The sequence below is a fragment of the Nelumbo nucifera genome, chromosome 1 (genome assembly GCF_055504915.1).
Source record: "Nelumbo nucifera cultivar China Antique chromosome 1, China Antique-T2T, whole genome shotgun sequence".
Classification (NCBI taxonomy): Eukaryota; Viridiplantae; Streptophyta; class Magnoliopsida; order Proteales; family Nelumbonaceae; genus Nelumbo; species Nelumbo nucifera.
The window spans coordinates 181,300,953-181,408,899 of NC_142649.1; the positions used below are offsets into that span (position 1 = coordinate 181,300,953).

Below are 107,947 nucleotides of genomic sequence, written 5' to 3' on the forward strand. Positions count from 1 at the left end.
TTGTCGTTGAGCGACGCTCATGCTGGGCTCCGGTCAACATTAATCCTTTCATGTGCAAAATGTCTAGGCCAGGACCAGGGGCGGAGCTAGGATTTCTTTGATTGTTGTGAGGGGCCGGAGCTAGTAAACATGGACAAATGGAACCAAAACCTTGTAGATATGGGACCATGGCTCCTCTCCGCCCCGCCCCTGGCTAGGACTTTTGACAATCACATCATGGATTGGGACCAGTCTCATAGGATGGACCCGTTAAAAATAACCTACTTAATTAACATGCTTGTGTACCAATTTCAATTTTTGGTGGTGATAGGCTTACCCCATCCTAAGACAAAGACAAAGAGAAAAAAAAAGGAAATTCAACGCAGTTGAATCTGATTGACATCTGAATTAATAATGCTTAGTTATATTTGTATATATATATATATATATATATGTATATAGGTGGCGTTTGGTTATATACAAAAAGGCTTCCATTTTGCAAATTATAATACACGCTCTAGGTTCAGAGTTTTGGAGGTTTTTAGAACCTTTACTCTGTCTTCTAGTTGATGGGATAAAATCTCACCTGAAAAATCACTTGATGATCATGTGCTGCTTCTGAGTGTAATTAACAAACTCTTAATTAAAAACAGAGTGGCTTATATATTGACAAACTTTGGTGTCTCTATTTCACGTTGTATGGCGTGGGTCTCGTTCCCTGATTTTGTTATACCAGCTCTCTCATGGAAGACATAGAATTGATTTGATGAATGGCATTTGTTTTGAGCATTCAAAAAATAAATGAGTTGCTCTTTTTGTCCATTCAGAAAGGAAGTAGTGTGTGTTTAAAACAAATAAAAAGCATTTCTAACAAGGACATGGGTAATTGTAAGGCGTTTGCGTTGTAATCGATACGTCTGATATGCAACAACAGACATATCGGTTTTAGGCTTTCCTACCCCTGAAATGGCCCAAACTCCAAAACACCCCTTATTTGAGATTCGTACGATATGAAACATATCGTGTGGAAACTTTTAAGCTTGTGGTTGTGTACTCTTTGCTTTGCAACACCAATGGCAATGAGCCAGTGAGAGAAGAATCTACGAGCGGAGCCAAAGACGGTGAACAATAATGGAATCAACCCCTAGAGAGGTAATATTAAATACACATTTAAACTGTATGAAAGTTATTGGGGGGAAGAACATCAACTGCTACTTTTACTGACCAAGCAGAATCATACGCTATTATTATATTATTATGCAGGTGATGGTGGAACCATGGTTTTTAAAACCGACCCCGAGACCGAATCGGTTAGGGGTTTGGTTATCGTTCGAATTGAACAGTCAGCTCGTTCTTATAAAAAAAATAAAAAACAGTCAAAACCATTCAAATGATTAATCGTCTGGGTCAATAATTTGTTAATCAAAATCAACAGTTTTTTGAGAAATCTCGATTTTAAGGAAAAATGGAATCGATCAACTGATCATTTCTTGGTTTTTCCGGTCCGACCATCCAGTCCGATCTAGTTTTGAAAACCATGAATAGAATTACAACATTGGAGACAAAAAAGAAGTATATATTTGTTCGGATGCAAAGCAGATAGTCCAAGCCTTACAAAATATGTCTCCTCTTTCTTGGTTCTACCATGGCTTTTGATACGAACCAAGAACTTAATTTCTACTCTAGACCTTAATACTATGTACATCTTTCTATTTTCAAATATATAATTTGTTTATCTTCCAAAAAAAAACCCTAGAGAGGTAGGCTGCAAATGGATCAAATCAAATTAGGTGAGAGGTATATCTGATTCAATTCGATAATACATATTACTAATTCAAATTTCTTAAATTTTACAAAATCTTATTCGAATTCGATCCATTAACGAATATTCAATTTGATCCGATTGTTAACTGTTAGTTGCAACTGATGAGGGCGGATTTGGCCCTCCAATGACATTATGACAACTAGGTGCAACCTCATGACAACCAGGCAACTCGCCACAACTATCTCACCATCATCTAGCCTGGCAACTTAGATAACTCGCCACTAGGCAGCTCGCCACCAGGAAGCTCGCCACTTACGGGCAGCTCACCTCCTAGTCAAACCAACCACCGCATGACAACCCCGATGAGCTCACCACCGTACCCTGCATTTTACGGGATTGTGACTTGTAACAGCTATATTAACTCACCCACTCCCCGACTTAGGCGGAAATGGGCAACCTTACCGGTTGGTAGCTTTATGCCCACCTAACACGAAAGCAGGTCCCATCACAGCGGGAATCCAAGAACTGCTCCACCAAACCCACGAGGACTCCAATATATAAAGGCCTCACCCCTAGGGGGAGGAAAGAAGAAGAAAAGGAGATGGTAACCCCTACTCTCTAGCTCTCTAACTCTCTGATATCATCTTCAAGCTTTCTACCACTAAGTGCTAACTTAGCCATTGGAATGACCTCGTCGGGTAAACACCCCCGGGTTCTCTGACTCCATTCTTGCAGGAACCTCAGTTCTCGTCGTTGCTGGCAGCCAGATCGTCTCCAGCAGGGAGCAGCCGGATTACGCCACATCAATTGGCGTCATATGTGGGAAACGCTACAAAAAACTAAGTTCTCGTCCTACAAAACGCTAAGTCCTCTTCTCCCAAAAAGCTAAGCCCTCACTTTTTAGAAACTGAAGCTCTCGCTTTATAGTTTCCATTTTTTATGAACTCAAAGAAACTGAAGCTCTCGCATTACGAGGCGGATGCAGCGCAATCATAGCTCTAAGGTGCCCACCCGGCGGCCGGGCAACCTGGCACATGCTCCGACCTGGCGGCCTGGCCCAGGCGCGAACTGACGAACTGATAAAAGACTTCCTCATCACTTAAGACCTAGTCGCCTCTTCGACATGGGCGAGCTAGTCCCAATCGCCTCCTTGGCATGGGCACTTAAGATCCAGTCGCCTCTTCGGCATGGGCACCTAAAGTCCCAGTCGCCTCTTCGGCATGGGCACCTAAAGTCCCAGTTGCCTCTTCAGCATGGGTGAGCTAAGTCCCAGTCGCCTCTTCGGCATGGGCACCTAAAGTCCCAGTCGCCTCTTCGGCATGGGCACCTAAAGTCTTAGTCGCCTCTTCGGCATGGGCGAGCTAAGTCACAGTCGCCTCTTCAGCATGGGCACCTAAGTCCCAGTCGCCTCCTTGGCATGGGCACTTAAAACCCAGTTGCCTCTTCGGCATGGGCGAAAAAGTCCCAGTCGCCTCTTCGGCATGGGCGAGCTAGTCCCAGTCGCCTCCTTGGCATGAGCACTTAAGACACAATCGCCTCTTCGACATGGACAAAATCAACAAAAGTGGACTATAAGTTGCTCATAGAGCCTAAGGGCTACAGTACCAAATTGGCAGAGATCTCGGCACCTTACGGGCAGCTCGCTTCCAAGAAGCTCACAGAGCCTAAGAAACTGAATCAGCACTTACGAGCTCATCGAATTACGGGCCAAAAGGAGAAATCTACTCCCTTCGCCGAGTTACTTTCCGCTCGGGAGTGGGGGGAAGATGATGAGGGCGGATTTGGCCCTCCAATGACATTATGACAACTAGGTGCAACCTCATGACAACCAGGCAGCTCGCCACTTACAGGCAACTCGCCACATGCAGCTCACCACAGGCAGCTCGCCACTTACAAGCAGCTCGGCACAGGCAGCTCGGCATAGGCAGCTCACCATCATGTAGCCTGGCAACTTAGATAACTCGGCACTACACAGGAAGCTTGCCACTAGGCAGCTCACCACCAAGGAGCTCGCCACTAGGCAACTCGCCACCAGGCAGCTCACCACTTACGGGCAACCCACCTCCTAGTCAGACCGACCACCGCATGACAACCCCGATGAGCTCACCACCGTACCCTGCGTTTTACGGGATTGTGACTTGTAATGGCTATATTAACTCACCCACTCCCCGACTTAAGCGGAAAAGGGCAACCTTACCGGTTGGCGGCTTTATGCCCACCTAACACGAAACAGGTCCCATCACAGCAGGAATCCAGGAACTGCTCCACCAAACCCACGAGGATTCCAGTATATAAAGGCCTCACCCCCTAGGGGGAGGAAAGAAGAAGAAAAGGAGATGGTAACTCCTGCTCCCTAGATCTCTAACTCTCTGATATCATCTTCAAGCTCTCTACCACTAACTGCTAACTTAACCATCGGAATGACCTCGTTGGGTAAACACCCCCGGGTTCTCTGATTTAGTTCTTGCAGGTTCCTCAGTTCCCGCCGTCTATAAAGATGAGCAGATCATCTCTTGCGGGATGGGTTTCTCAGTTCCCGTCGTCTACAAAGAGGAGCAGATCATCTCCTGCAGGGAGCAGCCGGGTTACGCTACACTAGGGAGCTCCACTTCAGCCTATGAGTCATCGGCCACCTAGGAACAGACGAAATGACGAGGTATTTAGCCAAAAAAAAATGATGCATGACCAGAAATCGTTACATCAGCAACGAATATCCTCTCGGCTCCCATTTATGAGTTTGAACAATTGAGTGCAAGAGTAAGAGAGGGAGCAAAAGAGACAAATGTCAGATGGATTGGTTTCCATAGTAGTGACAACACTTGGGTGGTGTGTTTCAAGAGGGAGCCCCGTACGGATAAGGAGGACAACTCCCTCGGGGAAGAGGACTTATCCCGAAGACCTCAGTGGATAATTTCATCTCGATAACCCCGGAAGTCTCATCTGAATAGGACACAGATCTTCAACTATAAATAGGTAACCCCCGCTCAAGTTAAGGGACTTTTGACTCTTTAGACTCTATACTATTACTTTCCTTCTGCTCGGCCCGACCACCCATCTCTTTATTGGTTTTAAATCTTGATCTTGGTCAACGACTTCATTCTTCCACCTCAATTTCACTATTTTGCAAGACTATTTAACTTTAATTTTGATTCGAAACACCTCGGATCGAACAACATCACCACCGATAATGGAATAGCAGAGCCAATCAGTTGCATGCCCACAGAAGATAAGAGTTTCAACCGCTCGAAAATATAGAATAGCGACAAACCGGCAACCGGAAAGTCGGAAACTAAACGCACCGTCGCACCTAAGAGGAAGGATGTTACAGTGTTGTTGGTAACTGGTTAGCTATTTTCCGATCCAAATTAGAATTATGTACATAATACAACTATAAATTTTCAATTATATAAAACCTAGTTAAAATATAAATTAAAGGATATATTTGTCTATATATATATATAATCAAATTGGGTCACGCGGATCGGATCATTCAATATCCAAATTTGATGAAAAGGAATATCCGAATCTGCCTCTTGACGGGTTAGTATCCGATTCGGATCGAATCTGATCGACTGATCCTATTTATTTGCAACAATACAGAGGAACTTGTTGGCTCGTGCTCTCACAAGGGATATTTGGATGGCACATGCTATCTAGCCATTATTGTGTGATACTTTTTGAAAATTTGTATACAGACATGATCATACATGGTCCAATACCCAAAGCCTGGACCACCAGTTTTTGTTGGACAACGGAACCACATGAATCTTTTACGTTTAGGTCCTTAGGGTCTAAGGTTTAGTCATTCAACGTAAGTATGACAAGAATGCATCTTCATCCTTGAGACCTTGAGTCAGGGCTTGAATCAAGTATCCAAACATCCCTCAGTTAAAAAAAAAAAAATCAAGATTCAAAACTCAATACAATGCAGATGCTGGGAGTTGCACAAGATTTGGTTTTTGGTTTTTCAGGTTTGGTTTGATAGAAAATAATAAAAGTTTTGTTTGGTAAATGGAAAAACAGAAGAGCTATACAAGCCGGGAGGGGGTAGCTTTTCCCTACAAATCAGTTCCCTGGTTTTGAACGACATATACATGATGATATGACGGAGATAAACAAGAAGGAATTCGATGTGATTGGGGACGTTCAAGGTGGTACGATTGTCAATTGCAGAGGGTCTGCCCGCCATTTTCAGGCCACGTCGCCACGACAAGCTGATCTTAGCTATGTCCCTCCCTGTATCTCTGTCCGCTTGCGAAATTGTGGCTGACAAGAAAATAGTGTCTGCCCACGATTTGGACTCCTGACTTGATCACATCCGTCCATCGACCACTAGCATTTCAGCTATTGTCAGGTTCAAACTGTATCTCTTTTCTGGCAAGACCGTCCAGTTTTCAACTCGCCGACCGTACGAAACTTTGGTTCGTGAACCAAATCTTATTAAATTATTGTGCATGGTTTTGGTGGTTTGGGCTTGGGAATATAAAACCAGTAGAAATTCAGAACTGATGGGTTCGACGTGGGAGAGCAAATCTGCCCCCACAATATCTTTAGAATTGGTTCGGCTTGGCCACGATGGTTCATCCAATTCCTACTCACAAATCAATAATAGTGAGTCAGTGTGTAATGTCCTTTGTTAGAGTTTTAGGCCAATGTTTGGTTTGAAGGAAAAAGGTAGGGAAAGGAAAGGAGAGGTAGGAAAATCTATATAAGGTTTGTAAAGGTTTTCTTTCTTTTCCTTTATTTTCCCTACTTTTTCCTTCAAACCAAACATAGCCTTAAGGTAAAGCTACGATAGAGAAGTGGAGAAGGAAATCAACCGAGTAATGGATACAAATAGGGGTGGATTCAAATTGAGCCGAGCCAAGTATTTGGCTATTCAAGATTGACTCACTATAAAACCATAAGGCTCAAGTTTGAGTTTAGTTTGACTATGAGACAAACTTCCTATAAAATTAAAAAAATAATATGAAAATTTATTTTACATACAAAAAGTTATTATTATACATATAAAAACTAAAAATATTAGGCTTGTGAGCCTTACAAGCCGAGTTATATTAGGATTGAGCTTGACTTGATTAACAAACGAACCTATATATTGGGCTCAACTTCAGCTTGAAACTCAGTTTAAACCGAGCCAAATCGAGCTTTTCAAAAGCTGAGCTAAAATAACTCATGAAAGACTACATTCTTTTCCACCCTTAACAACAAGTTCCTTTTCTTCTAGGTTTATCTTGTTTAAATCTTTTATTTATTTATTTTGGACATTGTCGTGTAATTGTGTGTCTTTTGTTATTGCTCATGAGGAATGTGTTTTAAGTAACTTGCTTTGTGGTTTTTTTGGAAGGAAATTTGCTTTGTAGTTCGAGAAAATAATAAACACAAACACAAATATTTGTTAGCCTATTCAAGATAGTTCACATTTAAAATTTTCCCCTCTTTCATTAATTTTAATCATAATTAGACCTGTTCATGGGTCGGGTAGCCCAATGGCCCGGCCCGCACCCCAGTCAGGCTTGGTCATGTAATTAGGCCCGTAGGCCTAACCTCGGGCCTAACACAGTAAGCCCGACTGTGTTTCGGGCCAGGCTCGGGATGTCAAAAAAGATCGGCCCGAAACACAGTCGGGCTTACTGTGTTAGGCCCGAGGTTATTATGTTATGTTATAAATAATATAACATAATATCTCTCCCTCTCTATTCAGTCGCTTCAGCAGTAGTAACAGCATGGGCTAAATTTTGGGCTTTTTATGAGGGCCGGGCTCGGGCTCGGGCTCGTGCCTTAGAAAAATCTGTTAATACAGAGTGAAAGCCCGGCTCGGCCCATGAATAGGTCTAACCATAATAGATCTGATACATTTGATTTTAAACATTTGATAAATCTGATAAAAGATTTGAACAATTATAATGTAATACAACATAGACAATACATTAAGGCCCCATTTGGTTCGTGGGAATAGGGGCCTAGAATCAAAATTAGAATGCGCTATTCCAATTCCCACTGTTTGGTTGGGCGGAATTGGAATCCCATTCCCCCTTTTGAGGGAATGACCATTCCATGCTCCTCCCTTGGGAATGAAATCCCATTCCTGCTAATTCTAATTCCCATTCCCATTCTAGTTTGAACCAAACAAACAATAGGAATAGACCACTCCGATTCCAATTCCAAAAGATTTCAATTTTGATTCCAATTTGAACCGCAAACATCCTAAACGCTAAAACCAAAACTACTTGCAAAACTACTAGTTTTTGGAATATTTTGATGATTCCTAGTGGGTAATCTTTTCTTCTAGACTTGAATTTATTATCCATGCTATATACCTAGAGCCTCTTGATCTTCTTTATTTCTTTGGTGCTGGTGCTTGTGTGTGCATTTGGACCTAAAATTGAACATCAATTAAGGGGGTGTTCAACTTTTTGTTTTTTTTTTTTTTCGGGGGGGTGGGGGGTAGTGCGCACCAACCATTTTTATACGATCAAGTTTAAATGCTTATCCCTTTTACAAATCTTTATTAGTTGAAATCTCATTAATTCTCACTTACCTCCTCTCTCATTTATATCTACTAGTAAGTGTGCAAGTGCAAATGGCAATATGATGATGATGATATAAAATAATATTTTTCAAAAAATAGGGGTATTCTAATCAAGAATAATATTCAATGAACATTATTGGGAATTAATACCTTAAATAAAGAACTTAATGAGAGGGATTTTAATGAGGATAAAAGTGGTTGTTCAAATTACATTTTTCTCACCACAATTACTGAGGGAACAAATTCAAAAAAATTGGATACTTTAAATCATACAAAATTTCCAACTATTATCATTCACACTTTTAATAGTAGTATAAATTTAATTAACTAAGTTCCACTTATATGAATATGATGGCATATGTATTTATCTTTCTCTTGAATCTTAATTAGGGTATTGATGTAACCGTTCTTGGTCACGTATCAATTTTTTTGTGATGTATCAAATTTTTTGGCAAAGTACCTCGTCAGTGACATCTGTCTAGTGGCGAGCTACCTAGTGGCGAACTGCCTGGTGGTGAGCTACCTGGTGGCAAACTGCCTAGTGGCGAACAACCTTGATGAGCTGCTTGGTGGTGAACTACCTTGATGAGCTGCTTGGTGGTGAGCTACCTGGTGGTGAACTGCCTTGTGGAGAGCTACCTGGTGGCGAACTGACCAGGGGCCGGGCAGGTGCCAAACTGACCAGGTGTTGAGCTGCGCAGGTTAGGTGACGAGCTTCCTTGCTCCTTGGAGTCCTGCAAGGAACCAAATGTCAGAGGACCCGGGGTGGTTAACCCGGCGAGGTCGCTCCGTTGCTTAAGTCAGTACTCTCATAGTAGACTGCGAGCTAAAAATCATAAAGTATGAGAGCTAGAATATGCTTATTTGCTTACTTGCTCTCTCTCTTTGCCCTTGGGGTTGGTGCCTTTATATAGACATTGTTTGACGTGGGCTTCACGCACCATATCCGAGATTTCTGCGAGGTCGTCTAAGTGGTTCGAGATTCCTGGAGGTAACTGCCATGCACGTTGACCACCCTCTAGATCATACGGCACGTGGGCCAACTTCCAAGGATCGTGGGAGTGTTAGGATATGCATGCCGAATTTTTCGGTGAGCATGTCTTGTAAGTCGCCAGGTTGCCAACTCGTGCTTGTGCCACGTTGCGCGTCGCACCAGGGCCAGGCCGCTAGGTCGCACCAGGGCCAGGTTGTGCCTATGCCAGGTCGCGTCTGTGCCAGGTCGTGCCTGTGCCAGGTCGCGCCTGTGTCAGCTCGCGCCTGTGCCAGGTCGTGCCTGTGCTAGGTCGTGCTTGTGTCAGCTCGTGCCTGTGCCAGGTCGCGCCTGTGCTTGGTGGTGCCTGTGCCAGGTCGCGCCAGGGCCAGGCCGCGCCTATGCCAGGCCACCAGGTGGGACACCATCGGCTTGGCTAAGACAAGTTGTTGCCAAAATGGTTTCGGGTGTCACCTAATTGTTCTGAGGTGCCATGTGTCACAATATCATTGGAGGGCCAAATCCGCCCTCATCAAATATCATTTTGATTTTTGTTTAAATCATATGTTATTTTTTCCATCATTTCTTCCTTTTGGACTTATAAACTTTGATATTATTTATGATTTTTTTATTACCATTGGGACCTATTATTCTTTTATTTAAAAGCTTACGATTACATAACCTTTTTTTCCCCTTCTATTGACTTATTTCGGAGAAATGGAATGCCACACCAATACTATCAAATCCTCACTAATTTTGGATTCTAATAAATTGTCATATTAATTTTCAAATGATCAAATTGTCTATCCAATTGGATGTAAGATTTGAACAATTGTGTCGAATTCAAATCTACATCCGAATCTTGCTAACTCTTTCATAACCTCCCCTGGCTTGGATTTAGGAGGCAAAGAATAAGATACAAGATAAATAATCCTTCTTTTGGCTACGGAATAAAGATAGTAATAGAGGCTCAATTTGGGAAGATTGTGAATACAAATATGTACATTGCAAAGCATACTAAATAATATAGGGGCAAATTTCTTAAACTATTCTTATATTTTAGTTAATTGACTAATTCATCCTTAGTGTTTACATACTGTCTTAAAGTGCCCTTATTGTTCTTTATAATTGTCTAAAACCTCTATTGCTGTAAACTTTCTATCACACTCTATTTACATATGACATTATATGACTGATAATTTTTTTAAAATTCCTAAAATGCCATTCCAGTGCACTGTTCATTGTCCTCAACCTTGAGACAAAAAGCAGAGCGACGGTGACAATAACCTCTTCTCCTTCCACTTTGGGCAATGGATACTCGCCCTACCGAATTTGTTGCTTCAACTTTGAATCAGGATTCGGGAGGAAAGACAAAAAAAAAAAAATCAATAAATATTTTTTACAATTTTTTTCAAAGAAAAAGAGAATTAGATGTTGCAAGGGAAACGAGGGAGATGGGAATATGGGTAGTTCCTATTGACGCAAGCAAGTGAAGGGAGACGTAGAGAAATTGCCATCACAGTTGTCCAGTCCAACCAGCGTGAGTGTAAATTGTTACACTGTATCTCCGTTTCTATGTATCTTGGGTCGGAACTCCAAAGCTTTGCAAACGGATCAGATATAATTCAGATTAGGGTATATCTCATTCAACTTGATGAAAAATTATAGAGATTCAAATTCGAATGCGCTGGATATTTGAGATTTGGGTTGAATTCGATTGTATTCACAATTGATGAGGAGTAATTTGGTCCTCCAATGACATCATGACACGTGGTATCGAAAAATAACTGAGTGACACCTCCGCACCATGTAAGCATACCATTTCGAATACTTCACAACTGCATCAATGACCTCGACACCACCCTGATAGGCCGAACTGCGAACAACTAGGCAGGACCTCAAGTTGGTGTAAGAAGCGACCTACTTCCACTGAATTGCCCTGGCCCCAGTTAGCGATCTGTTTGACGTGCCGAGTAACCTCCCCCTTAAGTGGTCAATCGCCTTCAAATTCCTCAGGATTACAACACCATGTTGGAAGAACTAGTTATTACCCCACCCATTTTGGATGGGATTGGATAAACATTACCTGCTTGCATTGGAGTCCATCTCCAGGCGTGAAACCACCTCTGAACTAGATGGGTTGGAAATCCTAGATGCATTTCGTAAGGCTCATGGCAGCCTGCCTATATAAGGGCTTCGCTTCCAACCTCAAAAGGTACACGCGATTTAGCTCTCAAGCACTCTAATTCTCTTGCATTCTTGCAATCACATCCCCAGTTCACCGACTTAAGCATCAAAGTGCCCACCTCGGGTAAAGCAACCCAGACACTTTGATATCTCTCTCTTGTAGCTCGACCAGGCGACCTACTTAATCTGGCGTCCGAGCTTCCCACTAGCAGGGAGCGCCACGCCGTGCACCATCAACAACCAATAGTGATTGATGAAGTCTATAACACAGGAGTTGGGCTGAGTCTATTCATCGTCTTCTACTAGGAGGTGGAGCAGGCATTGTCGGTGGTCCAGTTAGGGAGGCGTTGTCGTTGGGTTGAGCCTATAACAGAATTTCTTGTGTGTGTGTGTGTGTGTGTGAGAGAGAGAGAGAGAGAGAGGACCCAATCCAGTTGTTCTAGATTTGCTCTCTCCCATATTGACATAACTTAGAATCACACAGATAGAGATATTTCCAAGAGGAGGAGAATGAATTTTCGAACTAGGACACCTCCCCAAGGAAAACGAAGAAGAATCCACATGAAATTGCGATTTTTTAGGAACGACTATAATTAAACACCCAGAATCTTCACTTTCCGCTTTTCAGTGGTTGGGGGAAGTTGCTTTTGGTGTACTTTATCGTCAAGATGTTTTTCCGTCTCCGAAAATCCTTGTAGGAGTTGCAATATGGTTCCTCATCTTCCTGAATTTTTTTCATTAGTTGGATTTTATTTTGAAAATTTAAGGAATAGTGGAGGAAGAATTCAACATTTTGTTTATTTCCATTAGCACTTAATGGTGATGTCAATTTTCAAAAACAGTAGGAACACTTTGGTTGTGTTTTGTTTGAAGGAAAAAGTAGGGAAAATAAGGGAAATATAGGGAAACCTTTACAAACTTTGTATAGGTTTCCCAATGTTTCCTTTCCTTTCCCTACCTTTTCCTTCAAACCAAACATAGCCTTTAAGACAATATATAAATAGCATGAATAAAGTTAGTCAATTAGCTATAAATCATAACAGTAATTTAAGAAATTTGCCCATAATACAAAATACAAGGTTTTGCACTCTACATATTTTTATTTTTGTTTGTAATCCTTCCAAACTTAGCTTGAAGAGAAAATGCCTTTTCTATTCCTTAATTATTATCAATGGTTTGTTATATGATTTTAGTACTGTATAACAAGGGATAGAGAGTTAGATAGCATTATGTAGCATGAGACGGTTGAAAATCATTGAGGTAATCATCATCCTCATCCTCATCATCATTAATGAGCGACAATCTTTCCCTCCAATTATATCCTGCCACATGGTGATGGAAACGTTTATGCACATGTGGCAGGGCCTCGCCAGATCAGTTTACAAAGACCAAGTGAACTTCAACCTCGCCAAATCGGCTTATAGGCTCGGAGCATACCTCATACCACACTTTCGACCTATTTATCCAACCTGGGCAGCCCATGACCTAAGGGTCTGTTTGTTTGCTGAGAAAATTGGACTGAGAAAGGATGGGATGAGAAATGTTGGGATGAGAAAAGGAAAATTTATTTTCTCAGTTAGTTTTAATGTGTATGTTTGATGAAAAAATCTACTTTCTAGTGTTTGTTTGCTGAGAAAATTTTTCTCAACTAAAAAAATGCATGTAATTTACTTTTATGATAACTTGCACCCCCAAATGTATGACACATATGATTGAACTTGCCACGTGGCATGATAGTGTTATTAAACTTGCTCATTCAAAAATTTTACTTAAAAAGAGTAAGAAATGCTTAATTATTTGGACATGTTCATTCATAAAAAACCTGTGCATGCATTCATAAAATAGTCTACTATAAACTAAAATTGCTCTATTATTTGGACCTGTTGGTACATCAAAGAAGTTGCATTCAATAACATATTTCATTCAAAAAGTCATACATACATCAATAAATCTTTTGAATTTGTCTTTAACCTGTAATTAGTTCATCAATGCCAATAGTTCAACCTATTCATTCCATATTGTCATAATCATCCATATACCAATAAATCCATATGTGGTAAAATATAACCATTCATTCCACCTAATACAAGTAGATTGACCATCTCCAAAAAAATGGACAACAATCAAATTGCCAATGCATCCCCAAAAAATATACAAAATGGACGCAAAGGCTCAACCATCAAAACAAGTTTTTGTCATATATAATTAGTACCTAGTTTGTTAATAAATGTGAATTATAATAGTTTAAGTCTTTTATCCATCCCTTCATTATGGAGGCCCTAACTTCATTTGAAGCCATGCCTTCCTCAAATTTGTTTCCACAACGTAAAATGTCATAACTCCACTTTCAGACTCAGCTAAGAAGTCATATGCTTTCATAAAAAATGCCACTGAACATCCTTCTAGGCTCATAACATCGGCATACACATTTTCCTTGCTAAATAAACCAAACCTTCTCTCAACTGCAAATGCAAGTTTCTCGAGATGTGTAGCAATGTCTTGCACTTGTTCAACAACAATTGCAGCATATGACTTCCGTTTTCCTAAAGCTCTTCATTCTGCAAAACTACTTCCCTCCACCGGCTTTGCTTGAAGGTTAGGATCTCCAGAATTCTCAGCCTCATCAATGTCATCAAACACATGCTCAACATTCGGTGTTGCACTAGTGGCAGTTGCAGAAATTGCATCTTGCTTATTTAGCTCCTTGGCTATAAAGGCAACATTTCCAGTCACTTGATCATTTCCACATACCAATGCCAATTGGTCATAGTTTGGAATGCTTTTTCGTCTAAATTGCTTTGCCTCTGGATGTGCCTGCTCATTTACCATGGGAGTTCCATAATAAGTCACCTTTCGTACTAATAAGTCATCTTTCATATAATTTGTAAACCAAGTGTTTAAAGTATAAGTGTTGTTAATCTATTTTACCTCAATATATGTAGCCCAAACATCAGGTGTTGCATCTATTGTCTTGGTTGAATCATTCCACGCAAAGCCACTTTGATTCAAAAGGTTTTTTAATATTACAAAATTCCGCTTGATTGTTTTCAGCCTATTTCGTATGTGTCCTTGAGTACATTCAACTGAAAACTTAGTGCTAATAGCACGTGCCGCTGCAGTGTAAGCCGGTGATATGAAACTTTTGTCAACCTTGTTTCCAAGGTTGACCTGCTCAGCAAGTGTGTCAATGAGTACATTGTCCATGTCCTGTGTCCAACTCATATTTGTTTTTCCAGTCTTGTTTTCAGGCTGAGAGCTAAAAGAGTCCATTTTTGTTTCATGCCAATCAAATGAACAATGCAAAACAACAATATATATCCATAACACCAATTAATACAAGGTATTTGTGTATAAATAGCAATAGGCAATTAATAAAATCAAACATCATAATCAGTTAAAGAAGTGAGTGCACACAGAAAAAAAGTTATACAACAAAAGTTATATTAGAAAGAAAGAGTTAAACAACATGAAGAAATTAATGTCGAGCCCTAGATCGATACAAGACATAATCAACCCACATTTGGGTAGCTATTTCTTCTTTGAGACGGGTTCCTTCCCTTGATTGTTCATTTCTACTAGGTCGTTGAGATAGTTGGGAGATTTGTGTTTTGTCTGCTCTATCATCATTTAAATCATCAATTCCTACATCATCCTCAGTATCAATTGCTTCTCTTACCTTCCACAAATATGGAACGAAAAACAACAAAAAAATGGTAGAACAGGACCGCTAGAGAGAGGGATTCATGGATCTACCTTCCACAGATATGGCCGGAGAAGCTACCGGAGATATGGCCGTTGGAACAACAGCTTCGAAGGGGAGACGAGCTTGTCAACTTCTTGCTCTGACAAACTCGATAGATTTTCTTAGCCTTTTCTTTTCTCACCGGGGTCGCACCAAAATGGTGCGATCCCGCTCACTAAATTTTGGGATCCCGCGTCGCTCTAGTTTCTCATCCCAAAACACTGTTTACTAGTAAACAAACACAAGAAAGAGAGAATCATTCGGGAATATTCCCTTTTCTCATCCCTTTCTCAGCAATCAAACAGACCCCAAGGGACTTCTCTAGCCTCGGAATGCCTCTAACCTATGTGGCAAGTTCTCTTCTTTTTTTTCGTCCATATAGAACAATTGACCTGAAATGTACACGAGCATGAAGCCCACTTGGCAATGATAAGCCCATTCATCATCGCTTTGCAAGGAAGTGGATAAAGACACCCACAATGTTGTATGGGTGTGTCCCAAGAACAGCGAACGTGTAGCCATCAATTGTCCGAACGTGTCAGATACGTTGCAGCAAAGCCTCAAGGTCTATATAAGGGTAAACCTTCACCGTGAGAAAGTACACTTACACACACATACTCTCTGATTCCTACTCACATATTTTTTCACCACCTTGGAGAGCTTGAAAATTACTGACTTAAGCATCGATTCCTTGCCCAAGATATCCACCTGGGCCCTCTAAACATTATTTTCTTGCAATCTGCCATCAAAGTTTGCATCCGAGCTCCAGATCATCACTACCAGCAAGGATCGTGTCTTTTAATCTCCATCAATCATCACCGTCATCATGAATTATACATGTTAGATATCAAATGTAATTTAGATATCTCTTATTTATATCAAATTTGATTGGGACACATCCCCATTTGAATTCTATCCTATTTATTTGCAACCCTATGAGATAAAATTGAGAATGAAGAGGGGAAAATTGAGGAAGTAGTGTGTGTGTGTGTTTGAAGGGATTGGGAATCATTGATTTCTCGAGGATATATTTGATAAAAATAATGATGATAATTTGCAATTTATCTAAAAAGAATGGTATTAGTAGAATAATGATTTTGAAGAGTTTGGGAAATCCTTAATTTGCACATTAATTGGCATTAGTACAAACTGGGGGTGATCATGGGTCGAGCCCCGGAAGGGCTTTGCACTTATGATAAGGGTTAAAGCTTAGGCCCGGGCCCGACCCGGCTCGGGGTTTTGGGCCTATAACATAAGCCCTAGCCCAGGTTTACACGGGCTCGGGCCGGGCTGGTTCTGATTCTAGGCCAATGCCTTTCATATATAAAACATATATAATATTTTATATTAAATGACATAACATGCATATAAATTTTTATTTTATATTATATAATATAAAATATTACATATAATATAAATTATACATTTCATGTTATAATATTTATATATAAAATATATAATATAATGTAAAATAACATGTATAAAGATACAAATATTAACCTAGTGCAAACCGTAAATGCATGTATTATAGATAAAAAGTATAAAGATACAAGTATTAACCTTGTACTTATATAACAATGTCTTGTGATATTTCACCTCGAAACCTTTTATGCATCAATTTATATGGATGAATGAATGGATGGTTCCGTTTACATACTACCTTTATTTAATTTTTATGATCTGCATAGAAACTGAGATTTCACCTCGAAACCTTTGATTTCTTGCGATCTTCATAAACAAGTATATGCATTATATATGCCAAATATGATATTAGTTTATATGGTATTAGTGTAAGGTAGTGGTGTGCACATGTATAACATAATAAAGCTAAAAAAGGTAAACAAGATGAAAATACAAAATTTAAATTTTTTATGTTGTTTTTTTATCAAATTTCTTAAAGGCTGTGTTTGGTACAGGTGTAAAATTGAACCGGGGTAAACTTTACACCCCAGTTCGATTTTGTAGGCATTTGGTAAACATGTAAAATTACATTTTGCAGTTTAATTACATCGATAGTCGATGTAATAAATACATTGAAATTATCGATGTAATAAATACATCTCTCTCTCTCTCTCTCTCTCTCGTTAACCTCTTGCTCGTTCTTCTCCATCTACTGTCTTTAGAATCCTCGTCCTCGTTGTCAAAGTTGTTGTCATTCTCTCTTCTCCGAGCGTCCTTATAATCCTCCTTGAGGATATTCGACCAGTCGGGTATGTTAACCGACAACGATGTTGAAGTTGCAATTGCTCCACCACCCCAATGAGCATTCTCGACCCTTTTCCCAAATTTCTTCGCTACACGCACATTGGTCATCGGTTTCTTCAACTCAGGCAAGGTAGCATGATTCAAATTCCACAAGTCGGATTTGTCAAATTCGAACATGGTATCAGAACTAATCATTTTATCTTTATCCCTACCGATAAATCAATAACTGGGTCTGGCAAGGTAGTTCTTCCTAGCTGCCATAGTGAAAATTGTTCAAGAGCTAAATATGATCGCTCTGTCTTTTGCCCCTTCTCTCTTATGAGCCTTTGAGAATTTCTCCCTTTTCTCTATGCTCTTGGTTTTGCTAATTTGCTCTACTTTTGTAAAAGGTGTAAACGGATAAGGTTGTCCCATTGACTCCCTTCCGCCCTTCTCTCTTTCTCTGATAATCTCCCATTGTAACAAACTAGAAAACAAGGTAACCTCCATTTAAATTGATGTAACCAAACAAAACGAGTGTAAATGGGCATAATGGCCGGTCCATATTTTACACTCTCACCGAACCATTGTGTCTCAACTCCATTGGTATAAAAGTGCATTTACACCGAAAACAAATGTAGCCAAATGTTATATGATGTGATGACACTTTTATAATACACAAAAATTGAATACAAACATTTTATATAGAAGATAGATATAAATAAACATGTTACTAGCATGTCAAATAATCAATTTGAAAATTATTCCATGATTCTAATTAATCCATCTTCAAAATCTTCCCAAATTATATGAATGACAAAAATCCTGATTAACTTCTGTTATTTTGTAAGGTGCCAAGTGGTTGGTTGGTAATGTCTCCTACTAGTAGTAACGAAGACTTGGAATCAAATCTCGCCTGCACTTAAGTTGGAGGTTTTATGAGTTTGGGGGATGGGCTACCCCTATTGTGTAGCCCTTGGAGGGAAAAAAAAAGTCTCAATTGATTTTTGATGAATTAATCTTTAATAAAGGAGACTTTTCGGTTTTAAAAAATCAAATTCGACAATTTAATCCCTCCAATAAATTCACATGGACTCCCCACAAAGCATGTCAGACATGCACATCCAACCGTACATTAGAAATACCTCCTGTACTTTGTCATGGGGTTGGGGATATATTCCCAATGCACGGTTGGATGTGCATATGGGGTGCCCTGTATCGGGAGTCCATATCAACTCACCTAACATCTCGAAAGAGAAGATTAGAAGTGTTTGAATTTCTTCTCTAAAATCCCCAGAAAAAAAAACAAGAAAAAAAAAGGAGCAAATTACAAAGACTCTTATACAAAGAGGTCAGTGATAAATACCCCTTAATTTTTATTTATAACAAACCCTCTTGAGCTTTTGCTTTGCAGTTTGCACTAAATACCCCCTAACCATTAAATCCGATGATACAGTGCGCCAAATTATCAGAAAATCCGGTAAACTTTTTATTATTTTTGAAAAAATTCTTCATCAGTACCATGTACTTTGATTCGAGTAATAATTTGGTCCTCAAACTTTAAAATGCAACAATCCAATATCCTAATCTTTAAAACGCAACAATCTAGTACCTGTCATTAATGAACCGTTAGTTATATATATCATGTGACCTCGTGTGTAATTTGAGACTTTTGAAAATATCAAAACTACCCTTAAAAATAAAACATACTGTTCATCATCTTCTTCCTCAAGAAGATGAAATAGAGCCTAAGCTCTGTCACAGACACCAAAACCCTTGCAAAAGAGCCCAAATTCTTGACATTTCAAAAGTTTGGATACTGAATTGTCTTATTTTAAAGTTAGGAGACCAAATTATCACTCAAGCCAAAATACATGATACCATCGAAAATTTTCCCTATTTTTTTTCTTGCACTTTTCTCCTAAACTTTAATTAACTCAAAACTACATCCATTTTCTCCAAACTAAACCAACTAAAATACATTCAATTCATTGACAAAAAAGAGGTGCCAACCGGCTGGTTGGTAAGGTCCGATCTCCCGCCTACACCTGGGTTGGGGGATGGATTATCCCCATAGCTAAGAAACAATAAAGTTTTCTTTTTAGTTATTATTTCATTTCACTAACTTTAATTTATATCTTCATATTAAATTAAAAAAAAATTATCCACTCTTCTCTCTAATAATTTATCCCTGTCATCTGATTTGAATATTAAGTCTAAACAAAAATCTACAACGATCTATTAAAGCAACCTAGAGGGCTTATTAAATTATAATCATTAAAAAATAAGAAAATGATAAATGGAGGATTTAAGAAATTGTAAACAGCTGAATGAAAATCTTTTCCAAAATTAGCTGATGGAAATCTAATGAAAAAGGATCTTTATTACAAAATTCAGAGGTATTTGTCACTGATACCATTCCTTCCGAAGAAAATTGTAAGAACTGGAACGTATTTTGTTCGCAGGAGATCCGGACTCCTTCCAATATAAGCACAGTTTAAAAAAGGTAGAAAATGAAAATGAGAGCGTCAATGAACGTCAAATTCCACCGTCAAAGTTGTGACACGTAGGAACCCGTTAAATGCCCACCGAACCATAGAAAACTCAAAAACCGAGGGGGGAGCCTGGAAAGGCGGGAACCGACTCAAGAAGGAGCCTCTCTCCGGCCATATAACGGCCCTCCTTTTACCGGAAATGTGTTCCCGGTGGCCGGAAAGTCAAAAGCAAATAAAAAAAGCTTTGGCAACTGCTCCTTTTCCGGCTTCTTTTTTGGGTTCGAGATCCTTTAGTTTCGGTGGTTATAAATAGGTGGGAGAGCGTTCTCTGAGGAAAACAAGACTAACCGAATATATTAACGACAGAGAAAGTAAAACGCAGAGAGAGAGAGAGACAGAGAGACAGGCGGTCGACGTATGTCACACCGATTGCAGGTTTAGGTATTGTTGTCGGAACTAAGAGAACTGATCGTTCTGGTTCGTTTTTCTCCCTGTCTGGAATAAAAGGAGTGAGACAATAACCTGACCGATCGTTTTTCCACTGTTAGAAAGTTTAGACGTTAAACGTTCTCATTCGTTTTTCTATGATTCGGAAATGTTTCGGATATTCTGATGAGTTCAAACTACATCATGTTTGTTCCTCTGTTCTAATCGCCTACTCAAGTCCCTGAATTTGGTTTATCATTTAAGTACTTGTAGAGAGATTGATTTTTCTATCCATTTTGGCCGATCATCTCTGTTTTTATTTTGTTTATCGGTTCTAAAAATTATGAACTTCTGTATGTTTACTTGCACTGTAAACAATTTTTTTTTTTTCATAAATTTCTTTATCCGTTAGATTTTTGAATCCGTTGTTTTTTCAGTCCAATCAGGTATTTTCCTGCTTCTTTTGTTATATAAACCTACAGGACCTTTGTTTCTTGGTTGGTGCAGAGTACTCAAAAGGAATTTAAACACAAACCCTGATTCATAGTCTCTGGTCGAGAAACGGTGGGGTTCCTTTCAGTTTCGAAATCGGTCGGGTTCTTTATGTTAAATATATGCCTGCTCGAGAAAAGGAGAGATTCATTTCGGTTTCGAAATTAGTCTGATTCTTTGTATTTCAAGGTAGGACAGGGGAAGTGCAGTTTGAACGAAGAGATATAGTGTTTCGGGAATTCAAACGCAATGGAGCAGAAGCACATTATCATGTCGGCCTTGAGCGTCGGTGTCGGTGTTGGTGTGGGGCTTGGTTTGGCCTCTAGACCGGCAGTAAGTAAATGGACGAATCCCAATTCACCCAATGCCATTACTGGAGAACAGATCGAGAATGAGCTCCAGAAACAGGTTATCGACGGCAAAGAAAGCAACATCACCTTTGATGAGTTTCCATATTACCTTAGGTAAGGGAAGCACAGTCTTTATCCTGCGCAATCCTGCTCTGGGTTTTCATTAATAAATTGTTTTCATGTATATAATCACGATGCCTCGGCAAAGCGAGTATGGTTTTCTATTTGATGATAGTTTATACTGTATGCTGCCCATTTGATTCTTTTCTACCATTATTTTAATTTTAATGTTATGTTTGGTTTGAAGGAAAAAGTAGGGAAAAGAAAGGAAAGGGAGGAAAACCTTTATAAAGCTTGTATAGATTTCTCTACCTTTTTCTCTTAAAACCAAGCATGGCAATGTAAGAGCATGATTCGTTCTTTTGAAGGCCTGAAGTTTTCCTGTGTGTCTATCTAATATTACGGTGAAGAGATACTAAATGGTTCTGCTCAGTCACGTATTCTCTCGTTGGCTTTCATGTGCCGGCTTGCTGGAGTGTTAGTCATTGCTGAACTTAATTATCTTCACATTTCTAATTTAGTACGTCTCATTTAATCTGATTAGATAATTGGAAATCAGATCCTTATGTGGAACTGAATCAACCGACGATCTATTGTGTTTCATGCCTTCTAGATTATTAAAAATTATCTTCTATAGGATTTGCCCATTCATGATTTTCCATATTTGATATTTTGATTGAAATCATGATGTTTAGGCCGTGGGCTAGAATGAGCAAACATGCATGTACCATTGGTTTCAAGGGTTACTACTTAGTACTTACAAAACCGTCTACGCTTCATTCTTATCATCTTCATTTAATTAGATGATAGTAGTAATAATATGTATATAAAAAGTGCATGCGTCAATTTTAGATGATGATAGTAATAATATATATTCAATTTTTTTTTATATTTTTATATTTCTATGTATATGTATATGTATATGTATATAAAATTAATATTTATTTATCACACTTATTTAATCTAATAGTAGTGTGTATATAATAAATATGTTCAATTTTCAGCAATTTTTGCATTGCTATGTGTATAAAATTAATTCCTATTTATCACTTTATTTTGATGAATATATAATATTATAGATTTCCTCATTTTTTTGCAAAATTTGTATATCTTTTCATTTTTTTTTGTGTTTTTATCTTTTTTTTTAATTTTTATTATGCAGCAAAGGTTGATAAATTTGACTTGATGATTGAACCATTGACCACCACCAAACAGGAAAACATTTCATTTTGGTTGGTTTTAAATTTTGTGTTTTATTTCCATCATCAAAAAATTCTTGTTTATTGCACTTGTTTTTCTTTAATATGATTAATATAAAATATCAGAGATGTTTCCAATTTTTTTCTATATATATAGATTATTTTTGTATCTTTTAGTATTTATTTATATTTAAAAAATTGGTATTTAAATATGACATCATGGAGTAATCCATTTGACCAATATGGTTGAATTACTTACCTATCACCTAGATGGAAGAATGTTTCATTTTCGGGTTTGGTTTAAAATACGGGATACAGATATAGATTAGATTTAGTCAATATCTGTAAAGGGGGCTGAATTCATAAATAGGGATATTTTAGTCAAGAAAAAAAATTTACACCTTCATTTGTACTTTTAATAGTAGTACAGATACAGATATAGATTAGATTTTCTAGCATGTAAAAGATTTTTAAAGAGAACCTAGATGTTAATATTGTACATGGTTAACTGTGGTGGATTTTAGCACATATGATCTAGAACAAGAAAAGAGGTATCCATTAAATGACTTATTCATTTAGTAGTCTTCTAGTTCGGCTTTTAGGTTGCAGGGCTCTTGGGCTTTCCATGTTGACCATTGTTTGCCAATATAATAAGTGCATTATACATTTCCATCTCCTATATTTATTCACTTCATGTATACATATTCATTTTGAGGAGTATTATCAGATTGAACCGGATTAGATGGTTGAACTGGTGAGCTTTCTAGGTCCCAGTTATTTGATGATTCTCACAGACTGAACAATCTAACCAAATTGTTAACTAGTAAACCTTGACTAAGCGAGCCTTCTCATTTTCTATCCACTTCAACAAACAAAAATACCATAAGTGGAAAAAAGTTCATCTAACAAATCCCATATCCAACTTAATTCTGAAGAATTTTAATACTAAAAATAATATTTTATATGTTTATGTAATCAGATTGGATTGGACCCTAGGAGATTGGATCAAGCAATATCTGAGTCTGATTAATAAACAGAACATATTTTTAGATCTAATTTGATCTGACTATGACTAAACAGATATCCAAATCCAATTTAAATGAATTATATTAGCATTTGAATCGGGTTAAATCTGATCCATTTGCAGTCCTATATGAGCTTGTAGGTACTAGAGCGGATATCTAAATCCAACTTAAATGGATTATATTAGAATTTGAATTGGGTTAAATCTGACCCATTTGCGGTCCTATTTGAGCTTATGGGTACTGGAGTATTAAATAATATGCAAACTCTCAGGGGGAAAACATTGGACAATATCAAGATGGTTCGGCCTGTGGGCCTCATGTGCACCCTGCTCTGTCTCCACCCCTGAATCCCCTGTTATGTGTAGTATGTAAATAATTAAGAAAAAATCTGCCAAACAAAATGATGTGAATGGCTTGGATTCCCACTCAATTTGGTTGAGTCAACAAGATCTTCAGACAAACCTGGGCAACCCAATTACCAGAACCTTAATTTAGATCCCAGGTGTGAGGTTAATAGAAGCATTAACTTGCTGAATAGGGGCCATTTAATGAAAGCTGCAAAAGGCTGAAGTGGATGATTTTAACACTTTTGTCTTTTAGCGCTGAACTAGATGATTTATCATTTTGTCTGTTAGCATACAAGTCTTTTAGGAGATTTTGAGCTCCTTGATCGCTGAAGCTTGAATTGGGTTGATAACTATACCCTTGAATAGTTTATTGTTTAAATATTTTTCCAATAAAAGAAAACAATGTCATTCACTTCAGCCACTAATATTTCCAATAAAAGAAAACAATAGTTTATTGTTTAAACATTCTGGTTTAAACATCTGAATTAAGTGAAATTTTTACTCTGTTCACTGCAGTAGATAAGAAGTACTGACCATAAATTCTTTCACTTTTATCAATGCATCCACAACGTGTTATACCTTGTGAAGTATTTTCTCTGTTCAGTTTATTTCTATTTTGACATCTTTGTCTTATTGGTCTGAATGGCAGTGAGCAGACACGGGTGTTATTGACAAGTGCTGCCTACGTTCATCTGAAACAAACCGATTTGTCTAAGTACACCAGAAATCTCTCTCCTGCAAGTCGGACCATTTTGCTCTCTGGACCTGCTGGTAGGTTTTCTTGCAAGTACCCATATTTAGGTTTACAGTACTTCACACGAATCTGTGCCAAAACTTAATTGTAAATTTCCATTTTTTTGAAGAGATGTACCACCAAATGCTTGCCAAGGCTTTAGCGCATTACTTCGAAGCCAAGTTGCTCTTGTTAGATGCTACTGACTTCTCACTAAAGGTGTGTAAGCATAATTGCAATTTTCTTTTCAATTTTCACTTTTCTTCTTCCTTTTCTCTATTCGTATTCCTCTTTCTTTTGGAGGGCCAGATTATTAACTTATTGGTGGCTATTTGGCTTAGTGAAGTAATTGTTTAGTTTATAAGGATTGGATTTGGGCTCAGTTATTAATTATCATTCTCATGTTGTTCTACCAATGAGACCTAATGCTTGCAATACTTGTCCTGCTACAGATACAGAACAAATATGGCAGTGGGAGCAAAGGATCTGTAAGACTTCTCTAATTCAACCTGAGCATGTTACCTCTTGGACAGTTGATGGATATTCATCCTGCAAATCCTCTCTAGCCATAATATATTGAAATCTCATAGTGGCATATACCAGAATCTATGCATGGATGTCAAATCCCTTTTACTCCTTTCCTGTATCACACGTGCAATTGGTCATGTGTTCTCATATAGGAGAGAGTAACTAACCAAAATTTCAACTGGAGCATTTCCTTATTTACTTGTAATGCCCTTTTCTTGTAGTCCTTGAAGAGGTCCATCTCAGATGCAACACTGGAGAGAATGTCCGGTTTACTTGGTTCATTTTCAATCCTTCCACCAAAGGAGACAAAAGGTGACGATGCTTTTTATTTTCTTAAATCTAAGCGAATTATTCATGGACATCAACTCGACAGCTCTCCTGTAGCCACCTGAGCTCTTTCTGGCTCTTTTCTTTTCATAAATAGAAAAATCTACATATTTATATATTCCAGAGATATTCACCATTCTGTAACAGCTAACAATATAGTTGGAAGAAGGCTTTTGTTTAGTAATAAATAAAAATGAAATTTACTCATAGAAAAGAGAAAGGAGTACAAATAGAGGTGATAAAATATCACCCAAAAGAAAAAAAAAAAAAAAAGAACAAGCCCACCACCCACCAAAACAACTTTCAAAGTACAAAATTGAGCCCTTGCCCAGAATTTTCGAAAAAAAAAGTCTCCCCACAAGCCTCCCGTGACTACTCCTCATTTATTCACACCCAACTCCCAGAAAACGAAGTTCCCCTATGCAGAAACAGATAAATATGAACTTCTTCGGTAATTAAGCAGTAAGCAAAGGATATTCCTTTTCCAGTTCCCTGAACAATTTCCTTGGAACTTCCTCCCCTCCCAGAAAACGCAGCCCTAACAATATACTTGAATATCTGTTTTAACAATTTTGTTCCAAATCATCATTCTTCTCTACCTCCTTCACTCCTATCAAAATTCACCCTGTCATCTTCTTCTTGGCTCTTATCATCCTTCTCCCCAACTTCGCTCTCTTTCTCCTCTTATTCCACATCCATACTCAAACCTTCATCTTGCGAAACAGAACTCGTTTCCACCTTACTCTTCTTAATCTTACTCTGAACTAAATCGACAAAAGTACTCTCCTCACTGCCTTTCTACATTTTTTTTTTCAGTTTCACCCGTTTCTTCTTATATACTATTTTGAATTAACTACAAGGGACCTGCCCCCAGGAAACCCTCCTTTGGACCCTGCAAGTAGTGAACTCTTGGCCCACTTGGTTGCTGCAGGTGGTCTAAAATCCTCTTTTTGTTTTAAAGATGCAGTGCCGCATTGGTTGGCACCCTTCTTAACTAGTGATATGTCTGTTTCTGCTATAGGTAGTTCTGGTTTATCTGAGTCGTCTGTTAGTTTGTAGGTGTTTTGGGTGTTTTCTCCTGGCTTGGGGGGAGCACATCCTTAAGTTGTGTCTTTTATTTTTGTTGCTTCTGGTTTATGTTCTCTTTGGTTTTTCTTTCAATGAATTTCTTCTTTTCTCACCTAAAAAGAAGAAAAAAAAAAAAGAATTCATGACCCATACATCTGTTTTTGCAACCCTTTTCTGCCCCAAGAGACGAACATCCTTTCTTGTATCAATCTAAATTCGCTTTAGGTCCATCTCAAGTTCTTTTTCATTTTTCAACACTGATTTGGTAGTGTTGATTTGAGATGTCTCAATTAAGTCGAGTTAGATGATGATGATGCGTTATACAACCGGTGTTCTAGAGGGCACCTGTAGTTGGGATAAGAATTTCTTGAGTTGACTTGAATTGCTTTGAAAGTAAATGGGGCCTTTTTTTTTTTAATTTTTATGCTAGCTCTGAAGTTAGGTTAAGGAAAACGCCTCAGATAGGCTAAATTTTTTAGCTCTAAGCATCAGAGGTATAACCTTCATAACGTAAACATTCAGCATCAGATCCAAGGCATAAGAAATTTATGAATTTTTGAGCAGAAGGCTAAATTTTTGAATTCAGCATCATAGGTATAACCTTTAATGTGAGGTGGACAGCAGGTAACTACACAAAAAGTTTATGAGTTACTTGTTACCATTTACCAATGAACTCAAAAAATATTGATGTCACTATCTATTTAAGAACCCAATAACCATATCCATTTCTGCTCCAATTCATCCATGTTTGTGAAGCCTAAAACTCCCTTCATGCAAGACCCTTGTCCACCTCATTGAATTGCTGTGCATGAGAAATTGAAAAAGATATGCACAGAGAAGGAACCTGGAAGGTACCACTAGCATGCTGACCCAAATATTGAAAACACCAATGTAAGGCTTCCCTCCCAAAGCTCCTCAGCACAAGGAGATAAGCTTGATTATATTCTCGGAACTCCAGAATCTGGACAATTGTTGTAGGGGACTTAAATCTGTCTCATTTAGACTCTCCAGACTGATGAGAAATTTCAGAGCAATATGAAATTCAGGAATACATGAAACCTATGATGAATTTATCAAATAGTAAAGGATGGATTGGAAATGGTGGGGAAATTACACAATTGAAGGCCAAGCTTTACTAGGTCAAAGCGGGAGTGACCAAAAGGGCAGCCCAGTGCACGAGGCTCCCCCCCAATGTGGGGTCTTCAGAGGGACAGATGTTTGCAGCCTTACTCTGACAGACACAGAGACTGTTTCCAAGATTTTTGAACCCTGGTCACCCAGGTTAAATATGACTTAAGCCTGTTTTTGTATAAATGAAAGTACATTTTTTGTTTTCAAGAGAAGTTTTCACTTTCACTTTGATCAATATTATCTTGCGATCTGGAATTGAGCAAGATTTTCTTGTGATCTGGAAGTATATTTTGAGTATAAGAAACTAAGATCTGGTTTCACTTGTTGAGAAGTGTGCCAAATATTCTGTGATCACAAGAAAATGGTACACCATTATTGCTATGATTACTGCAGCAATTACAATTTCATCTACAGTTTTGAATTGTATAGATACTTCTTTTCTGCAAGAGGCTTTGTTTCATTATTATATTTTTATGTTCCTTTGGCATTAACTTATGTAATTTTTGAAAGAGAGTCAACTTTGTTCCTAAGCAAGTCCTGTTCTTTACTCATCTCTAGATTATGGATCTGATACTTTTGTTGATCTGATTCAGCATTTTTTCTATTTTTACTTCGTATTTGGAATTTTATGATTTATTATCAGGAGATTGCTTTTCAGGGTGATATCTTCATTAAAAGTAATAAAAATTACATGCATAAAGTTTTGTTTTAGAGTTTTTCACAGTTTTCAGTAATTGTTTTTAGTTATCTACTCGTTTTTCATTTCTTTCTATGCATTTCTTTCTACTATTATAATATGTGTGTTGCCTACTTGCCTTAGGTACATTACGGAGACAAAATAGTGTTATGGAGATCAGATCGAGGTATATAACACACTAGAGATTGTTGATTGATCACAAAAGAGGGGTTTAATAGCAACTAGAGATTGATTGTCTATTTCTTCTTCTTTTTTCACTTGTCTTCTTCCTTCAGGGCAACAGAAGGTTCTAATAATGCTCCAAAGCATCGTAGAAATGCGTCTGCTGCAGCAGCTGACATCAATAGCTTTGCATTGCAATGCAGTCCTGTAAATCCAGGTTGGCACCCGAATTTTTATTTGCTAGAAGGACCTATTATTAATTAATTCTAGCATGCTGAGAATAGTAATTGTAATTATATTACATATACCAACATTTGTATGTGGTGACACTGGAATATTTTATTAACGGTCTTTGTAGGTTAACAATGAGGATAAGGAGTTTCTGGTTGTTCTTGTAGAAACACTGAAGGTTCCCCTTTTGGGCTTATTATAACAGTTTTCTGGGTTTAGGATCAGTACCCACTCTTGATCATTCTAAAGAATTTGCAATTCTATTCTGGATTCAGACTTGAAATGTACAGTGCACATTGGGCTCAGTTTGGAAAAAATACAAATACAAATATGTAAGGTGCAAATACAAGGTTTAGAAATACAGTATACAAGTTTTCCACTGTACATATTTGAATTTGTACTCTTCCCAAACTGAGCCTCGAGAAGTGATATTTAGGAATTAGGATGCCATTTGGGCTTTATTTTTCAGGAAGTTTCAATTGATTGCAATGAAATTATTGTTTGAGTTCCTAATGACACAACTAGATTGGTTGATATGATAGTTGTTTTCCTTGGGGATCCTATTTTTTGTTCTTATGGGTTCTGAAAAGTTAGTAATTAGTTGACATTTTCTTATTTTATGATACCAGTGGATTTTTTCAGTATTTTATTAGAGGTTTGGATCTTTCAGGGATTTCTCTTGTGTTTTGACCATCTCGGTCATCCCAAAGATATGAGTTCTCTTTCTGGCTGCAAGGTGTTGGTATATTGCCTGTTGAGTCCTAGTTGCAACCTGTCTGCATAAAAGGGTGATCAGCCAAACACTAACAAATCACTTTTCAAAAAGTGACTTTTTTCAGAAGCCTGTTTAGGCAGAAAAGCATTTCATAACATGGTCGTAGTCTGTCTTTTCGTTTCTCGTACAAGTCTTTAACATGCTTGTGGTCATATTGTTCCTCAATGGAATTAGCTTATAATCCAATTCTTTTTAAGTTTGCTATATAAATGTTTTCACAATGTTATTAAACTTGTTTCACGCCACAATGCCCACCTTTGAACAGTATTATTATAGACCTTAGAATTGTTTGCAAATTCTTACCAGATGAGTTTCATAGTGTTTCTTGATTGATATAATGATTTTCTTATTGTTGTCACTTCTAATGGTCCTTGTATTCTTTAGCCCCTCTGAAGCGCACCAGCAGTTGGGCATTTGATGAGAAACTTCTTGTACAGTCACTTTACAAGGTAATGTTACTCTGAAATGATTGGGATTATGATGAAGTTGGAATTCCTTTCATGTGATGATATCCTACCTGGTCTAAACAATTACTGTTGATACGGTCAAAGTTATTTTCTCAAAGATATTTAGTGGCATTAATTGAATTGTTTTTACTTCTCTTTACAGGTTTTGGTTTCAGTGTCGAAAACCAGTCCTATTGTTCTCTACCTCAGGGATGTGGAGAAACTTATTTTTCGATCACAAAGGATATACACTTTGTTCCAGACAATGTTGAAAAAATTGTCAGGATCAGTTCTGATCCTTGGTTCACGGATATCAGATCCAGGTAATGACTATAATGAAGTGGATGAGAGGCTCGCCCTTCTGTTCCCATACAATATTGAGACCAAGCCACCTGAAGATGAGAACCACCTTATTAGCTGGAGAGCCCAATTGGAAGAGGACATGAAAATGATCCAATATCAGGATAACAGGAACCATATTACTGAAGTTCTTGCAGCAAATGATCTTGACTGTGATGATCTGGGTTCGATCTGCCTTGCAGACACAATTGTCCTCAGTAATTACATAGAAGAGATCATTGTATCAGCAGTTTCCTATCATTTGATGAATAACAAAAATCCTGAATTTAGAAATGGAAGGCTCATTATTTCATCTAGGAGGTTAGGTTAACAGATTCTGTGGTTGTTTTCTAGTTAGCTTTCTTTAAGCTTTAGTTGTTCTGACCGTTTGGTCATGGAACAGTTTGTCCCATGGATTGAGCATATTCCAGGAAGGTAAGCGTGGTGGTAAAGATACTTTGAAGCTGGGAGCAAATTCTGAACCTGCTAAGGTATGTTTCACTTATCTCCATTTACTTCTTGAACGGTCTAAGTGTAATGACCTGATCAGATAATTATTCTTTTCTTTTATTGGTTGTAGGAATCTGAAGGGGATGGGATTATTGGTGTAAAGCCTGAATCAAAATCTGGGACTCCTGCACCTGAAAACAAAAGTGAACCTGAGAAACCAGTTCCTCTGGTGAAGAAGGAGGATGAGAATCCACCTGCTCCTGTAAAAGTACCGGTAAGTCTTTTTCCTCAAAGATGCACCTGAAAACAATCAAAGTTCATGCCCCTATGAAATTGTGCATGATTTTAGTGAATGTGTTCTATGACTTTTTGGTATTTTAAAATGGTTTTGAACTTTGGTTTGCTCAACAAAGTTGTGAAAACATATCTGAGAGAGGGGGTTGACAGCTTTTCCAAAAATTTTGAAATATATGTGAACATGATCACTCTCAATCAAATGCTGCTTTGTGCTAATGTAGTTTTTTCGTGATAGGAGATTCCTCCTGACAATGAATTTGAGAAGCGCATTAGGCCAGAGGTTATCCCAGCAAATGAGATTGGAGTTACATTTGCCGATATTGGAGCACTAGATGAGATTAAGGAATCTCTCCAGGAGCTTGTCATGCTTCCTCTTCGAAGACCAGACCTATTCAAGGGAGGCCTTTTGAAGCCTTGCAGAGGAATATTGTTATTTGGACCTCCAGGTACTGGGAAGACAATGTTGGCCAAAGCAATAGCCAATGAGGCTGGTGCTAGCTTTATCAATGTTTCCATGTCAACCATCACATCAAAATGGTTTGGGGAAGATGAGAAGAATGTAAGAGCTCTTTTCACCCTGGCAGCAAAGGTCTCCCCAACTATTATTTTTGTGGATGAGGTGGATAGTATGCTTGGGCAGCGCACCAGGGTTGGGGAGCATGAGGCCATGCGTAAGATTAAGAATGAGTTCATGACACATTGGGATGGACTAATGACAAAACCTGGTGAGCGGATCCTTGTTCTTGCTGCAACAAACAGGCCATTTGATCTTGATGAAGCAATTATTAGGCGATTTGAACGCAGGTATATTGCATATTATTTGACTCTAAAATATGACAGTTATCTAACTATCATCAGTTAACATTCGTTTATCTCAACAACTTGTACAGTGTGTCTAGGCTAAAAACTTCATATAATAAGGAGCAATTATTTATTGCTTTCCTACTACAATTAATGAACTGAAAATGTTGAGATTACAGAAGTGGTTGGGAATGTTAATATGAGCTGATCTTGTGATGTTCATAGATGAAGCTTCAACCATGAACTCTTTTAGAAATATCTAGATAGGAACCTTCGCCTCTAGTGTCTTGATAGTTATGATTTAAGCTATTTTATGAATATCTTGTTAAAGATTATCCTATGAAAGTCTATAAAAGTAATTACTCCTATGGACATTCAGTGATTTAGTGCTATGAAGCCACATGTGTGCTGATTAGTAATTATTACGATGATGAACAGAATTATGGTGGGCCTACCTTCTATAGAGAATCGGGAGAAGATTTTGAGAACGCTTTTGGCCAAAGAGAAGGTTGAGGAAGGACTAGATTTTAAGGAGCTTGCAACCATGACAGAGGGATATAGTGGAAGTGATTTGAAGGTCAGTATCTTCCTAAATATCATTCGTGAGTTGATTTATGGTAAGCTATACCTAACTGCGGACAAATAAACATTGAAAACAGAACTTGTGTACAATGGCAGCTTATCGGCCAGTTAGAGAGCTGATCCAGCGAGAGAGACTTAAGGATCTGGTAGGTACCCACTTTTTAAGACCCCATGTAATTGTTATTTATAATTGTAGTCTTGTATGATAAGTTACCTTCTTTGTACTAAACTTTGCAGGAAAGAAAACGTAGAGAGGACGAAGGGCTGAACTTGGAAGAGGCATCAAATGCAAAAGAAGATAACGAGGATAAAGTAATTACTCTCAGGCCGCTGAATATGCAAGACATGAAACTGGCAAAGAATCAGGTAAATCTATGTGAAGTCATCCTTCATTGTGAATGCTGCTTCGAACTTTCATGAATCTGGTTATCGAATGATGGAAATCGCATGCAACCATTATGTGATTGGCAAGACTGGTTTAGTGCCCTTCTAGATAAGTCAGGGGTTCATCAATAATGATAATATCATGCTTTGTGATTTCCAGTGTGTGTGCTCAAGGGAGAGCTCTAAAGGGAGAATGACGGTTCAGCCCAGGGTCACAATTTTTAGGTCCAAAGTACAATTGGGGTAGGTGCCAGCTTGGAATTGATGCTAATTCACCAGCGGCATTGGTGTATAGAGTGGGGGTATTTAACATTTTGAATGCTTATAGGTCTGCAGTGGAATTCAGAAATCTGCAATGGATCTATCCGTGCTTTACCGATTCTTATACCCCAGAAAAGAAAAGTGACCAGCAATCATAAACACCCATCAAAGGAACATGTGCATGCATAGACACGTGCAAGAATAAGCCTTAGCCATATTCTTGTTTTAATTTCTATGATATTTGCTTGTCCTAGGTTTTTTATATCAAAGTTTTGCGATATGCATTAGTACCTATAACCAGCATACTATCTCATTAGACATTATGATCCCGATCTTACTAGAGAGTTGGCTTTACAGGCATTTATCTATAAATCATTTGTTTTAAAAACATTTCTTATCATCACATCATCAAGTTTTTTATGCCATTATATGGGTTATTTGTTTTAATCCATATGGCAATTTTATTAATTTACACACATTCCTTTCTTGTCCTCACCAGTCAAGAATGTTGCCTTAATATCCATTTGGTGAATAATTAATTAATTGAGGTTATAGTCATTAAGACTAATATTAGTGATACTAGTTATTGCAGCATAGGTGCCAAAATAATATATTCCCTCACATCTGCCTAATATCCTTTAGCTACCAAAATCCTTCTGGGCTGAACTTCAGATACATTATTATGGGGGTTTTCACGTGGAAACGTATTTTAAATGTACCAGTTGAGAGTATGGCTTCCCTCCAACATGTTTAGGGTTAACCTTTAACCAACCAACATGGCATTAACTATTCACTTAAAAGGCGTTTATTTTTCTTTTCAGCAACCTTAACTCACCGCATCTCGATCTAAGTCCAGATCTCCTGCCTATAAAATACGTTCAACACCTTTCCAACATGATCTGACACCACACGTGTGTAGCCAAAGCCAAATATGCCAATAATTATAAATTATAGCCTCAGGAGTTGGATTTAAGGTGACCAAATATGCCAATTTCAACTCGGAGTAATTTTCTGTATTCACTTTGTGACTGATGGTTTGTGAGTCCATCAGTTAACCGGGCAATGAAACAAAGAAGCTGCCTTCTCTTGAAACTTCACCAAGATCTTTTCTGAATGCAAGTAATTCCTTAATTGCAGGTAGCAGCCAGTTATGCGGCTGAAGGAGCCAGTATGGGCGAGCTGAAGCAGTGGAACGAGTTATATGGGGAAGGAGGTTCAAGGAAAAAGCAGCAGTTATCATACTTCCTTTAGAGGCATGGTGTGAAATGAGGTAATTTTTTTTCCTCGAGTCACCAATACCATTCTGTTTGAAGAGGAGTGATAGTTGAAGGCCTTTCACGTGAAACCCATGGGTGCTGACGGTGTCTTGGTACTAAGAAAATTCTCACAGTTGTTGCAGTTTCATGGTAAACTGGAACTGTGTACCATGTTATATTTTTCATCTATTATATATTTGGTTTGGGTATATCATGCTTTCCTGTTCTGTTGGTTGGCTATTACTGGCAAATTAGCCTCCCAGTTGCCACTATGTGTTTGAATATGTAAGGCTGTTTCATCCACATTTATTATTGTAATCTTGTGGGCAACAAGCTGGTCTAAGTTTATACAGCTTTTTTGTTTTTTGTGTTTTTTTTTGGTTCCCTTCTACTGTTAAGGACTAAGATCCTTTGAGCTATGTTTGCTTTGAAGGAAAAGGAAGGGAAAGGTATGAAAACCTATACAAAATTTGTAAAGGTTTCCCTGCCTTTCCTTTCCCTACTTTTTCCTTCAAACCAAACATAACCTTATGTAATGTAAAATGGACCTTTAATCTCATTCGATGGCGCAATTATATGATTAACCTTATTTATTTGTGTAATAGTGAATTAGTGATGCAGTTGCCAGAGGAAATTTGCAGAACGCCATAATTAAAGCTGGGTTTTGTTTACTTGCGATGATTCATCTAATGCATGTGAAAAAACGAGAATAGCCTATAAAACGTCTGAATGTCTTATTATCACTGTTATAGGGAAAAGTCTGCCCTCCGATTTCGGAGGATATTAGTGAAGTATCAAGCAACTCGGTGGCGTCAATGTAATATGAATCTTTCATTAAACCTAGCATTTTTGTTTCTTCTACAAATTAAAAAAAAAAAGGCTAGGTAGCAGGTTAGAGATTCAACCATTAGTCAAATGGTTGACGTATCCTGATACGTCTCTTAAATTTGCCTTTTTGATACGCATAGCATTTCCGATACTTTAAACCTTGATCATTATTACTGTTGTTGATAGAAATGGAATACAAAACTTAAATCAACAAAAAATGAAATCATTTTCCCATCTGAGTTAAACGGGTCAACATATGACAAGTCAATGGTTCAAACATCTAGGTCAAATGGATCAACTTAGGATGTCATAATTAAATAATAAAAATAAAAACAGATAGAATAGAAAGAGAATGTAAAAAATTTTGGACACATATAATCCATCATCATCCAAAATTGCCCTATTCAATGCACATACAGATTTACTAGTAGGTCTACATGACCAAGACATCAGAACATCAACAACTGGAAGAAGCTCATGATATATATATATATATATATATATATATATATATATATATATATATATATAACATGTTGATTGGAAGACTTACAACTTATATGCATCTTTGGAAGACAAATAGAGAGCCCCGGGAACCAACTCCCAACCTTACATTCTCATCTATGTAGGTTATTTCTAGCTTGACCTCACTCTGACCACCATACTGGAATTCCAATGCCCCTACCTTCAGTTGAGGAGGTTCAAATACAACTTGAATCCACTTATCATCCAATGCTCTCAGTTTACCTAAATCACACAAGACAGAAAAATCATAAATGTGATAGCATGTAGAGGGAAAATCTTGGGACATTAGTATGGTCACTAACATGGAGATGTACTGTCCTTGGCACTGTGCAAATAGTACATACTGACTGTCAGGAGGTTCAGGTAAGGTTGGGCATTGAACCAATAGGAATGGCAACGGGGCAGGTTTGGGGCGGGGATCATATTTTCCCTCCCCAACTCCGATTCTGAAATTAACCCTATCCCCGTTCCCAATCCCCACCAGGGATAAAATGCCCTCCATCCCCAATCCCCGATGGAGATGGTTTCCCTGTGGGGACCCGAATCTCCGAAATATTTTTAGATAACAGTATTTTTTTTGAAAAATAAATTTACTTAAAATAAATACAAATTTTAAATTAAAATATGTTCTGATATATATAATATAATATAAATAATATATATATATATATATATATATATATATATATATATATATATTGTCAGGGTCGGGGTGGGGTGGGGACCTCAATCCCCATCCCCGACCCCATCAGGTCGGGGAAGTCGGGTCCCCATTGGGGATGGGGAAAATTGCCATCCCTATAAAGCAGGCCAGCCTGAGGTGTAAACTATAAACCAACCTCAGTTCTTGATAAGGTGCAGACTGCAGACCTAACATATGATGGAAAATAAATTTTCCTTCAATGGTTTTGTGATAGTTCTAAGTTTTGGTTTACGTCTGGGCCAGTTTGACCCTGGCCTGAGGCCCAAAATATGAGTTTGGGCTAGGTATCTTCAGTTAAGCTTGATCTCAAACCTCGCTTGAGACCAAAGTTTGAGTTCAGGCCTCAGGATGAGCCAAGTTTGACTTGAAAGGGTCCAGCCTAATGCCCAACCCTAGGTTCAGGAATCATTGGGAAAGTTCTGTCGAGAGAGTCAAGATTAGCTGAACGTGATGGTTGTGTCAAGGGTTGTGTAAGGTGTAACCAATAATAATGCCCAAATGTCAATTATAAAGCGTGTATGCCCCACAGTTAAATATTTTAGTTTTAGTCACAAAAGGAAAATTAATCGCTAGTTAATAGAGGAGTCTACCTTTCAAGGAAACTTCCCCATCAAGAAAGCCGAATGCAGAAAAGGACACCTTATTTCTCACAATGTCTGGAGCTTCGACAACCTGAATCATTTCATTAGTTTTGAACACAAGACGACCCAATGCACTCCGGTAGCCACCTCCAGGTGATGTTGGCACCGAACAGTAAAGCACATCCCATTCTGAATATCACCCAATTGGATGAATCATAAACCATAAAGCATTTCATGCAAGGTACATTCTCTTCTATTTTTAGGATAAACATAACATGAAAAAACATTCCATATATATCTACATGAATTTACAAAGATGGATGAACAAGAAGATTTGATATGGTGTATTGCATAAGGTTGCCTGTTTCTACAAACTATTGTCTAAATTATCTGTTAAACAAATGAAACTACAGGGCAACGGTTGAAAACATAGACCTTGATACCTCGACAAAACCAAGTAGACAAGAGTCACACGACTTCATTAAATAGATTGCCATCTTATGTTAAGGGCTACAATCAGAGAAAATATTCTTATCAGCTATTATTAAAGCTTGTATTTCTCCATATAACTTCACAAGCAATGGCCATCTCTATGAGTTATATTGTGCAGCTAGTCCTAACACAGAAGACTAGTCATGTTTTGATGGGTGATCATCCTTCCGGACTTTGCACAAGTAGCTAGAGCAAATTTTGGGGAAGGATTTTGGGAAGTGCTTGTGGTGCAAAATTGTATTTCTGATTGTATCTAATAAGTAATCATGCTATTTCTAAGAAGTTGTTGCCTTAACACCTTTATAGATTGTAATCATTTTCCTTTTTATTTTAACGAAATTCCTTTTTCTTTTACTACCAAAAAATAAGGGAAAAATACAAAAACCTCCCCTGTAGTTTTACTTTAACAAAAGCCTCCCCTAAACTTTTAAAAAATTCGATAGAAATCTCCCTTCCGTTACTGACCCATGTTTCATAATTTTTTTCCAAATACGTACTGAAATAACTAACAGAGGTTAACTTCCTGGACATTCCTTGGTCAAATTTTAACTCAGTGCTAAATACCTTTGAGGGTGGAAGATTCCAAATAACAGTTAAAAGGGAAGATTCACTGACGATAACTGCAGAACCCTAAAGTGATGATATCCATAGTGCTTGAAGCCATATGGATCCAATGGTTAAACTTATCACGATTCTCAGTAGGAACGGAGTCTTTGTATTTATCACTAATTCACTATTTCCAGAACTAGGTCACTGAGAAACTGAGATGACAACAATTCATCGAAGAGTTGTGCTCTAGTCCCATCAACCTTGAGAGACAATGGAGATTCTGCTCATATGAACATATAAATGCTTTAAAAGATAATGGAGATTTTGTGTGTAGTGGGTTTATCGTTCGAGGCCTGAAAATTGGTCATTTTGGTTCTGGAAATTGGATTGTGTGGTCAAATGCTTCTACAAGCTCTCACAATTCAGAAACTGCCATTAATCTCTCCCTCTGATCTTTTTAAGCTAAAGGTGATACCCTCTATTTCGTTATTTCATCATGGGGATTAGAATTTCAAGAACAGAGGAGAAATTCATCTCTGCGTGCTGTGGAAAAGGAATCCCAGCTCGAGTTAGACCAAGAGAAGGCCTGAAAGGCACTGAAAAAACTCGACGAGCACCAATTGGCATCATATTTGGCAGCAACAATTGGCATCGTCCGTGGGAACGTTTTCAAGACTTCCCTCTAAAAACAACATCATTTAATCCATCAAGTTTCCGATATGGCTGATAAGCAAGACAACACTCTTAACGCTCAGAACCTAGTCATGATGAACCAATTCAAGTTGGTCCTAAACAGGTTGGACAACCTAGCCTAACGGTTGGATGAGGTAGGGTGGCCACCCCGTCGGAAGCCAGGGGCAATACAGTGGACGATCCACCCATGCACCACTGGGCCAACACCTAATCGGCCAGGGGAAGGCCGACCCCTCAACATTCAACAATAGCAGCCAACAGGCTAGCAAGCCCCCGCCAAAGACCTCTTGGCTCCCCAGCTGGAGAGGCGAACCCATGGGGCCCTACAACAACCATAGGGACCAAGATTGCCGGCATCGCCATGCGGAGAGCAACCGAGATGACGACGGGTGCTCCGGCCACTACAGTCCTCCGAGGGCTAGAGGCCGACACTACACCTCTCCCCCACTAGTGTCTGACCTTCGCAATCTCCTCAATGATCGCCAAGCTCGCAAGGCTCAGGATGTCCCAGCATTTGAACACTCCAGGAACAAGGCCAACCCGTTCCACGTGAAAGAGAACCTAGATGAGGTCGAGGCCCCGGTTGACTGATGTCTCGGTGACCTTCAGGCATAGATAGGCGCTATCCAAGATCAGATCCGACAGGTGAAGGAGGGCCGAGGTGATGCCTCCACCAGTCAGAACCTCTCATCTAACCGGATGGAGGCCTTCACCGACTCCATCACCTGGAAGCCGCTCCCACCCTAGAGACCTATGATGGGAGCACAGATCTGGATGACCACTTGGAAAGCTTCAGAGCCCTCATTCTCCTCTACGGGTACTCAGATGCCCTGATGTGCCGAGACTTCCAAGCAACCTTCAAGGAAGCAGCATGCAGATGGTTCTCCATACTCCCCCCTCGGTCCGTCAACTCTTGGGACCAATTTGTGGATCTCTTCCTCTCCCACTTTGTCAGCAGCCAATGGTGCCAAAAGACCATCGTTTCCCTAATGTCCATCAAGAAGAAGCGCGGGGAAAGCCTTTGGACATACATGGACTGATTCAAATTGGGAAGAGTTTGAAGTAAGGGATCTTGACCCCTTAGTCTCTATGCATGTGGCCATCAGCGACCTCCGACCCGGACCCCTCAGCTGATCCATCTCCAAGACTCCGCCCAGGAACAAGGCCGAGTTCTTGAAGAAATTCCAAAAGTACATCACTGCCGAGGCCGAAACCAACAAGCGCCTCTAGGAACTAGAGGCTGAGGCCAGCTGATGAGAATAAAAATTATCATATTTTTATCCTATCCAGAGATAGGATAGGATTAGAACTAAACTAATCATTAGGAATTAGGACTTTCTATTTTTGAGAAATGTTAGAATGCTTGAGTCAGGGGTATTTTGGTCATTCCGGTGTATCTTATTGAAAGTGAAATGTCTATTGTATCTGAGTTTAAGTTAAGTGTCCCATCTTCTATGAGGGACAAAATTGTCTTTCTTGTAACTTAAGTTTTATGAATAAAAGTCAAGTGGGTCGGCTAGGAGAGGGACTTTTGAACATCCTCTCTTCTAGTCTGGCCGAACACTCTTCTCCTCTCCTTCTTCTTTCTCTTTTCTTTCTTCTTTCTTCTTCTCTACTTTAACCTAGAAACAACTAGGGTTTATTCACATGGTATCAGAGGGGCACACAGTTAATTTCTGCTATGATTTGCGTGGTCCACCCAACACTTGGGCTAACCATGTTACATCTAAGAGTAGTAGCACAATTACTGAAAGCCAGCAAACTGCCCCAACCCCCTCCACACCCACTTGTACTTCCGGGTAGGAAATGGTGAGTGTACCACGGGCAATATATGAGCAGTTTCTTCAAACATCTCAGTAGAACACAACTACACTTGCCCATTCAGGTATGACTTGTTTAGCTTTCAAAGCCTCACCTTGGATCATTGATTCTGGAGCCTCAGACCATATGTCTGGAACTCCTGATGTATTTTCTTCCCTTTCTCGCACCTCCACATCTCAGACAGTTACACTTGCTAATGGTTCTACATCTCCTATTTGTGGTGTTGGTGATGTTGATCTCTCCTCACTGTCTTTAGCATCTGTTTTATATGTTCCTAAGTTCCCTTTTAACCTTATGTCTATTAGCAGATTAACTAAGTCCCTTAATTGTTCTGTAACCTTCTATCCTTCTTTTTATGTGTTTCAGGATCTCAAGACGGGGACGAAGATTGGTGGAGGGCATGAAGCCGATGGTTTGTATTACCTTGATGGTGGTGGCCCTCCAGTGGCTTTTCAATCGTCTCTTACTCCTCTCCAATGGCACTGCAGACTTGGTCATCCCTCTCTCAAGGCTTTGAAGCTGCTAGTTCCTTCCTTGAGTCATCTTTCATCATTAGATTGTGAGTCATGTCAGTTGGGAAAACATCATCGAGTCTCATTTAGTCCAAGAATTGATAGTTGTGTCTCAAGTCCTTTTGTTTTAGTTCATTCTAATGTATGGGGTCCAGTTAAAGTGGTGTCATACAATGGGTTTAAGTATTTTGTAATCTTTGTTGATGACTTTTCAATGATGACATGGATCTATCTTATGAAAGACCGTAGTGAATTGTTCTCTATTTTTCAGAAATTTCATGCTGAAATACGCACTCAATTTGGTGTTCATATGAAAATACTTCACTTCGATAATGCCAAAAAATACATATCCTCATCATTTCAGCAATACCTAGAACATCATGGAATAATTCATCAAACTTCTTGTGCCTACACCCCGCAACAAAACGGTGTAGCTGAACGGAAAAATAGACATCTTCTTGAAACTGCTCGGTCCTTGATGATCAATATGCATGTCCCAAAGCACTTTTGGAGCGATGTTGTTCTTACATCATGTTTTTTGATAAATCGGATGCCCGTGTCAATCCTTGGAAGTCAATCCCCTTTCTCCGTGTTGTTCCCCACTTTGTCTCCCTTTCCTCTCACCCCAAGAGTCTTTGGCTGTGTTTGTTTTGTTCAACACTTGGGGCCTGGAGTAGACAAGCTAGATGCTCAAGCTACGAAGTGTATTTTTCTTGGCTACTCAAGGACTCAGAAATGGTACAAGTGTTATAACCCTAAGTTTCATAAATCGTTTGTGTACCCTGATGTCACCTTCTTTGAATCAGTTCCTTTTTTCTCCGATGTCAGGGTCTCTTCTTCTCCCTCTGTGGTTCCTCTTCCTGTTCCGGTTGTGGACCCCCTTCCCGTAGCTCCCACTCCTACTGCAGATGCACATCATATGCCTGTTACTACAGAGAGGCCGCCAATTACTCAAGTGTACACCCGCAGAAGTGCTTCGGCTCCTCCTCCACTTCAGCACCCGTCGATAGATCCTGCTACTGCTCCTTCTCCCTCAGATCTTCATCTCCCTATTGCTTTGCGGAAAGGTAAACGTGCTTGTACTTCTCATCCCATTTCAGACTATGTTTCCACTGCTCACCTTTCTGCTTCTCATTGCAAGTTTATATCATTACTCTCATCGGTTCCCATTCCCAAGAATGTACAGGAAGCCCTTACCTCTCCAGGGTGGTGGCAAGCCATGGAAGAAGAACTCTCTGCTCTACAACATAATCATACGTGGGAACTCACCACCCTTCCTCCTGGTAAGCACACTGTTGAGTGTAATGGTCTATACAGTGAAACATCTTCCTGATGGTAGTGTGGAACGATTGAAGGCACGGTTAGTGCCAAGGGCTATTCTCAGTTATATGGTGTGAACTATATGGAGACATTCTCTCTTGTGGCTAAAATTGGTTCAGTTCGGGTGTTGATCTCATTGGCTACTATATATGATTGGCCTCTCCTACAACTTGACATCAAAAATGCCTTCCTACATGGTGATCTTGTTGAGGAGGTGTATATGGAGCAACCACCAGGGTTTGTTGCTCAGGGAGAGGCTGGTAAGGTGTGCAGGCTCAAAAAGGCAATCTATGGACTGAAACAATCTCCTCGTGCATGGTTCGGCAGGTTCAGTGAAGTGGTGAAGGCCTTTGGGATGAAACAGTGTCAGGTTGATCATTCTGTGTTTAGCTATAACTCAAAAGATGGAAAAATCTTGCTAGTCGTGTATGTGGATGATATTGTCATAACTGGAAGTGACAGCAATGGAATTGACAAGCTGAAAAAATTCTTACAGGACCACTTCAATACGAAAGATCTGGGGAAGCTAAAGTATTTCTTAGGAATAGAAGTTGTGAGGTCAAAACAGGGGATCAACCTCTGTCAGAGGAAATATGTTCTTGATCTACTTGAAGAAACAGGGTTGTTAGGTGCTAAACCAACAGAGACTCCTATGGAACTCAATGCCAAGTTAAGTGTGGATGCAGGTGAAGAGTTTGATGATCCTGGAAGATACAGAAGGTTGGTGGGAAAGTTGAACTACCTGACCATTACCCGACCAGATATATCATTTGCTGTGAGTGTGGTGAGTCAGTTTATGCAACATCCCCGGGTTCCTCACTGGGAAGCTGTTTTGAGAATTGTTAGGTACCTAAAGGGTGCTCCAGATCGTGGTTTGTTATACCAAAAGGGAGGAACTCTTGAGATAGTAGGGTACACAGATGCTGATTGGGGTGGCTCTATATCAGACAGGATGTCAACCACAGGGTATTGTACCTTCCTGGGTGGAAGTAGTGCGGAAGCAGAGTACAGGACTATGGCCCATACCACATGTGAACTAGTATGGCTAAAGAACCTACTACAGGAGATGAGTTTCTCAATTGACAAACCCATGAAACTATACTGTGATAACCAAGTTGCTATTCACATCTCATCCAATCCTATCTTCCATGAAAGAACTAAACATATTGAGGTGGATTGTCACTTTGTGAGAGAGAAAGTGATAAGTGGGGTAATAACTACATCTCATGTGAGCTCAGGAAATCAGTGGGCAGATCTCTTCACAAAAGGATTGTCTCGGGGAAGAATAGATTACATTTGTAACAAGCTGGGACTATATGATATATACTCTCCAGCTTGAGGGGGAGTGTTAGAATGCTCGAGTCAGGGGTATTTTGGTCATTTTGGTGTATATTATTGAAAGTGAAATGTCTATTGTATCTAAGTTATGTGTCCCATCTTCTATGAGGGACAAAATTGTCTTTTTTGTAACTTAAGTTTTATGAATAAAAGTCAAGTGGGTCGGCTAGGAAAGGGACTTTTGAACATCTTCTCTTCTAGTCTGGCCGAACACTCTTCTCCTCTCCTTCTTCTTTCTCTTTTCTTTCTTCTTTCTTCTTCTCTACTTTGACATAGAAACAACTAGGGTTTATTCACAAGAAAGAACTCCAAAAAGGAGTTGGAAACAGCCCCTCCTCCTAAAGCTATATAGGGGGGGGGAGGGGGGGGGGGAGGGGGGGGGGGACTAGCACCAGGTATCAATCAATTAATCAATCAAAGGAGCAAGGAGAAATCCTCCAAGAGAGCTAAAAGCGACGAAGAGGAGAATTGAAGATTCAAGGGCGAGGAGTTCCCCTCAATCAACTTCTATTCAAGAGTTTTTTTCTTCAAACTTTACTCTCTGTTATTATTCAATTTCACTTATGCTTAATCTAAATTTTATCGTTGGAATGATTCTTTTCATTAATAATATGAGTAGCTAAATTTCTTGATCTAGGATTTGGATGTAGTCTTTTGATTTGCCTATGATAGATTTTGTTTAATTGATTGGGTCGTTGATTGTTGGAATTTATCTTTTATCTTAGGGATTAATGCTAGTAATTAATTGGCCATTAATTATTTGAATTAAGGTATTGTGTGAAGTAGCGAGAGTGGAAGCATAATACTAGTTCATTGAGATAATTGACCTAGGGTATGTGTTGCTTAGAGATAAGAACACTCCTTTGTGATTGTTAAACTTTCCATTGATCTTAATGGGTTGGTGTTCATTGTCCATGATCACGAGAGTAGACACGCAGTTAGCACAAACACATGTGTTGTATCTTGAGAGAGAACTTCATATAATTTGGGGAAATCTGATAATAAATTCCTACAACAATAAACCAATCTAAGAAAACATAAGTATGTCATAGGTAATCATTTGATGAAACCCGAATCTTAGGCTTTTTATAATATTTTGAATTAAACCTATTTACTTGCATTATCATTTCTTTAATTTGGCCTGAGAATTGAATTTCTAATTTCTAAATAATAGAGAAATCTTAAAATTTGGTACTTGACAACACCTTCCCTGTGGGATCGACACTCTATTCACACACTATTACTTGCCCACAATCTGTATACTTGCAGAAATCGTACAACACTAGCCGAGGGGCCACTGACAAGAAGAGGAAGGAAAGGGATGGCCATGGCCACGACCACGACCACACCAGAAAAGACGTCGGTCCCTTCCTTTAACAAGTATACGCCACCAAATTCCACCCGAACACATATACTAATACAAATAAGGAAGGAGGAAAACATGAAGTGGCCGACCAAGCTGAAGAGGAACCTTAAAAGAAGTAACCCCAAGAAGTACTGCAAGTATCACCGCGGCACTGACCACGATACGGAGGACTACTATGAACTCAAGAATGAGATCGTGTCCCTCATCCACCGCAGGCACTTGAAGGAGTGTCGGAGGCGACGCTAGCGCTTCAACCTTGCAGCAACAGCAACAGGTCGGGCCCAAGCCCATCACCCCCTAACTGGAGTTATTGAAGTCATCGTTGGGGGCTCGGCCTTGGGTGAAGCATCCGCCTTGGCCCGAAAGGCATACGCCAGACACTACAGCATCCAGAGCCCGACACCTAAAAGGCTGAGGCCAGAAGACACCATCTTCTTCTCTGACGACGACCTACAAGGGGTCTTGTTGCCCCATGACGATGCATTGGTGGTGTCTATGACTATCGCCAACTACATGGTGAAGAGAATCCTCATGGACAGCAGCTCCTCGGCCGACATCTTGTTCTACGACACATTCGAGAAGATGCAGTTGATGCTAGTTCGGTTGCAACTTGTGGACGTGCCACTAGTCGGGTTCTTCGGAGCAGTCGTCAAGCCCGAAGGAAAGTATCATCCTACCAGTCACATTAGGGGTCGAGCCTCGACAAGTCACTCGGATGACTGAATTCTTGGTCGTGAAGATAGGCTCCCATATAATGCCATCATAGGGAGACCAACCCTTCATGCACTCAAGGCAGTCATCTCGTTTTGTCAACCTCGCCATGAAGTTCCCCACTGAAAATGGCGTGGGAGTAGTTAGGGGGAACCAGCAAGTTGCCAAACAGTGCTATGTTACAACACTAAAAGGCAAGAACAAAGAAGCCTTACCACTGTAAGGGCTCGACCTTGGGGACAAATCAACGAGCCAAGGCTAGCCGGCCGAGGACCTCATCACGGTTCCCCTGGACGAGGCTGAGCCCGAGAAGATGGTACGAGTCGGGTCACCCCTCCCTTAGGACACTTTTCAAATTGGTAAGCTTCCTCAAAACTAATGCCTACGTCTTTGCTTGGTCTATCGCTGATATGCCAGGAATTGACCCCTCGATAATTATTCATAGGCTAAGTGTGGACCCGAGCTATAGGCCAGTTTGGCAAAAGAAAATGAACTTTGCACCGGAGTGTTGGAAAGCCATCGGAGAGGAGGTGGATAAGCTACTCAATGTCGGCTCCATCCGAGAGGTACACTACCCTAAATGGTTGTCTAACATGGTCATGGTTAAGCTAATGGAAAATGGCGCATTTGCATTGACTTCACAGATATCAACAAAGCCTGCTCAAAAGACAACTTTTTCCTTTGTCGAGGATTGATCATCTCGTCGACGCCACCACAGGGTACGAGTTGTTAAGCTTTATGGATGCTTTCTCTAGGTACAACCAGATCAAGATGCACCCCGTCGACGAAGAACGACGGGGCCACCTACTGCTACAAAGTAATGCCTTTTGGACTGAAGAACGATGGGGCCACCTACCAACAGCTAGTGAACAAGATATTCAAGGACCAGATGGGGAGGAACGTCGAGGCCTACGTCGATGACATGGTGGTGAAAAGCCTAAAGGCAAGCCAACACACCTTGGACCTCGGTGAGACCTTGGGGGTACTAAGGAAGTATAACATGAAGTTGAACCCCAGCAAATGTGCCTTCGACATCACCTCGAGCAAGTTTCTAGGCTTCGTGGTCACTCAACGAGGCATAGAGGCCAACACTGACAAAATACAAGCCATACTTGACATGGAGCCTCCTCAGTCCATCAAGGAAACTCAGAGACTCACTGGACGAATTGCAGCCCTCAGCTGATTCATGTCAAAGTCAGTCGACCGCTACATACCTTTCTTCCGAGCTATCAAGAAGCTGAAGGACTTCTAGTGGACTGAAAAGTGCTAGAAAGCCTTTGAAGAATTGAAGTCCTAACTCATGTCGCCTCCTCTTCTCACGCGACCCCTCCCGAGAGAGACCTTGTTCTTATACCTCTCGACCGGGGACGAGGCCGTTAGCTCAGTTTTGGTATGAGAAGACGAAGGAATTTAGAGGCCGCTCTATTATGTCAGCAAGGTCCTTTGTGAAGCGGAGACCAGGTACCCAGAAGTGGAAAAGATAGCCTTCGCGCTGGTAGGCTTGGCCAGGAAACTGAGGCCCTACTTCCAAGCACACAGCATCTCGATACTGATCAACTAGCCCCTCAAGTCAATACTCTCCAAACCAGAGACCTCGGGTCAGCTAACCAAGTGGGCCATCGAGCTATCAGAGTTTGACTTACATGACCAGTCGAGAACCGCAATAAAAACACAAGCACTGGCGGACTTCTTGGTTGAATGCACTTTCAGTCGCACCCTCGACCAGGCCCCCAAAGAGGATGAGAGGCCTAGGTCCACCTGGACTTTGTTCGTGGATGGATCCTCCAACGCCAAAGGAAGCGGAGCCGGCCTCATACTTCTCACCCCAAATGACAAGTTGGAGTATGTGTTGTGGTTTGGCTTCCCTGCCTCCAACAATGATGCCAAGTATGAGGCCCTCCTCGCCGGCCTACAACTTGCCAAAGACCTCGAAGCTAAGCACATTGAGGTCTTCAGTGACTCAAAGCTGGTTGTGAACCAAGTGAACGGGGGAATATGAAGCCAGGTAACCAAATATGGCTAAGTACTTGGCTAAAGTCCAAGAACTAATCAACCACTTCCAGCGCTTCGCCCTGCATTAGGTCCCACGGGCCGAGAACACAAGAGTCGGCACCTTGTCCAAACTTGCAAGATGTTCGGGATCGACCCTCGACCGCACAGTACATGTTGAGAACTTAGCATGGCCCATCATTGAAGAGAAGCAAGTGTATCCCATCTAAGCCAAGCCTTGTTGGATGGACCCCATCATCGCCTACCTACAACGCGAGCAGCTTTCGTCCGACAAGAATGAAACAAGGAAGGTCCAACGACAGTTAGCCCGCTACGCCCTGCTTGAAGACAAGCTATACAGAAGATCCTTCACTTTGCCTTACCTCAGATGCCTCTACTAAGAGGAGGGCAAGTATGTGCTCCGAGAAATCCACAAAGGCATCTGCGACAACCACCTGGAAGCAGAGCTCTAGTACAAAAGGCACTCGGGCAAGGATACTTTTGGCCAACCATTCAGAAGGAAGTTATTGAGTTGGTATAGAAGTGTGACTGATGCCAGAGGCACTCTAACATCCTCTATCGGCCTGCAACGACCCTCTCGGCTCTTAGTAGCCCCTGGTCCTTTGCAAAATGGGGAATGGACCTCCTCGGACCATTCCCCCCAACCACCGAGAATAGGAAACACCTCGTTGTTGCAGCAGATTACTTCACCAAGTGGGTCGAAGTCGAGCCCTTGGCAACCATCACGGCTAAGACAATCCAAAGTTTCTTCTGGAAGAATATCATTTGTCGTTTTGGCATCCCCCACATGCTCGTTACAAGCAACGGCCGACAGTTCAACGATGTGAGGTTCAGAGAATGGCATGGAAGTTTGGGGATAAGACGATAGTACACCTCAGTCGGCTACCACAAACCAACGGGCTAGCCAAGGTCACTAACAGAACCATCCTGGGCAGGCTAAAGGCGAGGCTAGACAGAGCCAAGGGACTTTGGGCAGATGAGCTATACAACATTATGTGGGCCTACCGGACGATACCTCAGACTGTCACGAGTGAAACTCCCTTCAACTTGACATATGGAACAGAGGTTGTCATCCCAGCAGAGATCAGCCAGTTGACGCTTCAAACCAAGGCATTCCAAGAAGCTGAGAATGATGAACAGTTAAGGAATAACCTTGATTCGTTGGAAGGTGTCCGAGAGCAAGCTCAAATCAGGGTCGCGGCCTATCAGCGAAGAGTTGCTAGATATTACAACTTCTAGGTTAGGGAGCATTACTTCAAGGAAGGTGACCTCATCCTCAGGAAGGTTATGGTTCTTGAGCCTGGCGCCAGAAAGCTTGGCCCTAACTGGGAAGGGCCCTATAGGATCAAGCAAGTGGTCGGCCTCGACACCTTTCGGTTGGAGTACATGGGTGGAGGACAAGTACCTCATACCTAGAACTCTAAGAACCTCCGAATGTATTATCAGTGATGTAAACATGGCTAGTGAAAATTTTGTGAAAAAAGTGTGCAAATTCCTCTCACCTCGGCTTGATTCGCCCTAGTGCAAACGTTCTCGTTTTATCCAATCGCCAAGACTCCTCGGCCAAACGATTGGCCGTAGCACACAACCTTCGTTAAGGTTATACGCTCCGACTAGACGTCGACCCAATGTACATGACTCTTTGAGAGTCATATACCTAGTCACCTTTTTAGCTAAGGCAAGAACTTCCAAGACCTCGGCCATTGTTAATAAGCGGCCTACGGCATTGGCCTCAGCCTTAAAGACCCTCAAAATAAGCGAGTCTTTGTGTAGGACAAAGAGACAACATCGGCCCATTACTTAACACAAACCACGATGAACAACACACAAAGCAAATAACGCTACTCCATCAAGGTAAAGGCACTCCGCGACCTCAGCCGCGTACCATTCGCTGGGCCTCAGCCACGCACGAGTCCGGTCTCTAAGTCCCTAAGGAAGAACATGCCAGGCAAGCTAAGGCAATCACCTCCCTTCCTTTTCGCTAAGGAAGAGGATCCCGAGACCTCGGCGAAAAGAGTTAGCCTCAGCCTAAAAGCCTTAAGGTGAAACACCTTTACGAGTAGCTAAGTCAGGAGTTACGAGTTTCTTTGAAAAATCCTCCCCTTCGGGGGAGGCATCGGCTCCTTGCGTAAGACAAAAGAAAGACGGAAGTAAAAAGAAATGACATATTTTACAAGAAACTTGATGTGGCAAAAAATTCGTATATTCATTCAATTTTCTTTACAAAAAGAGGCCTTTGATGGGGGAGGTCAAGCCCCTTACAAAAAATATATCAAAAATAAGAAAAAGAAACAAAAACTATGTCCAAAGGTCGTTGCAGAAGGGAGCCTCTACCCTACGCAAGCATCCTCACTCGGCCTCAATGTCAACATGCTCGTCGGTCGCCACCTCCTGCTGCGTGCATTGTTGAGTGCCGCCTGCCATCTTGGCTGCCTACTAGCTCGGAAGGCGAGGACCCAGCAAGTCGACATCAAAGTCGGGGAAGAACGCCAACACTTGAGCCCGGGTATCCTCGATCCCCTCCAAATATGAAGAGGCACCGAACTCGGCCAGCTCCTCCTTGTGAGCCTCCGAGGCCTTGTACTCCTCCACAGCTCAGGTGGACGCCTCCTGAAGCCTCTGCTCCACCTCAGCCAATGAGGCCCTGGCGGCCCTCAGCTGCACCCTCTTGGCCGCCAGATCAGCCTCAAGCTTCTTGCGACACTTGTGTTCCCCACGAGCCATCTTGACTGACCCGCTCCTCGGCCAGCTAGCACTTCAGCTATTTGATCTCCTGCGACATCCGCAGTTGATGTGTCATTACTTCCATCTTGTCACTGAGGCTGATAGCGCAAGAAGACGTCTGCAAAGATACAAAGAATTCATGTCAATTAGAAAAATATAAGTAATAAAGCAGTCATAAAGCAAGTAAAGGTCCAGCCTTACCTCGAGCAGCTTGTCAAGCAACGTCTCTCGGATAGCTTGGGGGGAGACCTGGATCCACGACTGATGATCTCCAGTAGGAAGCATGCTGGGGATAAAGGCGCGGTCGACACATGCGTTGCTCAAAGATTCGCCCTCCCTAACGCTCCAATTCGAGCGGAACACCCGGCACACCGCTAGTGGAATGTCGTCCCGTGGGTCCGAGGAGTGAGGCCCCAACTATCGAGACCCCCCAGCAGCACCCTCGGCTCGGTGGTCCCTCACCACAACCTTATTCGTCCTCAGATCTTGAGGGACCTCGCCTAGCCGCTTTGGTGTGGCCACCTTTCTCTTCTCGGCCTAGGCATTCCCCTTTGGTCGAGGCTATTCCCTCTCACTCGGCTTCCATGAAATCCCCTCGGTTGGGCACTTCTTGGACTTTGCCATCGCAGTTTGCAACAGTCTCTCCTTCAAGCCGTCGTCCATCTCTACAACCAAGAAAGACGACCAATGTTAGAAGAACGACAATTAACACTGAACAAGTAACACAACTAGCTGACAACAGGAGTGCCCAACACCTCTTCCGCCACTAAGGGTCTGGCATGAATCGTCCCAATCAGCCGAATCCGATTCATCACGGCTGACTCCTCACCGTTGTACGACCTGATCCTCTTGGCCAACGAGTTCGGCGTTCCCCAATCAAACCGGAAGGACCATCCTTGTGGATAGCTAATGAAGAAAAACTTCTTCCAGTTATGGACGGCCGACAGGTTGTCCACTACCCTACCCCATCGGCCTTGGAAGTACCACAGACTTTCCCCGTCAGGATGCTTCCTCAATGCGAATAGACCCCGGAAGATTTTCAGGGTCACGGACACATCTCTGAGGCAGGGCATCACCAACACGGCCACTATGGTCCTAATGGCGTTTGGAGCAAGCTGGCAAAGGGAAATATTATAGTAGTTAAGGATTTCTGGGACGAGGGGAGGCAAGGGAAAACGAAGGCCGAAGTGGAGGTAGTGCTCGTGCACAGACACCTCCCCTCGGGGGCTGCCACGACCGGTCACCAACATAGGGGACTCTAACCCTATAGCCCCCTGGGATATGGTGCGTCTCGGACAGAGCCCTCACTTGCTCTTTGTCGAGCTCACTATCAAAGTTGGAGCGGGGGTGACACACCAATGTCACGCTTCAGCGATCGGCCTCGGCCTGCTCCTCGGGTGTAGGTTCGAGCAAATGGTGAAGACTCGCTCAACCAACGTCCCTGTTTAAAGGAAAACATATGGCTCAGATCTCTTTGATCCAACGACCACAGACTAGCCGATCTGATAGCCCAAATCGATGGGCTACACGTGGCATCAACCTCGGGAAGACGAAACGACACCGAAGGGATGATCCAATTCGCCTATTAGCTCCGGGTCAAGAACAACCCAAACTGTACGCCCCTCCGCACCGTTTCGTGCATGGCCTCAACCGATCAACACCAACACCCATCTCGTGTACAGACCTACACCAGATGACGTCAACACCCGTATGGGGCACGATCGACGAACGCAAACGTCCCACACTTGTGCCAACCACGGTCACGCGTTCTCAGCCCATAACGATCCTCCACTGAGATGGAGAGTGAATAGAGAAGCAGTCGCCACACAGCCGCCATAAAGAGTCCTCTACAACCGAGGCCGACATTTCCACACAACTCCATTGTACTCTCTTCAGCCGAAGCCGAGGTATCCTCACAACGCGCCATCCGACCTCAACCACTACGGCCTCGAGAGTGAGGGGTAAGTGATGTAGAGATACTTGGCGGGCCTCAGATCGCGCCATGTGGCGTCGGCTAGATCGAATCCTGGCCACACATCATCAACTACATCCAACCACTCCTAAGGCAATGTTAGCTATAAAAGGGGGAAGTCACCTCAAGGTAAGCATATCCAGAATCCCAAGAGAATCATCCTTATCTATTAAGGACTAAGCTCTAAGCTCTCGTCTCTTGCCTAGTTCGACCCCTCTTAAGCATTCGGCTAACTTGACCGTCGGAATCTCCGCCCTTGGGATAACACCCAGGGCCTCTAACATGTGCTTTTCTCCTGTTTACAGATCAGACCTGTCGGCCTCGGATACTAGCGAAATCACCTTGTTGCCCTCGGCCTCATATTTGGCAGCAACACATAATAATGGTTCTTCACCGGCAACTGTCATTGGTCCACTTAATCTATTCTTCACTGATTAGTTATTTCAGTACCCATTTTACAAAAGGGTAAAATGGATATTTAGAAAAAAAAGGATTGGTTAAAATGTCTTTTGTCTGGGTCAGTGACGGAAGGGAGGTCTTTGTCGAATTTTTTAAAAGTTCAGGGGAGGTTTTCATTAAAGTGAAACTATAGGGAAGGTTTTTATGATTGTCAGAAACTATAGGTGAAGTTTTTGGTATTTTACCCAAAAAATAATAAAATTGATTTATGAAGATGCACTGTTTACCAATAAAATACTTTTGTAGGCATTTCCCATAGTGAAAATTTTTTATGCGGTACTTAATCATATGTCAGTAAGGCATTATTAGGGTTTACCTCCAAAAATAAGTGGGCATTTTACAGGCTCATCAACACAATACTTCTGCAATTGCTGAGCCACTTCTGCTACTCCTAAGTGTCCTTCCTTGGTTAACAGAACTCCTCGATCTGTTCCTCTTACCTAATTAAGCAAACAACACAGTTCCTTCTATTACCAGCTCATAAAATGAAAATAAAACAAGAAAAGGAAAATTTCACATAAGCAGTTTCAGAGGGAACACTTCTATATCATTTTTACCCAAAAGGAAGTACCTAAGCAAAATCCACTGGTATCCAACCATTGGCAGCTGCGCAGTAATTAGTAGTACCCCTGTAGCACCTCTCTGACATGCAAAATTCTCAACCAGAAGTTCATGATGGGCCACTCTCTACTTTGGGAGGTGGATTTATCTTTAATACAATTTGTTTCCTTTCAGGATCTGATAAATTTAATGCAACTTAAACATTCGTTACAAGGAAACTACAGGTCTTCATTCTAGTCATGGTTAGTCTGCAATCCAAATTCATCTAAAACTTCCTAATTTCCTATTGCAAACACTAATAATCCCATATCCCATTTATCCACTATCGTTCTATACTAGTATAGATTCACTAAAATCCATCTCTTGGATCTAATTTTCAACGTTCGGAAAATTTTAGGAACCTTTTTCACACTTATTACATTCAATATTTAGCCCAAGTATCATATAAATTGCAATGTACTTATAAAGTTATATTTCAGCACAACTGAGACACAATGCCGACTAAAAACAAGCGAAACAGGAAAGCAGAACCGAAATAACAATCAACGAGATGAACTTGATGTGAAACAGTAAAGCCAATGAATCCGGAAAATCATCAAACCTTGGAGAGAATTGACACGACGAGTTCATCGGGACTGGTTCGAACCTCCTGCGTCGAGATCGAAGCAGAGATTCTCAATACTTTCCGCTGCCACCGAAGAGGAAAATACAGGATAGATGGAGGGTTTGAGGATTTTGAAACAGAAGTTAGGGTTTTTGATTTGTGAATTTCGGGGCCAGTGAAGGTGGAGAAGAGAGCCAGAGAGGAAGCCATCATCGACTCGTACGCAGGCAGAGACTAGAGCAACGGAGCGTGAGTTCTTGTGATTATGATATCCGCCAATTCAAGCGCGTAATACACGCCCTTAGTTTTAATGGTGCCACGTAGGCACGAGAATCGACGTTCAGTTGATGGATCATCGATCAGTTCCGTCTACTGGTTATCTTTACTCCACGTAAGCAAGAGTGTATCCCTACGATAAATTGCGATAAACGATAAGGTCGGCTCATTAATAAGATGAAATAAAGAAGAGAAAATTTCTTAAGCTATCCATAAGTTTTAGAAAATTTATTATTTATACCTCTACTGTTTAATTGTTTTAAAGTAACTTCAAGTTTTTAAATAATTGTCTAAAACCTCTGTATTAATTTCTCGTCGTACTCCGTCACACGTGATATTACGTCACAGATATATATTTTAAAATTCTTAAAATACCTTTTTATGGTTCTATCCCACTCCGTCAGTTTCCGTTTCTCTTTGATTTTGATTCTGTTTCCGATTTTATCTTGATTCTGATTTTGATTCTGTCGTCGTGTACATCTTCGGTTTTGACTCCGACTTTGTCTCTGATTCTGATTTTGATTCGGTTTTCATCTATGCCTCCGGCTCTGACTCCAACTTTGTCTTTGATTTCAATTCCCATTTCGATTATGACTTTGTATACGTCTCCAGCTCCAACTGATTCCGATTCTGATTTCATCTTCGTCTACGTCTCTCACTACAACTCTTATTTTGATTCCTATTCCATCATCTTCTAAGTCTCCCGCTCCAATTTCATCTTCGTCTCTAACTCCGATTCCAACTTCGACTCGGCAATTTCTATAAGAGCCCCTCTTTAAAAGATTTTACCAGTAACATCACACAAGCTTCCTAGCATCAATGACTAAAGAACAAATAATCCATTTTCACTATTATCAGTGTTCTTCATGCTCCCATTCTTTGTAAAATCATATACTCAAAGTTCAAAGTATCGATATGTATCGACCTATATCGGCCAATATATATCGTTTCGAGATCCATCTGATACACCCCTACAGTGGATGTATCGGGAATCTGACCGATTCAGGGTGTGAAAGAAACCTAAATCGATTTCTCTGAACCAGTTGTGAAAAAAAAAATACTAAGAGGCACTTCGTCAGATACACCCATACCGTCATATCAGGTGTATCGATATTTTAAACCTTCCACACACCTTAGCAAGTCTCACTCCATTCTCCGTCTCCGATTCCTCCTATAAACAAGATCAACACTATCGTCACCACCCACAAGTCCCACTTCACTCTATGAGAGGCACTTCGCAAATTCTTGAAGCGGCAACGGCTGTAGATGGGAGGGTTAGAGGTAGTTGCAGCGGCAGCAGTTAGGTATCGGTAAAGTTAACAGGGAGGAAGGAGCGACCAATTTGATTAAGTTGAAGAGTTTTTTAGAATAACAATTGTATGATTGTATCATACTAAGCTTATCATCTCTGTCTTCCATTAACATACTTGTCAGTATTTTATAACTTTGAATAGTTTCAGCGACAACGTCTCACCCCCTCCTATCAGAGAGAGCGGTGGTTTCAGTGGCGGTTCCAATGGAGGTGGAGATTCGGGCACTCGTGGTGGTGGTTCGGGCATTTATAGAGGTGGTTCGGGCGGTGGAGATTTGCAGCGGCAACGATGTGGTATTACAATGAAACAGGGGAGGTGAGGTCGAGGGGGGGAGAAGAATAAGAATAAGAATAAGAATGGGAAGAAGGAGAGGGAGAGGAAGAAGAGAAACGAAAAGAAATCAAGTTGGGTTTGAGGCTCTTCGTCGATTGGAAAAGATGAACCACTCGTCAAGTTGGGTTCGAGGCTCCTGATCATTGGTGCCACCTGTCGTTCCTGAGATATAGATTGAGCGTTGGGTAGTGTTTTTTGACAGGCCCTCATTTTAAAATTTTAAAGAAGAATGATGGGTAAAATAATCTTTTTAATTCTTTAATTAACAGACAAGATTCAATCAATTGTTAGAAGTAGTAGAGATTCTTTAAGATAATACTCAAACAGTGAAGGTATAATTAATCAATTTTTTAAATCTTAGGAATAGTTTAAGAAATTTGCCTTATGGTTTACAAATTGAGTAATTTTTTTTAAAATACTCTTATGGTTTAGAAAATTGGTTAATTATACCTCTATTATTTCAGTATTGTCTTAAAGCACCCTTATTATTTCTAACACTACCCGATGCTCAATCTGAATTTTGGAAACGACATGTGGCATCTACCATCGATTCGGAGTAACGACATGGACGTTCTCTTGGATAATGGTGGGGTTCATTTCTACATCACCCTTGCAAGTATTGAATTCGCTCCCTTGCAAGCTAGCAAAGCGATTAGAAGTGTCCGTGGTGGTGGGAGGGTATTTTCATGTTATCTTTTTATGAAGGAGAGGTGTAGGAGGTCGGATTTTGAAGAATAATAAATAGAAAAAAGTGTCGTGAATTGGAGAGAGAGAGAGAGGTCATTTGAAGTGCTTCACATGCAATTATTGTAGATAGTGAAGTGGGACTTGTGGGCGGTGTTGTTGATAGAAGGAACCGGAGATGGAGAATGGAGTGAAACTTGCAAAGGTTTTCTGTAAGTGAAATCCCAACTCCGAAAATCAACAACCCTATCCAGCTTTTCCCAACAATTGTACCCAAGGTTTTAAATATTGTTAGAGGTTGGGTGTATTGATTTGTATCGGTGTTTTTTTATGTTTTATTTATTCTTTTTCAAAATTAGTTCAGAAGAGTCGATTTAAGTCCCGTGTATCTTCTGAATCATGGCCTGATACATCCCTTGTAGGGGCATATCGGGAAGGCCCCGATACGATACGTATCGGCCAATATGGGTTAATACGTAATGATAATTTGAACATTGCTTGTGCCTTCACCTCTTCAAATTAATGGTGACAAAAGATTGTTTGTTCTTTTGTTGTTGATGCCACATAGGAATGGCAAGGGAGCGGGTTCGAAGTGGGGATTACATTTCTTATCCCGACCTTGACCCCCAAATCACCCCCCTTCCCCGTTAGGGAAAGGAATCCTCCTCCATCCCCGACCCTGACGGGGATGAATTCCCTATCGGAGACCCAAATTCCCAAGGGTCACTGCAAAATCTAGACTCCTAATCTTAAAACAGTTGGAGCAAATGCAAAGAATCAACAAAGGTTCCAAAAGATAGGAATGGTCCCCGACCCTGACGGGGATGAATTCCCTGTCGGAGACCCGAATTCCCAAGGGTCACTGCAAAATCTAGACTCCTAGTCTTAAAACAGTTGGAGCAAATGCAAAGAATCAACAAAGGTTCCAAAAGATAGGAATGGCCACCACAGAGGCTCCAAAAGATACGAATAGCTACCAACTCCTACACCAGAAAAAAGGAAAATAGGAAAAAAATAAAGAATCAACAGAAACCCATGTCAGAAAATCAATAACTCACCAAAGCACTACCATTTGTCGATAAAAATCAAATGAACCCACCCGCTTGAACTCCAGAAGCAGTTGCAGCACGTCTAAGACCTTTCCTTTTAATTATAAAACTAGCTTGCCCCTATAAACCCACTTGAGAGAAGAGCCAAGACAAATCCTTTCAGATTATCTACCGTGAAACTCATTCAGAATTTCAAATCTTCTCTCCTTTTACTTCTCCTCCACCTCCTCATCAAGTGGTAGACTGGTAGTCGACGACGTCTGATGTCCGATGGGCGAGTGGCAACAATGACGGTGATCGGCGACGAAGATGAAGGAAGAAGACTGGGGTTCACACTTCAAAGTTCTCCACTTCTATCTGTTGAAGACTCGAAGTGTCCTACGTCGAATGTTTTTTAAGTTTTAATCCTTTAAAAAAATGAATAATAATATAATATATAACATTATAATATTATATAAATAATATATAATATTATATTATATATATATATATTAATCGGGCCCGGAGCGGGGATTGCGTTCCCCATCCTCGACCTCGACCCTGTCAAAGTAACCCCCCATACTCGAATTGGAGAGTTCGGATATGGGGGGGTTCCTATAGAAATTGCAGAGTCGAAGCCGGAATTGGAGTCGGAAACGATGACAAAGACAGAGTTGGAGCTAGAGACGTAGATGAAGACATAATTAGAATTGGAATCAGAATTAGAGACAAGTTGGAGACAGAGTTGGAATCAGAATCGGAGATGAAGAAGGAGATTGTCGAAGTGGAGTGAAACTATAAATGGGTATTTTAGAAAATTTTAAAATACATATCAATCACATAATGTTACATGACATGGAGTGTGATGAAAAATTAACAGTAAAAAATGTTTTAAACAATTATTAAAAAACTTGAGAATACTTTAAGACAATACATAAATAATACGGGCATAATTAATAAATTTCCTAAAATTTGAGGGTAGTTTAAGAAATTTACCCACTACACTTTTGTCTTTTGCCACGACGTTTTATGGTTTACGGTTTTAGTGCTCAACACCCGAAATCAAAGTCATGGCCGCATCTGAATTTATATGAAGTGACGTCGTAGTTGGGCTAGGGCCATGTGTAGCTAAAATCATGTCATTGCAAAGTGGTGCAGGAATGATCGATCGGGAAAATCTTTATGTATCCCACTTCACAAATTTTTAGTTTATGATTGAAAGATGAAAGATAATAGTAAGGTCCCAACCAGATGCATGGTTGGTCTCCTGTTAGTCATAAGCTCGTAGTGGAGACTTGAAATCAAATTCGGCCTTTACTTAGGTTGGGATGGGCCACCCCGTTGTATAGCCTATCATATAATTTCAAAAAATGGACGACATATGATCGAGATCACATTCTATGAACCCATGGGTTCACGGAATGAGTGAATCCACCAACTAGAAAATGACACATCGACGGGGCGGGGAGATTCAAATATTAACGGGACTTTGGCTGTTAAGCGAAGGTGTCTGATTGAACCAGTCGCAAAAGGACAAAAAGCCCGAGTTCTGCACTTCTCATTTCTCACACCTTCCCATCTTTTGAGATTCTCCTCCACCAAACCCTAGCCCAGCAGCATCCACCAGTGTCCTCACTCCACACCGGCGGTCTCTTCTTCTTCTTCAAACATGTTTTACAGAATGAGGTCCCCGCTTGGAACCTTCCAGTTATATTGCGTTCAAATTGCTAGCACATGCCAATAGTTTAACTTAATGATAATGTGATTGGATACTAAACTTAGGATTTCAAGTAAAAAACCAAAATATATATATATATATATATATATATATATATATATATATATATATATATATATATATGAGCTCAAGTGATTATTTACTTGAGACAACTAGCTAGCTCCTCCTGGTTGAAAATTTTCACAGTTTGCCTTTTCTAAGGCTTCTTCTAAAAGACCTCTAACATTTTATGATCAAAATTTGACTTTGCCTCTTCCTTATAATGTATCTTGACATAAATGCTTGTACACAACTTTTATTTTAGTCATGTTAATTGATGTAACCGTTTCCGGTTACGTATCTTTTTATTTTTTGGCTAAGTACTTTGTCATCCCATCTGCTCCCAAGTGACCGATGACTCAGGAGCTGAAGTGGAGCTCCCTAGTGCAGTGCAACCCGGTTGCTCCCTGTAGGAGATGAACTGCTCATCTTTGTAGATGGCGGGAACTGGTGAACCCATCCTCCCTGCAGGCGATGATCTACTCATCTTTGTAGGCGGTGGGAGTTGAGGGACCTGCGAGAACTGAATCAAAGAACCCGGGGGTGTTTACCCGGCGAGGCCACTTCGATGGCTAAGTCAGCACTTAATAGTGAGTTGAAAATGATATTTTGAGAATGGAAGAGCTGGGAGTAGAAGAAATTACACATAATTTTTCTCTCTTCTTTTTGCATACCTTCGCCCCTGGGGGGTGAGGTCTTTATATACTGGAGTCCTCGTGGGTTTGGTGGAGCAATTCCTGGATTCCCGCTGTGATGGGACCTATTTTCGTGTTAGGTGGGGATAAAGCCACCAGCCGATAAGGTTGCCCATTTCCGCCTGACTCGGGAAGTGGGTGAACTAATATAGCCGTTACAAGTCACAATCCCGTAAAATGTGGGGTACGGTGGTGAGCTCCTCGGGGTTTTCATGCGGCGAGCTGCCTGTAAGTGGCGAGCTACCTGTAGCGAGCTGCCTAGAAGTTTAGCACTTAGTTGTCATGAGGCTGCACCTAGTTGTCACGAGGTGCCAGGTGTCACATTGTCATTGGAGGGCCAAATCCACCCTCATCATCAACTATATAAGATCACAGTTATGCAGTTTAGTTCCTTTGTAAGTTTATTAATCTCCCCAAATTATTAAATTTTGGACCTAGCTTATGTTGCTTTGTGCAAGATTCCTATTTATTTATCTATATGAATAAGCTCTCTATAAATCCTTGTGTAGGTTCTCACATGAGGAAAATTCTCATGGCAACAGTACTTTCAAGAATGGAGCTTACAGGCCAGAGCAGAGCTTCCCTTGGAAAAGGAGCAATTGAACACCTGGTCAAAATGTTTAGTTCAGAGAAGCTTGAAGCAGTTCAAACGCGATATAACTAAGCCAATCTACCTGCTTTGGGGCATTACAGAATCTGTCCAGCTTAACTCCAAAAGTTTGTGCTAGCAGTTCAAACGCGATATAACTAAGAAGGTTCCAGCAGGGGACCTCATTCTGGAAAACATGTTTGGGGCAGCAACAACAGCAGCAGTAGCAAAAGAAGAAGAAGAGACCATGCGATGTAGAGTGAGGATGCCGATGGTTGCTGTTGGGCTAGGGTTTGGTGGAGGAGAATCTCAAAAGAATGGGAGGGACTAAGAAATGAGGGGCCGCAGAATTTGGGTTTTTTGTCCTTTTGCGGCCAAAGTCCTGTCAATGTTTCAATCTCCTTGCCCCATCGACGTGTCATTTTCTGATTGGTGGATTCACACATTCCGTGAACCCACGGGTTCACAGAACACGGATTCCATATGACCTGGCCTGAAATGTTTAGTGGTTTATAATTATCATTAATTTTTTTGGTAATCATTATCACTAATGATTCTCATGAGTCATCTAATTCTTTGTTGCCTTTTTTTTAGTTGGAAAGGCCTGAAGCCAATTTTCATTCACCTATAAAATATTGGTTTACATTATTCTCACCAAGAGACAAATCGGAATTAAGCAGAAGAGAAATAGATATTCACGTGTGTTCTTATTTTTGGGCTAAAATGTCTTGAGATTTTAATAAACAATTAACAACGCTTTTGTCCTTTAGGCTCAGTTTGAAAGGAGTATTGATGAGGGCGGATTTGGCCCTCTAATGATGTTGTGACACATGTCACCTTAGAACAACTAGGTGACACCCGGAACCACTTTAGCAACAACTTGTCTTAGCCAAGTTGATGGTGTCTCACCTGGCGGCCTGGCACAGGCGCAACCCAGCGGCCTGGTAGCCTGACACAGGCGCAACCTAGAGACCTGGCATATGCACCGACCTGGCGACTTGCAAGACGTGCTCGCCGACGAATTCGGCATACATATCCAAACATTCCCGCGATCATTGGAAGTTGGCCCACGTACCGAACGATCTAGAGGGTGGTCAGTGTGCCTGGAGATTACCTCCAGGAATCTCGGACCAATTAGACACAACCTCCCGGAGATCTCGGGGGCAGTACATGAGCAAGGCCTATATAAAGGCAACAACCCCAATGACAAGAGGCAAGTGAGCAAGCAAGTAAGTAAGCAAGTTCTAGCTCTCAAACTTTGTGATTTTTAGCTCGCAGTCTACTATGAGAATACTGACTTAAGCATCGGAGCGACCTTGTCGGGTTAGCCACCCCGGGTCCTCTGACATTTGGTTCCTTGCAAGTCTCTAAAGAGCAACAAAGCTCATCAATTCAGCTCGCCACCAGGTAGCTTGACACCTGGTCAGCCCAGCACCTCGCAGGCAGCTCGGCACCTCATAGGCAGCCCTGCACCTGGTCAGCCCGACGCCTCACAGGCAGCTCGCCACCTGGTCAGCCCACCACCTCACAGGCAGCTCGGCACCTCACAGGCAGTTCGGCACCTCACAGGCAGCTCGGCACCTCACAAGCAATTCGGCACCTAGGCAGCTCGGCAGCCAAAGTTCTCCACTTTGGCCTGAATCATCGGCCACTTGGAAGCAGACCAAATGTAGAGGTACTTAGCCCAAAAAATCGATACTTAACCAAAAATTGATTCTTCAATTGGCGTCATCTGTGGAAAACGCTACAAAAAGCTAAGTTCTCATCCTCCGAAAGGCTAAGTCCTCTTCTTCCAGAAAGCTAAGTTCTACTAAAAGCTCTCACTTTCTAGTTTCCATTTTTTATGAACTCAAAGACTATGCAGGAAGTTGATGGCCAACAGACTAAGCATCTCTACCAACTTTATTTCAACTTGGGTAAAGCCTCATCAGTCCTCTTCGCGAGGTACCCTTTACAAAGATGAGCTCTTCGTGGCTTCCGCGGGAGTAGGCGGCCAACAGACTGCATGGACGCCCTGCCGGTCGAGACTTCTAAGGCTCCCGTGCGAGCTGGTGGCCTAAAGTCAGTAGTGCTGCCCCCGTAGGTCGAGCTCCTAGTAGCTTCTTGTAGGAGTGGGTAATCGATGTCACTAACGAGGCTGATGCAGCGCAGCCGTCGCCCAAGCGCGGCCTAGCACAGGTGCGAGTTGGCAGCCTGGCACTGACAACCTAGCGGCCTGGCCCTGGCGCGAACTGACGAACTGATAAAAGACCTTTGCACTACGATAAGTCCTAGTCGCCTCCTCGGCATGGGCATACAAGTCCCAATCGCCTCCTCGGCATGGACAAACAAGTCCCAATCGCCTCTTCGACATGGGCAAAATCAAAGATCAATGAGAGTGGACTACGAGTCGCTCCCAGAGCCTAAGGGCTAAAATACTACATAAGACCCAGTTGCCTCTTCGGCATGGGCAAGATCAAGGAGAGTGGACTATGAGTCGCTCCCAGAACCTAAGGAATTGAATCAACGCTTACGAGCTCATCGAATTATTCATTTCGAGCCAAAAGGAGAAATCTACTCCCTTCGCCGAGTTACTTTCGGCTCGGGAGTGGGGGGGGGCAAATGATGAGGGCGGATTTGGCCCTCCAATGATGTTGCGACACATGGCACCTCAAAACAACTAGGTGACACCCGGAACCACTTTGGCAACAACTTGCCTTAGCCAAGTTGATGGTGTCCCACCTGGCGGCCCAGGCGCGTCCCGACGGCCTGGCCCTGGCGCGGCCTGGCAGCCTGTCACAGGCGCGACCTGGCAACTTGGCACATGTGCCGACCTGGCAACTTGCAAGACGTGCTCACCGACAAATTCGACATACATATCCAAACACTCCCACGATCCTTGGAAGTTGGCCCACATGCCGAATGATTTGGAGGGTGGTCAGTGTGCATGGCGATTACCTCCAGGAATCTCGGACCAGTTAGACACGACCTCCCGGAGATCTTGGGGGCGGTATATGAGCAAGGCCTATATAAAGGCACCAACCCCAATGACAAGAGGCAAGTAAGCAAGCAAGCAAGTAAGCAAGTTCTAGCTCTCAGACTTTGTGATTTTTAGCTCACAGTCTACTATGAGAGTACTGACTTAAGCATCGGAGCAACCTCACCGGGTTATCCACCCTGGGTCCTCTGACATTTGGTTCCTTGTAGTCTCTAAAGAGCAACGAAGCTCATCAATTCAGCTCGCGACCAGGTAGCTCGGCACCTGGTCAGCCCAGCACCTCACAGGCAGCTCGACACCTCATAGGTAGCCTTGCACCTGGTCAGCCCAGCGCCTCACAGGCAGCTCGGCACCTCACAGGCAGATAGGCAGCCAAAGTTCTCCACTTTGGCCTAAATCATCGGCCACTTGGAAGCAGACCAAATGTAGAGGTACTTAGCCCAAAATATCGATACTTAACTAAAAATTGATTCTTCAAGTATAATTATAAATTTGTAAAGTGTAAAACCTTGTATTTTCTATTATTTTGTTTATATTTGTATTTGTACTCTTTAAGCTCAGTTTGGGAGAGTATAAATAAAAATATATACAATGCAAATATAGAACAAGTTTAAGAATGTAAAATACAATATTTTGCAATGTATATATTTATATTTGTACTCTTCCCAAACAACTTTATGTTTTATCCATTAGACTTAGAGTTTGTTTGGTTTGCAAGAATAGGGGTTTGGAATCAGAATAAGAATAGCTCATCCCAAATCCAACCACTTGGTTGGGTGGAATCAAAATTCAATTCCCATTCATAGTGTAATAGAATTCCCCCATCCCTCCCCTCACTTAGGAATGAGAATCTCATTTTAGTCGATTTTAATTTCTGTCTAAACCAAGTATGTTGGGGGAATAGACCATTTTGATTCCGATTCAAACGGATTTCAATTCCTAATTTGACTACAAACCAAAGATATCCTTACTATTTGAAAGGTCAACAAGGTATATGTAACTCTATAAATAGTTTTTGAAACTTTATAATATATATAACCTTACAAGTGGTTTTCTCAAACCTCATGGTATAAACAAAATAATTAACACAAAAAAGGCAATGATATTATGTTAAGTTCTCTGAACCTTTTACCTTTCTATTAAAAAAATAAAGAAAGGGCAGTGATACATTTGCACAAAATTGTCATCCCTAAATACCATTAAAGCTTTCATATGTTACTCAAATAACCACCTCCATCAACCTTTTATTAGTAAGATGGGCTTGAAATATTTTCATGTGAATCATGTAATACCTTATAAAATTTTTAAATACCCAAATTTCCTATCAAGGTTTTTTAGAGTTTATGTTTTTCTTATATGGCATGATGCCAAAAGAACTTCCACCAACGCCGTGGATTTTGATGAATACCACTTGATTGGTTATCACTTTTATGATACCAATTGATTGATTATAAGTTTGTAATGGCGTAAGAAGTAGGATCGAGACCATCTAGTTATATCTTGTTTAAATCCAGAAGACCTTGTCAATGGGGGCTTCTTCAATGCTTAGTCACACCTACTCCTTCACACGTACATCAATTTTTCGAGGTCAAAGTTTTTTGAACTCACAAGTCAAGATAGGGCATTGACTCAAGCAATTTTCCACCATGGGGATTCGGTGCAAATGTGAAGTGGTTGAAGTAAAAGATTAGCTCGCAGACCTTCTAAAGATACTTCGCCATGGTCAACTCTCAAGTTTTGTACTCCCCATCAATTTTAGTTTACAACGAATAGAGAGTCGCTAAAGGCATTCAATCGACCTACTCCCATCTCATTGGCCAAGGAATGAAATGCTTGCCATCACCTGTTAGCAATCGAGTTACTTCCTCTTCATCCTTGTGAAAGCCTACCACAACAACTTCTTCAACATTGAGATCTTTTTATTTCCACTGTAGGGCATCACTGGAATGACCTGAACTTTCTCCTACCTCAATAATCTGTATCTCCAAAAGTGGTTTGTTGGCATATAATATGCCCAACTTTCTGTTGATCTCTTTCATCCTTCTTCCTAGCTTGCGGAGAATGACAATACACTCTAAGGGATAGCTGATATACCTGAGGTAGATGTTCTTATAACGTCATTGCTTTTCTTCTAGCTAGGAGGAGCAAGTCTATAACATCCTCAGCCTCGTCAACCATGTCTCTCATCTAGCTCACCCATTCTTCCATTAGTGTGCTACTTTGGTGTTTCTTATTAGAATCCTTGAGAAAGGTTCGGAATTGATTATGGAGTGATCTACTTTGTTGTTTCACTCCAAGGAGGAGATTAACTTCATCAAATAACAACGAGCTCAATTTCTCCAACAAACCTATTAGATGTTGGCAAGTTGGCTATTAACAAGTTGATTGTTGACTGGCTGCCTCACACCTTGGACCTGGGGGGGCAAGGTCTTGGACCATCTTCATGAGCTAGTTGAACTACTCATGCATCATTATGGTTTGCTGGAGTGGTTGCTCAGAGGAGCAAAGGCATTTTGCAACCTTTGTGATTATCTTGGTGTTTGGTGTCCCTTGTTTTGTTCATCATGAATTCAAAGATGGTGTCAATTGCTACTTCTGGAATTTTCAACAAGGGAATAATTAGAAAGACTCGTAGATACTAATAACTTGCAACCATAAAATACGTTGAAGTCTTCGAAATTTGATATAGCCAAAACCGACCGCTAGTTAGAAACCGCCAAGTGGCAGCAAGTTGGGAGCAAAGTTGTCAATTGACAAGCTGACTTGGTCCTAACGAGCTACGAGCTGAGCTGGTTGTGATGAGCTACGAGCTGATCTAGTCGTGACGAGCTACAAGCTGACCTGGTCTTGACGAGCTAATCTGACACCAACTCATAACATGCACAAGCAACACGTGGTTGAGCTGATTAGAACATCAATGCCAGCACACTCCATGCATGCCCACTCCCTACCACATGCACACAACATGTCAACAAAGGGCTCGACAAGTGGATTGAGCTCCGACCATTTGTGAGAGACGTGTCGATTCTTGGATGAAGCCCCTCTCCTATAAATAGGTGAGTATTCCATTCATTTGGATACAACTGAACATGGTAGTACGCTACTATGAACAAGGCACGCCAGACACCTAGCACATGGAGCTCTCAAGCTCCCCCTATGAGTTCTTCAGCTCATCACATGAAGCTCTCCAGCTCACCCTACGAGCTCTTCAGTTCATCACGTCGAGCTCACCAGCTCCCCCTACGAGCTCTTTTAGCTCATTGCATATAACTCTCCAGTTCTCCTCACGAGCTCTCCAGCTCTCCTCACAAGCTCTCCAGCTCACTTTGTTTTCCCTTGGTGATTATTGACTTAACCGTCGGAATTCACGCCCCTGAGATCACCCAGTACCTCTGACATCTCTTATGGTTGCAAGTCTCTCTTAATAGTTGAGGTGACACCTGGCTTTAGCAACTTTTCATCCTTGCCCTTATAGTCAATTTTGATCCTCATCAAAACTCTTTCCCTAGGTGGAGTCTTCAACACTCAGGCTATGCAGCACGGTGTGTATATACGTGTGCGTGTGTGTGAGAGAGATCATGAGCTCATAGAAAGAGCAAGATAGAATGTATGAGGTGTGTTGGTGTGTCATACAAAAGGATGGGTGTTTATTTATAGAGGAGCTTCGGTCGAGGGAGTAATTGGCACATGTCCATTGCTGAGATGATTGCCATAACTCTCCCATTTCCTTGGTTGTTGGCTCCACCATTAATGCATGGCCATTACAGACCTTGCACGCCTTGGTTGGTACATTGGTAAAATCTCCATTTTGCCCTTGATGTAAGCCACGTGGCACCTTCTGGGCTAGTCATTGTTATTTAGACATATTAGACCCTAAAAGCGGAAAAAAATGGTAGATATTACATGTACCATCATTGTCCTTTATAAAATTTAAATTATAACCTTACAATTTCAGGCTATATTTGGTTTTATGGAAAATAAGAGATAATTAGATATTTGTGTGAGTTTTCTAAAGTAATGTTGTGAAATTTCTTAAAAACTTTTCTCAACTTTCTTTTTTTCTTATCTTTTTAAAGGAACTTGGAATTCCTACAAGCAAAACCTCAACATCCAGCTGTACATTGTGAATATCTCCTATATATATATTTTAAATTTATAGGGAGATGTTTCCAATGTGTAATTAGGGCTAGCAATATTTGACACTAACATGTGAATACAACTCAAACACAAACACGGAGTTGGGGGGGGGGGGGGGGGGGGTTGAGTTTACCTTAATTTTTAGTTTAACAGGATTAATAAATGTGTCAATTTCAGCTTGACCCATTTAACTTGAAAATGATTTGTTTATGACCCGTAGTTTCAAGTATTAGATTATATACGCATATTATAGTAGATAGGTATGACATTTAATGGTTTTTATGAATTTGTTTAAGAAACAAATGTGTATCCATTTATTGGTTAATTTAAACAAATTAATCGTGTTGATGTCATGTTAATTCGAGTTATACATGTCATTTAGTAAAGGATTAAATAGGTTAATCGTATTAATTTGGGTTACACGGATCGACCCATATATTAAAATACTCATTCCCCCATGCGATGCAAAAACGACACAATAACACAAATTGCCACCCCTATGTGCAACTTGATTCTCATGCTTTCAAAATGTGTGTTGAGTTGTGTTTGTGTTTAGGAAACTAGAAATACCGTTGCTTTTGATAAACCAAATATAGCCTTAACATTGCATATGAAATCTAGAATGTTGGGTACTTGGTTAGTGACGTTAATTTTCTCTGTCCCCGTTGGATACTTGGCTTCCCCGACTCCATTAGATCATGGGTGGAGATTGTTTTGATCGGGATGGGGGCAAGGTGAGGATCGATAGAGAGGGAGACGGGGATAGGGAGTAAATTCCTTGTCTCGCCCTAACCCTGATTATATATTAAATATATACATATATAATATTATTTATATTATTTGTGATATTATTTATATCAAAATATATTTAAAATATTTGTATATTTTAAAAATCTTCCTAATTTTTAAATAAATTTATTTTTATAAATAAGTTTAGTTTAAAAATTTTAGGGATTTGGTTTTCTGATAGAAAACTCGTACCCATTGGGGATTGTGGTTGAGGATTTGTTTCAAGATTGGGGTTGGAAACAAGAATATGATCCCCACCCCATTGTCATTCTTAACTCACTCGATTATGTGTCACTACAAGGAGTATTCATTGTATGATTCAATCTGCAAAACCAAATTGAATTTGCAGTTTGGTTTGATTTATACTTAAAAATTGTTTGATTCGGTTTTACATTTTTTAAGGGGGTGTTCTGTAGTGTGAATGAAAAATTGGTGGGTGTGGACTGGTCCACACCACACCCTGTGGTAGGGACCAATGTACACCACACCACAATCCACAGCTGTTCTGAACTGTGGACAAACTATGTGGGCTAAACCAGTCCACACCCATAGTGGCATTCTGTAGTATGGTGTAGACCAATTCAGACCACACTTTTTTTATTCTATGTATCTCATGTACATTTTATGAATGATATACACAGTTAATCATCAATGAATTAATATTAATTTTTTTTTATAAAATAATAGTAAAATAATTATAAAATTATAAAATATATATTAAATATTTAAAAAATATTATTTCATTGATAAAAACATTAAAAAAATATAAAAATTAAGTAAATAGATAACACCAAAGAGAACCCAAAGCAAACAGATAACAGCAAGCACAAGCGGTGAAGGTTCTTATCCAACTCCACCAAACAAATAACAACAGTATTATTAGAGAGGAGTTAAAACAAGAAGGTTTCTAGTTCTTGTTTGCTACAATATAAAGTGAAAAGAAATCATCTTGGACAGTAACCTTCAATGAAAATTTTCTTCGTAAATAAAATAAAAAAACTTTAATTGCAGGATCAAAACAAATGGTATAGGCGTGAAGCCTCTAACATCTATATATGTATATAATTCAGTTAATTATAATATTATAATATTAAAATACAAGGGTAAATAGGCTCAAAACCATGTAAAATATTTGAATATTAATGCTTAGAACTACTACCAAGTTTAATTGCTACTACCGGCAAGCAAAGCAGTAAGGGAAGGAATAAGAGTGAGAGTGAGAACAGTTTGATTTTGATTTGATCATTGATGATCCACCCCCTATTAATCACTGCATGTTTCATATATATACATGGCTGACATTGATCTTCGTCTTCCCCCCAGCAGTCAATCTTTTTCTGTAAATAGTATTGTAAACGTACAGTATTATACACCAAAGAGAAACCAAAGCAAACAGATCGAGTCTCAATCGTACAGTACTGTATACCAAAGCGGAACCAAACCAAACCCACTGTTCTTCTTCTTATTATTATTATCGTATTTTGTTTTCGATCTAAACCAAACCCACTGTTATTGTTTATCAATAGAAATCAAACCCACATAAATGTTTTTTTGCAGCAAAAGGATTTTTGAAAGCTGAGCTAACATTCATTTCTATGCGAAACAGAGAGAAACAATATTGTTTGACAATTTGAAGAATGACCAGTTGTTGTGGTTTATGGTTTCAGTTTAGTTTATTAGATTTTACAAATCAAACCAAGCCAAATCATAAACTGTAAACCATAATTTTTATAACATATATATATATATATATATATATATAAACAAAGTGTATAAGATTATAAATATATAATAAATTCTTTAATTTTATAAAATAATAGCAACATACAAGTTTTAACTTTTAACTTTTGAGGACTGTTATTTTAGCCTTCTAATTGGATTAACTCCAATAGAATGACCAAAAATTATAAAGCTGCATTGGGAACCGCACCAAATCATAATAAAGTGGTTTGGTATGGTTGATTTCCATGCCAAAATGGTTAATTTGGTCTAGAAATTTCTAAAACCATAGTTTACTAGTTTGATGTAAGCACTCTAAACACCCCTCGAGAGGAATTTGGATTAGCTGAATGCTTTGTTTGTTCAGTGAACTAATGATGAGGTTTCACGTCAGTAATAAATTTATGGGCCCACTATGAAAGGTGTGGGCCTCATGTATTTTTATTATGGGATAAGTAGACTGCACTCCACCTCAGAATTTTGAATTCTATTGCAAATCTACAACAATACAAAATTTCAAACACCTCCACCCTAAACATCAATACGTGTATTGGCATCAATTGCGAGCTGGCACCTACCCCAACTATACGGTGGAGATAAGAATTCTGAGGGTGGACTGAATAGTAAAAACCCTTATATTATTGGCGTGGAACCTTATCATTGGTTTCTAGACATGTTCATGGGTCGGGTGGCCCGACGGGCCGGCCCGGCCCGGCCCCCGGACGGGCTTGAACAGGCTTTTTGGTCTGCGGGCTTAACCTCGGGCCAAAAAGCCTAGCCCGCATAAAATTCGAGCCAGGCTCGAGCTTTGCCAAAATAGCCCGGCCCGAGCCCAAGCCGGCCTGACCTATAGTTAAACCTAAGTAAAAACCTTATGTGATGTCCATTCGAATAAATTTTTTGATTTAAGAAGGTTGTTGATTCACTTGTAGGCCCATTGTTCATTTAAATAGGGGAAAAAACATTTGAATTAAAATAGATAATGTTCATTTGAATAGGGAAAAATTCGAAATTCTTTTATTAGGTCGGGCTTCGGGCTTTTATCAGGGTCGGGCTCGGGCCCAAGTTGTAGGCCCGTTGGTCGGACCGGGCTCGGGCTCGGGCCTAACATTTTTTTGTTAATAAAGAGTAAAAGCCCGGCCCATGAACAGGTATATTGGTTTCATAGCCTGCTAAACAACCAAAGAGTTCAGCTAAACCTTGTTCGCTACGGACGTCAAACGGTGTAGTGGTGTACGTGCTTAATTTTTAAAGTTAAACTTGCCTTTGAGTTCTGAATCATGTTAGTCAGGAAATCTGTCCCCTCACCAACTTGCGCTCCAAAAGTCTCACAGCCTTAGAATTGGTCGTGTGTCCTCCCACACGTATGCACTTCATTCTTGTGTGGAGCTAACGGGATGAAAACAAGTTTCACTTCCCTCTTTCCCGCTCATACTCGATCTCTCATTCTCATGCCCTCTAAAACTCAGTTCTTCCCACCTCTTCCCTCGCATGAGGTTGCCGAGAAATCTGATGAACGATCATTCCGACAGATAAACCAAAGGTACGTACTCTTCGTCCCTCTTATCTCATCTACTCTTGAATATGTTCCTCTAAATTTTTTTAACATTATTTTTTTTGCAATGAAAAAACGCAAAACGGGAAGAATCACTAACAGATACAGGTATCAGCTTTTTCTAAGACAATGTGTTTGGGTTATGGTTGAGCTGGCTACGGGTGCCACATGGCAGCCTCTGTGGCCGCCTTATCCCTTTAGCCAGGTCGACACCACGTAGGATGGATAAGCACGACCAAGGAGAGTCCTGCACAAACACGGAAGACAACTCCACCAGGGATGCGGACTTATCTCAAAGACCTTAGCACGTAACTTCATCTCGACAACCCCGGAAACCTCATATGAGTTGGACACGGATCTTCGGCTATAAATAGGTAACCTCCGCTCAGGGTAAGGGACTTTTAACTCTTCATACTACTACTTTGTCTCTTCACCTCGAACCAGCATTATTCTCAACTGCTCGGCTCGACCACCTACCTTTCATACCACTGACTTGAGCGTCAAAGTATCTACCTAGGGAACAACTCCTCGGAACTCTGATCCTTTTTTTTGATTTCAGATCTTGGTGTGCAGTTTTGTCCTTCCACCTCGGTTTCACCAATTGGTAGGACTATCTGACTGCGATCTTGATTCGAGACACCTTGGATCGAATAGCATCAGATTGGCGTCATCTGTGGGAAGCGTACGAAAATCCATTCCTAAATCTCTTTTCGCACAATCAAGAACCATGCCAAGAAACGCATCCGACCACTCTGGAGCTCAATCCCCATTTTGGGGATCTCGTTCCCACCGCAGTTCTCCACCTTGGAAGCCCCAGCAGCAAGCCACAGTCGACCCCACACAGTTCCAGGCAATGCGGTAGAAGGTTGACCAGATTCTTCCAATGATAGAAACGCCGGGATAGCCAACACAGGCCCCCTAGACCGTTCCCCCTTTCACACAGGCGCTTACTACGGTTGATCCTCGCTCCAAGGACCCCAAAAAGCGTCACCCAAAAAGGCATAGGGTTCGGTCTGACCAAGAAAGACAACAGTTGTCAAGAAGACTAGACTCTCCAGTACGGCCCCACGCACGTGACGACCACAACAAATTGCACCGTTCCACCTGGGTTCTGACGAAAGAACGGCTTGGTCAACATTTACCACAACACTTGATCTCGATCACCGAATCCGGTTCAGTCAGAGACTGGCCTACTGCAATACCGAAGGGAGAAAGGTTCTTAGGCGCGGCCCTAGCCAATAGAGACTCCGAGATCAAAGAACTAAAAGAGCACCTGGCTGAACTAGAACGCAGCCAAGCGGACAGAAGCACGGCTCCTCCAACGGCCCGGCCTGTAGAACACCACAACCAGTTAGCAAAGGAACTGGTCTTCGTCCAAGAGATTGTAGATGAACTCCCACCAACTGGTATGCGACCTCCACAGTTCGAGAAGTACGGCAGAGCCTCAAACCTCAACGACCACGTCAAAGGGTTCAAGGCTGTAATGATGCTGCACGGCTCATCCGAGGGGTTGATGTGTAAGGCTTTTGTCGCCACCCTCCATGGAGTCACCAAGACATGGTATGCTTCCCTTCCTCCGCGGTCCATATTTTCTTGGGAACAACTAGAGACCCAGTTCTTGGCGTAGTTCATGGCCAGCCAAAGACATTGGAAGACTTTGGCTAGTCTCATGCAGGTGCAACAGAGGAAGGGGGAAACCCTAAGAGAGTACTTGGCGAGATTCAACGTCGAGGCCCTACAAGTCCAAGCTTTGGACCAGTCTATTGCGGTGACAGCCATCATGAGCGGCCTACAATCTTTCGCATTCAGCTTTTCCTTGTAGAAGAACCCTCCTTCCAACCTAACGGCGCTCATGAAGCATGCACAAAAATACATGAACGTTGAGGAAACCCAGGCACTGTAGATGAGTGAGAAAGAGCAGCACGACCGAAAGAGGAGAAATCATGATGAGCACAAGCCGGACTGAGATAGTAAGAGACAGGACCGATGATCTGATTGAAGCTCAATGAACCCGCCTCTGACATACAAAAACTTCACTCCTCTAGACACACCTCGGTCTGAGATACTAATGCAGATCCATGCCTGCAGCTTCGTCAGATGGCTCGAGAAGATGAAGTCACAAAATAACAAAAGAAGTTGAGACAAATACTGCGACTTCCATTGAGACCACCACCACGAGACGGAGAATTGCCGCGATCTGCGTCACCACCTCGAAGACCTCGTCAAGCGTGAGTACCTCGACGGGTTCGTGGACATTAAAGAGCATAAGCCGAAGGAGGAACCACGTCGGCCCGACAGACCTCCAGCCCGAGCTTCCCATGCAAGAGTCATTGCGGTAATCTCACGTGGAATGGCCTCTGGGGGGAAGAGTAGCTTGGCTCACAAGGCATATGCACACCTACACCAAGTCGAAGATTCGATCACCTTCACCGAAGATGGCCTCGGGGGGGGGGGGGGGGGGGGGGGGGGGGGTTCAAAACCCTGCATGACGACACCCTTGTGATAACCGTTGAAGTGGCAAACTTCAAAGTCCGGCGCATCTTAGTGGACACAGGAAGCTCTGCTGACATCCTCTTCGAAGAAACCTTTGAACAGCTCGACATCAGTAGGAACCGTCTCACTCCGGTCAACACCCCTCTAGTGGGCTTCTCCGGGGACTCTCTCATGTCCCACATTACCGATGTCTAATTACACTCTTAAAAAGACCAAGGTTGTATAATGCATGTTATGTACAAATGACAAATCGAAGACCTAAAAATGGACTGCCAAAAAGGGTCGGAAAGGCTCAGGAGAAATGGATAGTGAACTGAAGAGATAAGACAAAACCTTTCCAAACAATTGGATGGTGAAGATGGGCTAGAATTTCCTAGGACACAAATTTCTGCAAGTATACATGAAGATGTTCCATCTTGACAACCGCCACCACTATTTTGTACTTCTGCATGAATTGGCATTGGCTCAACACCACCATACTGGTTTGGTGAACATATTTCAGCTTGAGGTTTTTCTGTTTTATCACCTTTTGCATGGGCTGGACAGTTGACCATAAACCAATCATCAGTTGAATGCTTGTGACCATTATACCTGTTTCAATCTAAAACCAACATATTTATTACCTCATAGAAGGCTCATTTCCCAAGTTACTACTCTTAAGGTCCTCTAGTAAGTCCTTGAAATCTTCAAGTAGAAAATCCATTTAAGAGATTTTGTGCGTGCAAATCACCTTTTTTGTTTGGATTTGAGAAATCTTGGAGTTCCCGACTATTAAATTTGAAGCTTGACATTAAAAGATATGCTAATAGCTTTGAATTATCTATAATGAAAATTTAAGAAAGTAAGTTTATTCTCACCTTCCAAGTATTTTCAAGACTCTGGTTGGTGTTCTCTGTATTAACTTTTAGTGCAAGTGAGCTGAATAGTTCTTAGTCTTTTCAAGAAACGCCGGCAGATACATTGTGTTGATAATCTGAATATGAAGTTATATATTGTAAGCATATGATAAAAACGGTACGGGCTTTTTCATTGCAAACTAGGCAACTACCCAACTGAAAAAATTCAGTTGTGAAATATAAAGAGAGAGAAAACTGCACCTGTACCTGCCGCGATTGTTCCCTTCTGCATTTTTTCCATTGCAAAAAAAAAGTTAAAAAAAAAAAACTCAGAGAAAGAGATTCAAGAGTATATGGGATGAGAGGGACAGACATTGCGTACCTCCGGTGTATCTACCGGAGCGATCGTCTGTCGGATTTCTTGGCAGTCTCAGGCGAGAGAGAAGGTGGGGGCGGCTTGAGGGCAAAGGGAGTGAGAGGCTGAGTATGAGCGAGAAAGAGGGAAGTGAAACTCGTTTTTGGGTGAAAATGTAAAATGGGAGTTACCAAAATGAGGCGCATGCGTGTGGGAGGACACGCGGCCGCGCAAGCTGGTGGGGGCAGATTCGAACTCACCAAATACGAGATCTGGAGTCTGGAGATCATCCGGTTTTGGTTGAACCCCTTACCTTGCTACCTCTCGCGAAGAAAGTTTATCTTTAGTAGTGTTTGTCTTAGAGGGTCTGAATGTAATTTGCCGTTGGTTCGCACTTCGCAGGCGATCATCTCGTAATCTCAAGCCCTTGGAAGTTGGAACTGATCTCTCGCACTTGTACCCTTTGGGAAAAAGAGATGGCGGGAACCATAGAAAGATACCAGAAATTAGGGCTTAAAGAATCTCTAAATCGAATATACGATTATCCATTGGCCTGCAACGAGCTCAGCTTCATATTGAGAGGAGCTTACAGCAAGGTCTCCAAGAATCTCCAGGCCCTCATGTTTGAGGGCACCCTCGCTGCGTTCCGCCGTCTTCCCGAGTGAGTACTTTCCAAGTTTCCATTGTAATTCGCTCTTTCTTTTCCTTTTGTATCTGAATTATCTCCGCGTACTGTCTGAAGTTTTGCTTATATGGAAATTTATTTATTCTCTGTGTTTTTTTTTTCCTCTTTGCTACTCGGAGGTTTCTGCAATCAAGTCTTTACTCCTTTTTTTTTTTCATTTTTTCATGTTATCTTCAGAGCTTTAATTTTGAATAATTGGCTCATAGTTCATTGCGACATTCCTATGAAGGAAAATAAGGGACAAATAGCTTAAATGTTTCAGTTTTATTTTTGCCCCACTCGCGCCCCTTTTACATCTAAACAAATGCTTTTGTTAAAATATTGAACCTTATTCGACTTTCCGTGAGATTTTGAGAGAAAATGGGGATAAGTTGATCATTATCAAAGGGGAATATAAATGGAATAATATGTTAACATTGTATACAATCTGCAGTACTAAAGGATTATCCTGATAAATATGAATTTGATTTCTAGTGCTCCTTTTGGAGAGATTTCACATTGCTGCTTTTGGCTTTGCAAGGTGGGGTCGGTCCAGAAAGCCTATAATTAATGTTTGGTGAAAATTTTGGAAAATCCCAAATTAACTATTGTCCAACCACTTGCATGGCTTTCCATTGAAGCTTCTTTTAGTGGCTTACTGGCTTCTTCAAAGCAGATGAGCTCAAGAAACTCAACCAAAGCTTAAGTCTTCCTAAATGAGGCCTTAGTCCTTATAAGATTATTGCTAAGTTGTTAACTGGAAGACTTAAAAGCATCTCATGGTGTCAGGTAAGGCAATCCACTCTCTTCCTTCTTGTTTGTACTAGTTGTTGAGGTGCTGCGTTTCATGTTATTTAGAGAGGAGCAGTTAGGAGTTATTTAAGGCTTGGGTATTGGAGAGTATGGACATATCATTTCTCATCTACAATATGACGATAAGGTTTGTCAGGGTTGAAGGTAATTCTGATTTCTGAATAAGAGGTTGATGATTGGAGTAGGAAATATTGATGGAACATTTTCATGAAGAATGTTCTTAAGTGTTGGGGTGTCAAGTAGAACATGCATTTGCATGTGACATGAGGAGATTAGGGATGGCAATTTCCCCCGTAAAACCGGGGCCCCATCCCGCCCCGCCCCAAACGGGGCAGGTTTTCCCTGGCCCTAAACAAGGACGGGGCGGGGGTGAGGAAAATAAATTTTCCCCGAACCGGGTACGGGGCGGGGACTGGTTTTGTATATAATTCCCCGAACCCGAAGGTAAATTAGTAAAATATCTCTAGGTTTAATATTGATATTTAAAATATCTCTAAGTCTTTCCTAAATTTTTAAAATCCTAGGATCCCATAATTTTGTTTTTGAGTTACCCCTAAAGTATTATAATTCAATTCTAAAATACCCCCAAATTCCTATATCCTATGTATAAATTGTCCATAAAATAGATAATCTTTAAGTAATTGCCTTGGAACGGGGAAAATTTGAGAATTCCCCGTCCCCGATGGGGAATGGATGCCCCGCCACCGGGGACGGGGCAAGGTATCATGATTTCAGGGCGGGGACGGGGAGGGGGTGCCCCGCCCCAAACCCGCCCCATTGCCATTCCTAGAGGAGATAGAGAGAGGAAAAGAGAGATGAGTGGCGAGAGAGGAAAGTAAATGGTCATTTAGTAAAGATATTTGGGATTCTTAATTGGATCCAAAGCTTTGGCTATCTCTACTTGCCTACTTGGTTTGATGGTGGAGAGATTAAAAAAAGATTGGTTACATGTAAGTGTAGATATCTATCCTAGGGTGGTAGAATTACATACTCATCAAGTGTGCTTTGGCTTGTCTTCCCATTTATTTTATCTTTATCTTAGAAGTTCTAGCAAAAATAGATCCAAAGAGATTTTTTGTGGAGTTAATGTGGTAAGTAGAAAAAAAATCATTTGATGAGATGGGTGAAGGCTGTAGAGCAAAGAAGAATGTTGGTTTGGGTATTTAAAGAACTAGGGAGCTTCATAAGGCCTTTTAGGGTAAATAGTTGCGGAGATTTGGCAAGGACAGGGCCTTTATGGAAGATGGTGCCTGGTGGTAAGTACAGGTTGGCTAGGTTTGACTGCAATACTAGGGAGGTATATTCTTTGTATGGAGTTTTTTGTTCTTTTTTTCTTTTTTTGGAAAGGTAGAGTTAAATTTAATTCTGAATTCTTAGGGGATTCCAAGTTTTTGGTGGGGGACAGGAGTAAGGTGAGATTTTGGGAAGATGAGTGGTGTGGGGATAAGTGTCAATGTGATATTTGTCAAAGGATGTATAGCTTAATTACTAATGATATCACTGTTGGTCAATTTTTTGAAAAAAGAGAACAGATTGTATGGTGTCAGGTTTCAGAACACATTGTTGGATGGAGAGTTGGAGTGTTCTCACTAGGCTGGAAACTTTTAATTGGTAATGATGATGATGTTTTATTAAATGAATAAAATAATGAGTTATATACAAAGAGCAACAATGGTCAAGCTCTCAAATAGGGGCTGACAATCCCCCCCAACCCATTCTTTGACCATTACATTAGATTTTATCCCAGAACTCTTCCCTAGTTGCCCCTTGTTTTGCACTTTTGCTAATGAGCCAGTGAAGCCATTATCTGATCTATACACCAACTTAATGATCATTTGCAATTCCTTGTTCAAGCACTTAAATCCTTTTATTGTATTGCTAAACTCCCATGGCCCTTGGTTTATCATTTACAATGTTTTCCATGGCAATAAGATGATTCTTCTTGCTATTGAAGATCAAGCCACATTCTTTAGAAATATCAGAGAAGATAATGAATATTATCTTCCATGAGGACTTCCTCATTGTGTGCCTTCTCATTGAAAAATCTATCATTTCGTTCCTCCCAGATTGACCGCATCATTGCTGCCCTAATACACCTTCGCATCATTCTTCCTCTCTTTTTTGACAGGTTGAGGAAAGATGACTGGAACAAACTCCTAAAAGGAGAAGAGAACCGCACCCATATGCTAGATACAAGTGGACAGGAAATTAATAAGTGATAGATAGACTTTTCACTAGCATAACAAAGAGTACACACAAGTGGAGATAAATACCAATTGGGCCTCCTCTTTTGAAGGATAGCACAAGTGTTGATCTTCCCATGGAACACCTCCCAAGAGAACGCTCTAATTTTAGGCAGCTTTGATCCACTTCCCAAGAGAACGCTCTAATTTTAGGCAGCTTTGATCCACTCCAGATTTCTTTCACTGTGAAAGTTTGAGGTAAGGGATGGTCAAGGGATAGGGCCTGAAAGAAAGAAGCACAATGAACAAACCTAAATTTTCTGCACTCCACATACAACAGTTAGTGTTATTTGGTTCAAGGAAAACCCCCTTAAAGAGAATCAAGTGAGTTTAATGCAATAGAGGTTTTGAAATCCCTTGACCCCCCTCATGAAACCAAAATTCCAAAAGATACCTTGAGATGTGATAGAAATGTGTGATGAAATTTGTTCCTTTTTATAAGATGAAATAGCAAACAGATTAGGAAATCAACTTTTAGGGGGCACTCCCCCACCAAGCATCATAAATAAATTGCAAGAAAAGGTGATGTTGGAGCCAATCCAGCATCCCAACCACCAGCTAGTTTCCTGTGAATAGTAGTCACTAGGCTGGAGATAATAAACAATGATTTAGCATTCCAGATTCAAGATGGTGCAAACTTCAAAGAATGTGAGGATGGAAAATTTACAATCAAATCCTTTTATGAAGAAATATCCAGAAATCAATTGGAAGATTTGAATATTAAAGGAGTATGAGGTAATATACAATACCACCAAAAGTGGGGCCTCTGCTTGTTGCTAGCTAGATGGTTTTGTAATTTCTGACCATTTAAAAGCAAGAGAGTTCCAGTTTCCAAGCATTTGTGTCATGTCGAAAGAGCTAGATGAAAATGCATTTGTTTATTCACCATAGCTATTTTGTTTTTACTTGCAACTCTTTTTTCAAGACTTTCAATATTAGAAGTCAATTCTAAGTAATCTATTGGAGATACAGACTATGGTCAACCATGGTGCTGGTTATTGGGAGCGATTGATTTGTAATAATGTTACTTTCTTTGTGTTGATCTATGCTATGTTTGTGTGGTGAAATCTTTTCACTAATGCATTGTAATCTTTTTTCTGTTAATGAAATTTGTATATTACTATCAAAAAAACGATAAAATACTAAATAATTGAACCATCAGAATCTCTATGATGCCTCTTCTTGCATGAAAAAAAAGTTCCTTATGCCTGTGTATTACCTCAAAACAACAGATAATGTCTCATTTTTCTTGTTCAATCATAGCACATGTGCTATTTCTATACCTTGTATATGGATAGGTTTTACCCAGATCCTTTTCAAACTCATTTTCTCTTAATACAAGTTTTTTTTTTTCTTTTTATGTTTCAAAAATATACAAAACAAATGATGGGTCTAAATCTTGGCTTATGTACAACATGAATGTAATTGGTTGGACTGCTCTAAGTTGCATCCTTCTTCCATCCTAACCTAATTATTTGATATTCATAGGTTTCATTGACTTGTGGATACTTTGCTGCAACACTGCAGGGTGCAAACAAGGCAAGCAGTTTCAGCGGCTAACCTCCTACTCCAAGCAGCAGAGGTGGCATTGCCCAAGCAGAAGAAAGTGCTGGCTGTCGCAGAGTTTAAGCATGCGGTGGTTGCACATAAAAGACGTTCTAAATCCCGGCAAGATGAAGAAGGTGATGATTTGCATACATTGAAAGGAGGCACCCCCTCCATTGACAGTGGGCCTGTCCTTTTTACCGGCAATTACTTCAAACTTTACTTTTATGAACAATCAAACTGAGGGAACATTTATTGGTTAGAGCATGATTGTGTGTCCTCACTCACCATTCAATCTATCTCTCGTGGTTTGTTGATCAATGTATTTATGAATCAAAGAACCCAAGGAAAAGAAAACTTTATTTAGGAAGCTCTTCAACTTGAGATACCTTGATTTGTGAAATATTATATAATTCTTCAGCCATCTAAATAAAGTAGCTTTCAGGTCTTAACCTGGTGATTCTACAGTATACTTTTGGCATAATGTATCAGACACAAAAACTGCAATTGGATCAGCAGAATTGAGGGGCTAATTAGAGGTGCAACTTGTGCGGGCCCAAACTGAGTCTGGACTGGCCCCACCCAAAGATTTACATAGGATGGGCTTGGGCTTTTGTCCTTGGGTGAGGGGTGAGCCTCAAGCATTGGGCTTTTCCATTTCTTGGGTTGGGCCTGGATAACCCAAGCCTGGACTAATTATAGGCCAAACCTGGGGCCAAGTCCCAGTTTACCAACCCAAAAGTTAAACTGAGTTTAATCCAACACAACTAGGCCCAAGCTTGACCAAGGATGGGCAAGTTGGTTGGGTTTCAAAGGTTTTCAGAATGTATTTTGTACATCTAGCTTTTCTTAGGTTTTATAGATCAACAGTAGAATAAATTAAAAACATGCACAGATGCCATTTGTAAATTAGGGGTGAGCAAAAAAAACAAAAAATCGGTTAACTGAACCGATCGGTATACATATATTTCTATATATTTTATATATATTTATGTATATTATATTATATATATATTTTATGTATTATAAATTAATAAATATGCATTATATATAAATATATATATTTATAATATATGATATTTATTATTTAAAGTATAATATTTTATATATATTTTTATAATATATATTGTAAAAATTAAAAAACCAAAAAACCGACGAACCGAACCGGTCAACCAGTTAACCGATTGGCTTCGGTTCGGGTTCGGTTTCGGTTACCGGTTTTCCAAAAACCAGTAGTGCCGATTCGGCTAACCGAACTGTGAGCACCCCTATTGTAAATGTACACATGCATGCATATAGTTGGAAAATTATATTTATTTATAAATAGCCAGCATAATATGTGTGTAATTGTACATATTTGTGCATGGATGTAAGCTTAGGTTAATCATATGCATACCATAAATAAGTAATTATACTCCATGGTGCATATGGTATAAAATATATGTACATATCTACAAATTCCCCTTCCAAGAACATCCTAAGAAAATGCACCAATTCTGTAATCATAATTCAGACTCTGGATAATTCTCCAAGCCACAGCCCTTTAATGGTTTCTCCTCCACCAAATTAACTTTTATCTAACTACGTTGTGTTGCATGTGTTATAACTTACATTATTCTAGAAGGGATGAATTCATTTGTTTCGAAGTGTAACCCCTAATGATTTCATATTCAGGTACAGCACAATTGCCCCAGGACGTGCTTGTCCATATTTTTAGTTTCTTAGACATGCGCTCTCTAGTTGCTGTGGGTTTAGTGTGCTGGTAAGTTGTCTTTCTTCTGTATACATTAAAATCTACGATCATTCCTAACCACGTAAAGCCATATGGGTTTATGGATGTGGAAAAACACCAAGCCAGCCAAGTCATTCATCTGAACTGTCTAATTGTCAAGCACCTCTTGCATATGCAAAGGGTGTATCACCCAGCAGATAATAACCCACATATAGAATGTTGAGGGTTGAAACAGGATTCATGTAGCCAATCCCATATAGCTGGAAGGCTTGGATGATGATGATGATAATGATATAAAAGTTGAGGATCAATTTAATGGAAACCAAAAGATTTTAAAGGTGATGGAAAATGCAGAGAATGATGGATTGGTCACTCCAATTGATATGATCTCTTTATGCTCCATACAAGAGAGGTCCATTCAATGACCAAACCTGGATCTGTGCATTTGTGACCATGCATATTCTATGCAACATTGATAAAAAATCTATGATGCAAGGGCTTAGCAATATGTCAAAGTTCCTAGCACCATTACTGACTTGCCATTAGTGCTTATTTTTGTTTCTGGTTTATTTACTTTTTATCTCACCTTAAAAGGTCATGGAGTTTGGCAGCAAGCGATAACAGATTGTGGCATTCACAATATGTTCTTTACTTTGGAAATTCCAATGGTTGTTCTGAAACTAAGGAGCACATTGCTAAACCAGTCCAGGAGAAGGGAGATACAATCCTGCATCAGAAGAAAAGCGCTGATCCATTGACTATTCTTGACTGGAAAGAGGCTTTTAAAGGAGCATATATAGGTATGCTGATCAAGTGTAAGAGATGTATGGCGTGGCTGGCTTTATATTGTGCAACTCGGTTCACCATGTACCACCTGTGGACATGTTTTTGTTAACAATTTAATCATATGATACAGCTAGAATGGATTAATGTAGCAGTTGTTCAATATGAAACCACCTAACAATATATTGTTCAATGAAAGATCCACATCTTTTCTACTTTGCATGTCATGCACGGACCAACTGATGGTGCTCTTCTAGTCTTGGAATCAATGCTAGTGAACAATCTTATAGTAAAGATCTAGTTGGTTTCATTCTACTGACAACAAACTAAGGCTCCATTTGGCATTCTTTATTTTAAGGACTTATCTCCTTTTTGCAGTTAGAAACTCAGTGTTCATAGGGGCATTTTAACTGCAAAAAGATAAGTCCTTAAAATAAGGAATACCAAATGCAACCTAAAAGCTAAAACATCTCCAAAGTAGAATGATATTCATTGTATGTGAACCTATAGACTTTTGCTGTTTTCCCCCTTTACTAGAAGAGCTGATGCACTGACTCTAGCCAAGGGCCCAGGGGTTGGAAGACCAAGTCTTATATGGAAAGAGCATTGTTAACAGGTGTAATATATGTACTGTTCACAGACTTAGTACCCACAAGGGTATTTTTGTAATTCTGTAGACATATTGTTATGTACGGCCAGAATAGTATAAATGCAAAGCTTCACTCGACTGAAGCTAAGTTTGTGAGGCCTTAACTCTGTAGCCTCTTCTTCTTCTTCTTCTTCTTCTTCCCTTCTTCTTCCCTTCTTCTTCTCCTTCTCCTTCTGCTCAACATGGTATCAGAGCAGGACTGTTCAGGCCTGGAAAACAACCAATTGAGGTCTCTCTCCACTGCTGCATAGAAGCTATAGTCCTGATGCTCGAAGACAAGGAGAGGAAGCATTCTCTAGTACTGTGGATTGTCTCCACTGTCGAGTTGGGTTCTGCTACATGAAAGCTGACTGTTCAACTTCCTGGCGCAAAAAAAAGGGGTTCTGCTATTGACTGTTCAACTTCCAGCCTTAGGTGCTGGTAGCTGGTGTTGCTCGGCTAAGAAGTCTATGGAAATCCATCCCAGATGTTCGAAGGAAGGTTCTGTCCTCAAGAGAAGTTCGAATCCATGACTGTTCTACCTATTCACAGTTCGGGTGACATAGGGACTGAAACTTTTTTTTCTTTTCCTGTTTATGGCTCTCTTCTTGCACGACTGTTAATGTCCCAAAATCTGTGTAGGGACTGTTCCCCTTCCTCCGAGTGTATGTTGTTCTATTCAACTCTCCTAGGGACTGTGATTGAACCCTAGACCCTAAGTGATTGTTCGGCTGTCCTGGAAAATGGATATCAACCGACTAGGTGTGGTGCGCCACCACTTGTATTGCAGTTTCTACTGAGTTTTTTTTTTCTCTCTTGGTTGAGAAACTATATTGAAGTTGCAAAACTGTAGATCATTCAGATCTGGTTACACTGCAAGAGCAGTTCGTATATTGTTCTGTGAACTCCTACACAGTGTAGGTCATATATTTTAGTACTGCAATTGCAGTGTTTGTGTTTGGTTCTCTGTGAAACTGAAAATCAGCAAGTGCCTAGTTGTGGACTGTAACAGTTCTGTAAGGCAGTGTACCTGTGTTTTTTGAGTACTTCTAAACCTAGAATCATGAATAAGGAAAGATTGTGGTGCACTAATTGTCAGAGGCCCCGACACACCAAAGATACTTGTTGGGATCTCCATGGGAAACCAAAGTAGGTTCAGGATTTACCTAAGAAGCAAGGCTCAGATGTAATTAGAAGACCCGGGCAACAAGGTACCAAGAAACACCACATGGCAAATATGGTTTCTCGGAAGAATCAGCCCTCCACTTCTACTGTGCCTCAAACACCACATAGCCAACACAACTACTCTGGATCAGACCCAAGGGAGGATATTGTAAACTCCACCACCTCTTTTGCATCCATATCAGGTAATTCTGCCATTGCTTTCCATGCTGCCTCACACAACCTTGACTCTCCATGGATCATCAATTCTGGAGCGTCAAAACACATGATTGGTATGTCCTCTTACTTTCAAACTTATCACCCTCTTTCCGGAAGAGATAAAGTGAGACTAGCTGATGGATCATACACTTCCATAGCTGGTCAAGGAACTCTCTCTTTTCCCCTCGGCCTTACTCTTTATGATGTTCTTCATGTTCCAAAATTCCCTATGAATTTGTTCTCAGTCAGTAGTATTACAAATTCCTTGAACTGTTCTGTGACTTTTTTCCCTACCTATTGTGTGATTCAGGATCTGGCCTCGGGGAGGACGATTGGTAGGGGTCGTATGGTTGATGGACTCTACATGCTGGAGAATACAACTGGCCTTCATGGTACAGAGTCTATGAGTCAGTTCAAAAAGAGTAAAATGTATTTGTAGCATTGTCGTCTGGGTCATTTGTCTTTTGAAACCTTAAAATTGGTTTTCCCAGAACTGTGCAAGTCAATGTCTATTTCTAATTTTTCCTGTCAAACGTGTCAGTTAAGCAAGCATTGTAGAACTCAATTCCCTCAAAGAAATAGTAAATCTGAGTTTCCTTTTCACATTGTGCATTCTGATGTGTGGGGCCCTGTTACTTTACCTTCTGAGAGTGGCTACAAGTACTTCATTACCTTCATTGATGATTATTCCAGATACACTTGGGTATATCCAATGCGAACCCGTGAGGAAGTACCAAAAATTATCCAAGATTTTCAGCGAATGGTTTTCACCCAATTTCAGACCGAGATTCAAATATTCCAGTCAGACAATGCAAAAGAGTTTTTTCATAGTGACCTCACGGAGTTCTTTGCTTCACATGGCTCTCTTCATCGGAGCTCTTGTGCCCGTACGCCACAACAAAATGGTGTGGCTTAACGGAAGAACCGATACCTCCTTGAAGTGGCACGGGGTTTACTACTCCACATGAATGTTCCCAAACGATTTTGGCTTGAGGTTGTCCTTTGTTCTACATACCTCATTAACCGAATGCCCTCTCGTTGGTTAGAGTACAAAGCCCCACATCAGCTTCTCTTTCCTAAGGCCCCTCTTCTTTCTATCCCTCCTTGTGTTTTTGGTTGTCGGTGCTTTGTCCAAAACCTATCTCCCACCCGGGGGAAATTGGACTCTCGTGCTATCCCGTGTATATTTCTTGGCTACTCATTCTCTCAGAAAGGGTATCGTTGCTTTGATCCTGTTTCTCGGAGATTCTATGTCTCCATGGATGTTACCTTCTTTGAAGATGAGCCCTTCTTTCCTGTTTCTCCTCAAGGGGAGTATAGGCATGAGGAGAAACTGGTTCAGCTTCCTCCTCTTCCTAATCCTTCTCCTTCTCCCCCTTCTCTTCCTGATCCTCCACCTTTCCGTATTTTTTATCGTCGTCATAAAGGCCAACCAAGTTCAAGAGCTGTGGAGAATCCAGAAGCTGTCCCTCAAGTGCCATCAAACTCCTCGGGGGAAGATCATACTCTCTCAAGTAACTTGACTCCCAATGATAGTCCTGACCTCCCTGTTGCTAATGATCTTGACCTTCCTATTGCTCACAGGAAAGGTGTTAGGTTGTGCACCACAAAACACCCCATTTCCAACTTTGTCTCCTATGAGAACATCTCACCTTCATTTTGTGTCTTCCTTACCTCCATTGACAGTATCCCTATTCCCAAGAATGTGGCAGAAGCTCTCTCAGTACCAGAATGGACAAATGCCATGAAGGAAGAAATTGATGCTCTTCATAAGAATGGCATGTGGGAACTTGTTGATCTCCCTAAGGGTAAGGTTCCAGTTGGATGTAAATGGGTGTTCACTGTTAAGCATGGGGTTGATGGAACTGTGCAGAGGTATAAAGCTCGTTTAGTGGCAAAGGGTTTTACTCAAGTATATGGAGTTGATTATGCAGAAACCTTTGCCCCTGTTGCCAAAATGAACTCTATTAGAGTACTTTTCTCTCTTGCTGCCAATCTGAATTGGGATCTACATCAGCTCGACATCAAGAATGCCTCTTGAATGGTGACCTTGAAGAGAAAGTTTATATGGCTCAACCCCCCGATTTTTTGGCTCAAGTGAACAGAAAGTGTGCAAGTTAAAGAAGTCTTTATATGGGTTGAAGCAATCTTCAAGAGCTTGGTTTAGCAGATTTCATACTGCAGTTCAGAAGAGGGGATACAAGCAATGTCAGTCAGATCACACACTGTTTGTAAAAAGGGTAAAAGGTAAAATGGCTGCCCTAATAGTATATGTGGATGACGTAATTGTTACTGGTGACTGGGAGGATAGGGCTTCCTTGCCATTCAATTCGAAGTGAAAGATCTAGGTCTTGCCAAATACTTCCTTGGAATTGAGGTTGCCCGATCAAAAAATGGTATCTTCATCTCCCAAAGGAAATATGTCCTAGACTTGCTTAAGGACACTGGAAAGATTGGGGTTAAACCAGCCGACTCTCCCATTGACCCCAACCATAAGTTAAGTGACAGCCAAGGTGAACCTCTTAAGGATGTGAAGCAATTTCAGAGGCTTGTAGGAAGATTGTTGTACCTTTCTATGACTCATCCAGACATAGCATATGTTGTTGGTGTCCTCAGCCAGTTCATGCATGCACCTAGGTCCACCCATCTTGAAGCAGGAGAGAGAGTACTTCGGTATCTTAAGAAGTTCCCGGGTGCTGGTTTATTATTCCAGAAACATGGACACTTGAGGGTTGAAATTTACACAGATGCGGATTGGGCTGGATCCCAAAGTGACAGAAGGTCTACTAGTGGTTACTGCACCTTTGTAGGAGGGAACCTTGTTACTTGGAGGAGTAAGAAGCAAACCGTGGTAGCTAGATCCAATGCTGAAGCTGAGTACCGTGCAATGGCAACCGTGGTAGCTAGATCCAATGCTGAAGCTGAGTACCGTGCAATGGCACACGGAGTAGCCGAAGGTATGTGGATAAAGAATCTATTGGGAGAGTTGGGTTTTCCAGTTGGTAAACCCATGACTCTACTCTGTGACAACAAGGCAGCTATCAGTATCGCTGCCAACCCGGTACTACATGATAGAACAAAGCACATTGAAGTTGACAAGCATTTTATCAGAGAGAAAATCATCACAGGTGAAGTATGCACTCCATATATCAGCTCTGAAGACCAACTAGCAGACTTATTTACAAAAGGGCTAAACCATTCCAGACATCAAGGTCTCTGTGACAAGTTGGGCATGATTGATATCTATGCCCCAACTTGAGGGGGAGTGTTAACAGGTGTAATATATGTACTGTTCACAGACTTAGTACCCGCAGGGGTACTTTTGTAATTCTGTAGACATATTGTTATGTACGGCCAGAATAGTATAAATGCAAAGCTTCACTCGACTGAAGCTAAGTTTGTGAGGCCTTAACTCTGTAGCCTCTTCTTCTTCTTCTTCTTCTTCTCCTTCTCCTGCTCAACAAGCATCATACTCTGGGGCTGGAAAGCAAATAAAATTGTATATCTACATTCTTTTTTATGTGTGTGTCACAGTGATTTAAAAGGCGCGCCTAGGGACACAAGCGAGGCGCATTTTAGTTTAGGTGCCTCGCCCAGATCCTAGGCGTAGCACTTTCAAAAGGCGCACCAGGCGTGTGTCTTAGCCCAGGCATGCGCCTTTTGAAAATTTTATGCTTTTTTAGCTTTTTTTGAACCTAGTGGTTGTACTGGGGGCTTCGCCTCGAGCCCCTGACCAAGCCCCTCGAGGCAAACCCTAACATGGACTTGTTTAGGTTTGCCACGAGGGGTGTGGCACAAAGGTGGCTTGTGGAATCAGGAATGTAATATGTTTTACATCACATTAGCTACTTGAAGTAATGCAATGAGGAAAAAAAAGAGATTGTGGGTTTTACATGCTTGAAAATGTTTTATATGTTTGATTTTATTTTTAAATTTTCATTTGAATTGCTTTACATGTTATGTTTATGTATTTTAATTTTAGATAATAGATTTTTTAAAACATATTTTTAAAATTTAAGTTTGTATTTTTATTAATATTATGTTTAATATTTTTATTTTTTGCATTTTTTTGAATTTTCTGACTTTATTTTTAGCTTTTTTTTCTATTTTTGCGCCTTGCTTCAAAAAGGTGTGCGCCTTGCCTTGCGCCTCGGGTGCAAATTGGCCCCTGCGCCTTTTTTTCGCCTTGCGCTTTTAAAACACTGGTGTGTCAACACTATGTTGTTGCATGCTTCATTGTTTCTTTCCCTGCTAATTGGCTCTCTTCATATTCGTTGTATGCAAACATATAGGCATTTCCCTCTCATATTGAATGAGGTTTTCTCACCATTATATTCACCAAAAGAAAATTTTATAAGAGAATAGATAAAAAGATAAAAGTAAATAGCAGATGGATATGTTTCCTTATTATATTAAGGCTGACTTGTGCTGCACTCCAGCTATCATGATACAGAGGTTCTGGGAGTCATGTAGAATGAACTCATTTCATTCTGGCTTATAAGGCAAATGCATAATTCTACTTTCTAGAGCTTAGTGGTGACAGTAATCACGAAATTGTGTTATTCCTTTCTATTATAGTATTATTTCTGGAATAAGTCTATTTTTAATATATTGCTCATTCCTGTTATGAGGAACAAGTGAATGACTCCATTGTTGTTTATATGTAAGACGTTTCTGATAAAAGTTTATGAGGTTTCATAAAACATAATAAAAAACATTTATTTATTGGCTAATCATCCCTCCTCAAAATGTAGAATGTGCTCGAACTTCTTGTTTTATTTAGTACCTTATTGATTATTCTAATCAGTGATGTTTCAGGGAATTCAATACGGAGATCTATGTCAAACAGGGGATACTGTTGGCATTGCAAATCAATTGTTTGGCTGAACAACATGAAATGTTCCAATATGCACCATGTTTTGCAACAGAAAAATCAGAAAATCAAGCCTGTATCACCTCAACAGGTAGGACAACATCTCTCTTTTTTTTCTTTTTTGTTGCTCAACTTTGAGAAGCAACTTTCAATAAATTACATAGATTACCTCCAAACTACTACGAATTGTTCAATTGAATTTGCTTAAGTTTTCCATCAACTTAATAAGGAAAAAGATCACGATGACTATCCATAAAAAATGGTTATTGTGGTTAATTGGGAAATTTTGTAAGAAATTAGTGAATTGTTCCAATGTTCAGATGATGGTTTGGTTTTTGCACTAGTCCAAGTGCAAACCATCATGTGATACTCCCAACATGTTCATAGTTCATACTGCTTCCATATCACATTCGTGCTTTGATCCTAGTTGTCTGACTCCACTTCTAATTTACTATGATGCTTTAATATATCAAATAATGGATATGGACATATGGTTCTCTTTCTGCACAAGTCCTCGAGGTGGAATGATTCTCCCAACATGCATTATGCTGATTTGAATCATATTTATAATTCCTTGTTCTTAGTATTCTGTCTCCATGTTTAGCTTTTCCAATTTAATTGGGATAACATTGGGCTTTGCGCAACTCATGGTGGAAACTATTGCGTGGTACCCTTGACATGTGCATGATCATGATTCAGTGCTTTTTGTATTAAAAGGTCCTAATTTTCCAACTGACATTTTTTCATTTCCATTTTAGTTGGGTTTAATGTTCTTCTAAATTGCCAAACTTCTGATCTTGCTGCACAACCTGCACTCCATATGAGATATTTGTTTTATAATTTTCTAGAACTAGTTGAATTTTGCCTCTTCTTTGTCTTCAGATCATCGATTATATACTGGAGGACTCTCTATCGACAATATCCTCTTCAGACAGTGAAGGCGATTCAGATGAAGAGTCCCTTTCAAAGTTGTGGGCCTATCCCAAACACATCACTGCAGCCATAAAGAGCCTGTCATGCGAGTAATCACATGGGTTCTTCTCTGGGTTCCCAGCTCTTCTGTACAGAAGAATATCAAAATGTGCATTCTTTCTTTGTAAACATTACCAAGATAAAAAAAAAAAAAAAAAAAAAAAAAAAAACAAATTTTGTGCTCGCATTGGTCAAATCATTTTTGAGATTTGATCCATATCATAATGTTTTAACAAATGCCTTGGTGTAAAGGGTGAACTATGAGTTTAGTCTTAGTGGAGTGAGCGTTTTCACCACGAGTAATATTATTCGCAACCCTGACAAGGAGGTTTTGAAGGGCATCTTCACCTTGCCATTGTCAAAGTCTCCATTTTGGGCTTATCTACACTTTCTTTTAATCTTCATCATCATTAAGTCTTATCATAAGTCATAACTATATTGGGTCAGTCTCATAAATCTTATTTCACCATTATTTTTAGGGATAAGTGGACTGCAATCCACCTCAGAAATCTGAAATTGCAGCCCCCTCCTAATCTATTAGTAGCCCCCTATAAACCACATCCTGCCCATGAATTTGGCATCAATCCATGGGCAGGATTCAGTCCACCCCTAGAAATCTTATCTCCACCCTAGGGGTGGACTAAACTATAAAAACCCCTTCTTTTTAACGAGGGAGTTCCATCTATATCCCTATCTGGTCTAAACAAAGTGATATCCTTGGTTTTAAAGCAAAAACAGCATGGTTGTCTTAGAAGGATGGACTTTTGTTCAAGATACCTTGAGGTTTAAAAATGGATGGCGAGTTCTTATTCAAACAAAGTGGAATATCCACCCCATTCAAGGGCACTTTCATTCATAAATCTGAAAGACAACAGAATTTTTACTGCTCAAAAGTGCTCAATGGATGGTTTTTTTTCCAATGTATTGATTGATATAAATATCTTTGAATGGGGCATATTGAACACTGATGGTTTGAGTTTCAGTTGCAATTCGCGGGTAAACTTTGTAAGAAATTACAGTGGAATTTAAAACAAAGAACTCACCAGTGAATTCTTGTTCTTGGACGAACATTAAAAAAAAAAAAAACTTGGTGATGATTTTAAAACAAAGAATTCATTGGTGGAGAATCATAACCAGTAGAGAGTAGAGAATCAATGAACTAAATCTCAATTGTTTTGGCTTAGTTATATTGAACAAGAACTCACTGGTAGAGAATCACAATCATCTGATCTAATCCGACTATTCGTTCTCTTTATATCTACATCTGCTCTCCCGAGTCCCGCCCTCTTCCTTCTCCCCTTGGAAGAATAGCTGAAGAAGAATGTCACCATCTCAGAATCACATAAGGGCATAAGAGGGCAAAATGGTATTTTAAATTTTTATATGAATTCATAATGTAATGGGTTATGTTCAAGTACGTGGGGTCAGCTCACAGAGTAACATTTAAGCCTATTTTAAAACCTCTGATATGTTTAAGTCAATTTCTTATGGGTGACAAGTAAGTTTATAAGAATTTAAACAATAGGTTGGATATCTGCAGCGACAGGAGAGCTTTCTTATGGGTGGTTTTCTGGGTAGCTACAGCGACAAGAAAACTTTCTTATGGGCGGCTTTCTTTGGTTCAGTACACAAAACGCCACAGTATATTCTCGTCAATAATGCCATTGCCACCATTCTTTGGTTTCACAAGCTTAAATAATATCAATATAGATTATGGTTTTATCTTCGGTGCTAACAGTATAGATTATAGTTGAAATTGGAATTTTGAATTCAATTCCAAGCATGACGAAGATTAGAGGTTATAATTTATTATTATTATTTTTTTTTTTTGAGAGTTAGGCCCGAAGGCCTAACTTTCATTAGAGATGTCAGTAGACTCATCTTTTACAATTTTTTTCAAGTCTGGTACAGATGATCAGGTACAAGCTGAGTTATAAGACAAGCCAAACCTAGCTAAGGAATGAACCACCTTATTGGTCGATTTCTTTGAAAAAGCTATTGAGAAATCAGGATGGTGATTGAGGATATTCTTACAATTATGAATGAGTGTTAGAGCACTCTGCGGAGGATTACCAAAATCTTCTAACAATAATTTAATGAGAATAGCGCAGTCACCTTCAAAAATTACTTTGGAAATACCACTAGATATAGCAAGATGAAGACTTTCAAAGAGAGCACAGACCTCAGATTTCAAGGCAGAGCATGCACTAAATGTCACAGCCCAAGCATAAATCAAAGATCCAAGATGACCCCTAATGATACATCTAGCAACAGACCGAACTGGAGAAGTGGCTTTGTCAAAGTTAATTTTAACCAGTCCAACCGGCAGCTTACACCATTTACGAGGGGGGTTGGAACCATCACAGCATGAGATTTTTGATGGTTAGGCAGAACTCCAACCAAAGAATGAGCAACAAAGGACTGGACCTTAACAATAATCAATTCAGGAGTCCAAACCTCTCCACGAAATGTAGCAATATTTCGAACCAACCAGAAGGCCAAAAGGTATGGAGGATGTGGAGAGGTGGAAAAAGAAACCTCAGGAGCAATCCAAAATGATATCAATTCTGATAATTGATGAAATAGGTCAGTTCAGAACCAAACAAAACCAAACCATCTTTACAATAGGACACTTAAGGAATAAAATGGCCTATAGTTTCCTTCTCTTTCGTACATAGTGAGCAACAAGAGTCAAAGTTGTTCCTCCACACAGTGAATCTACTCTTCGTGGGTAGAGCATCATTTAAGGCCCTCCATAAAAAAAATCATAATTTTGGGACAAATCCATTTTAATTTCTAAAACTTGGGAGTTCTGAGTGTAGGAGTCGATGAGCTGATGCATTAGTGAATTTCTTGAGCTGAATGAGGTGAAAATAATCGATTCATCAACTCATGGTTCCAATTCATTAAAGAGATATCATAAAAGCTTTATTTGCAAATTCACGAGTATCCTATTAAATGGTTGATCTGGAAGTCCAAAATTACACCATTTGCAGAACGATAGATTAAGAAATCACCGGTGATTCTCGATGCAAATATAGAATGGTAAGAGCCAGTCCCTTGCCAAAACCTACCAAATCTATAAGGTCTCTTGTAGCGGAGACTTGGGATCCAATCCGCCTGCAACAGGTTTTGGGGGAGGGAGAGGTTTCATTTCTGCACCCCAGACAGCATCTGCAATGAAACAAAATAAACTCAATAGTAACCTATTTTATCTTCCTTTGAAGACAAGTCAAATAGATTTTCAGATGTAGCCAAGGTTTCCAGACGCTCCAAAAATCAAATTAGCACTGTTTGGGCATCCTACAAATCGGCCGAGCATCACAGTCTACGAAGGTATCATATGGTGTTAGAGAGGTCTCACATTTTGAGTCTCATACCCCTCCGCTGGGACCTTCGCTTTTTTTAAAGCTCACTCGCAAAGTCTAACCAGTTTCAATGTATGAAAATTAGATCCAGTTTGAAACCGAACCGATATTGAACATAAATCGAATCCAGTCCGGCGATCTGAATTCATGTCGAGTTTCTTTTCGAAGGCAAACTTGGCCGAAAGTGCACCTCTTTCAAAGCACTTCCTCCATAGGTCCTTCGGTTCGGCAAGAGAATTAACCATTCAAAACAATAATAGTAATAAACACTGAAACACGATAAACAGTTAAAAACACCGACGAGCCAGAACCAGAAGCGATGCTCAGTGAATACGAACCAGAAGAGGTGTTCATCCCGCGGGATCATAAAATCCCACGATCAATGATCTCTGTGCTGTTTCTTTCTCGTCATTGCATCTGTAACTACGGGGATAATGTGAAGCAGCAAGAGAGGGAGAGAACTCCGAGCCGGCCATGATAACACATATTACGACTCTCCGATGAATTAAAACCCTAGAGAGACCAACACTTTATAATCAAATTGGAAAGGAGTTCACATACGGGACAGAAACCAATTATGTTCGAACACATCACACTCTCGTATGTCGTTTCGAAACTAACGGATCTAAGTTCTAGCGGCAGTATGGACGCCAAGTTTTATCAAATACGTTTAACAGGAACCTCTCCTTTGACTCCATCATTCCGGCTATTCTCTTCCCCAACCTCTCCGCCTTTTCCTATCCACTCTAATTACAGCCACACATCTCTCAATTCATAATAAAGATGTGTGGCTCCAATTCATGGCGGGTAGAGAGTGAGTAGGAAATCTCAAGTGTCCCTCTCCATCGCCCTTTTCATCTTCACTGACATCAAACCGTGAAACTCATTTGCACCTGAGCCGTTGCAACCCTCACCGTCTCTCTCTCTCTTATAACTATGCAACCTCCCTCGCCACTCCAATTAACTCCTTTCTATTTTCTCATTCTCTCTCTCTTCTTCGGCCCAAATCTCCTTTGCCAATACAACACAACCATGGGAATTGCAATTGGAACTGCCATTGTCACAATAATCGGAGCTAATGTGACATTAATTCGAGTGTTGAAACCATCATATTGTCCCACTTTTGAGGTTAGGTTCTTGTGCCCACCATTTTTATCAATAAAAAAATGGTGTCGGTGCAGAAGCAACATATGTTAAGTTGTTAATGTCAATACCTACATGGTTATTGTTTATATCAGCAAATTCAATACTCAATTGTATCAAATTCAACTACAACAACATGGCTGGATGAGTTTCCATTGTTGGAATCGTTGAAGAAGCCTAGAGATTGAATTGGTAGAGATCTTGGGAGGCCCCTTGATGGTGCAATCACGAAAGTCATTCCATTGCCACCTATATCTGGGTACTCGCGCTAAGGGATGATGTCAAACACGAAACTGGTAGAGAAATAGAAGATTTCACTGTCCAATTGGTTCTTAAACTAGAGTGAATAGGGGTAAAAAGGTATGACTTGATTGGTGTACTTTGCAAGCTATAAAACTCATCCAATTGATGAATAGTGAAACAAAATAAGAAATCATATTCAGATGTGTGTACCTATTTGGATTCCACTCTGTGTTCCGGCCATTGTTGTTGAATGCTTCCTTGCACTTCTTTCTTTATCAACTTCTTGAATTCATTGGTCTCTTTGGATCTTGAGGCCAACCGTGATGGGCGTAATGGGTCCAGAACCACTATGTGGTTTTTATAACCCCCATCCAGAGGTGGCTAGGACTCTAATAATTCTTATCGCTAATTGAGATTAATTACCCATCAAACTAATTTCAATCCAGTCCTACCACACTTAGAATACCACTCTAAATAGGAATTTGTCTCTAACTTTCAAAACACTCTCATAGACTCATATGTGTTGTGTGTCAACCCAATATATATTTTTTTTGAAATTGACAAATACTAACAATCTCCCATTGTTTGTCACAGTTTAAAAAAAAAAAAAAAAGTTTTGAAACAAAAACATCCATTGGGTTGAAACATTTTTTTTTTAAATCGAGTGGCCACTCATAAAATAAAAAAAGCAACAACATGTGTTATGAGAGTGTAAGATCAAATCAGTCTTGCTTTCAATATCCTTATGTTGTGAATCTTATTTATTGGTTTTGTATTAGTATGTTGTTAGTAAGTTGTCAGCATAGTCTATCTAGGTGTTGACAGCTAGCTTTCTTTTTTTCCTTGTTAGTTGTTTGTTATTAGGAACTGCCAGGGGCATTCTTGTAACTTCAGTTCTTATTACATTAAGTGAATATAAATAAGAAGCTAGGAATGACCAACCTAGAGTTTTTGAGTCTCAATCGACTCTCTCTTCTCCTTTCTTCTCTTCTCTCTCTCTCTCTTGTCTCTCTCAGGAAGGAATACATGGTATCAGAGTAATAATTTTGGGCTAAAAAATTATTTTCTCTCATCTGAATCTCAGTCATTTTTTTTTCTCTTGATCTCTTGGACGTGGAAGACCAAGAATTCTATCAGACTGTTCAGAATTCCTACAGCTGTTGTTCTTTGGGTTCCTCCTTGGTCGTAACACCAAATAAACTCTAACAGAAGAGGGGCGATGCTAGAATGACTCTCCTCTCTTAGTTCGATGCAATGAAAAATATTTTTCTGGGTTTGTACCTTCTTATAGGTGTTGGACAGGGGTATGTGTCCCCTTTTTTCTCCGTGGTCTATGTTGTGAAGGGCTGAGAAGGCCTTGGCTTTGAGGTTTACACTTTCGTACAAGTGCTAGACAAGGGTATGTTTTTTTTTTACTCATGTGTTGTGGCCAAACTGTTAGTAGTTTCTTTTTTTAATGACTGCTTATGGTTGAACTCTTTCTATTAGTAGACTATTTTTAGTAGCCTGTTAGTAGACTAGTTGTTAGACTAATTTCTAGGCTAATCTAAGGGTCGAACTATTGCTGAATTGATTTCAACAATATCTTTCTCCTTTCGAAAGTGAAAATTCATGAGAATTTAGCATTCTGTTTGTGTGGAATCTGCTCTGGTATATTTGTGACCCTTGTTTTCTCAATGGCAAACTATAATTCAACATCATCTGGAGTTACACCAACTCGTAGTACAGTTGGTATGATAGGTGAAAACATGATGTTTCCCATGTCAATTACCCCTTTAAATGGCCTGAACTACCTGGAGTGGGCTAAAAGTGTGAAACTTTATGTAACAGCAAGGTGAAAAGCTGGTTACATAAATGGCAGAGTGAAAGAACCCAAGTGTGAGACAGCTGAACATGATAGGTGGGACCAAGAAAACAGTATGGTGATGTCTTGGCTCCTTGCAGCCATGGAACCCGATGTGAAGAAGAACTTTATGTGGGCAGACACTGCGAGTGAGATTTGGGAACATGCCAAAACCACCTATTCTGAGCAAAGGCATTATGCCAAGATTTACTAGTTGCAAGCTGAATCCTTAACCTGTAAACAGGGAAATCGTAGTTTGTCTGCCTATTATTCAGCCCTTACTTCCATATGGAAAAAATTGGATCATTATTAGGCTATAGAGTGGAAACATGACGATGATGCTAAGGCCTACAAGAAGTTGATTTCTCAGCTGCGTGTGTTTGCCTTCTTGTTGGGACTGAATCCTGCCTATGAACCCTTGAGAGTTCAAATCTTAGGAAGCAAAGAGTTGTCGTCGGTTCAAGAGGTATATGCCCTTGTTCAATCTGAAGAAAGTAGGGTTCAAGCAATGTCAGTCTGATTACACACTCTTTGTGGAGAAATGTCAGGAACAGGTTGGTGTTTTGATAGTGTATGTGGATGATCATCATTACAGGAAATTGGAGTTTAGAAATACAACAATTGAAACAATTCCTTGCGTCTAAATTTGAAATGAAAGATCTAGGCCCTCTAAAGTATTTTTCTTGGAATTGAGGTTGTTTGCTCAAAAACGGGTATCTTCATTTCTCAAAGGAAGTACACTCTTGATTTGTTATAAGACACAGGCAAGTTAGGTGCAAGGTTAGCAGAGATACTCCTATGGATATTGATCATAAATTAGGTAACTGTGATGATGAACCTCTGAAATATGTAAAATAGTTCCAAAGGTTAGTAGGGAAGTTGATTTATTTGTCCATGACTCGTCCAGACATTGCCTATTCAGTTGGGGTCCTGAGCCAATTCATGCACTCTCCTAAGAAAACTCACTTGGAGGCAGTAGAAAGAGTTCTTAGATACATTATGTTTCTTTATTGTAACAAAAAGGCAGCCATTAACATCGCCAACAATCCTATCCTACATGAGAGGACCAAGCACATTGAAGTGGACAAACACTTCATAAGGGAAAAAATGGAAAGAAGGAAAATTTGCATCCCTTATGTCAACTCCAAGGAACAATTTGCTGATGTCCTTACAAAAGGACTTCCATACTTGCTGCAGAATGAATTGTGTGACAAGTTAGGCATGATAGACATATACAACCCAACTTGAGGGGGAGTGCTGTAAATCTTATTTATTGGTTCTATGTTAGTATGCTGTTAGTATGTTGTTTGGTTCTGTGTTAGTATGTTGTCAGCCTAGTCTATCTAGGTGCTAACAGCTAGCTTTCTTTTTTTCCTTGTTAGTTGTTTGTTATTAGGAACTGCTAGGGGCATTCTTGTAACTTTAGTTCTTATTACATTAAGTGAATATAAATAAGAAGCTGGGAACGACCAGCCTAGAGTTTTTGAGTATCAATCGACTCTTTCTTCTCTTTTCTCTCTCTCGTCTCTCTTAAGAAGGAACACACCTTACAAATGCCCAAGCAGGAGAGACCAATGCTATTATGCAGTAGTGACTCATTTCCATGGTTAAAGCACTATAAGCATACCTTCCATAGGCCAAAACAAAAGTTGGAATGGTAGTTTGGGAAGCCATCAAAGGCATCTCCAAATATGGTCACTAAACTTCATGTGTCAATTAGTTGATCAAACACATGTCACTTGGATGTCAAACCATGTGATCAAGAATGCTACTTTCAACAAGCATTTCATTCGGTGAGGGCTTAATAGGTGATGTCCAGTCACCATAAATGCACAAGCCATCAAATCTACATGAACAATTAAACTCCCATGTGGGAAATCAAATGTGCACATTTATATTTCTGAATAAAATTATAAAATATCATATGAGCCATCATCATTAATGAACATTAAATGATATCAATGTCAAAACAAAACAAGATAAACATGATACTCCCACTAATCAAAATAATCCACAAGCATCTATTACACCCATATTGGATACAAGACGTTGGAAGGGTTTAATAGGTAAACCCTTAGTCAAAGGGTGGTCAGCTAACATGTCTTCAATGGGCATATAAGAGACTATTAATTCCTTTTTAGCAACATTTTCTCTGACATAATGATATTTGACCTTTATGTGCTTTGATCTTGCATGATGACATGTCTCTTTAGTCAAATGTATGACAGTAGTGTTATCACAATAAATCTAAAGAGGTCTATGAATGGAATTCATCACAATCAAATCAATAGTAAAAGTCTTAAGCCAAGAAGAATGCTTTGCAACTTCACAACATAAGACATATTCAGCTTCCATTGTGGAGAGACATGTTCCTAAAGTGGACACTTGAGTATCAAGATCACCTTTAAAATCTAAGTCAGCATATCCCATAATCTCCAATTGGTCTACTTGACTGAAAATTAACATGAAGTGTTTAATTCTTTGCAAGTATCTTAAAACATTTTTAGCAGCCTTCCAATAATCCATTCGAGGATTATGTTTAAATCTGCTAAGTAAACTAGTAGCAAAGCAAATATCCAGATGGGTGCAATTCATGATATACAAGATACTACCAACAACAGAGGCATATGAAATGTTTGTTATTTCTTTGCGTTCTAAATCATTCTGTAAACATTGCCCCTTATGTAGTTTATCTCCTTTTACAATAGAAGATTCACTAGACTTACAATTTGCCATCCCAAACCTCTCTAGCACTTTCTTTATATACCCTTCTTGTGATAATCCCAACATTCTCATACATCTATTACGTCGAATTTGAATGCCCAAAACATATGAGGCTTCTCCAAGATCCTTCATGTCAAAAGATCTAGACAATAAAGTTTTAGTGTCATGTAACAATGCTAGATCAATAGAGGCCAAGATGATATCATCTACGTATAGTATTAAAAATATAATGTTGCTCCCACTGGTCTTGGTGTAAATACAATTGCCGGTAGTGTTCTCCTTAAGTCCGAAGTCATGATAATGCCATGAAATTTACGATACCACTGTCTAGAATTGAACCCATACAATGACTTGTTCAACTTGCATACCTGCCTTTCATGTCCTTTGGCTACAAATCCTTAAGGTTGGTCCATGTAAATAATTTCATCTAAATCACCATTTAAAAAAAGTTATTTTTACATCCATTTGATGCAATTCATAATCAAAATGTGCCATAAGAACTAATAATATTCTAAGAGATTCCTTTATTGAGACAAGAGAAAGTCTCATCATAATCAATACTCTCCTTTTGAGTATAGCCCTTGGCTATGGGTCTCGCTTTATATTTCTCAATTTCACCACTTGAGCCTTGCAAAGTCTTAAAAACCCACTTGCAACTAATGTATTTTGCACTTGCAGGGAGGTTAACCATTTCCCATATAGAATTTTGTTCCATGGACCTCATTTTTTCTTTCATTGCCAATATCCAATCATTTGAATTTTTATGAATTAGGGCTTTAGAGAAACTATTCAAATATGTGACATCATCAATAGATGAGCCAAATAAATACACAATAAAATCATCTGATATGGTAGACCTTCTCACTCTTTGGGAGCGTTGAGGTTCTTCTCTGGAAATTGTAGGAGGATTAACAAATTCAACAGATAAAGGTTTGAACTCCGAGAGTTCTTCAAATTCTACTTGTCCTCCTCTCCCTTGTGATGTGGAAGTCTCTTCTAAAAATTCTACATCTCTAGACTCAAAAATTAAACTGTTCAGGTTAGACAATTCAATCAATCCTTAGATCTTTCAAGGTACCCTACGAACACACACATAATTGCCCTGTTAGCAGTTTTAGGTAAATCAAGTTTGTTAATCTTAGCCATTGCTTCATAGCCCCAAACATGAAGATGATTTAAGCTAGGTTTCCTGCTAGTCCAAAGTTTGAATTGGGTTTTTAATGCTGCTTTGGTGGGTACTCAATTCAATATGTAGGCAGCCATTTTGAGTGCTTCTACCCAAAAGGATTCAGGTATAATTGATCCAACAAACATACTACGCACCATGTCCATCATTGTCCTATTTCTCCTTTCTTCAACTCCATTTTGTTGTAGAGTTCCAGATATTGTGGTTTGATGGACAATCCCCTGCAATCCCATGATGGACAATCCCAGATATTGTGGTTTGTTGAGCATTTCTAATGCATCAGACTTGTGTTCCATCAAGTATATGTACTCAAATCTTGAGTAATCATCGATAAAAGTCACAAAATTCTTTTGCCCACCTCATGCAACATGCCTAAAAGGGCCACATACATCAGAGTGAATCAATTCTAAAAGAGAACTTGATATAGTACCCTTAGGAAAGGATTTTCTTGTCATTTTTCCTGTCAAACAATCTATGCAAACATTATGGTCACTAAAATCTAGCGCATGCAAGATATCATCTTTGACAAGTCATTCCAATCTCTCCTTAGAAATGTGCCCTAACCTTCTATGTCATAACAGGGAAGAATTATTACATTGCATTTTCTTTTACCATTTTCATTTATCAATACAATATCATTTATAGCAAGGAAATATGCATTGGACTTATTCAAATTTAGCAAATATAATCCATTATGAAGAACACCAGAACCAATAATGCTTGCATCATGTAAGATTGATAAAGTACCAGAAGCAAAATGAAAGGAATATCCAACTGTATCCAATCTAGAAATAAAAAGAAGATTGTGCTTCATAGCTGGTACAAGTAAAGTATCCAATAAATCTATAACATATCCAGTATCTAAGACTAATCTAAAGGTTCCTATGCCAGTTGTCTTCACTTTGTATGCATCTCCTGTATATGTTAGTATATCCTCTCCATCATCAATTATTCTTAGATTTTGGAACCCTTGTACAGAATTAGCAACATGAATCGTACAACTAGAATCAATAACCTAAACATTAGGTGGGGTGTTTAAAAAATTTACCTCAAAGATCACATAAGAAATACTTTGTTTCTTTTTCTTCTGTTTCAACTTTTGGCAAGCGCTTTTTTTGCAATAGTAACATATCACCTTATCCACACTGGTGGCTGGCTCAATAGCAGTCAGATTCAGTTCAATCTGTTTGGTGGGTGACACCTTTTTACCCTTCTTATATTTCTTCTTTCCCTCATTGTCCTTTTTTGAACATTTCTTGAAGGGTTTCTTTTTAGGACCCAAGGAAGTGAAATGAGCAGATTCTATCTCCTGTCTTTTTTGCCTTTTTATTCTAGAACACATTGATTTATCATCTCATTGACGGTCCATTTTGCTGCACTTGTATTAAAATTCACCACAAAAGTCTCAAAGGATTTTGGTAACTTTAACATGACAGCATACACCAAAAATTCATCACTTAATTTCATCTTCAAATCTCTAAGTTGGTAAACAATTCCTGACATCTTAGAGATGAACTTTCTAACATTCGTTCCATGCTCAAAACTAATAGTGAAGAATTGTGTGAACAAGCTCATTGTAAGGGCTTTGGTTGATCCAGCAAATTGTGCCTCTATGTTGTCAAGTGTATCTTTGGTAGTATTCATAATGAGAATCTCGGTTCTAAGAGGTTCAGAGAGAGTGTTCTGAACTATCAAGAGTACTAGTTTATTTGCTTTGTGCCAAGTGGTGTATTTGGATCTAAGTGCCTCAAAAGTATTGGAAGCAGGCTCATATGGCTTAGGTTGGGTGAAACAGAAGTCTATTTCTCAGATTCCTAAGTAGGATTCCAATTGGCCTCTCCATCTCTTATAGTTGTTATTGGTGAGAAGCTCAATAGGGTAAGGTTAATTAGGTCCAGTAAAGGTGTTCACATCAACTACAATTTTAAACCATTAAACTAATTATTTTTCAATTTTATACAAAATTCTAAGCAATCATGATGTCAAGGGAGTATATTTATATCTAAAGTCCATACATCATGCATCACATCTATTCACATATAAGAGAGAATGCCTAATGGCTGACATAGAGACAGTATATCACCCTAGATGTTTATGGCTTATCTATCCCCTTCTTTGGGTTGAGATAAATAGTCACATCATTATTTTCAATGAATAAATATTACTCAAACAAAGCAAGTTTCATATATAAATGTACATGATCTCCTCTTAGTCCATTGGGCTTAAGAAGTTCACTTACACACCATATACTTTCCTCCCTTGTCTCATTCCATCTTTATCACAATGTTAAGTGTCACCTTTGGGCTAACCATAACAAGAATAAAGAAACAATGGTAATCACAACCTATCTCAAGGTTCTTAAAATAACAAATAAGAGATTGAACACTTGGTTATCATGTCATAAATTTAAAGCACTTTGGCACCATCCATTTACTAAATGTCCCCAAGTTTCAATCAAGGATGCAGTCTAAACGTATACCTCCCATCTAAGCATATAAAACAGAAATACAATATCAACAAATGCATCAAATAATTCATCTTGAACTTAAGGAGGCAATAAAATTCAAAACTAACAAAAGAAATAAAATATAGAACAGATAGTATTTCAAATTTTGAATTTAAACACTCATGGAAATCTATAAAAGAACAAAACGTCATCAAATTCAAAAAAAGAAAAACATTCAACAAATAGTTGTCAAACCTAAACCAATCTGAGTTCACATAGGAATTTAGATAATCAAGATAGAAAAACAGGTAGTCAGGTCTAGACCGGGTCAGGATGACCATGTTCATGTTTAGTCCTCTTGCCTTGGAATAGTTGAACAGGCTTGACAAAATCAAATTCAAGGCCATATACAACACTAAGATTGAAGGGTACAAATTCAAAACCGTTGGAATAGTAAGCATGGAATGCTTACAATACCAAAGGTATCATCAGCAACCAGCAACCTTTGATACACTATTCTAGATAGCGGTAAGTTCAAGGTTTGATCCCAGGTTAAGTGTTGTATTCGGCTAGAGAAACCCTTTTATAACAGTATCAAAAAAATAAATTAAATGGTTAAAAAGACAAGGATTGATGGCCATTAATCATATTTATTATTTACAATGATTGTAAATCACGATAAATAGCAACCGGATGAAATCCCAGCCAACCTAATCTCTTCCAATAAATAATCCAAATGAAAAGAAAAGGCAAGTAACCCACAATTAGGCCAAGCAACCCATCAAACTAATCTCAATCTAGTCCTACCACACTTAGAATACCACTCTAAATAGAAGTTTGTCTCCAACTTTCAAAACACTCTCATAGACCCATATGTGTCATGTGCCAACCCAATATTTTTTTTTTTTGAAATTGACAAATACTAACAGTACAGAACGGTTGGTTAACATTAAGGCTGCTTGGTGTTATCTGTGCTAGACCATCCATGCTCAAGTCAGCACCTTGAAAGCCATTGTAGATGAAACCAGAATTTTTTGAGTTTACAAATGACAAAACCAAAAGCAAAAACATAAACAACTTTGCAAGCTTCACAAACATGATCAATTGTGTTCTTGTTGATTAATTGATGAGTGCCACAATGCCTTTTGTGAACTAATACAAACTATTTTCCATCAAAAGTAATGAGAAAAAGTTTTGCTATCATCCAAGGGGCCTTTGTCTCAATTTTCTCTCCAATGTTCTTCATGGAAAGAGCGAATGAATTCAGTATAGAGTCCTTTGGGAATATAGTCAGGTCCCCCATTTCAACCTTCGATTGTGCGAGTTTTCTTTGTAGCCAATAATAACCAAGTTGTAGTAGAAAAAATTGAGTAATTGGTTCTTACAGGGAGGCGAGGGTTGCAGATCGCATTCTACAGCAGTGAGATTCGAACTGTATGCCGATGTTGTATAGAGGTGGTGGGGCTCGGGAGAAAGGGAATGAAAAGTGGATTATTGTTTTAAATAAATTTTGGAGTCCGGACTACTAACACCGTCAAATTCAAAAGAAAGAGGGGAGGATGGCATATTTGACTATCATTGGACGGGACAACAATTTTTCTATCCCATGGGGACAGACGATGTGAACTCATCAGAATGAATGCATGTCCTGATATTAAATCCAGAAGAAACGGATCTGATGTCAGATCGGGTTAGCGCAACCCATGACTCATGATAAATCACTCCATTGTCCATGTCATTCTTTTTTTTTATAAATTTTGAAATGTACTACTGTAAAAGGAAAGAGGGAAGAGATGAGATGCTAAAATCTAGAGTTCAAGAAGAAGAAGAAAGAGCTTTGTGCGCAAGCCAGTTCAACCCCTTATTTGCCTCTTTATAAACATGTTGAGACCAAGGTTCAAAGTATCAGTACAAGGCGAGATGCCTGTAGGGCATATTGGCCTGTATTGGTACTCTTTTTTTTTGTTTTCGGATCTAGCTCAGAGGGGCCGGTTTAAGGCCAGTCTACTCCTTGAACCACTTGTTGACCCGAAAACACCCCATATAGGGGCATATCAGGAAGGCTCTGATATGATATGTATGGCTGATATGGGCCAATATGTATCGATACTTTGAATCTTGGTTGAGACCTCCTGCAATCAGATTTCTCCTCCGTAGATAGCTAGAGATGATACCTTTCAACTTATAGGGAACAACCATCTTTCTGTTGAGACAAGAGATGACAAGAGATGAATCCCCTTCGATGGTAATAGGAGACTCCCTAAAATTTGTAGCATGGACATGGGCTTCCCTTATGTCCCAAGCTTCATCTTGATTTATGGAACAAGTGCCAAGTTTATAAGCTTTAATAGCAAGTACCTGTCCAAGATGATCATGGACAACACTGGCTACAAAACACTTTCCTTCGCTATTATGCGATGCATCAAAATTTATTTTAATGTAGCCGTATTTTGGATCTAACCATACAATTTGTTTCCAAATTTTGTGAGTTGGGGCATGAGTACTACTTTGATCTCCCTCAATAGTTTCCAGGAACATGTTTAATGATCTTTCTAAGATTAATGGAATGTGGGTAATAACATCATTAAAAATTTTGGAGTTTCTATTTTTCCAAACAACCTATAAAACAAAAGTTATTTTTTCCCTTACAAACAAGGATTTGTTTTCCTTTTTATCACATATTCTCCTCCACCATTTACATAGATTTTCATTTTCATTTGGTCCCTCTAGGGGCATAGTCAAGGTAAACCAGATTTGCTTTGTGTACACATCTTTTAAAGATATGTACCGTATACTCCTCCCCACAAAAACTTCAAGAGTCATTAATATTACATCTCCTTCTCCTCAAATGGCTTTTTGTAGGTAGTCTATTGTTTAGTTGAAAGAAATTGCCCATGTCTTTCGGTGGCAACCAAATGTTACTTGTCAAAAACACTATTTAACAGTGAGAAATAGGATGGTGTGGAACTGTGGAATGGAGCATTCAATATATGGTCTATCCAAATGGTCCTTTAGGTTGCATTTGGAAACGATGCAAATGGAGTGTAAATCCCAATTCAATGTAAATTTTGCCTGTGTTTGGCAACATTACGTTTATGCATTAACAAATGACTAACCAATGCATATTTACATTGATAATAAGATGTAAAAATACATCAATAAAAAAGAAGTAAATTTGCATTCAAGTGGGCTTTTGATAAAAAAAGCATATGCTTTATTGAAATTCATGTTTGCATCCATTACAACTACTAATCTGTTTGGTAAGAAGGTAAATTTGTTAGTGCAAAACTAACCCAACTTTGCAATTTATATGAGCCATTTTACACTCTACATATTTGCATTCACACTTATTTGCATCGTTTCCAAATGTAGCCTTACTTATTGATCTGTCTATATTTTCCACATCATCACTCATGTGTCAAAAATTATGGCAACCATTAGGCATTATGTGTTTTTTTCCTTCGTTGAATGGCCATCTCATTACTTTTGGATGAATAAAGGGATCGAACAAATGTTTCTTATTTCAGTATTGCTTGGGGTATGAAGAACTGGATGGATTTTCAAGAATAAGTGGCATTGGATAAATTTGATGGGTGGAAACGTATCGAGCTTTTCACGCGTTATTTGAGATTGGCTCATGAAAAGCTCGATTCGGCTCAGTATAAGTTGGGTCTCGAGTCTAATATATATACTCATTTGCTAATCAAGTCGAGCTCAAGCCCAATAAAGCTCGGCTTGTGCAAGCCTAGTACATACATACATACATATATAATAAATAATTTTTATTTATATGTATAATAATACTATATATATAA

At 40.0% G+C, this 107,947-nt stretch overlaps 3 protein-coding genes, 2 long non-coding RNA genes and 1 other non-coding gene across 13 annotated transcripts; 2 read left to right on the forward strand and 4 right to left on the reverse strand.

Annotated features, from left to right (window-relative positions):
• Positions 1-19,984: 19,984 nt before the first annotated feature.
• Positions 19,985-34,593, forward strand: LOC104600262 (uncharacterized). Of its 7 annotated transcripts, none has more exons than XM_019198281.2 (17): positions 19,985-20,295; positions 20,788-21,236; positions 24,403-24,524; positions 24,617-24,705; positions 24,939-24,974; positions 25,236-25,326; positions 28,361-28,403; positions 28,513-28,616; positions 29,790-29,854; positions 30,015-30,511; positions 30,594-30,681; positions 30,771-30,914; positions 31,173-31,741; positions 32,177-32,315; positions 32,398-32,466; positions 32,558-32,686; positions 34,103-34,593. In XM_019198281.2, the coding sequence occupies exons 2-17, from the start codon at positions 21,022-21,024 to the stop codon at positions 34,214-34,216; spliced, it is 2,514 nt and encodes an 837-aa protein (XP_019053826.1). In that variant the 5' UTR covers positions 19,985-20,295; positions 20,788-21,021; the 3' UTR covers positions 34,217-34,593. The 7 variants fall into 7 exon arrangements, 6 of the variants coding, with proteins under 6 accessions (XP_019053826.1, XP_010261423.1, XP_019053827.1 ...); XM_010263121.3 differs by having other exon boundaries at positions 31,176-31,741; XR_016080735.1 differs by having other exon boundaries at positions 20,191-20,331; positions 32,417-32,466; positions 34,103-34,235.
• Positions 34,594-35,354: 761 nt separating this feature from the next.
• On the reverse strand, positions 35,355-54,273 carry LOC104600261 (Plastid-lipid associated protein PAP / fibrillin family protein). Its single transcript, XM_010263115.3, has 4 exons — positions 53,988-54,273; positions 53,142-53,265; positions 36,868-37,047; positions 35,355-35,796 (listed from the first exon to the last, which is right to left on the reverse strand). Exons 1-4 carry the CDS (start codon positions 54,201-54,203, stop codon positions 35,606-35,608), a joined length of 711 nt encoding a protein of 236 aa, XP_010261417.1. The 5' UTR covers positions 54,204-54,273; the 3' UTR covers positions 35,355-35,605.
• Positions 54,274-74,758: 20,485 nt separating this feature from the next.
• LOC104600260 (uncharacterized) lies at positions 74,759-75,679 on the reverse strand. The gene is made up of 3 exons (XR_735646.3): positions 75,574-75,679; positions 75,453-75,477; positions 74,759-75,328 (listed from the first exon to the last, which is right to left on the reverse strand). It is a non-coding gene; the product is annotated as an uncharacterized LOC104600260 (long non-coding RNA).
• Positions 75,680-75,703: 24 nt separating this feature from the next.
• Positions 75,704-91,353, forward strand: LOC104600259 (F-box family protein). Of its 2 annotated transcripts, XM_010263114.3 has the most exons (7): positions 75,704-75,845; positions 75,949-76,207; positions 80,794-80,948; positions 82,486-82,573; positions 83,138-83,343; positions 90,153-90,298; positions 91,090-91,353. In XM_010263114.3, exons 2-7 carry the CDS (start codon positions 76,023-76,025, stop codon positions 91,231-91,233), a joined length of 924 nt encoding a protein of 307 aa, XP_010261416.1. In that variant the 5' UTR covers positions 75,704-75,845; positions 75,949-76,022; the 3' UTR covers positions 91,234-91,353. The 2 variants fall into 2 exon arrangements, with proteins under 2 accessions (XP_010261416.1, XP_010261415.1); XM_010263113.3 differs by lacking the exon at positions 75,704-75,845 and having other exon boundaries at positions 75,852-76,207.
• Positions 91,354-94,085: 2,732 nt separating this feature from the next.
• On the reverse strand, positions 94,086-95,428 carry LOC104600258 (uncharacterized). Its single transcript, XR_735645.3, has 2 exons — positions 94,886-95,428; positions 94,086-94,353 (listed from the first exon to the last, which is right to left on the reverse strand). It is a non-coding gene; the product is annotated as an uncharacterized LOC104600258 (long non-coding RNA).
• Positions 94,424-94,581, reverse strand: LOC148804217 (small nucleolar RNA snoR145). Its single transcript, XR_016081803.1, has one exon. It is a non-coding gene; the product is annotated as a small nucleolar RNA snoR145 (small nucleolar RNA).
• Positions 95,429-107,947: the final 12,519 nt, after the last annotated feature.

Excerpts from the sequence above, each read along its gene's own strand:
- LOC104600259 (XM_010263114.3), top strand. The coding sequence starts at position 76,023 with ATGGCGGGAACCATAGAAAGATACCAGAAATTAGGGCTTAAAGAATCT. Across the intron at positions 80,949-82,485 it reads ATCCCGGCAAGATGAAGAAG|GTACAGCACAATTGCCCCAG; the intron begins GTGATGATTTGC and ends TTTCATATTCAG. Across the intron at positions 83,344-90,152 it reads TTTTAAAGGAGCATATATAG|GGAATTCAATACGGAGATCT; the intron begins GTATGCTGATCA and ends GTGATGTTTCAG.
- LOC104600262 (XM_019198281.2), top strand. The coding sequence starts at position 21,022 with ATGGAGCAGAAGCACATTATCATGTCGGCCTTGAGCGTCGGTGTCGGT. Across the intron at positions 21,237-24,402 it reads GAGTTTCCATATTACCTTAG|TGAGCAGACACGGGTGTTAT; the intron begins GTAAGGGAAGCA and ends TCTGAATGGCAG. Across the intron at positions 31,742-32,176 it reads ATTAGGCGATTTGAACGCAG|AATTATGGTGGGCCTACCTT; the intron begins GTATATTGCATA and ends GATGATGAACAG.
- LOC104600261 (XM_010263115.3), bottom strand. The coding sequence starts at position 54,203 with ATGATGGCTTCCTCTCTGGCTCTCTTCTCCACCTTCACTGGCCCCGAA. Across the intron at positions 53,266-53,987 it reads TCGTGTCAATTCTCTCCAAG|GTAAGAGGAACAGATCGAGG; the intron begins GTTTGATGATTT and ends TTGCTTAATTAG. Across the intron at positions 35,797-36,867 it reads TGGGGAAGTTTCCTTGAAAG|GTAAACTGAGAGCATTGGAT; the intron begins GTAGACTCCTCT and ends TGTGTGATTTAG.